The 144,179-nt window shown below is 41.7% G+C and overlaps 4 protein-coding genes and 1 non-coding gene across 13 annotated transcripts in view; 4 read left to right on the top strand and 1 right to left on the bottom strand.

Moving 5' to 3' along the window:
• The first annotated feature begins 1,276 nt into the window (after positions 1–1,276).
• LOC128734459 (6-phosphofructo-2-kinase/fructose-2,6-bisphosphatase) lies at positions 1,277–64,449 on the top strand. 4 transcript variants are annotated; one of them, XM_053828670.1, is made up of 8 exons: positions 1,277–1,552; positions 41,390–41,676; positions 50,235–50,369; positions 51,848–52,105; positions 52,171–52,389; positions 52,461–52,695; positions 52,766–52,893; positions 63,758–64,449. In XM_053828670.1, exons 1-8 carry the CDS (start codon positions 1,282–1,284, stop codon positions 63,818–63,820), a joined length of 1,596 nt encoding a protein of 531 aa, XP_053684645.1. In that variant the 5' UTR covers positions 1,277–1,281; the 3' UTR covers positions 63,821–64,449. The 4 variants fall into 4 exon arrangements, with proteins under 4 accessions (XP_053684645.1, XP_053684646.1, XP_053684647.1 ...); XM_053828671.1 differs by lacking the exon at positions 63,758–64,449 and adding an exon at positions 53,009–54,037; XM_053828672.1 differs by lacking the exon at positions 1,277–1,552 and adding an exon at positions 40,542–41,205.
• A 12,159-nt stretch (positions 64,450–76,608) lies between these two features.
• Trnap-ugg (transfer RNA proline (anticodon UGG)) lies at positions 76,609–76,680 on the top strand. Its single transcript has one exon. It is a non-coding gene; the product is annotated as a tRNA-Pro (tRNA).
• Positions 76,681–77,209: 529 nt separating this feature from the next.
• On the bottom strand, positions 77,210–128,696 carry LOC128733432 (uncharacterized). The gene is made up of 7 exons (XM_053827007.1): positions 128,044–128,696; positions 114,306–114,421; positions 106,407–106,766; positions 98,129–99,173; positions 88,400–90,361; positions 86,983–88,326; positions 77,210–79,231 (listed from the first exon to the last, which is right to left on the bottom strand). The coding sequence occupies exons 1-7, from the start codon at positions 128,108–128,110 to the stop codon at positions 78,102–78,104; spliced, it is 6,024 nt and encodes a 2,007-aa protein (XP_053682982.1). The 5' UTR covers positions 128,111–128,696; the 3' UTR covers positions 77,210–78,101.
• Positions 108,465–116,277, top strand: LOC128733433 (diphthine methyltransferase). 6 transcript variants are annotated; one of them, XM_053827014.1, is made up of 3 exons: positions 108,465–108,495; positions 114,981–115,547; positions 115,602–116,277. In XM_053827014.1, the coding sequence occupies exons 2-3, from the start codon at positions 114,986–114,988 to the stop codon at positions 116,078–116,080; spliced, it is 1,041 nt and encodes a 346-aa protein (XP_053682989.1). In that variant the 5' UTR covers positions 108,465–108,495; positions 114,981–114,985; the 3' UTR covers positions 116,081–116,277. The 6 variants fall into 6 exon arrangements, with proteins under 6 accessions (XP_053682989.1, XP_053682987.1, XP_053682986.1 ...); XM_053827012.1 differs by lacking the exon at positions 108,465–108,495 and adding an exon at positions 110,125–110,268; XM_053827011.1 differs by lacking the exon at positions 108,465–108,495 and adding an exon at positions 113,827–113,892.
• Positions 128,697–137,895: 9,199 nt separating the features above from the next.
• Positions 137,896–144,179, top strand: part of LOC128738867 (G protein-coupled receptor kinase 1) — a 269,395-nt gene continuing 263,111 nt past the window's right edge. The window contains exon 1 of the mRNA XM_053834320.1: positions 137,896–139,733. Coding sequence (XP_053690295.1) covers positions 139,621–139,733 — 113 coding nt within the window. The 5' untranslated portion in view covers positions 137,896–139,620. The remainder of the gene's footprint in view (positions 139,734–144,179) is intronic.

Below are 144,179 nucleotides of genomic sequence, written 5' to 3' on the forward strand. Positions count from 1 at the left end.
CGTCTGCCACCTTATAATTATATGATGTATGACAAACATCAATAGGTCTGGCAACGAAAAAATCATTACTTCTCTTCAAAAACAATTTGCTTTTGGGCACCATAACATTATGTTGTACGATGCTGGTTTCAGTCATAAGCCAGTCATCGTAGGCTCGAATCTTGACTGGGCGGTGTCGCTGTTGAGTCAATAGCATCTTTACACTCGCTCCGTAGTTTTCCTGCACTCTAATAAACGGCTGCGAAGTCTGTCGATAAAGAAGGGTCAAGTTCTTAAGGACGATTTTCACTAATGGCTTTGCTTTTTACAATTTTTGTATGTCCTTAAACTTTTTCCCACATTAAGCAAAGGTAAAAAGTTGTAAAATATTAAAATTGCGATTTTTTCTAACATTACAAAAAAAAACTTTCAATATGCTTCAGACAGCATGAGACAGTCTGCACTCTTAAATGATTCTACCTGTAAATCTGATCAAAATCTGAGTTTGTACACTTTAAGGGCATTTTGAGTAGTTTTAACCAAGTTTTAGCGGCGTCACTGTACTTGTACTTAAGACTGGCTGGATGAGTACGCCTCGAGCCGTGCGTCGTTATCTTCTGTTGATGTGCGCGTTGGAATTAGAAATCGGTGAACCGTAAACATAAACAGACAGCAGATACGGCAGAACATCCGATTCAGCGAAACAAATCACTGTTTTCCCATCATTATGATGCCACTTTTACGTGACAGTTCCTATACGTATGCCTACTCACTTTTATACCTTTTATACGAGCTCGTTTTGCTCCCGAGTTGATCAACGCCGAGGAGAGGCTGCGCCTACTTGTAACTTAGCTTTTCCATAAAAAACAATCAAATAAATTATTAGAATTAATTACTTCAGTGCTTATAGAAGAAAAACTGATAACGTGTTGGATGGTTTGAATTCAGTATCAAGCAACACTAGATTCAGCAGTCCTCCCGTTATCGGAACCGCTGTAAATTTCGGGCAGACATGTGATAGTAACATTCACCAAACACATGATTCCCCCCAGCGACGACGGCAACATCGACGCCGATGACGCCGTCTCTTCTATATTGGTAGCATACTCTCTTTCTCTCCTACCTGTAGATTGTCGCATGGGACACTACTACTATTACTATAGCCTACCACAAAGCAGGGTAGCGCTCTGTACGGTGGCCTTCTCGAGGCCAGCTGTGCTGAACTGAACACTGAACTGCGAGTGCGAGAACCGAGAAGGCGGCTCAGTTCAGTTTTCAGTTCGCGATTGTCAGCCGTACGAGATGGACGTAGTCATGAGTAATAACGTTGTGTCGTCTCCGTCGCCTCTTACGCCGGGTAAAATGTTAGCAATGGCTGGCGGTGGTGTCATTTCGGCGCCGCCTCCACCGTCCCGTTCGTTGCGTGTGCGCACATCTAGCCAGAGTGGAAAATTTACCGAAACCAATGTGCTAAGCGAGATCCAACTGTGCCCAAGTGTAATGTCCGAGGATACCAGGAAGATGCTACCGCCGACCACCGAGACCATCCAGACGAAACCGTTTCCGATCAGAGGTGAGTTCCCTTTTGTTTCCTCCCTTCCGCGAAAACCATCTAAAATAATCTACGAAAAATCGCTGCCAGTGCAACCAAGTACACACAATCGTTACTTTGCATAGCCGCAATCGTGCTGCTGGCGCTTGCAGTGCCGGAGTGCAGGCCGGCAGGTACGGTGGGTTGTGTGGGGACTGAGGAGAGAAAAACGGTAGCAAAGTTGCATCGTACGATACTTTCCCGTTGTTGCTCGTACTCTTGCACCGCCCCGTTTGAATGGCGCTTGCTTGTGCTGCCTGCACTTGGCATCATGGCATGGCACAGCACAGCAGCGCATAGTTATTTACAATCCGTCTAGCTGGGAATGAAAAGAAATTAAAAACTATCACGCGAACCTACGACCTGCACTCATCAATTGGCTTTGGTCGCTTTGGTATACGAACGGACACTATAGATCAGCCTTCGGTGGTGGTGGGATTGATGTAACTGACTGGCGGATGCTGCACAGATTTGTGCACCCTTCCTTCCTTCGCTTGAATCCGCAGAGAAAATGCGCGATCCGCAATTGTATGTCGTTATAGTTTGATGCCTTCTTTTGATTGATACGTGGTAGCAGTCACGTTTACTTCTTTTTTTGCCTTTTTTACCTCCAACGTTGACGATTATTATTGGCGACACATCGATCATACCGGTTAGATATATGCAATGCATGCAAGTGAAAATAATGACGAACAATGCGAAGAGAATGCAGTCGTGCAAGCAGAAATCAAACCCCAGCCAAGGACGGGAATGGAAAGTGAGGACGGGTTTGGCAGTGAACTTGCTTTTGCCTTTACCTACTACTGCTAGTGCAAAAATAGAATCAATCTTGCATTAGTGCCTGCCATGGATAGATTGTGGTTGTGCGATCCCGCAGGAATGTGATACAACAATATCCGTTCCGTCGCGGAGTAACGTCGTATATACATATTTTTGCATTCATTTACATCGATAATAGAGGCAAGAATGACTCACATGCGTTGTGGTGCCTGGTATTCGCAGTTTTTATTCAGAAGTGTAGGGAACAGTCCGAATAAACTTTTTCTGCTAAACTAGACTTGCAAAATGTAAAATATCTCATACCTACTTGATTTGAGCTATAGCAACTTGATATGAGCTAAAGCTTTACCAATTGAGAATGAATTTGGACGATTATTAATTGTTTCATAATAGAATTGTGTGGTACTTGTTTTTCAATTGTATAATGAAGGTTAAAATACCTCCTGTATTTTGTTTATGAATTTCCTGCACTCCACAGGGACGAACAATAGTTAGATGCACCAACGAATCGGTTACACATGGAATGTTATGTACACAGGGTGATTTAAGTTGCATGTCAACAAAACACTCTCTTAATAAATTAAAACAAGTACTCTAAAATAACTATTATTTTTCGAGAAACTTATATTTTGATTTTTCAAAATTACAAACTTGGATAGAATCGCCTTTTGCTTCAATCATTATGCGAAGCAGTTTTTCTGAGGTTGTCGTCCCAAATATGTAGTAACTAAAGTGACTTTTTGTGCGTCCAACCATTACTGAGCATGCATCCCCATGCAGCGTAATTCAAGGGATCGAAATTCGGTGATGAAGCAGGCCATTCTTGGCATAATATTAAACGAGGTAAATTTTGACGACACCACCAACCAACCAACGGGAAAGAGCAAAACCCTTTCGAAAGCGGTAGTTCCATTTTTAAAATAAATTTAAAAAAAGAAATAAATAATCATTTAAAATGAACTGCACCTCTTAAAATGACAGATGGTCGATGTTTAGTCAGAGCAGACCAAGCAAACGATCCAGAATTTTCTAAGCTACATTTTATTCTAATCAGATTACACAAATGTGGCAAGCAGTCAGAGATATGACATGATTTCGAACAATTCAAAGCTACAAACAATATACAGCAGCAGACTTTAAAATCTAATGACTACTCTTTCAAAAAAGTTACTTTCATTTGGGTGAAAAACCACTTTTCAAGAAACATCCACTGATTAAAAACACTAACATGCAACCCTAATCACCCTGTATATTATTGTACAGAACTCATTATTATTTTGCGCACACACGGCAGAGTTGTGGGTAGGGTTTTTATGGTTTTCATACAATCGTACCGATCGAGGGACACGTGTCGGCCACGGAAATTGCTGGAATTTAATAAATAATAAATTTAATAAACCTGATAGCTTCCTATCAAGGTGGTGTTAATAATAATACGGAACTAGGTAGAGATGACTAAGTCACAATTATACGCAGTACGCTGTACCAATCGAACTGTGTACCAATAGAACAAAATGGTTTTTATGTCGTCTTGAATGCTACATCGATTTTGCAGCGTTAGTGATGGGAACGAATTTTTCAAAACTCAGCTTTAGATCTCAAAATAAAACAAAGCTTGTAGATAACGCTTTTTGTTGAAATTTCCGGGTTGCTTCCGGACTTTTTGGAATGGATACAAAAAGAAATTTTCCCCAGCTGGAGCTAGAAGATAAGCATGGGAACGAGGAATTGGATATTCATCTATGCTGGAGATCATTATAAATGAAGTAATTACGAAATTGTCCAAATCGATTGATTACGTACTAAGACCTAAAAAACTTTCACAGCCCTTCGGTCGATCTCCATTATGTGTATTATGTGCTTTTTGCACTGCACATTCCAAGGCAATGTTGAATCACAGCGGTTGAGGTTTCATCCACTTTCCTGACGATTGATTTGAGCAGGGATTGAAAAATTCACCTTTTGAATGTTTGAACCGACCATCAGCAAGTGTTTCGAAAGAAACCCTTAGCAGACCTTATTTTGTGTCGCTCAAATTATAATATGTTTATTAAATAGGGCAGCGTTTAATAATACATTTGTTAACACTATTCATTCCTTAATTCGCACTATAGTGTATTTCATATTATAATTTACTTCTTAATCTTCTTAGAAAGGAATTGGACTCTCGCGGCATTCGAGAATATTAATAATCAATGAGTTGACTTAATTTACAGTTTTTGCGAAGTTGGTTAATTGAAAGTAGTGGCGTGTACACCTTCCCCCTGTATTTTGAATGATGGAGTGACATCTTAGTGGAACCAAATCAGTTAAAAGCATCTATCCGTGGAGTTTTAGTTTTTCCATTCATTCGATGCCGTCAGAATGAGGCAGCGTGATTACGAAAGCATGTTCGTGCGAATTTGGTCTGCAGCTTTCTATGTCCAACAAAATATTGAATGTTTGACACTTCCTGTTTGACAGTTATTTTATTTGTCGACTCTTAGGGGATGTTTTCAAGTTGAAATGAGAATTTGCAAATTTCTCCGTCTTATTTTTATCCTCGAGTTTGGCCAGAGTAACATTTGGAGCTATTTTTGCTGTGCATTTTGTGGATAGATCTTTAATTATTCTATCAACAGCAAGCGATATGTTCAGGGAAACGAACGGTTCAATTCTGCTTTGTGAATGAATTTCCTGAATTCATACTCCATAGCGTCGCTGAATACATGTATGTTGTGTACACCACCAGAGTGCGAAGGTTAGCGTTTAGCATCTTCAAAAGTAACTAACACTAGTTTAAGCTATTCTTTCCGTATGTTGGTTGATACTCCTTTTTATGCCTCCGTGAATCCTGTACTTTAAAGTGGCAACATGACGCGATAAGCATTCGATTTTTGAACAGAAAAGCCGATAGATACCTTTTCGGGAGTGTTGCAAAGCATCCGAAACGACGCAAGTGTACGACAAACAGTCGCTGATGCATGCATTCGAGTGCACAGCCCCGTTGCGTCTTCCTGCACAGCCCACTCACGACGCCAGCATCTCGTGAGCGTGAGCGACCAGATTTAGCTTTTTTCCTGTCTGGACTCATCACTGCGACCAGTATCGGTGATCTATTGCGATATCGCACGGGTGTTTGTTGTATAACATGCACTGCATTTTTTTGCTACAATCGCTATTGAATGAGCGATATGCTTAATAAATTTGATGCGTGCAGCCATCCCCGACGAGGCTGACCAGTACATTTAACTATGAGAGTGACTTTTTGCACTGTCAAGAGTACTTTTATGGGGTCATTCTGCATGAAAGAAGGGTAATGAGGGGCCTGAGAATAAACCAAGGCTAAAGTCACTTTACATCGAATGGCCTGATTCTATTAAGATTCGAACTCACGGTCACTCGCTTGTCAAAGCAGACTCGGTTACCTTGTGGTTACGGAACCACCCGAGAGAATTGGAATTTGCTTTACTTTTCCTCTTTATCTTCGCCCTCGCTGAAACGTTCTTGTAAGAGTCGCGAGCGATCGGTATCAACTGCTCAAGGTGCAATGACGACCAACATCGCATGGGAAAATAAGGCAAGGAGCTCGAAAGAGACACTCATGCAAGTGTGTTCGTTAGAATGAGAACGCACGTGTGAGAAAATTAGACCGCACGACTTATCGGTAGAGAAGACGCATATAGTATGTTCAAAGGGGATGAATATCCTTTACTACTACTTTAGCAGTCGAGAGCCGGGGTGGCTCTTGCCGTATCAAGAATTCCTCTCCATTGTACTCGGTTCTCTCCACGGTCCACGAAAGTCGGCTTCAACCTGGAGCACGTTGGGCCCCTCTATTCCTGGTGCCGGTGGGGATTTTGAAGAGAACGGATTTCACTGCACAGTCAGTCCGACATCCTTGAGAGGTGGCTGGCCCACCGTAGTCCCTCAACTTTCGCCAGCTGTACGATGGGAATCCAAGTAGTGCCTGTAACTCGTGATTCATACGCCTCCGCCACTCTTCGCATTCCGTTTGTACTCCGCCAAAAATAGACGGCAACACCTTTCGTTCAAATGCGGCTAGTGCACGTTTGTCTTTCGTAAACAAAGTTACTGTCTCAAGTCCGTAGAGGACTACCGGTCTGATTAGCGTTTTGTACATCGTCAGCTTTGTGCGGCGGCGTATGCTCCCAGATCGAAGCATCTTGCGGAGGGAAAAGTAGGCTCGATTTCTAGCTTGAATGCGTCGTTGAATCTCCTTACTCGTATTGTTGTCGGCGGTTACCAGAAATCCCAAATATACGAACTCATCAACCACTTCCAGTTCATCACCATCAATAGTCACTGTCCATGGGAGGCAAACGTTGCTTTCTCTGGAGCCTCTTCCTACCATATATTTGGTTTTCGACGCATTGATTTGTAACCCTATCCCCTAGCCTCCGTTTTTATTCTGGCGTAGATTGCCTCCGCCGTCCCAAGGTTTCTAGTACTGATGTCGAGGTCGTTTGCGAAGGCTAGAAGTTATCTACTCTTGCTGAAGATCGTTCCTCTCGTTTCGAAGCCTGCTCGCCAGATCACATTTTCAATAACGATATTGAATAACATACAGGACAGTCCATCCCCTTGCCGCAACCGCCTGCATGATTCTAAAGGACTCGAGATGCGCACGTAGCACATCACTCACTTCAGAGTAGCTTTGATAAGCCGCGTCAGTTTGTCCGGAAAATCTTACTCGTGCATTATCTGCTATAGCTGTTCTCGTACAACTGTATCGTATGTTGCCCGACATGTTGCTCGACATTTCTGGAGGATATATCGGAGAGTAAAAATTTGATCTGTAGTAGCACGAGCCCCCATAAAGCCCGCCTGATACTGCCCTACGAATTCTCTTGCTATTGGAGATAGATTACGCAACAAAATCTGGGAGAGCCGGTAGTTTCTCCTCCTCCAAATCCTAGAATATGGTGTGCAGGCTATGGGTCCCGATCACCGGTCTATACATTGCTTCCCTGCCGACCTGGGGGTTCATATCCCCGATGACGATCTTGATGTCCCGTCGTGAGCAGCTGTCGTACGTTGCCTCCAGCTGCGCATAGAACGCTCCCTTCTCGTCGTCGGGTATACCTTCGTGTGTATAATGCTTATGTTTATGATGATTATGCTTATGATTATGCTTCAATGTTTATGATGGTGTCGTTGAAGAAACGGCCTTTTATCCTCAACACGCACATTCTTTCATTGATCGCTTTCCAGTCCATTATGCGATTTTGCATTTTGCTCAACACTAGGAAGCCCGTTCCCAGCTCGTCGGTCGCTCCACCGCTCTGGAAAAATTGGGCTTTGCCGCCACGGATCATCCACACCTTCTCGCCTTTCCGACAGATCTCCTGCAGTGCTACGATGCCAAACTTTCGGGGTTCTAATTGATCGAGCAGCACGCTGTCGCCACCAACGAACTTTAGTGATCTGCAGTTTCAGGTACCAAGTTTCCATTCCATGCCCTTATTTTGTCGCCTTAGTCCATGCCGAATGTTCCGATTAAGATTTTCTTGACTCTTTTTAGCTTTTAGGGTTTAGGTAGGTAGCCGTACCAAGGCCTACGCTACCGAGTCTCGTGATGGGGCTGCCATCTTACAGTGTCGAGACACACTGTGCCTCCTTCCCTGTTGGTATACGACCTTAGTTTTCACCGGGGTTGGTTACCCGATCTCCGCTAATGTTGCTCGTATTCCGGCTGGTACAACGAGGAGGTAGAAGTTGCAGGATAAGAGGCTAAGGACCACTATGGGCTCTGTTTTACGCATTATCCAACCATTTACCAACCAAATATCCTTTGAATGAAAATTAATTTTTTGCACTTGGTTGAATCATACGTCGCTTTAAAATACACAACTAGATTTATGAATCTATTAGTTGTACTCCTGGTACTTATCTCCGATCTGTCTCAGGTAAGCATTCGGTCCATCCGTTTTAAAACCAGTTTGATATTCGCCGACAATATACTCGGCCTACATTCTCAATTTAAAAAGTATGAAGGCTTGTGGTTTGAGGCTGTTAGAGTCAATAGGATTGTAGCAACTGGCCGTGCAATTGTCCTGCACTCTAACAGCTGGTTGCGAAGTCTGTCGTATAAAAACAGAAGGTCAAGTTTCGATAACGGAATGTAGCACCTAGGTTTTGCTTTGCTTTGAAGGCTTGTACCTAGGCCCTAGAAATTTTTAAAAGATAAAAACGATCGAAGGAAAGAGACAGTTTCACACTTTTACCAAATTATTTACATTCAGGACATCGAATTGGTCTAGACTTTTCCGAAATAAATAATTGCTGACCTGTAGGAACGGAAAGATTTTGTCACTTTTTTCTAAACACGAAGTAAACGATATCTGTGTTTGGTTGTCTCGTTAATTCTTGACGATGCCTAAGGTTTATGCTCATTTCCATACTGTCCTGACCAATTTCTATGATATTCTGTGTATCAATCAATGCATAGAAAAATTTCTGATCTATTGATGCGAATATCTCTAAAATTCATTGATGAATAACTGAGTCATAATTGCGCAATATGTGACCACTTTTTGTTACATGTTCATTTTTCGCACTTCTAAAGTGCATCACGGCTTTGTTTTGCTTTGCTCAGTGGGTTCTGACAATGTCTGATTAATATGTTCATGATACAATTTTATAAGAGTTCTGATAAAAATGTGTTTGATCGGGATATAGCATCTAGGCCGATAGTAAGAATGATTAAGGAAGATGATTAGTCTTATAGGTTAAAGTGCAGCAAGTCCTAAATTTGTTCTACCTATATGTTTAGAATGCGAAATCCATTCAAATAAAATATTTTAAAGTGGGTTTCACCAGTGATGAGAAACAGATTAAACAAGTTAAATTCTTGGAAACTTTTGCACCGAAATTGTTGGAATGTTGGAACGAATTGGAATGGAAATAGAACACGGTATGGTTGAGTCATTCCGTAAAGGTGATTATTACGATATGCCCATACAGTCACACGTCCGTTATGCATTTTTACATTGGAAGCTTCTAGTTTAGCTGAGGCAATAAAACTCGGTGACTAAGTCGGCGAGTTCTCGGGTTTCGTGATCTCAACCCAGAGGTTCCATTTTACACGCGGTTCAGTTCTATATTTTCTGAAAAGTGTTGTTAAGGGTTTAGTGTTCCATTCGCAAGAATAGGTTGGAAGAAGGATTAAAAGGAGAATCTTCATGCTGTACATTAATCGCATTCCTGTTTTTTCTGTCATGCTCATGAGCTTCATTTTACAATGTTGATAACTTGGAGTATAATGTCCGTTTAATATCCGATCCGGTTGAAAATGTTCTCGTATTAGGTGTTATTCTCGTATACGGAGCGTATATTATTTGTTCTTTCATATTGAACAAGCAGAATACCTTTGATGACATACACTTTCATCAGTTAGAGACTTGTAAGGGGCCATCCATATACCACGTGGACAGCTTAGAGGGGGGTGGGGGGTATGATAATGTCCACGCTTGTCCACGGAAGGGGGGGAGGGGGTACGGAAAATGTCCACGTGGACAATTTTTTTTCATGCTATAGAAATTAGCAACAGCAATATAGAATTAATTATCCATATTAGCATTAGCCATTTGTCAGTGATTGTTTTTAAGTTCAAATAAAGTTTTATATTCTGATGAGGCATATGTTCACGTAAACACATGAACCGAGCATTACGAGAACACGTATCTGGCATAAATCTTGCTGAAAAGATTAAGCCTGCGTTAGTACACAGTTGTTGATTGCCTAGCCTGACATTTGATGTAATGCAATAATAAACAAAATATATTATTTTTTTACAACTCTTGACTTCTTTGGGAAACGATAGAGGTAACGGAAGAATCCACGAATATTTACCAGTCACAATATTTACCAGACACATGAGAAGAATCATCAAGCGAAAGTCAAGCTATCAGCTTTCTTGCAGTCGATAATAATTTGCAGTAGACCAGATCATAAGAATTAAGGTCCTAACACCTTGCATACGGATTTTATTACGCTACGGAAAGTTGACGGAAAATCCATGGAAAAACTTAAATTTCCGCAACGACTAAAAAGCCGTATGCATTGTGTCGCGGCCTTTAGACTGGCGCTTCCTTTCACGTAAGCTTTTTTGATAAATACTGCATAAATCAAGTTGAAAACAAAATTTAGAACAATGCATTTCTGTTTTGTTAAATTTGACATAAGAAAAAAAATGTCCACGTGGACAAACAAAGGAGGGGGGTGGGGGTTGAGCGAATGTCCACGCTTGTCCACGGAGGGGGACGGGGGGGTTGAAAAATGGTATTTTTCTGTCCACGTGGTATCTGGATGGCCCCTAAACTTTTTCCCTTATTTGTTGCTACATCTAAGGATTCCCAAATAGCCTTAAATCACCATTGCTTAAACCAAGCGAGCATAATTGTGTTGATATTTTATGTTGTCCGTCCGGAATTTGCTGTTCGTTTTCAAACATAGCCGGATGAACAAAATTTCTGCAATTAGTTCGGTTGTGGGCTGCCGCTCCAGTTCCGTGTGCTCCCCGCCAGATCATCTGGTCTAATCATCTTATTTGCTGTGATTCTAATCGTCTTATTCTTACCGAATTCGAAACAAAAACCATCTTAGCAAGCTAATTACCCGGCATTCTTGCAACATGCCCTGTCCGCCATATCCTTCCCGCTTTAGTCAGTTTTTGAGTACCAGAGTTTACCATAGAACTGTGGCTTCAAACTTCGTTCTCTTACTCGCTGCACCGTCGAAGACCATTCTTAGCAATCATCTCTAGAGAACTCCGAGCAGCTCGTAGGTCTTCGTCGAGATTTGTCCGCGTTTTATGCCCGTAGAGAACGATAAATGTAATGAGCGCCTTGTACAAGGTACACTTTGTACGTGGACTTTGTCTGTTCTACCACAATTGCTTCTGAAGTCTATAGTAAACATGACTCCCGAGGATAATAGACCTTCGAATCTCACGGCTAGTGTCATTGTCGCCGTTATTAGTGAGCCAAGAAAGACAAATTCGTCAACAAGCCTCCGGCTAATCTATACTTTGCATAGAAGTATGGTTGCCATGCTTTTTTTTGGATAAATTCAAATATTTCTTGATAACGTGAAAAACGAATTGGTTCGGGGTCTTTCGTCGTCGTTATCAGCAGCCTAGAGCCAATCAACTCGATCTTGGGCCTACTGTCGCCAATTTTCCAGTTGTCTCAGAAGTCGCAAATCTAGTTCGTCGCCATCCACGGTTACCGCCCGTGGGAGTCACGCGTCTGTTTCCGTTGTACCTTTTTCTTTAATGTATTTGGTCTTCGGTACATTTATTTTTAGCTCAATCCTCCTAGACTCCGCTTATAGTCTGGTGTAAATTGCCGCCGCCGGCGCAAAGTTCTACAAGTTCAGTTCAGTTCAGTTGGCTGTTCTCGCCGCGTCTTGAAGGGATTCGAGTGTCCCCGAGATGCGCACGAAACACGTCACTCGATCCAATGTCGCTCGAATAAGTCGCGTCAGTTTACCCAGAAAACCGTGCTCGTGCATTATCTGCCATAGCTGTTTTCGATCGACTGTATCGCATGCTGCTTTGAAATCAATAAAGATGTGATGCGTGGGCACTTGGTACTGCCGACATTTCTGCAAGATCTGTCGGATGGCAAAAGTTTGATCCGTTGTTGTGCGAGCCCCCTCGAAGCCCGCCTACGAAACCTTGTAGCGAGGTTTACCAGTTTTGCTTTGTTGGTCTTCAGCAAACCGATTTCTCGTTTGACTTCTTAGAGATCACGACATTACTATCTTGCCTCCAGCCTTGCGTAGATTGCTTCTTTCTCATCGTCGGGTCTATCTTCGTGCGGGCAGTGTACGTTGATGGCGCCCATAGATAACCCAATCACGCGATCCTGCATTCTGGCCAATACTACAAAGCCCGTTCTTTCTCTCCTTTGCGGCAGATGTCCTGCAGACGTCATAGCCGAGTTTACGGGGTTCAAGCTGTTCAAGTAGCACCTGCGAAGTTTAGCGATCTGTAGTTCCACCAGGTACTAAGCATCCATTCCATGTCCTTATTTCGTCACCTTTATCCATGCCAAATTGCCCTGAATTTTCGTAGTAGTTTTAGCTTTTGATTTATTGCTACACTACCGAGTCTCGTGATGGAGCTGCCATCTTATAGTGCCGGGACAACACAATACCTCCTTTCCTGTCGGTATACAACCTTAGTTTCCATCGGAATTGGTAATCCGATCTCTGCAAAGATTGCTCGTATTCCAGATGATATCACGAGAAGGCAGAGATAGGAGTTACTGGATAAGAGGTTAAGGCCCACCATGGGGTCTATGTAGCACATTATTCAGACGTTTGCCAACCATTCTTGAAATCATGCAGGCTCGAAAAACTATAACAAGATCTTATTCTAGTTCCAACAAGACGCCTCCTCGATATGCCACGCCGCGGGAGCACTAGAATGAAAATTTTGGGTTGACGAATGCTGACTGCAAGATATCCGGAATTGATTTCTGGATTCGTTTTATGAGGATGTTTGAAAAGCGAAGTTTGTGCTAACAAGCCGAAGACCATGGAAGGATCTTGAACGATGTTCAGCCCAAATGAAGTGCTGTCAAATGGCAATGTTGAATGTGTGACTGATAGCGGTTTCGTTTAGTATCGTGTTGGATTCGGGCATTCTCAAGCCCAAAATTAATGAGATATTGAGTATATAGGTCAATAATACATCATATACTACTAGATGGCATAAAACTGCGTTGCAGAATGAATATCTTCGTGTTAATCTGGAATGATTTAAATTAATCAATGAACGCTTTGACGCAAACTTTGACAAGGAGGACTTTATCATGCTCGCGCTAAGTGGAACCTGAGAACTAACATATTGATCATAGTTATTTGGTGTGCTTCTGAATGCGATTAGTTTTAATAGGGCTCTAAATAAACAAAGTCGCACTGCACCGCTTTAAAACAGCATTTCCAAGTTATTCACATGTTTCGGAAGAATTAAATCGTGAGTCATAAACAATTCTAACCACAAAATCGTTTTCATTGATTGGACGATTGTGGTGCAAACAGCACTTACGACCAGTCAAAACTTCTGACAATCAAACTTCAAACAATGTTTTCTTTATTACACAAAACGAATCGTTTTTCTTCTAACAGCAATCAAAATTCCGCCTACTAATTATACGCAGACAGCTATGCTCCTCCCGATGTTTACACTAATGGCTGGAAACGCTGAAATTTTTATTTTGATATTAGTTGAGTTGAGGGCAATTAGCACCAAAGTTTGTGTAAAGTCTATTAATGGAAAATCGACGTGATGCGAGATGTTTAGCATCTGGGTCACGAAAATTGAAGTTGAATGTTGCCATTCCATGGCGGAATGTTATGCGTTTCGTATAGTTCACGCTCTGCACGATGCACTTTAATCGATCGATGCGCTTAAGCCACCGTGAAATCGCCCCACAATAGGAAAACGTAATCTGTGAAAAACCGAGCAGAGCAGCTTGTGCAATACCTAGTCTAGTAGGAGAGGTAGCGTAGTGCACTTGTCGCGCCCGCTGAATAAATACGGCTAGCTAGCTGCACTTGGTCACAAGTTCAAGGATACGATGGTCCACTTTTGCCTGTTTTGCCATTCTCAGCTGTTTCGGTGTGGTGGGTGGTGTGTGTGTTGGTTTAAAAGCCGGGGAAAACCTTTTTCCCACATTTCTTTGTGCTAAGTCAGGCACTGTTGGGGCGGTATGCGGTGGCGATGAGACCGCTTTTTAGGTGAAAAACTACTCATGCGGTAAATGTATATAGGAAGTACGCAGAAAGTGATTTTCCAGTTCAGCTGAACTTGCTACTAGTAGTTGTACTATGGTATCAAGTATCAGTGCACTTGCACTTTAAACTGTGACTATACTTGCATCGTGCAAATAAATTTGGCGCTGCAGACATTAAGCCAACAACAAAAAATAAGTAGGCTTCTTCGCATTATCTTCCAGTTCCAAGCAAGCAAGGTCACCTTTTATCATCTGACCTTGTTTCTGATTGATTTTACGTCACAGTTATCACTCATGCCGAAGCTGATCAGTCGCCCAGTCTGTGTTCGATGCATGCGTGGTTGTGGGGAATTAACGTGGGCTGTCGTTATCGTCTACTGACATTAACCCCCTACTGTGCGAAACCCAATTTTTGGTGGGCTTTACTCGGAAAATAGGACAAAACTTCATTATGATGTGTATACTTGAGAGCTGCTTTTAGGTTGTTGTTTGTTTTATTCGTGTCAAATGACATTTCAACTTTTGTTACGTGTCAAATTGCAATGATTGAATAGTACAGTTTAGTTTGAGAAAGAAATTTTCGAACATTATTTCTCAGACATGTAATATTGATAAAGTCGTCTGGAAAGTACAGGTCCATCTTAACCAACTACTAATTGGTCTTCGTTATTTCTTGTATGTTTACGTGTTGTCCACTTGAAAGGTAATGTTTGTGCTTCCGTTCTGTTTGGGTTCCTAATTACGATTGATTGTGCTGGAAAAACTTAGTCGGTCCTCTGTCACGGTGCATCGGCATGGATCAGTATGGAGTATGGACTGTTATCGGTCATTGTGTTGGCGAGTGGGATAGTTCAACACAAGCAAATATTTTCACGACATCACTTGCACTAGTTAATTACGGGACATAATACTAGTGGTTTGGTCAGTTTCTGGGTGACATTTTTCCTCGTACTTTCGTAGACTATTTCTGCTCAAACTAATTTGATTCGGTCCGTACGGAAATTGCTCCATGGGACTTAATTATTTACGCCGGAATATGGTTGGCTTCTTTTGATACGCAGTGGCAATGTCCTTTTATTGCCGTCATTAGTGAGTGGGGGATACACTTAAATACTGGTATCGAAAATGTACGAAAAAACTTTGAACAAATTGATTAATCTGAAATGGATAGACTTAGAATTTACCTTTCAGTATTTCTGCCTGGCAACTAACAGGAAAAAAATCCGTTTTAGTAAAAAAAAATACTCCATCATCATATAACTGAGATAGCCTATCGATGCAAACACACGGTCCACACGGAATTGTACGTCGGGTTAACGATCGTTTGTATGGCCTCTGATTGTAGTTCATCTACGACTGTGCTAACCCCATAATAAAAACACGCGCGCAAATGTGCGAAAGCGAAAGCTTTGACGTCGTCTTATCGCCAGCTTGTCAGCCTGTCAGCTTATCACCGTTGCGCACACACATTCCGCGCAATGCTCTAATGATCCTCGGAATAAAATATTCCTCGAAATCAATCCAGTTGTGCGCTCCAATCAGCTGGAGCATGTAACCATTGTTGACATCTTCACATTCTGTCAAAATCAAAACAATTCTATTTATTTCTCCCATTCCGAGTCTTGATTGCACACTGCATAATCTTCTATCTGAGAAGGTGTTCCGGGATCTGTTCGTCGTACTGGATGACGCATGTTTCCGAGCTCAAAACAGTCTGTACCAAGCTCAAAACAGTCTGTACCAAGCCACTACTGATACTGTCGGCTATCGGATTATGATTATGGTAAATAAATAAACCGAACGTCATCCTCAGGGGCTGTCTCGCCACAGGTTGTGGTTGTTTGTCGCAGCCAAACAAACAGCACACTTTGATTAGCTGGTCAGCGAGCGGCGCGGCGCGCACGCAGCCACCGCTAGCATGCGAACCAAGGGTCAATCAAATTTTTTTCCCAACAAACAAAATTCAATATTGCGACCGATTGGACAAAGTTCGGAGGAAGTTCAGTCGCACTTCGACCCGCCTCAGGCCTGAGTACGCTGTCACCTATACAGGTATTCATATTTGGATTGATTGGTTTGTTTTCGATAGGATAGGTCCCGGTCTGTTTGTGGTCGTTGGAATTATCGCGATTGGATCACAGAGATCTGTGATTGGATGACTGTTTGTTTTGATTTCCAAACAATGTCTCATTTCATTATTTCGGTTTGCAGTTCCTAGAAAATTAGACATAAGGTAAAGATAAGTTCAATTCCCATGAACGTTGATAGATACTAATGACCTGTCAGCGTCTTAAACGTTGCTCTTACTCATTATATAAAAAGAAACATTGCATTTAATGCAATATAAAACCGCACCCGGCATTCACAGAAACCATCGACCTTCTGAATGACACCGCACAGCAGCACTTTTCCTCGTCGAAATACCCAATTTTGCAATAAACGAATTTAATCTTGCAATTTTTTGCGAAATCTGCTGTGATTTTGGCCACTGGCCTGCGGGCATCAGCGCACACAGTGCCGAAACTGGCAACAGTACAGTTTATTGCATGAAGGAAGAAAAAAAAAGAAACAAGAGATCCCCAAGCTATTCGAACCGGATGGATACCCGAACAACGCGAATAGGTGATACGAGCCTCGAAGCACGTGAACCATACATGCCTCTTTCTCGCGTTGTTTGTAACTTTCCGTTCTTCGCGGGGATCCGAAATTAACTCGTACCGTCGTTGAGGGTAGAGTTGTACCTGCTCTTTCGCTAATAGTAGTAGTAGTAGTAGGGGAATGCCACCATTATTTTAAGGACTTGCCAATATATGTGGGTAGAATTACAGTAGATCCAAATTTGATTATCAAATAAATTTCACACTAATGCTGTTACAGAAGGGCCAAAAGAGACTGGGCGGACCCACAAGCAGAGGCATTTGTGCGCATTCCGGGGTTATAAGAGTCGCCTTCCAGCATTAGGATCCTTCCATGTAATAATCAATTTCGCTGTACCAACTTTAACCCACGTGATGATTTGTTTGTTTTGAATTTACAAGTGCCATATTTGCTTCAGACCTTAAGGATTCAGGTTGGCAATCCACTCCATCATCCAGCCTTCCACATTTATGATATCAATAATAATACTGTTAATAATATGATATTAAGATGAAATGTGGTATATATTGGTAAAAATAGAACAATCTCACCAGCAGTCCTTCGTATGGAATAGAATAGTTAGTTATAGTAGTTAGCTATAGAATAGTTTTCGGTTAAACAATTGAAAGTTATAGTTTCACTCAGGGCTGTCATGCTCTTTGTGCACCGTTTTTTAATTATTTGACTGTACCAGGTCATTCGAGGGAAAACTGAAAGTCGGTATTGGGTATTTAATATCTATAAAAGTGCTAAACCGAGTATTGTTCTAGCTTATGTATTAATGGTGCACTCCCGATTCACACCAGTTAGTGCACAAAGAGCGCTGTGTAGCATTTAGCGTAAACCGGGAGTGTGCCGTAAATACAAAAGATTTGGACGAGGAAAAGCACTGGAATGTTTCTTTTTAAATAATCTGTAAGAGCAACACGCAGATAATAAGCTCTACAAGTGTATGACTTTTTTAAATTTAACTTAACTCAGGTGATACGACCAAATACGTAAAATTAAAACACAAAGAGCAAAACAGCACTGATTTCACTTGCGTTGTACATATGCTTGTCGCTTACACAGTGCGAATTTTGGAAAAAATTGTGCCATGCATCGAGTTTGATATACGCAATGATGCAAATCTGAGAATCTTCTGGTCGTTCGTTAACTGCAAAAGGAAAGAGGAAGGATTGCCTAGAGATATGTTTTTGGGAGATAGTCATGGCAGCACGATGCCAGAAAAATGTGCTTTTTTCGCCCAACATTTTCAGCACAATTTCCGTGATTCCGTTGCTACAACCGCGCAAATCAATACAGCATTATGCAACACTCCCAGGGACGTCTTGGATTTCAGTCTACCCGCGATTACTGATCGTCACGTTGAAGTTGCCATTAACAAACTTAAATGCTCATTTGCTGCCGGACCCGATGGAATTCCATCATGTAGTTTGAAAAAATGTGCTGCTGTGTTTATCCGTCCGTTATGCCTGCTGTTTAATTGATCACTACAACGGAGCCTATTTCCTGCAACTTGGAAGCTTTCAATTATGTTTCCAGTGCATAAAAAGGGTGACAAACGAAATGTAAAAAACTACAGAGGCATCACATCTCTTTGCGCATGTTCGAAAATATTTGAAATAATAATACATGATGCCCTCTTCGCCAGCTGTATCCAGGTTTTATCCAAAACGTTCCACTGCTACAAACCTTGTGCAGTTCGCAGCAAAATATTTACAAAACATGAACGTAGATACCCAGATTGATGCTGTCTACACCGACCTAAAAGCTGCATTTGACCGTGTTGACCACAGCATATTACTGGCTAAACTAGATAAACTTGGTGTCGGCTTCAGCCTTGTACGATGGTTTCGATCCTACCTGTTAGATCGATTGCTCTACGTAAAGCTGGGTAAAGTGCTTACTTACTTACTTAGGTGGCTTGCCGTCCTAAGACAAAGCCTCCATGTATCTCCAAAATTTCTCCATGTAACTCGGTTGAGGGCTACCGCTTTCCAATTCCTCGGACACCGAGTACTCTCCGCCAGATCTCGCTCCACCTGGTCTAACCATCTTGCTCGCTGCGCTCCTGGTCGTCTTGTTCCTACCGGATTTGAGGCGAACACCATCTTTGCAGGGTAGTTGTCCGGCATTCTTGCAACATGCCCTGCCCATCGCATCCGTCCAGCTTTAGCTACCTTCTGGATACTGGGTTCGCCATAGAGCTGTGCGAGTTCATGGTTCATCCTCCGCCTCCATACTCCGTTCTCGTGTACGCCGCCGAAGATCGTTCTTAGCACTCGTCGTTCGAAAACTCCGAGCACCCGCAGGTCCTCCTCGAGCATTGTCCATGTTTCATGCCCGTAGAGAACAACCGGTCTAATAAGGGTCTTGTACAGGGTGCACTTTGTACGGGGACTTAGTCTGCTCGACCGCAATTGCTTGTATAGCCCATGGTAAGCACGACTTCCGCTGATAATACACCTCAGAATCTCACGGTTGGTATCATTGTCCGCCGTTACCAGTGAGCCAAGGTAGACAAATTCATCGACTACCTCAAACTCATCGCCGTCGATCAATATACTACTGCCCAAGCGGTGTCGTTCGGCCTCGGTTCCGCTGGCCAGCATGTACTTTGTTTTAGACGTATTTACCTTTAACCCAATCTTTTCTGCTTCGCGCTTTAGTCTGATGTACTGTTCAGCCACCGCCACAGATGTTCTGCCGATAATATCCATGTCATCGGCAAAGCAGCAAAGGGTAAAGTGCAATCCGAGTATTTCTCCAACCTCTCCGACATTCCACAGAGCAGCAATTTAGGACCGCTGCTCTTTATGCTGTTTATCAACGACATGTCGCTCCTGCTTCCACAAGATTGCCGCATGCTTTATGCAGACGATATCAAACTATTTAAAACTGTCAAAAATACTGCTGACTGCTTAGAGCTCCAGAGCTTAGCTGACATTTTTCTGCAATGGTGCTCCAATAATCTACTAACCGTCAGTATCGAGAAGTGTGCGATTTCATTCCATCGCAAGTCCAGCCCGGTTACATTCAACTATACTATGCGTGGTCAGATTGTTGCTAGAGTAGATACGGTTCGTGATCTGGGTGTAACTCTGGATACGTCACTCACCTTTAGGCCACACTACAACGAAATAATTGCCAAGGCTAATAGACAGCTCGGATTTATCTGCAAGATCACTGAAGAATTTCGGGATCCTATTTGTCTTCGTTCACTGTATTGTGCGCTGGTGCGCTCTATTCTTGAGTCTAACTCAGTGGTTTGGTGCCCATTCAACGCTAACCGGATTGCAAAAATTGAAGCCGTGCAACGAAGATTTGTACGGTATGCTTTACGCTTTCTTCCATGGCGTAACGAACACCAGTTGCCAGAATACGTGGATCGCTATCAGCTACTCGGAATACAAACATTAGAGCGAAGAAGATTCGAAGCACAAGCCGTATTTGTCGGGAAAATTTTGTCTGGTGAAACCGATATTCCGAACATTTTGCAGCAGCTAAACTTATATGCACGAGAAAGATCATTACGGTCTAGGCATCTATTATTCTCACCGCAGCGTAATGTGTCATATGGACAACATGATCCCATCCGCTTCAAGTCGGCAAGCTTCAACGCGGTGGCGACATTATTTGATTTCCACTTAACAGCAACGGCATTTAGACAGCGACTGCGTGGATAATCTAATGTATCCTTATGTGTTTTATGTAATACGTAGTATCTTTTATCATTAAGACCACAAGATGCCCGATGATTTTTACACCAACTAATAAACAAATGGTGCAATTTGCATCGCAGCCTAAAGCTTGCGACGCAAATCCAGAACATTCCAGCTCTTCTTTGATTGAAACAACTGGATTCGCACCCTCGGATTATTCTCTCACGGTCACGAGGATTACTTTAGAGTCAGAAATTGCAACTCCTGGACCATCCGCTTCGTTATCAGCTCTCAATTGCAATTCAAGACGCATGAATATTTCGTTCGAAAAGATAGTAGATAGATAGATAGATTTCTGGGGCTCGAAATATCTCTTTCTTATCACCGAAAGGTAATAATAACACACAAGAATCTTATATTACGTCCATTCATTTTACGTGATTTCGTTTTACGTCACTTTTTAACGTCCGAAATTTGATTTAACGTCCTCTCCTTTTACATCCAAAATTTAAATTAACATCCTCTTTTTTACAAACCCCCCAATAGTGGACATAAAACGAAATTTGAGTGTAATTGATTTTTTAAGGGAAGAAATTGATAAATGGCTTAACTGGAATTCCTCTGGTTTCGTCAGGATGGCGCAACATGCCATATATCACACAATTGATTTTTAGTATTTGTAACTTCGGTAATTGGATGCACAGTCGTCTTTTCGAACTCGGTTGGCTAAATAAAAAGTAGTTGTAGTCAATCAGCTGCTCAATTTTTATTTGAAAGCATCACACACAAAATGGGCTAGCCAGCGTTCCTAAAAAAAATCGTGCGTCCATCAATAGCCGGTTTATTCAGTTTCCAGAGTTAAGCTAAATGGTGTTCCGATAAGAATTTTTCGTCAGACATCGGACTGGCGGAAGAAAGTCTTTTGCTTGACCTGTCCGCATTGGAAAAAAGTGGGGCAAAACACTGGAATTGCATTTTTTATGAAGTAACATTATTTTTGTATGAATGAGACTGCTCAAAAAGCTTTATTTTAGAATTTCAGGCGTTTGAAGATTTTTTATTGAATCTGAGGGATGTGTGACAACACCCCATATTCGTTTAATGGAAGTTTCGCATAATTGTTTTTCTGTTCCGTTGAATATATACAAAATAACGTACAAAATAACGCAATTTGGTATTAAAAATGGTTATGGATTGAAGTCATATTTGCACATTGACGATTTACTTCAAATCTTAATTCAATGACACACATGAGATTTCGCATTTTTTCAAAGTTCAGCAACGTAAGGTAATCGTCAGTTTTTGATATTCTAGATAGAATTCAGTCTGCTTTCCAAAAATCACATTCGCATCTTGCGAAGATTTGCTCAAAGACCTAAAATATTGACTTTTAGAGAATCACGTGTTTTCAGCTAGTTTCGCTGTGTAATTACTTCTATCAATATTATCATTGACGAGAAAATCCTTTAAAAAACATTGTGCTACGCATTTTGCCTGCACACTAGTGGCGGCTGTTATGCATGTTGCGGAGTAGCTTATATTTATAAGGTTTTATACTGAAGGGACTTTACATTTGTTCGTTTTATACTAAAACCTCCGAATAACACTCGAGTGCTGCGGTGCGGTCATGTTGCGAAACATGCTTTTTTGGAAAATGAGTGGTTTTTGCATGGACGATGGAATAAGCGCGAGTGTCTGGTCTGTTTGTCTGGGATACTATTATAGATGTTTTTTTCAAATAAATACATGAGCTTTTAGCAGCTTAAACATAGATAAAATTGATCGAAAACAGAGAAAAAATACAAGGTGAGGGAGAGAGATCGAATACGTCCTCCACTTTGCGGAATGTATTTACGAAATGGCTGGAGGTTAACGGTTCGAAGAGTTCAAACTTCGCTCTGCGGAAGCTGCGTTAAAGCAAACCAGTAGATCGGAGCGTACATTGCACCGTATGGAAATTCAAATGTGTTAGAATTCTTGGGCAGTCGCCATTTTCAACATTCGCTATAAGCTTTACTTGTTCGATCTTTCAGCGTAGTGCTGCGGTATCAAGTCCAAGAAAGCGACAGTGGTCGGGATTTGAGGGTAAATTTACGCCAACAGACCGAGCGAAAAAAGAACAGATGGCTTTACTCGTTAGAGGGCTAACAGTATGCCACGGTCTATTCTATCGAACGCCTTTTTGAAATCGACTTGGATTGCGATTGGCGTATACTTTGTGTTCCATGTACGAAATGTAAGATCGAGAAGCTTATAAACAAATCGCCCAGGTACCCGGTGTTCGTGATCCTACGCCTACGATGAGATTTGATTGTAATCATTATATTTTTTATTTGCTTTTCAAAATTCAAGAGATAATGTCGGCTACCTCAAACATTAGACAAAGCCAGATAAAAGCAAAGCTTAGGTGCTTCATTCCGTTATCGTCATCGGGGGCGAGATTGTGCCAAAAAAGCATATATTTTTGTTCTTTAGCTCAGTATACACACAATTTAGGAACTAAGTTGATTTCAAACCTGTCAATATATAGTAAATTGTTCAATTAACAACTACCGTAGAGATGGTTTAGTTACAATGAAACCTAATTTTACTGGAAGTGCATGAACTTTGGCACAATCTCACCCCTCCCGAGCAGGAGCGAAGAGCAAAATAATATAAAAACAATATCAAACTGTGTTATAATGGTATATTTTGTTATTGAATTGATATGGAGATACATTGATAACACATTTTGTTATTGAGTAGATATTCACAGAACAGTGGTTATAAGATGAGTTTAATAACTGATTTTGTTATATCTTATTTTGGCCTTAACATGACATTCGATATATTTCATACAATTTTTTTATTGATTAAAGAGATTACAGATTATAACTATTTTATAAAATGATTTTGTAATATCTCATATACTACTGCATTTGCTATTCAATACCTTAATAATACTAAAATATGTTATTCTAAACTCTGAATGCAGTCATGTTATTGCTTTGTTATTTAAATAACACAAGTAGTTATTCTTTTGGCCTTAAAGGAGTAAAATTTTGATATTATTTTTTGTTATTTTACCTGCCGTAGCAGAACATCCGTTCATAGCAATGAGCCTATCATGTCAAAAAGAGTTGAACATATTCAACGATTGGTCATGCTTCCCAACTCTTGTATGAAGGGCCAAAAGGGAATTGGTCGATAAGCAACATCACTTACACGTACCAGGGATTTAGAGAATCTCCTTCCAAGGGCTAAGTCACCTGAGTCAATCGTTGAATAAACCGTCTTAATGCAGAATGACTCCAGCAGGTGGGGAGAAGAGCCCGCTCATTATCCACGATGTGTTGTTAATCGGGCCAAGATTAACCCTAGAAAGTTGACTGTTTCACTCTCCTTAGGCCCACCGCTTCAAACAAGTGCTCTGATGGTCCCTCCCTCTTCCCGATTCTAGTTTATTTATGAAATGTGGTATATATGGGTAAAAATAGAACAATCTCACCAGCAGTCCTTCGAATGGAATAGAGTTGCGTCCTTTTTTTTAGTTTCCATAAATGCTTCTAATAATTAATTTGATTTTTCTTCTGGTATCCAATATTAATGTGCAGTATTAACACTCGTATTGACCAAAGTTTTCACTATAAAGCAGTAAATGCTTCATAAGCTAAAACGAAAAAAATATATTATGCTTACCAGATCGTGTGGCTCCACCATCTGCCCAAAACCTCGATTATAAGATCAGGCAGCCGGGAACCACACAGTATCGCACCTCCTAGCTTGGCTACTCAATAGAGCATTACCGGGTATGACCACGTGGAGGCGCTAGGTAGGGGCTTGGGAAAGCTAGAGCTATATTGGACGCTCCTCATTTGCCTTCCCCATTTCATACCCTTGTTATTTTACCAACTATGTCAGCCAAAACAAGACCAAATTTTGATATGAGTTATTTGATTTTCAATAACACATTTTGATATTATTTTGCTCTTCGCTCCTGCTCGGGCTTCTAGGGGGTGACATTGTGCCAAAAACATAAAGTTGGGCTAGAAACCTGAACAGTGAACGTTAGCATGTTTATAAGCAATACACATAAATATCAGTATAAAGTAGTTCATATGGGGCCGTCCATGAACTAGGTGGACTATTAGGAGCAGGGGGTCGTCCAAAAACAACGCATCATACAAAAAGTTTGAACGAAAATAACCCGGAGAGGTCTGAAATAACTAAAAATGAGTTCGCAGTCAATGAACAGCCTTCATATAGCCAGTAGCGTTTCTAGGGTTAACAAGGGGGGATATATGAAGGGGTGTATTCTAAGGGGGCATACCTATTTGAACATTTAATAAAAGTAACCATCACTTCGATCAAGAACCCGCGGCCGCAGAGCATGTGGCCTATCCCACCCCCTTCTCCCCTCCTTAAAACTGGCAGTTTATATACGGTATTATATATTCGTCTTATATTAGAGTGTTTATTCAAAGTATTTGAAATTTCTAGAGAAAAAGTAAAAATTTGTTTAAATTATTGAGCAGATCTATGATGCTGTTTGCTCCAAAATGGATGATGCAATCTAATCTGTCGGAATATTGTGCTCAATAGTAAAGAATGTGAGTGTACTGACGTATTTTTGTTGTGTATGTGAAATCCACAAAATGGATCGATCATTATGGCTTGGCACAATCTCACCCCAGTGAAGCTCGAAAAGTACAAAGTTTCGAAAAATATTATTTTCGTAATCAAAACTTATCCAACGCATAACTTATAACTTTTCAATACATTGTAAATGATTAGTTTATATACCTTCAAAATAGCAAGTTGATGCGATTTCTTGTTTGGGTTGGCTTATGCGGGACATTTTTTACAAGCGTTATTTCCGAGTATTTTTGATCGCGAACTTTGAAACCCTGTTTAGGCTAAATAGTTTGCTAATATTATCTGTGTTCCATTCTAAGTTATGAATAAATATGTTATGTACATCATCATTTTGAATTTAGGTCACCAGTTTTTATAGATATAATAAATTTTCACAAATAAATATTTTTCGTTTTTGGCACAATAAAAATTAATAAAATTCAAATCACAAACAAACAGACGAGACACTTAGGTCTACGGAAATATGCCCATCGTCCAAGCAAACACCAGTCATTTTTCAAGAAAGCATGGTTCGCATTATTTTGGTAACACAGCAGTGCTCGAGTGTTTAAATGTAGCCTACAGCAAAGAAATTCTACAAACAGCAGACGGTGTTAGTGTGCAACAAAAATTTACAGGATGATGTTTTTGAACAATTTTCTTCTATGTGGCATCTTGACTTAAATTGAATGTGTTCATGAAAAACAACAAAGGAAACATTGGTATCATAGAGGCAGTAGACGCCGTAGGATAAGCTAAGCAAGATGTGGCAATGAATTATGTTTTCTAAGTTTTATTGCCCTCTGTGTATATAGGGAATATATAGGGATATATTTTCTTATCACGAAACTGACGGACTTAATTGTAAATCTTTGTGGCGGCATCAGGCCACAAAAGCCACCACCGATGCAAGCTTAGCAGTGTGTGGCGATGAGTCATTCCTTTTAGTTTTCTTCCGATTGTTTATTTAGGATTTTACCTAATGACGGAAGTGATCTTTCGTTGGATATCTGGTTAGGAATTTCAAATGCGAAAAACTTTAGTTAGCTAGTGCATGTAAGTGAATTTGTTTGGATAGCAGCAGTTTGAAATGCAATAATCAGTTTTAAAAAAGTGGAACTTAGCTGGACCAGGATCAAGTTTAAGAGCACAGATTTTTTGTAGACAATTTGCTTTCGAGCGACCAAGTATTTTTTAGTATGTTTGATGCAAACTGCACTGCGATGTAAAATGCGAAATAAATTAAAACCATTGCAGTTTGTGAACCGGTGGGTTTCCAAATTAGTTGGCGACTGTCGTAATAGCAGACAAAAGAAAAACAGTGATCGTCGCCGTACCAGTCAAGATCTACTTGAGTTCGTTTATTTTGATTTCTATTGCTTTTACGTGTTTTGATTTTCTTTTCAGTTATTGCATAGGTTGCTTTTTATTATATTTTTTACTTGCCATTGCTGATGAACACGTCTGGGAAATAAATGTTACACCACAGAACGGTGGTCTGTACAGGACTATTTTTTATACCTACTCATTAAAAGAAACGCTTTCAATCCGAGGACACAAGCTTTTTTTCAACATTTGCGTTCGCGGTGATCACAAACTGCACCTAATACAATGTATCACCTTCGTAAAACTTAAAATAAACGCGAACCTAATTTTGACTCGTTCTTTTGACGGCTTTTCGACGGTAGAGCCCGAAAAAAAACGCACTCAACACGAAAAAAAAGTGTCCCAACCCAGTAAGCCAATATTGCTGCAAGGCAGGTATGATTCATCCATCTATACGACCCCACCCGTTCTCCCCGAGTACCGTGCACTGTGCACACTCTGCGGTTGATAAACAGTTTTGTTGCCGGCAATTATCGACGGTACGGTGGTAGTTTAATGCACGCTTCAGTCACTCGGCCCGTTCGTGGCCCGTCGCAAAACCTTTCGAGCCGGGTTTTGGGCTGGAAGTGCCGGTTCTATCCACCACCGATTAACCACGACGACGCACGGCGGTGGCTGTTCACTAATTCGCTTTCCCAACTGGTGCTGTGAAGGTAGCGGTGGATTCTCGCACTAGATGCACCAAATGTTCGAACTTTATTCTAGTGGTCTATCGCGATTGTCATGTCCCGGCCGCAGGGTGTTATAGTCAAGTTTTTGTTGATCTACCGGTAACTTAATAGAACCGGTAACGGCTGGTTGTGTCTGGCTTCGTCAGACTGGAATGTTTGACTGTCGGTCGGTCGGATGCTATCATTTCGCTAATGATGTTAAGCGTATCAACTCCTACTGCAGTTCACATCTGCGTCTTACTCTATTATTAAACTGATTATCGATAAAACTTGTGCTAAATGGATAAGGTGCAAATAATTTATCCGCTGACAAATAGACTTACTCGTTAGCATTTCCGCTCAAAACGTAGTTTATTGCGCAGTTATTACGATATTATTTGTAAGCCTCTGTTTAGTAAAATAAAATAAATCTGTTTGTCTGTGGGCTTTCGTCGATTACTTCTGTCGATCGCTTTGTTGTGCTACTTGCTAACCGGTTGCCGTTGACACGCGTGCTGCTCACGTGATTGTGACTTGGAGACGAGTTTTTTTTGTTTACCTGGTAGTTACCGGTATCTGTTGCGTTGCATCGTTGCAACGGCTTTCAAGTGTTGTTTTAAATAGCCACCTATAGTAATTATAGAGTGTCTTCTCGTGTGCTTTATAATAATTCCTTATCGAATTCAGCACGAGATATTATATTACCCGCAATTCAGAATATACAATTAACAATAAAAAATTACTGTCTCACGTGCTTAACCACTAATCGGAGAGGTTTTGAAGTGCCAACCCAACCGCAAACCCCGTTTTGATGGATTAATTTTGACATTCGTTTGGCACGGGTTGCTGCTGCTGCCATTAGAGGCGGTGACTGTCACCACCTGCTGCTGCTCCACGGCACGGTGCGACCACGAAAGGCAGTAAAATTTGATTTATGCCGAACACAACACGTTTTCCGTCGTTTACTTCCGTGGAGAAAGGAGACAATCTTTTCTGTTCAAAAGACACTAATACCCAATAAATGGCAAAGTTTATCCTAATCTACACTCTCTTGGATGGAATGCAATATTGGTTAAAACCGATGTGCTATTATAATACACAGCGAAGTTGTTTCCAACCGGTATTTATATGACGATTCAAATTTATCCATTTGTTTGCCCCCGCCCCGTTGTTCGTTCCGTTCCGTTCCCGAGTTCTGTTCTCGTTTCAAATGTCTAGGTCATGGACTGGTATCACCATCACGTATATGGCAAGCAAGAGTTTTGCGGGTACACAGTTACGTACGCCATTAATTTAAATTGGGCCTGTCGTCAGGTTTCCGACGAATAATGGCTGGTTTCATTCATAACCCGAGACACGCGACTCGCGCGAGTTATGGCGGCGGTGACACGGAGCTTTGTATATTCGGAGAGGCCGTTTGAACGATTTCACTGACAGGACAGAACAGTGTATGCGGGTATCGGTAGCAGCCGATTTTTTTTCTCTAAACTGTTAATCATTCTGTTATTTTTTTCATAACCTTGAAGAATTCCTAGAGAATACAGTGTCAATGTCAACTTACGAAATTAAAGTTTTGAAAATTAACTAGTTTACAAGTGAGTCTCTGTTTGGATTTGCTTGGGATACAAAGCAATTAAAATAATTTGGAAAAATCTTCAGGGTCTCCTTAGATGTTTACAACAAAGCGTCCAATAAAACTATCAAAAGTGGCACAAATCATGCTCAAATGTTAGAATGTTTTTAGTGTGTGCCTACACTAACCAATACTTGACCTACATTTTTGATTATCAAATAAATTATCTATGCTAAAGTTATGATTAGAAGATTAGATTGGAAGGTTTATGACAGGAAGCTTTAAAATGGGAAAAGAAAATCATACGGTCCGGTTGTTGAACTTTTGTGATCTCGTTCAACAAGTGAGTTTAGCAGCCGAGAGCCGGGGTGGCTCTTGCCGAGCCAAAAATTCCTCTCCATTGTACTCGATCCTGAGCTACTCATCGCCAATTCGCTGCGCGTCTCGACACATGCAAGTCGGCTTTAACCTGGTCGAGCCATCTAGTACAATGGGCCCCACTATTCTTGGTGCCGGTGGGGTTCTTGAAGAGAACGGCCCATCGTAGTCTCCCAACTTTCGCCAGGTGTACAATGGAAATCTCCAAGCAGTGCCTGTAGCTCGTGATTCATACGCCTCCGCCACTCTCTGCTATCTGTTTGTACTCCGCCAAAAATAGTCCACAACACCATTCGTTCAAATAAGGCTAGTGCACGTTTGTCTTCCGTAAGCAAAGTTACTGTCTCAAGTCCGTAGAGGACTACCGGTCTGATTAGCGTTTTGTACATCGTCAGCTTTGTGCGTTAGGCGTCAGACGGAGTATGCTTCATCGAAGCTTCTTGCGGAGGGAAAACTAGGCTCGACTTCCAGCTTGAATACTGAATGGCTACTCTTGCTGAAGACCGTTCCTCTCGTTTCGATACCCGCTCGCCGGATCACATCTTCATTAGCAATATTCAAAAACATACAGGACAGTCCATCCTCTTGCCGCAACTCTCTGCGCAATTCGAAAGGACTCGAACCGTTCATCTACTCCTCCGGTAGTTTCTTCTCCTCCCAAATCCTCGTAATTATCCAATCAAGTACCGTTATCAGCAGTTCTCGGCCATTTTCGTAGAGTTCTGTCGGGAGTCGGTCCTTTTCGGCGTAAAGTAACAGCGAATGAGAAAAAGAAAGAGTGAATGGTGAGCATATTTTTCGACAACTTTTTAGCTTAATTTTAAGTTGAACCTTTTGGTTGCCGTTTAAAGCTTGAAATCTACTGTTGCTTGGGCGGAGGTGATGTTTTGCTTATCTATCATCTATTAAATATCACTGTAGTTTCGTAGGTTGACAATCATGCTCGATTGTTGGTTTTATGCGCTATTTGTATGATATTCCTCATTTGTTTCCAATCTGATGGAAAAGTTAGCACTACATTTGTAAACGGTAACCACTCTTGCCGGTCGTTGTGCCGCCTGGGGTTTCGGGTTCTTCCTGATCCTGATTTCCTAGTAGTCGTCGACGATCCCCAAATTTTTTGACAACGTTTGCCACAATCTATTTGACACTTGTGGAGATTTTCACAAGGCGTCGCACAATGGGCAAAAACGAGCTCGTAATCCCAAGAATTAGAAGCCGCTGGTTTGGAATCTTACAAGATACCTATTCTTATGTAAAAAAATGCAGGAAATCGATTGGTGATGGTTTCATCCTGCGCAGACTTCGGGAAGTGGTCCATTTTGTCCTCTTTTATCCAAAAATCATGTTAAAAGCTAATTAAACAGTATAAAAACTTATTTGCCGCCCGTGAAACGAACTCAAATAGCTTCCAAATTTTGTCAAAACATCAGAAGAATCAAATCCTATCCATTTCATACTGTGCGAAATGCAGGTATAGTCCATTTTGCCCAATTCACCCCTAAATACATACCTGATTAGAGCGATTAAAACTAATTCAAAGACAGGGGAATGGCCTCGAATAGTACCATTTACTCGAAAGACAGCAGGAGAGTTGATTGTCATCGATTTAGTACACTGATGAATTCACAATCGGTTCGTTTTGCCTGATTCTCTCCTAGATCCTTTTCAAACTATCAAGGTGATCTAATATTCATCTATCAGGGTGATGCAAACTTTTGTTTTTTTGAATACGTCCCAAAAAATTTTTTTCTTCAGAAAAATTATAGAACACACCAAAATGAGCAACTTTGCTGAATATTGTAACTATCTATCTTTTGCTAGTTGCGAGATATAATGATTTATTTAAAAAGTACACAAAAAATCAATTCTGCTCAATAACTCCGCATCCAATCAATTTATTGCTTTCAACTGTTCTCCAAAGTTATTCAGTATGATAAACTACACATTTTTTTTGAAGACTGTTTTTACCTTTGAGTTAGTTTTAATCGCTTTAATTAGGTTATCTTTGTATATGGGGGTGAATTGGGCAAAATGGACTATTCTTGCATTTCGCCCAGGATAGAATGACAAAATTTGGAACCTATTTGAGTTCGTTTCGCGGGCGGCAAATAAGTTTTTATACCGTTTAATTAGCTTTCAACATGATTTTTGGGTAAAATTAGGCAAAATGGACCACTTCCCGAAGTCTGCGCAGGATGAAACCACCACTAATCGATTTCCTGCATTTTTTACATAAGAATTGGTATCTTGTAAGATTCCAAACCAGTGGCTTCTAATTCTTGGGATTACGATCTCGTTTTTGCCCATTGTGCGTCGGTATAATTTGGATTTTGATCACGAGCTAGCAAAATTATAATTCACTGTTCTTCTTACTTCAATGCCAATTTGATAATTGCAGGGAAAAATCAGAGGGGTTGTGTACAAGACACGACCGCATATATAGGTGACGCAGGACTACGTAAGTCTCTTTGTAGTGATAATAGCATGTATTCATGCTTGTAATCATTCGATTGTTCCTGTATACATGCTATATGCAACATATATACATGCTACATGCGTTGTATGTAACATTTATCAACGTAGTAACATTGCATACGTTCAATTCTCAAAAGATTGTGTATTTGAAAACAATTTAACAAAATCAAGAACACAAACTATTGCTTTCCTGCTACCTTACAGAAATTAAAGATTGTTTTTATTACCCATGGTTCCCCGCGTTGAAGGGATTTTATGAATTCAATCCTATTTTATCAACAGCACATCTTTCCACTAGCACTTCCTCGGCAAGCATGCGTATTCATACAGAGTCGTATTATAACTGAACACTACAGCTGTAGCACATTTTTCCAAAACAGATATCAAATTCGCCTAGGTTTAATCGTCTCGCAGTCAAGAATTTGCGATCTGTTGGGACAACGAACTTGTGCCGTTTTTTCTGGCACACTTCCCTAACACAGACATCAAATTGGAATAGGTTTAATCGCATTCGTAAGAAATCTGTTGACACGAGGGGGCTTTCTTACTCTCTCTGACGTACTTCACAAGCAAGGACATCAAAATGGTCTAGGTTTAACCGCGGTGTTAAGAAATCTTGTTGAAATGAGGAAACTTGGTCACTTGTTTTGGCTTACTTCCCAAGCACAGATATCAAATTGGTATAGGTTTAGATCATCGCAAAGAATCTTCCAACCAATCACGAAGCGAGAATTCTGGTAAAACATAGGTTCATTATTTTCAATTTTTCAATAGTTCAACATCAAGAATCCATACTTTTCTTCATTTGGGTCAATTCTTAGAAGATTTTCCAATCGATTGGTGTAAAAATATTGAAAATCGATAGGAAAACCGCTGAGCTATTAGCGCTCAAAACCTTTCATTTTTCGTGACGCTCGCATTTTTCGATTTTTTGGAATGACACCCTATCTCAAAACTTGCCGTAAGACGTAGTCCTACGTCAAAACACAAACAAATGGAGGCCATATTTTATGCGCACATACTTACTTGGTAACGGTCCGTGGAAGAAGCGTACACGCATCTTAAGGAGGAAGCTGCGAGGATAGAGCTTATCATAAATTCTACCGAAACAAAGTATATGGTGGCTGGTAGAGAGCGTGGTAGCCTTTTGGGTGTTGGAACTGCGGTGGTGATAGATGGAGACACTTTTGAAATGGTCGACGAATTTGTTTACCTTGCTACGTTAGTGACATGTGACAACGATGTGAGCCGTGAAGTAAAAAGGCGGATCGCGGCTGCCAACAGGGCCTTCGTCGGCCACGAAGCGTGGACGTTGAAAGAGAGCGACCGACGAGCTCTTGGCGTTTTCGAGTGTAAGATCCTGCGATCAATTCTTGGCGGCACATTAGACGAAGGAGTGTGGCGCAGGCGCATGAATCATGAAATATACCAAGTGTACAAAGATGCGGACATTGTGAAGCGACTAAAATACGGCAGGTACAATAGGCTGGCCATGTAGCAAGGATGTCGGATGAGAGAGCAGCGAAAACAATATTTAGCAGAGAACCCGGCAGAGACCGACGACTTCGAGGTAGACCCCGTACCCGTTGGATGAGCGTGTTGACAAGGACGCTAGAACAGCGGGTGTTAGGGGCGACTGGAGAGTGGCAGCCCAAGACCGAGTAATGTGGAGACGGCTCCTGAATTCGGCATGGATTCGATAAACTGATTGTCGCCGAAAAAGTAATGTGAAGTAAAGTAACGGTCCGTTGTCGATCCTGCGCCGAACGAATTATGGTCGTTCTCCAATCCCCTCGAGCACCAGCTGAACGTGTCGGGCGCACCACAAGGGAGTAATCTAGGGCCATTTTTTAAAATTTTTTTTCAACGATGTCAGCAAGATAATATTGCTAATTTCCCACCCTTTCGTATGCGATGAATTAAAACCGTCGTGGGCGAAACCGTCGCCAGAATCGTTACGAGGGCAAATATCGTTTATTTTGTCAAGTAATTCAATAGCTTACGTGCTAGACAAGCAAAATATATACGTATAACTTACATACAGCCAAGCAGATTCTTTTTGCGACGATTTCAAGCTATCAAAAAAGTGAGCAGCGCGTTTTGTTACCAAAGAAACGGGCAATATCATCAGGCCGATATTTAATTTATACTGACGACCTAAAGTTGTATCTTGTTGTACGTTCGACAGCTGATTGCATCAAACTTCAGCGACATATGGACGACCTTAATGATTAGTGTGCTCGAAATTTGTTTATCCCAAGTGTATCCTAGTGCTCTGTGATCTCTTTCTCACGCAAAAAGAACTCCATTCACTACAATTATTCTTTATCTGAAGAACTCAGCGGATTAACGGTAGCCAAAGATCTGGGTGTAGTTTTAGATGATCAAATGTCCTTCAGGAATCGCTATTCCCATGTCGTTCCAATTAGAAATTTGGTGTTTACGATTTTTAAAGACTGCAATATCAGCGCACTGATTACGGCAAAAACGAATCTATTTGGGAAATGTGTGACAATTTCAATAAGTTTTATGTGCATTTCGACTTTTCTATGTCCAACAGAGGTTGGAAAACTCGCATTATGAATATATGCGCCGAGCATCGGCAAACGGTTTTATCATGAGAAAACAGCGACGCGAGTGTTTCAACTCGCCTTTAACAATGAGCAACATACATTTGATGCTTCATAGCATCGCTGAATATACGAATATCGTGTGCAACGCAAAAGTGCGAAATAACACCTTCTGCTGCCTGTAAAACCACTATCACTATTTCAAACTATTCCCTTTTCGTGGTAATGTTATTTTGAATACTTTCCGATGTCCCCGGGCATCCTCTACACGCTACTCAATGTTCAATATTCAAGTTTTGAACGAATTCTGATGTTCACAATGAGGTTCTGTTCATGATAAAATTCAAAGCTTATGCGTGCATTATCGGCGAGCCAGGTGAATAGTGCATATTCATGAGGGATGTTCATCGATTCAAATGATCACTTTTTCGCAATTCTCCAAACTCTGATGTCCATTGATGCATTTAAAAATATGTTAAAGAGATTACTCTGATATGTGGATTTCTATAAAATCGCTTTATTTTAAAGTAGTGCATAAGTTCAAATTGTGTGTGATCTTCATGTCTCCTCTCTAACGTTTATTACGGCAATTTTTTTGGTCAATAGTTAGCCAACAACACCAGCAACCGTTTCATGCAAGATACCCAAGTAACCAGTAAGCACTTAACACTAGTCCTTGGACAACATTATATAAGCATACAGAACTATGATTAAAAGCATATTTTTCTTTATATACTTCTGTAGAACTCACATAATGCTAAAAAGGCGAAATAGCGGGTTATTAAAATGCTACGCCACAAGCATCAAATAAACATTATCAGTGTTTGTTTGAGGCTTAATCGAAATGTCATTTTGTCTACATTATCGACGTATCGAAAAAGTATCGACGGCATATCGTTTGCTTGATATGGAAAATAAAAATAGATTCGGTCGGGATTTAAAAAACTAAAAAAGCAAGCGATTTTTTTTGCTGCATCTCAAGAAGAGCAGGATAAACAGAACCATTTTTTGAAATGCTGGATAATGTTACCACCTAGACAGGGCTCGAACCGGGAGTTAGTCATGCAACCTCATTCGTTTCCTTGCACCTTTGCTATCTGAACCATAGCGGATGTGATTGAGTGAGTTGAAATTAGTCGTATTTAAATCTTGGTGATATTCCCTCTCATATCATAGTTACTTGTCCTGCATTACCAATAGGGTAGAAAAAGACGGCTTTCGTTGGGTGGAAGAGGACACGAATAGTGGCCGTAGAATAGCAAAATAAGAAGTCAAGTACAAGCCGTTTATCAACACTTACGGCTCATTTTAATGCAATTGACTAAATGCATTATATTGTTACGTTATATGCGCATATATTGCTTTCTTTAATGCTGATTTACGTTAATGCTTCTATGCATCAACAATGTTATTATAGGTTTTATAAGCATTAAGATTGCTGATATACAAAAGTTTGGCACTAGGGATGCGGAATTATTTTCAATATACGGTTTTAGATTAATGCTTATGGTTACTTGGGTAAATCCGTTCAAGTGCATTTGCATCGCCGTGATAAGTGGAAGAGGAGAGACGACGAGAATCTCTTTTGCATATAGCGCCTTTTCACATGTTACTCTAGTATTGATCATTAAAGATTATGGTGAGAGGAGTCTCAAGGAGGCTTTTCTCCATCCAATCTAATTCATGATGGACTGGATAGTCAGATGAATAAACAAATAATTAAATATTTGTATACTTGATGCAGCCACACTCTATTTTCCATTTTGCCATCAAGTAGAGTAAGGAGGGGTAAAAGTGCGATGCGGGAAAAAGTGCGATTTAATGATTTATCGGTGCAGATTCCGAGTATATTTTCTACACTGGCATGGATGGGTGACTACGTTGATAGCTTGAATCTAACGTAAACTTTGGTTGCTTATGAAGCATAGTTGCTGAATTATGTACAAATGTTATTTTAGGGCGGTTTTGATGCAATTTTTCGTTATACGGCAAATACGATATCAACAGGAGGATATTACTTGTTGAAAATTTGTAGCAGCGTTTTACATCACTCACATATCTGTTTTGAAAATACAACGAAAATAATTTACAAAATATATTTCGCATTGCCGTAATTTAATTTAACCCCGTCAAGCGCCTAGCGGGGTAAAAGTTCGATTCATGGACGAGGCAAAAATGTATAGCTAATTACATACAGCTTTAGGCACTATATTACAGATACTAGAAATAAAAGATCTGCAGAAAACTGTGTGCTCTACAGATGTTGGCCGAAGAAAAACAATGTGTTTCTGCTGATGAAACAAAAAACAAACGTTTGGAAAAGTTTCGATCTAACGGAGGCTGCAATACACCAGCGCAAAATAGAAAAGGTGCAAATTGAGAATATTCCTTACCGAAACATAACCCAGATTGAAGATAATATGGTTTTGTTAGCTACTGCTGGGCTAGCCTCATGGATTCCTGCTTTGAACTTTTGCCCCGCGGTATTCGCACTTTTGCCTCGCTAGTGGGATAAAAGTGCGAATCTGCACTTGATCAGAAGAAAGAAGAATTTATTTTGCAAAACACTATTACCGCAAATGATTTATAGTTGAATGTGAAGACATTGAGTTACTGCATCATTATAAAATATATTATGTTGTTGTTCTTCTTTATCTCCCACGAAAATTGATGACAACTTCAAACATCACACTTATGCCCCGCCCTACTCTATTGATCGCAGAATTTTACACTCAAAAACCCCGTTAATCAGCTTCATTTAGCGTCCTTTTTTTGTATGGATATTATCACTACGACCAGCATTTTGGTTTATTGTGATCTTATCCACGTGTTGTTGTTCCGCACTTGTTCGTTATTATCCGTGCTTAAAGTGTCGGTGTTTTCACCCCTTTTCTTCCTTCTACGCTTCTTACTACTTTTCAACCAATATTGCTCTGGAGACAGGAAGTGCGGAGACTAGTTATAATTTGTCCTTGGAAAAGAGGCTTCATTCGCACCTCGAGTGAGTATCATTCTTATAACCAGCCCCGGCTAAAGGCTTCATGGTCGGTAAAGCAGCATAGAGTGAGGGTGCGTATGTGTTCTACTTTTGCATTACCAATCTCGATGCCCATGCTAAAGTCACTTAACTTCGAATGGCCTGATTCTATTAAGATTCGAACCGACGACTACTCGATTGTTAAGCCAGACTCGGTAACCTTGCGGCTACAGGGCCCCCGCGTCCATAATTCATATCCGTAAAGTGCCACCGAGAGGGTTAGAGTTCTGTAGCGTGCCAGTGTCGAGCGAATTGGCAAACTATGGGACTTCAGCTGTCTAAGTAATCCATCATAGAAAGGCCGATTTTTACTTCGCGGCTTATATCGTAGTCACACTCGCCACAAGTGTACCAAGGTATATGAGTTCCTCCACTACTTCATACCGTTCCCCATGCAGCTCTACCTCGGCACCAACACCCTTTGAACTCTCATGTTCTCCACCAGCAACTATGTACTTCGTTTTATTAGGTCATGCTAAGTCCCAATCTCGCTGCTTTCCATTTAAAATTTAGGCCTTTTCCACTGCATTCCACGTCATCCGCAACATCAAGAAACATGTGAGATTTCGTGATGATAATCTCATTCCTTTCCATATTTACTCTTCTTATTGCACCTTCCAAGGCAATGTGGATTAGCAGCTTAGCGAGTGCATCCACTTGCTTCAGTCCATCCAACGTCGCGAAACCGGTCTCACCAGCACCATTCTGACGCATAATTTGGACCCATCCAGCGTCGCACCAATCAGCGTATTCAGTTTCGTCGAAAAAAAAAGTTTTAGCATGATCTACCAAGTAAGGCTTATTTTGTTTGATTGAATCGTACGCCGCCTTAAAGTCTGCAAACAGTTGAGGGTCCACGATCCTCACTAAAACCAGCTTCGTACTTACAACACCACCAAAAGACTTCGCCAACGGTTTTAGTCTACAGAACAGGATACGGCAAAGCACCTCATTGCGTGAGTGATGAAAATGTTCTTGAATCGCGTTTCATTACGTAAAACTACATAGCAATTCAGATTGATAAACAACATGAGTCATAGGTTTTGAATTGTTTTGTTATCCATATGGCTTCCCTTTTATAATTATAAATCAAGGCTATCTATTCAAATCTACATGAACCTTTCGAAAAGCTGCTAATTTTCTTTGCCAAGCAGGAATATTGCAATTTTCTATTTGTAATAGATGCACAACCTTATTCAGCGGAAATTCATTCAGACGAAAATGACTGTATTTGTCTCCTAGTCAAACCAGCATTACATTGAAGAGCATTGACGTTGCCAATTTTCACATGGGGGGCTAAAAATAATCTTATTTCCACTTGCTCAATATTTTGACTGACATCGTTGATAAGAGAGTTAACAACGAAAACATCGCAATAAACGTCACCGAAAAAAAGTGTGACATTTTTTAACGCGTCAATTAATCTCCTGGGAAACTGTGTGGCTGAGGAACGCTGCGCTCTAGATAGATTGCAGTCGAAATGTGTGTCAGTCAGCACGGTTCATTAAACTAATCAAGTCAGCTGGCTGTCAGGGGGCGACCGACCCGACGAAGTTAGTGTTGTGTTGTGGAAGGCCAATTAGCACCGTTTATCATGCTTATCGTTTCGCTTTTTTCCGCAGGAAAAAAAAGTAAAGTTAGTTTTAGCTATAAGTCATTTTCGGTGTTCGGTGATTACTATGACGCACGTAGTTAATTCTAATAACGCAACCAAAGTAGCCGATTTTTAGAAGATTCAATCAAGAAATCGACTGCTTTGCTTGCATGACCGGAATTAGAAACTGATCAGAACTATGTGCGTTCACGGTAATGTCTGGTGACATTATCACGCGTTTGCCTTTTTTTATCAACCAATGGTAAGTGTGACCTTCTAGTATACGTGTAATCATCCAATTTATTATTTCTACTGCCTTGATGCTCTAGTACTGTCGACACTCTATAACAACTGTAACGTAGAGACGGAAGCCAATTTGTTTACTAAACTCGCTATTTTTAACCATGAACTTGTTCCTATGTAGAAGTTCAAATCCGTCCGTGAGTGTGTTTATTTTTAGTGTACTCATGTGAAAGTGCTAAAATGCAAGAGTGTGATATGTTAGTAAAAAGTGATCCAATTGATCCCAAAAGGAAACACTGATGGTTTCAATTTTGTTTACAAACAGAACGCGAATCCGTTGCATAATCACGGGGCGGTAGGTAGGGTAGACTTAGTGTTCGCGAGAAGAAATTGTGCCACACTCACTCACTAACACACCCTAGAAATTCACCGAAGTATGTTGCAACAGAACAAAGGAAAATAATTCCGGCTGGAAAATGCCTTTCGCGAGCTTCTGCCATCCATCCCATAGCGGCGGATTGCAATGCAAATTGTAAACTTCATGTCAACATCAGATGCGCTATGTACAATGTTTCAAGGCCGAACATTTAGCAAGGATTTTTCGTCTGATCTGACTGTTGCGGCCGGAGGTGGTGGGCGGAACTGTGGGTCAAGCTTTAGAAAGGATGGAAAGATGAATGAAGAGCAGCTTGCTGGTTTTTCCATTCTCATTATTTGCTGGCTGATTGCTGTAGCACGTACATATATTAGCTGTTACATTATCAAATTCTATGTATTGCTAACTTATTTACTTATTTAAATAACATCAAGGATACCAATTTTCTCAGAAAACTTCAATGGAAATTCCCAAAAATTTACACCCATAACCATTAATTCTAACTATAAACTATGTTCTTGTTTAAAATGTCATAAAATTCTAAAAAATCCTTTGCTTGAAAATTGTTTTGTCTAAATAATAATTATCACAAGATTGAAGTGAAGCAATTTTGCAGTCACCCTACGGGAATAAACCACAGTGCTGCTCTCTACCGGTCGGTTCTGTCCAACATCATCATCGCTCACTCGCACCAACAGAGAGGCCGTACTCCTACGGACGGACGAAGCGCATAAACACGTGTTTGCGCAAAGGCATGCTTCGGTAGTAGTTTCGCCGCCCTGCTTATTATCATTGTCTGCCTGCTTGCTGCCTGCTATGATGCCGTCATTCGCAAACTCTAGCCGCCGCCGTACGCTCGAGACCGCTGCCGTCGAGACGGCTTGTGTGGTGGTGTGCTCGCGCTCTCCTCCCCTGAGGAAGTCCCCTCACGCGCGCTGAATGCGATGATGGTTAAATGCCAAACCGTGTGTAGACGACTAGCGGCGACGGCGATGGCGTCTTCAAGGGGTTTTCGAAGATGACGAAACAGTGCGAAACCATTTCGAAGAAGCATCATTTTTGTCCGAGGTAATTGTTTTTCGTCGGTTAATGAACAATTAGGAGCAAAACAATGCTTTTTCAAAATGGTTACGTTCTCCGGGGTTGGTCCCACCGCTAGCGACTGTCTTCTAATGCTTCTGATGTTTGATACGAAGTTGCTCAAACTAACCGTAAGTACTCTCTCTTTTGCTTCCATTGCGAAGAGTTGATGGTGTTGTGCGGTTTTCGTTTTGTGACAATAATTTTTACCTAAAAATTTATACTCAAATGTTGAAATAGTCAATTTTTTGTGTAGCAAAATCTTTCCGTAGCAGACAGGTTTTAAATTCATCAAAAATTGCATGGTTTCCATACATTGAAATACAGTAAGAATTCGCTACCATAGAAAAGGTAACGAAAAAGCTGCGGAAAAAAAACTGCCAGGGCACCTTTACCCGGTCAATCGAACACCTATTCCGGCTAGAACTGATAAGCGAGCGGAAAATTATTACTTTAGCTGCCATAAATAGTCATAACGGCACCTACAGTCAGTGTTCAGTGATTACGTATTGAAAAAAAACCGCAGTCGCAACGCAAGGCACGAGTCAATCTGCTGCTGCCAGGCTGAACCGTGACGTGACGACCGTCTATTGTTCCGAGCAATTAAAGGGCCTACCATCGTAAATTTACAGTGACAACGAACTAACGTCGGATAGTGTTGTTGTTATCGGAACAATCTGTGTTTAAAACTAACGCATACAATTCGCTTTGAAGTGCGTAAAAAGCACACAATCTTCGCAGCACAATGGCGGCGAATGACGATAAACCGAATGATACCATGAAATCGCTCGGGTGGAAATTCCTCAACAAGGAGACCTTTGGTAACGGTAGGCGAGGTTTTTCACTTCGTTTTTTTTTCGCTTTCTTCGATAACAAAACCAGTCAGACGGTGTCGGTTTATCATTTCATTTGACACATCACACAAAAACATAGTGCTTTGATCGCTACAGTGGCTAATCGATATTCCCGTTTTCTCTCTTTCGATTCGTGCTTTTTCCCCCTCGATTGCAGGTGAACGAGCCAACTATGTAAACAGTCCGCATGTCATCGCGATGGTAGGGTTGCCAGCGCGCGGTAAAACGTACATCTCCAAGAAGCTGTCGCGCTACCTGAACTGGATCGGCATCAACACGAAGGTGTTCAATCTGGGCGAATACCGGAGGCACGCTACCGATGCCTACCGTAGCCATGAGTTCTTCCGACAGGACAACGAACAGGCGATGGCCATCCGGCAGAAGTGTGCCGAATTGGCACTGACGGACGTCTGCCAGTGGCTGGAGAATGGCGGTGAAGTGGCGGTAAGTTTTATTTCATGAAAGAAATTAATTTTAAGCAATATTTGGTATGGAATTGAGTGGTTTTATTTGAGATCCTATGATTAGGGTGATTTTAAATTAAAAAAATGAAAACCCCTATTCAAAACTCTTGTCAATCGAGAGTTAGCGGGCATGTTTCATCATCGAAGATGAAAACCATCAATTTGTTTTCCTAGAATACAGAATATAACGATAGAAGAATATTTCCATCGAATTATTGAGCTTGAGCTCGGAATCTTGGACTAAAGACCCAAACGGAATTGGGCGTAAACGCATCGTTAGCATTGAATTCACAGGTTTTCCACGAATTAACTGTCAAGTTTCCGCTAACGGATGCGTTGACGCATCATTCCGTTTAGGCCTTAAGATCTGGGTTTGGAATTTTGACTTGAACTTGGGTATTGTTTTTGACTAAGACTTAGCCGTGGACATAGTTTCGGCGATGTCTGGTCAACCTCCATCCTTTCAGATGGATGATGTAGTAAAATCAAAAGTGAAGTTAATTATGCCAAATTCCAAGTGACTTGAAAATACCTAAAACTTGAAGGCACATCAAGATTTAAAAAACAAAATTCATGTTTCTTCTATTCATCTGTTCTCGTTTGAAGCATTTATGGCATTCCATACCCAATTACGACAAATGATTACCGAAATTAATCACTCTACACCGGGGTCAAAATAAAAGTCTGCCGAATGGAGCGGAAAGGGCGAAACCCATTGAAACAGTCAACAGACTAAATCTTGACCTCTGTATTTTTAGGGACGCGTGAAGAAAGAAATTTTTAACTTTCTATCGAGAACCAGAAGATTAACAGCGATTTCTTCATTGCCTGATTCTATTAATTGCCGGACGCCATGGGGAGTGTCATCGAACCACAACCTGATGAAACGAATAGTGAAATTGAACGATTTTTGATTCAATTGCACACCCTCCTTCACCAAATCTGCTCCCATCCGAATTTCTGACCAGTCCGTAGATTTCAAAATGATGCTGATGCAGGGAACGAGATTTTACACCGATCCGATGCGATGGTTAAATTGTAGCCGCCATTGAAGCCTATCAAGTTGTTCTATACGACAAGTATCAAAGTAGTATCCTTGGATTTCAAACTTGACTTGAATTGGAAGTGGCAATCTGACTTTTGTGTGGACCTGCCAGGTTACACGGGGAGTCTATCAAATATACGTCTTACCTCGTCAGTAGTCCGGGGAGAAAAGAGGACGATTCTACCGTGGAATTTCACAGCATGCTTCGATGCTTGAATTTGCAGCACATCCTAAGATCTACGGAATTTCGTGTCGGAGTTGCTGCTGTGTAACAATCGCGCACATACAGTATGCACTCATTTATTGGTGCAATTGTTGCCTGGTATTTTATACCTGCCACACAACTTTAAGTCGAACATAAATTGGAATTGAATTAGACTAGATGTTGAACTCAAATTGGGCTTGAAATTGAACTAAGCAGACTTGAAATCAGCATTGAATTTGATTTGAAATTGGACTAGGTAGACATCGGATATAAAATTGGACTTGAAATTAGACTTTGAATCGGAGCTGAAGTTGGAATTAAATTCGGCTTGTGATTGGTTTTAATATGGCGCATTAAATTGGGCGGACTTCGTATCGGAGTTGAAATTGGATTTAAATTAAACATGACATTGTACTTAAATTGGTATTTAAAATTGAACTTGAAATTAGGCTCGCAACTGGACATCAAATTGGAGCTCATTCATTAGATTAGAAATTGGCTTTAAAATGGGGCATTGAAATTAGACCTAAATTAAATTTCAAATTGCAGTCCTACAATTTTACGAGTCCTAGGCAATATCATATTTTAATAATAATTATCCTGTACTGCCAAATACATTGAAAATATGCTTGTCAAGCACGGAAGGGTACAGTGATGATGCTCTCAAATTCAAATTGCTAAATTACAAACGTGCGTGAGACACGCAGACAATAATCCCGCTAATAATTTTCGCGTGGGAGTCTACATAGGTGGAATCTTCACAATATTAGGCTTACACGTGCGGCTCAACCATCTGCCCAGCATCTCAGTTTTGAGATCAGGCGACCACGCAGCTCCTGGCTTAGCTACTTAAAAGAGTATTACCGAGTATGGTCGCGTGGAGGCGCCAGGTAGGAGCTTGGGCTGACGAAAGCTATGTTGGACGCTTTCTCGTATGCCTACCCCATTTCAAGTCCCAGTTGAAATTAGAATTGTATTTGGTCTTAAAATCGGACATTAAATAAGACATGAAATTGGGGCTGACATCGGAGAAGAAATTGTAACTAAATTGTAACTAATGGAATATTAAATTGGACATGAAATCAGACCCAAATTGGACTTTGAAATTGGATTTGAATTAGAGTAGAAATTGGTTTTAAAATTGGACATCAAAATTAACTTGAATTTGAATTTAAACTCCAAATCGTACTTGAAAATGGACTCTCGGTTGCATATTGAGAAATTATTTTGTTATGCATTAAATGCGTTGTGGAAGGTGGAGCACGTGCCCCAATGTGCCCTGTCTGGGCACGCCAGTGGTGACGAAAGATAACCCTGACTATACGTACTCCGTTCCATTCGTATCACTTTATTTCGTAAACAAACATTACGTAAGTCAAAACAAACACGCAAAACAATCGATCGAACGATGAAGCTGATGCTACAGTTTAAGATTCGGAGGCAAGACCGTGCAATGGGTAGTGCACGTGTTTCGCTAATCTTTCTTTCTTTCCTCCGTCGCCTGTGGTGAACCGTCCATCGTCCAACGTCCATCGGCAGGCGGTAAGGAGTCAAATTGCATTTTTGTCGAACAGTTGAATTAGAACCTTTTTGTCACCTCTTGTTTTAAAATAAACCATTATAGAATATATTAAAATAGAAATATATTAATTGAACATATCGACCTGCAACTATCGTCACAAATTGACCATTAAAAACGAAATTTTGTTGGAATAAAGCGAGCCATTCCAGTAAGCAATTTAGTCTTACCAACGCAGCTGGTCAGTTTCGTGACACCACCAATTGATAACTTGTTTGAGCGATGCTATGGTTTGTTTAACTTTAGATTACATACATGAGGCTTTCAAACATTCATTCCTTTCGTACTGATTGATATGTTCAACAACATGTGTTGGACATCACAAGCTAGAATTATTCGTTCTTCAATCCTTTTAGGAGTTATTATATTCGGTAAAATAGTAAAACGTATTGAAAAATGCTATACATTATGTCCCATGATAAATACAGTACCTTTTGTGGAAGGTCCTTAAGCGAATGGCTTTTAATAACCAGTATGCTTGGCTGGTATCTCTAGGTTAAAATTTGAGAATCAATATCCAGCGAGTTTATAGCTACGTCGGGTATTCCACAAGGCAGTCATCTGAACCCGCTCATCTTCGTGCTATACCTCAACGATGTAGACTTTTCACTGCCAGGACCCAGACTTTTCTTTGCTGATGATCTTGAGATCTACCTCGAGGTAAAAAATCAAAAATAGAAGACGCCAGGTTACTGCCACAGCGACTAGAGAGCTTTTCAAGATGGTGTAACGAAAACAGAATGGTGCTCAATATTAGCAAGTTGTTCAGTTGTGTCCATCCTTTTCGGCTATCATCTCGGCGGTAGACTGATTAAAAGAGAGTCCTGCATCAAGGACCTGGATGTACTTGACTCATCCTACAAACAGCACATCAACTACACCGTTGCTAAAGCATTCAGCTGTCTTGGTTTAATTATGAGAACCGCGAAAATCTTCACTAGTATACAATACAATTTATGTCAAAGGCGTTGATCGGTTAAAGAAAATACAACGCAAATTTATTCGATTCGTCTTCCGTCGCCTGCCATGGAGCTTCCAACTCCAGCTACCAACATACGAAGCGCACCTGATGCTAATCGGGGCGAACAGCTCTAGCTTTGTAGCAGATGGCGAGAAACTTATTTATGATTGAAATTAGTCATAAAACGGTTGCCACAACTGGCTGGCTTGTAACAACTGTGCTAGTAGGGCAACGAGCATAACAATAACCTCTTTGTAGCAAAATGTTCCTCCAAGTACTGTTTTCAAGGACAAATTTTGCAGCAAACGGGGCCATCGTCGGGCTACAATGAGTCTTCAGCCAAGTGTCAGTTGGGTTCGATTTTCACGTTACTCGTAGGACTGTTAGTGGGAACCTTTTAAACGTTGTTCGTTCAAATTAGACTAAAGTCACCACTAGGACAACAATATGTCTGTTGGTATACACAAATAAATAAATGAAATTCAGTTGTTATTGCAAATTATTGAAGGTTGGCTGTATATAGCGTAAAGTTACGCGATAATTTTTGTAATACCATATCACTGCTAATAAATAAGCATGTATGGTTGCAATCAAATGATTTAACACTGGTTGGAAGAAAAATTCCACCGAAAACGCAGCTTATAACTGACTAATAAGTTATCGAAGAACTATGCATTCTAGACATGTGCTCCAAAGAACTAATGGATGTGTCGTTCCAATACATCTACCCTTCATGTTCTTTTTCTATATCGCAGGTTAGAGCTGGGGTGTCTCGAGCCATATCAAGAACTAGTCTATATTGTGCTTACTCGTCGTAAATTCTTTGATCATCTCGACATTCGCCAGTCAGCTTAAGTGTGCGCCCTATGTAGCCTACCGATCCAATATAGCTCTGATCCTTAGTTTGTCCGAAAAACCGTATTCGTATTTGTATTGCATTATCTGATCTCAACATCGTATGCTGGCTTGAAGTCAATAAAGATGCGATGTGTGAGTACAACGTCCGTCATTTCTGCAAGATCTGTCGGATGGTAAAAATTTGATCCATGGTGACACGAGCTTCCGTGAAACCCGCTTGATAATTCCCTACGAAACCTACCGCTATCGGTAACAGTCGAACAGTAGCAGGTTCTGAGAGAGTCCAGCTGGTCATCGTTTTTGTAGATAGAACCAATAAGTGCTTCCATCGATTCCTCCGGTAGTTTCTCTTTCTCCCTAATTTTGTTAAAACCCCACTATGGAGTTAGTTCTCGGTAGATTGCGTATTATCTAGCTGCCTAATGTTCAGTCGAGAAGGACGGCTTTGACGTATCTGTTATATGGTTGACAGTTTTGAATGCACATATACTGCTACTAGGTGATGGTCAGAGGTAATATCCGCACCCCGTAGGGAACGCATGGTCATGATGTTAAAGAACAACCGGCCATCCATGAGAACGTGGTCAATCTGATTCTTTGTACGTTGGTTCAGATGACTTTGTGGATATCTTTGCGTGGGGAAAAGGTGCTTCGAATCACCAAACTTCGGGAAGCTCCGAAGTTTATACATCGCTGGCCGTTATCGTTCGTGCCGGTGTACAGGCTATGAAACACTATTTCCGGTCTATATATGTCTTCCCTACCGATCTGGGCGTTCATATTCTCGACGACGTAATTGAAAAAACAACCTTTGTCCTCAAAAGACACATATTCGCATTGATCCAATCTATCACGCGATCCTGCATTCTGCCCGAAACAACAAGGCCCGTTCCCATTTCGTTGGTAGTGCGATTGCTCTGGTGAAACTTGGCCTTTCCGCCGCGAATCTTTCGAACCTTCCTTTTTTCGGGACAGATTTCCTGCAAAGATTAGTTGGTTTCGAAGTACGATGCTGGTCTAACAAGCCAGTCGTCGTAGGTTCGAATCTAAGCCAGGCGGTGCTGCTAGATAGAGTCAGTAGGATTTTTGCACCAGCCCCGTAACTGTCCTGTACTCTAACAGCCGTCCGTAAAGGGTCAAGTCTTAGAAAGACGTTTAAGCCCAAGGCTTTGCTTTTCCTGCAATGCTACGATGCCAAATTTGCGGGGTTCAAGCTGTCACCACTTACGAAATTTAGCTACTAGTACTAAGTAACCAAGTGAATTCCATCCATCGTCCTTGTTTCGTTTCGTTTCGTGCCTAGGTGGAGGCCGAATATTCCGATCCGCCAGTGTAGTAGTAGTAGTAGTAGTAGAGGAAAGCCACCATCATTTCAAGGACTTGCCAATGTATGTGGGTAGAATTACAGTAGATCCAAATTTGATTATCAAATGAATTTCCCACTAATGTTGTTACAGAAGGGCCAAAAGGGATTGGGCGGACCCACAAGCAGAGGACTTGCGCGCATTCCGGGGTTATAAGAGTCGCCTTCCAGCATTAGGATCCTTCCATGTAATAATCAATTTCGCTGTACCAACTTTAACCCACGTGATGATTTGTTTGTTTTGAATTGAGAAGTGCCATATTTGCTTCAGACCTTAAGGATTCAGGTTGGCAATCCACTCCATCATCCAGTCTTCCACATTAATGATTTCAATAATAATACTGTTAATAATATGATATTAAGACGAAATGTGGTATATATAGGTAAAAATAGAACAATCTCACCAGCAGTCCTTCGTATGGAATAAAGTAGCGTCCTTTGAGGTTCCATAAGTGCTTCTAATAGTTAATTTAATTTTTCATTCTGGTATCCATGTGCAGTATTAAAACACGTTTTGGCCAAAGTTTTTACTATATAGCAGTAGATGCTACATAAGCTAAAACGAAAAAAATAATTAAAATAACTTATTAGGCTTACCTATTAGCTAGGCTGTGTGGCTCCGCCGTCTGCCCAAAACCTCGGTTTTGAAGCCAGGTAGCCGGGAAGCATCCAGCATCGCACCTTCTAGCTTGGCTACTCAATAGAGCATTACCAGGTATGGCCACGTGGAGGCGCTAGGTAGGGGCTTGGGATGGCTAGAGCTATATTGGACGCTCCTCATTTGCCTTCCCCATTTCATACCTATATTCCGATCCGCCAGTGTAGGGCACAAATTCGCTAATTAGTTAAATCGCTAGTTAGGGACGCTAAATTCTGGTTAACGAGTTAGCGTTTTCGCTAAATTTAGAGTATGTTAGCAAACCGTTAGCTTCGCTAAAAATAAACCCTTGAACTCGCTAACCGCTAAATCGCTAAAGCTGCATGAAAACTGTGAAAGCATTCAAACTTTTTCTCGCCGTTTTTACATTGCATTGGTCAGAAATACTGTCATAAATTAACATACAAACGATTGAATCACTAAAATAATAGTATTACTGTCTGGTGAGTGAAAGAGGGGGTATCATAATATACCGAGAGGTCCACTCATCTTTTCCAGACAAATCGAATTCAAACGAGTTCTAATTGAATCGAAATTTGATTTCCGGCGATAATAACATAAGAAACAGACACTGATAAGCATGCAATATGGAACTGAAACACGAATATTTTTGGATAATAAATACAAAGTTTCTAAGTTTCTGTCTTTAAGGATATACCAATACAAGTTGTGGTAATAACATATGCATTACAGAAATAAGCAAAATACGGACGGCGGTGAAAACAACTACAAAAGCTTTCCTTAAATCCATTACTTCTATCCCTTCTACAACAAATGCTTCGATCAAGGCTTTCAATACATTTAACCATTTTCTAGAAGGGAGAGGATATTGATCACGATGTCCAACTTCTTCACTCCCGGCCAGCGATGGCAGATCCACGGATTTTTATGCATGCTTAAATTTGGGACCCTTCTCATTTTCTCAATTTCTGTGAGTTTAAAATAGAGCAGCAGACTTTAAACAAAGAATATTTCATATTATGTACATGTCTAGACTGGATGGTTCGTCTGATCTCGAGTAAAAGATTGGGTCCTAAATTTAAGCATGCACAAAAATCCGTAGATCTGACATCGCTGCTTCGTGCTGCATCTGGCAGTACGAACAAAGCATCGAGTGTAGTTGCTTGTCTGTTTTCGTCACAACTGCTACAAATCAATTGATAAAGCCGTCAAATTATTTATTTACATACACAATCAATTCCTACGATTAGCGGTACATATCCACGTCGCTCCCCCAATGAAAAAGTGGACAGCTGTACGGCCTGTTTTCCCGAGGTAGCACAGGCAGTACCTCAGTAGTGAAAAACAAGCGAAAAGGTCAGGAAATTGGCTTTTCCTCCTACCGGCTGCTGGTCGCATCGTTCTAGACCAGAATAAGCAGAGAAGATCGACAGGAACTATGCCACCTAGCACGAGCGCCAGACTAACTAGAACCTACACTAGTAAAGTGCCACCTAAAGTGCGCAGCAACTACAATGAAGTGCCCTCCAAGCACCATCAGTCTCGCAATCACTTCAATTATCCATCAATGGATAAGTTAGCGGTGGAAAACCGTGGGAATACACGCTGCTACGGGTATATTCTATGTAGGATATCCAGAGGCCTGTTTTGCTCAGGGGATATTTCCTGAATAGCATAGATTCTTCGAACGAGAGGATCCTCATTCTACTTTAAAATCAGAACTACACTACACTACACACTTAATTTGTCGAGTTTGAGTAATCTTTATTTATTAAGGTATTAACAGACTAAAGTAATGTTGGGAAAAATGTTTAAGTCTACAACCGTGCGTTGCAAACCTGTTAACAGTAACTCTTTATAAATTAAAACTGATATAGAAGATCTTATCAAATCCCGCTATTTTTTCAGGTATTCGATGCCACCAATTCCACCCGCGAGCGGCGCCAAATGATCAGGGAAATCATCGTGCACAAAATGGGCTACAAACTGTTTTTCGTGGAATCCGTTTGTGACGATCCGCAAATCATCGAACAAAACATCATGGTAAGCATCAACCGTTTATTTGGCAGTCAATTTATAATTATTGGTAAAAATCTTTTATATTCTTATTATTTCGATCTTCTCCTCTTTTCTTTTACTTTGCTTTAAATTTTGCTTTAACGACTTTGGTTCCGCCTTCTTTCGGTTTGTTTGCTGAAATGTTTAAAAATTACGAAATTAATCCCAAATGCCTGACCAATCTAGACCAAACTTCGGGCGTACCTGTGTCCATCATCGCTTGTATCGAACGACGTCGAGGTGACTATGAAACTGCTCCTCTTTTTTTTTTAATTTAAAATATACCCATTCCATGTCCATTTCACTGTGCTTGTGTTCCTGTTTGTTGTGTATCCGTTCCGTTTGTTTCCCACAGAACCACCACCACTTTCACACAATTAATTCGTTTTATTTTTGGACTTATACCGTTGTTGGCGGTGGAATCTTGGTCAAAGTCACCCTCGGTGGCACAAAGTCCTGATGCGTGCGTGTAAACAACTCCGTTATGTCCATTCCATTTCCCACCCGGGAAGCATCACTCCTTGTCCTTCCAGTCGACTCGTTGATGTGTTTAATGAATCCCAACACTTTGCGCACATTGGGCGGATGATTTCCGTACCGATCGCGAACTCCTCGCAAAAACGCTTCACTCCAGAGGAGGTGCTCCTGGGGAATGTCCAGCTGACCTGCCGCAATCAACAGCACCGTACTGAGGGTAGCATGGAACATCCGGTTTACGTCTTTCTGAATGGGAATATCCTTCCGGTATTCGCTTTGATCGCGTATAATTGCATTGATGGCATGCTCCACCCGATAACTCCAACCGGTTCGATCCAGTACGGACACGGGCCCGCCAGCCGCGGTATCATCCGGCGGCGTTCGCATGGCGCCTGCGGCGCCTTTGCTACCCACCATAAGGGACGACAATTCGTGCTGATTTTTAACCAACCTAGGTCGGTATTTCGACCGGAACACCGTGCGGGGCTTGCTGCTTACGGGAGTGTCCATTTTGTTTCTCTGTTTTCCTAACTTGTGACGATCGTAAAAACTAACAATTTAAAACCAGTGACATGCCAAACGAGACTGAAAATCGCTTGTGTTGTAAGAAAATTCCTGTAAGGTTACTTTGATCGATCTTCAACTGGCGACTGATGAACAAGCTTCCACTCGATGTTCGAAAACATACGTTTTTAGGTTCATCCAAATTTTCGTCAAAAACAGTGAAGTTAGAATACAAAATGCTTTACGATATTCGTTTTCGATGGTTTTGCACAACCCCAAATCAAAAGCACAGCAAAAAATCGAAACATATTTACAACAGCCACGCCAGCCTACACCACGGGATTGTAAGGACAAGTACATAATCTCACCCTGTTTCGGTTGTTCTTCTATCCGTTCTTCACCGTTCGGTCCGGAAAGTATTCTCACACCGAATTTCTGTTTTCGTTTTTTTCTACCCCTCTCATATCAACGCCGAAATGCAGGAAGTGAAAGTCAGCAGCCCGGACTATACAAACATGAACATGGAGGAAGCACTGAACGACTTCCGCCTGCGGATCGAACACTACCAGGAACGCTACGAACCACTGGACGAGGACATCGAGAAGATGCTGTCGTACATGAAGATCTACAACACCGGCGAAAAGGTGGTCGTACACAAGCACGAAGGGCACATCCAGTCCCGGATCGTATACTATCTGATGAACATTCACATCACCCCGAGGACGATCTATCTGACGCGGGTAAGTTTGCTGTTTTACGACCTCACTGTAAAAATCCGTATCTTAATGATTGGACCAATTCACAGCACGGCGAAAGTGAGCACAACCTGAAGGGATTGATTGGTGGCGATTCGAACCTCAGCGAACGAGGACGCCGTTATGCTCAATCATTGGCCAGGTTCATTTCAGAGCAAAGCATCGAAGGGCTGCGGGTATGGACGTCGTGGTTAAAACGCACCATCCAGACTGTAGCCGAGGTCAACGCTCCGCAGGAGCGCTGGAAGGCACTGAACGAAATCGATGCCGTAAGTTAGCCTGCTCGACACGGCTTCATTAGATTGCAACAATTCTATTAATTTATTTGGTAATTTATTAGGGTACCTGCGAGGAAATGACGTACGAAGAGATCCAGGCGAATTATCCGGAAGAGTTCAAGGCACGCGATCAGAACAAATTCGCCTATCGCTACCCGCGCGGTGAAAGCTACGAAGATTTAGTGGTTCGGCTGGAACCGGTCATGATGGAGCTGGAACGGCAGGGCAACGTGCTGGTTGTGTCGCACCAGGCCGTACTGCGCTGTGTGCTGGCGTATTTCCTGGATAAACCCGCAGGTACGTAGTAGCGACTCGTTTTGGGCTTGATTTCATGAGCCGGAGCATTCAATGGTTTTGCGCTTCCCAGATGAGCTTCCCTATTTGAAAGTGCCTCTGCATACGATCATCAAACTGACCCCGGTCGCCTACGGCTGTAAGGTGGAGCACATCAAGCTTCCGATTGACGCGGTAGACACACATCGTGCCAAGCCAGAGGTAAGTTTTCAGCTGATTTAGATTGACTACGGTTGAGGTTGGTTGGTTTTTAACATTTTGTTTTCGTTTTGATTGGTATGATTATAATTTAATTTTAACAATTTGCCCGATCAAGCACGTTTAACCTTGCGATGCTGTGAAACTTGGATTGCCCGCTACAAATTATCATGGGACGGTGGATGGAATGTACTACTTTACAATTTAGATATAGGATATTGAATATTTTCAGTAGACAATTGCATGTTTTGGCTCTGTAACAAAGTTTTTTGCATTCGAACTTAGGAACTAATGAATAGGCAGTTAATTGAAATGAATATACTAAAGAGCATGGAGTAAAAGTCACTTCTAGCGACTTAAAATGTAGTTGTGTGAAAAATTCTCAAAGGAAACCCATTTCTTGCAGCTCGGTAAAGTCCAGTATAGTATTGTGTCTCGCTTCCAAACGTTGTCTAGAAATATTGAGAGTCTGATGGTTTACACATAATTCCTGTCATTTTTACATTCGTGTGCTTCTGTTTCAAAATCCAGATGTTGTTCCTTTCTTATGAATAGCTATTGTATGATAATTTGTACATGAGTATTTGCTTCAAGTATGAAAATTACATTTCCAGTCATGCTTTTTTTACGTCATTTCACAAAAATTTACGACTGTACTTGCTTTAACATATGCTACTTCGCGAACCGAACACTAGTGTGAGACACAGCCGACGGTGTGAAGAAGTTTAGATGGATCACTAGGGCGATCGCTCCCCAACTAGCACTGTTAAAATCGTTTTAGACTTCAATCGTGATTTTGGTACAATATCTGTCACCCCACCTGTTTTACCTCAATGGTTTGTCGGCCCTCTCTCTATGGCTCACTTGATAACATCGAGATTGTATTTCCCTTTGCGGAATCCAAACTGTGTCTTTGCCAATCCGGTATCGAATTCCACAACGGGCGTTAGTCTGTTCACGATTATCCTTTCCGACAACTTCCCTAACGTTTCTAGTTGGCAGGGATGGATGAAGGCTCCCCTGGTGGTTAGGTATCTCGCTTTCTTCCTCATTCGTGACAGGTGTGAGGGTGTCATTTGTTTGACCCGAAGAGGTCGGAGTCCACATCCCTGGATTGTACAGTGAGAATAAGCCTTCAACGATGACTCTTAGCGATGGCCTGCGGAGTCATCGCACCTTTCATTTTTTTCAGCACCATTTGGTAGGCACTGCTCCTCCAAGGATTTGAATCTACATAATGGCATAGTTCCTGGAAAAAGGATGTCTTCAACCTCTTGAGCGCTAGTCTGGTCGCTTTATGCTCTAACCTAACCTCCCTCGCTTCACGTACCTGAAACGAAAGAGACCGATGTGATGGTCTCGTTCCGCTCGTCCATTAACTGCACATTCCTAGACACGCTCGTGTTGCATGCTGTCGTCAGGACGTTAGTCAGCTCATTAGCAGTCAGATTCGATTGGTTGCTCTCTGCACTAAGTGCTCCCATGAATAGGTCTTTATCGAATGCTTTCACCTTCCATCTCTGATCGGTGGATTCACCTGGTTAATCTAGTTATCTAAGATAACTTGATGAGCGTTATGCGTTTACTCATCGCTTACCCTTCAGCCCATGTTGGCTAGCAACGTTGGACTGTAGAAGGTGACATCGATAATAGAATGCCAACTTTCTGCCCTTCTACAGAAGGTACCAGTGAAACCCTTATTTGCTAAGCTTACATCCAGCTTGGAGAGAGACTCAAGTAAGCTTCGTTCCCTATGGGGAACGGGTGGTTAATAAAATTTTGGAATATATTTCTCAAGCTGCCGAGAGAAAAATTCGGCAAACGGAAGTTTTCGGCGAAGTTTCCGTTTGATGTCGGAACATGAGCGTTGTACGCCCGTCATGTCAACTTTGATACAGCGAGTTTGATTAGACTCAGGCCGTTATCGTTTGTGATGAAGCTGCCACCCATTATTTAGAGTACATAAAATCTGGTAAATTTGCCAGAAACCACTTCTGAGTAGACTTTGCCTGATGGGTTGTAAATGGAATGTAAATAATAGCTCTTTAAAACATTGTCATTGTCAATGTAGAACTTCGTGTTGACTTTTACGGTTCTATAAAAAGCAGAACGGAAAAAACATACCTAAACCATTCCTTTTGTCAAGTTCTGTAATCTCTGGACAGCTAGTTTTTCCATCGGAGTATCAGACAACTTTTTTGCATACAAACGATTATGTTTCTAGTTGTGGAAACCTTGCCTTATTTATTTCCGTCTTAAGACATAGCTTTATGAACGATATTTCTACAATTTACTTGGTTGTTGGGTACTGCTCTTGGTACTTTCCTTGGACACCGTAACCGCTCCGCCAGATCTCGCTCTACCTGGTCTAACCATTTATCTTGCTTCCTGCTGTCCTGGTCGTCTACCGTACCGGATATGCAGCAAACACCATACTGGGTTCGCCGTAGAGCTGCGTGAGTTTTTAACACACGTCTCTCGAAAACTTCAAGCACTCGCTGGTGCTTGTAGGCTATATCTAACAGCAGGCATGAGAGACTATCATCTTGACAAAGCCTTCCGTGTGATTCGAATGAACTTGACAAATGACATTGTGTACCATCCATCGTAGAAAGATTGAATAAGCTTGAGCAACATTCTGGGGGAAACCGTTCTCGTTCATGATTTTCCATGGCTCTTTCGACCGAGGCTATCAAATGCAGCTTTGAAGTCAACGAACAAATGGTGCATAGGAATTTTGTATTCACGGCTTTTTTGGCGGATCTTCCGCAATATAAATATTTGATCCGTTGTTAATCGTCCGTCCGTCACAAACCTGTTCGTAATTAGTGGTAATCGGCGGAAAAATAATTTGGGACGCCACTTTTCACACTCTTCGCTCCTCCGGTAGCAGTTCTGTATCCCAAATTAGAACAATTAGCCGGTGCAGACCAGTGGTCACGTTTTTTAGTCCTATTTTAATGGAGCTTCGCTTCGATGCCATCTTACCCAGTCGATTTATTGTTCTTCAGCTGCTTGATGGCTTCCTTAACGTTGCCAACCGTTGGTTATTTTACCTTGATGCTCCAATTGGTTGCCATTCAGGTGTTCATGGAAGTGCTGCTTCCAGCTTTCGGTCACTTCACGATCGTCTGTCAAAATACTGCCATCATTAACCACACACATTTCGGCTCGCGCCACAAAGCCTTTGCGAGACGGGTTCAGTTCCTGGTGGAACTTTTGAGTTTCCTGAGAACGATACAGCTACTCCAACTTCACATACTCGTGCTCTTTCAGGCAGCACTTTTCTCGCGGAAGATTGGGCGGTTTGCTGCATCTTCATCTGTGACTTTTAGTGACCTCCAGGTGTATTTGTGAGGAGTCTACAGCTAGAAGAAGGTAATACGTACGGTCATGTTCTCGAAAGTGACAAAGTCGTTGGCCAGCGGGTGTGCGCTGAACCCTCATCGGTTTGTATTCCCCCACCTGACCGACCTGAGCATTCACAGCATTCGTCGTCGGTACTTCTGAAGTGTGAGCTGTCCACGTTGATGATGCTTATGTCATAGGTTCTTGCCTCGGAAAGGCACAGCAGCCCGCGAAGGCGAAGACGTGCAAAAGCTTGGTCTGAAAGTCGTGGAGTGGACACAGAAGGCCTCTTTTGTTTCCGAGTCCCAGGCCGTTGTGCTTATGGCGAGAATTTTGGATGTATGGTCAGATCTATATAGATAACGTACCTTCTTGGTTAGCGTACAGCGTACGAAGAGGATGGTTACCATCGGGGGTGGTCAGATTTTATGACGGCTGGTGACTGATTCTGGTGACGGCTTGTGGGCCACTTGACGCTTCGTTGAGGTTAAGTTTAAAACAAGAGACTGGATTACGCTCACCGTGATCCCGTACCTGTTGCGGTTTCCTACCGACGAGTCCAAAAATTATTGTTTCCATCGACAGGATGGTCGGTGACGTTAGTCAATCACCGAGTCGCAAGGCAAGTGTTCGGCGTGATGAGGACGAGATTAGTGATCTTGGTGACGTCTGTCGCGGTCCCAAATTTTAACGGGCTGGTTTCCGCCGAGCTGATTGAGCCCTCGAGGAGGAATAGTCCACTCAATAATATTCAGTGTCGACGTTCCGGCATACCGTTGCAACTTCAAGAAGAAAGGTTCACTTTAAAAATCGCTTTTAATGTCTCGCCCAAGCGAAACGGATGCCTCATTCGTACCTCGAGCCAATACCATTCTTATAACTTGCCCTGACAAGAGGTTTCGTGGTTGGTAAAGGTAGAATTTAGTATGAAGCGGGGCTGTGGACGCATGAGAATAAACTCATACCAGAAGTCAGTTCACGTCGAATAGCTCGGATAAGTTAAAAAATTAAAATTATCGACGAATTACGAGCCTGGAAGAAAAATTGGGTTCGAATCCGGTTTGTTATGTTTGGCACCCATTATAGGTTGGTTCATACCACAGATCTCCCAGTTTGGTAAAAAAGAATGAATTACGAACCTGTAAGGGTTGCTTCAATGACCCTCCCTTTATCTAATTTAATCCTTCCTTTCTGCTTCATGTCCTGGCTTGCCCTGCAGATGCTATAGAACACTCACGTTTCATTACTTCTTCGCTATAAAAAATTATTTAACTATCTGACTTTATTAATAAGTCAACCCAAAAACAGGAGATTGGGCTAGACCAAATCTCATTAGGCGTAAGAATGTTCTTTGCGAGAATCCGTAGTCTTCGCTGTACCCAGTATGTGCTACGAGGTTTCGACCCCAAAGCTACAGAAGCGGCATACAGTACTTGACAAAATAAAATACGCACCTCTCGTATCTTCAAACTTTCATGCTTTTCTCATTATTTAGTTTTGTCCAAACTCTGTTTCCAACCCTCCACGGGTCTGTCGATATATTTTTGAGCAAATTTAAGACGTTGGATCCTGATGATGATTCAGCAGCCGAGAGTCAGGGTGGCTTTTGCCGTATCAAGAATTGCTCTCCATTGTACTCGGTCCTGGGCTACTCGTCGCCAATGCGTTGCGCGTCTCTACACACGCAAGTCGGCTTCAACCAACGTTCAAATGCCATCGTTGATGCACCTGCTGATGTTGGAACGAACATTGTTGACCTGAGTGACCTTCCGGTTCCCTCTATTGCGCCAAGAGCAAACAAATTTTGGCTGTATCTTTCACGCTTAAATCCAGTGTTGACCGATAGTGATGTACAGAAAATTGTTTCTCGTTGTTTGAACATTACCGATCCGGTTTATATCCTACAAAATCGGATTGGATCCTGATATGAAGTCTCAGGCACTCGATACATCCTCGTGGTCAGTAGGAATGCTGTTTCGTGAATTTTTTGATCGTCCAAAAAACTTATATCGTCTGACCATTCCTGCCCCGCCAGAGAGAATGGACTGAGCGGAGTGCGAACGAGAAGCGACGATAACTTGACAACGTATGAATGCAGCTATGATGCCAACAGCCATCTGGACCCGGGACACACTTTAACAGGCGTTATGGAAGCCCCAACTCCCTCTGACACAGTTGTGCTCGCTGCTGTTACCTGCTGTCGACATCGTCCCGGTCCTGTTGTCGGAGTGCGGGATGGGGTCTTCCAGCCTGAAATCTCAGGCATGTATAATTGTAATGATGAACTTTCGGTACCTGATTATTTTCGCTGTTCCAGTACATCGGTCCCCGGCTCTGTTTCAGAGCAGCCTGTGAATGACGAAAAAAAGAATTTGGATCAGCTACCAGAACGTGCGCGGGCTACGAACAAAAATCGACGAAATCTTCCTAGGCACAACTAACTGTTTGTATGATGCTATAATTCTTACCGAAACGGGCTTAGACGATCGCATTCATTCTGTTCAATTATTCGGTATTTCATTCAACGTGTTTCGGTGCGATAGGAGTCACTTGAATACGTACTAAAAGATCATTTGGTTGTGTTCTGATTGCTGTGGCAAAACGACATCCGTCTGCATTATTATTGTACGAGGGAAACATTTGGAACAGGTTTGTGTTAAGGCGACCATTTATGGCTTAAGAATTTTGCTTTGCGCCTTTTATCTATCGCCGGATAGATCAAACGATGTGGCAATTATAAAATGCCATACAGCCTCGGTGCGTGAACTATTGGGGAATAGTTCTGATAGTAGCACTGTTATTATCTGTGGCGACTATAATCAGCCGCGTATCGCTTGGACTATACAAAACGGTGTGACACAGAGTCATAATTCTGCGCAACTTTCGGCCGCCAATGCAGCACTGATCGACGGTATGGATTATGCAGGTCTATACACAGCTCAATCATCTTGGTCGCCTGCTGGATTTGGTGTTTACAAGTGATGCCGATCTGCTAGTCGAAAGGTCCGTTGTACCATTAACACATCCGGACTTGCACCACCCTCCTCTGCTCATTTCGCTCCCAGTAACTGTCTGCCAAGAGGCTGTTCAAGAGCGTGTTGTTCCTGTAAGACGCGAGTTAAATTATCGCAAAATTAATTTCGACGCCTTTTCTGCACATCTTTGCAGTATTGATTGGACTGCATTATTCGAAACTGACTCTGTTGATACCATGGCCGTGCGCTTTTGTGATACCGTTTGCTTATGGCTAAATGAAAATTTGCCTTTTGTGAGACCCACTTCCTCTCCTGCGTGGGGCACACAGTTGTTACGTCGATTAAAGCGTATGCGTAATAAATGCCAGCGCAAGCATCGTCGTTGGCGTACTATTCAAACAAAACACGACTTTAAACGGGCCAGTGAAAATTATAGGCGACTTAATGCTAACCTTTACAAATCGTACGTCTTAGGTGTTCAAACAGACCTACGTAGAAACCCGAAAAAGTTTTGGACCTTTGTAAACTCGAAACGAAAATGTTCCTTGGTCCCTTCTGAAGTTTACTTCGACGACACCGAATCATTCACTGCATCTGATTCATGTGAACTATTTGCTACGTTTTTCTCGTCTGTGTTTGCCTGTGATCCTGGACCATCAAGTGCTGCAGATTATGCTACGTCGCAGGTCCCAACCGATTACATCGATTTCGATATCTTTGAGATTTCTCCGGATATGATAGCCGCTGCCGCCAAGAAATTGAAAACATCGTACTGTGCTGGTCCTGATGGAATTCCTGCCGTCGTCTTTTGCCGTTGCGCCGAAACCTAAGTTGTACCGCTTTGTTGTATTTTCAACAAATCTTTTGCGCAAGGGAAGTTTCCTGAGATTTGGAAGCATTCGTATATGTTTCCTGTCTTTAAGAATGGGGATCGACGAAGTGTCAGGAACTACCGTGGTATTACAAATTTGCTTGCTGGCTCGAAATTGTTCGAAATAATTGTGAGTGTCGCATTAATTCAGCGCACCAGACGCTACATTTCCTCGGACCAACATGGTTTCATTGCTGGCCGCTCCATGACTACAAATCTTCTAGATTTCACTTCTAATTGTATTATAGAAATGGAACGTAAGGCACAAGTGGATGTGATCTATACTGATTTAAAAGCGGCCTTCGACCGCATCAATCATCGAATATTGCTCGACAAAGTCTTACGTCTGGGTGCGTCGCAACAGTTTGTCACCTGGCTACGCTCATATTTGTGCAATAGAGTCCTGCAAGTGAAACTTGAGTCTAAATTATCGTCGCCGTTTATAAATAAATCTGGTGTACCTCAAGGCAGTAACTTGGTTCCACTTCTGTTTATTATTTTCTTCAACGACGCTGCCTCTGCTCTAGGAACTGGGTGCAGACTGGTAAATGCTGATGATCTTAAAACTTACTTGACGATTCGTTGCATAGAGGATTGTCGTCGTCTTCAGACACTTTTGGATACGTTTGTGAATTGGTGTAAATCAGCACTCCTAAATGTGAGGTAATGACATTCCATCGTATTAAATCGCCGATCGTATCCGATTATAGAATTGATGATCAGATATTAAAAAGGGTCGATTGCGTTAACGATCTTGGTGTTACATTAGACCCGAAAATGGCGTTTGATCGGCATCGTGCGATGATAATTTCAAAAGCAACCCGTCAGCTGGGATTTATCGCCAAAATTGGACGAGATTTCACTGATCCGCATTGTTTTAAAGCACTCTATTGCGCGTTAGTCCGGCCGATTCTTGAAAACGCTTGTCTAATTTGGATACCGCACCAGTTCTATTGGAACCTTCGAATTGAACGAGTGCAGAGAAGGTTTATACTATTGGCTCTTCGGAATTTACCTTGGCGTTGATCCAGATAACTTACCTCCATATCCTGACCGCTGCCGTTTACTAGGTCTCGATACACTTGAGTGTCGGCGTAAGGTGCAACAGGCGTTGTTCGTGGCCAAACTGCTGAATGGCGAGATTGACTGCCTACAGTTGCTGTCGCTTCTAAATTTCCGCGCATCTCAAAGGACTCTGAGACCGACACGTCGCTGCTGACTGACCGATTTCATCGCACTGAATTTGGCCGTAATGAACCAGTTGCATCATGTATAAAAAATTTCAACCAAGAAGAGGAATATTTTGAATAACAGTAGTTCATTTAGACTTTAAGTCAGATGAGTTGTAAAGCAATAAAACAAAAAAACCTGGTCGAGCCATCTAGCACGTTGGGCCCCTCTATTTCTGGTGCCGGTGGGGTTCTTGAAGAGAACGGATTCCACTGTAATCGAGGAGAAATTTCTCTATTCAAGATACCTTCCTCGCGGTTTTTAACCATAAGCTTACGGATATCTTCACAAATTTGCTTTTATCGATATTGTGAGATTGAAATGCGCTCCAATAGTAATGAAAAATCAATAATAAACAATTTATTTTGACACTTCACTGCAGTTTGATGGCGAGGAAACTATTCGTATGCAGCAGGAGGTGATGTGTAGTCATGATATTAGAAGTGCGTATTTTATTTTGATCAAATAAAAATCAATTTTTACTTTAAAGCTATTTGATCCAAATAAGTAATGTTTAGTTTTAACGATACCCAAATCGTTAAAAGCACAGAAAATACTACAAATTATCTGTCCAAGTTTATATGCGTTTGGTACTCTTACATAGGTTAATGGACAGCTTTGATTGTCTCAATATTGGAAGATTCTAAACTCAGATTTTAAGCAAGATGAACTGCCCATAACTGGAAGACAATGACATCTGCAAAATCGTGCAACTTCGAAGTTGAAACCGCGACAATTTTTCTTTAATATTTAATCGATTTTGGAGACAAATCCTCATAAATATCACTTGGATGTACATAACAGAATACTTTTACAAGTAATTAGTTCACAAGTGACTTCAAATTTGTTCCAAAACTTATAAAAACTGCTGAAGTTACTGATATGCGTCTATTTGTGGTTGAATAAGCAAGAATCAACGCATAACAGTCACAGTCCTTGATCCTTGCGTTGCCGGTGACTCGGCAGTAGTTTCAAGACCACGTGTCGTTATTGTTTTGATAATTCTCGTGCTCGTTCAATTCAATTGTTCAAAATGTCCGTTTGGACTCAAATCTCTTCCTGGCCTTTTCTCCTTTTATTTGTAATTTGTTATCATGAGTTTATAGTGGGGTTGCGTGATGGGGTTTGTCTGACTCAAAAGCTGATCGCTTTCCTGTGTGTCCGGAACACTTCCAGAACGTGTCCGAGTACCGACCAATGTGATCCTGGACACTATATATGATAACAAATGAACTAATTCGAACTAATTGTGCGATTTTCGAGTATCGACTTAGTGATGTCACTTGTTGTATTTTAGTTAAATTCAGAAATTGATCCCCGTAGAGGTATCCGGAACATTCACGGACATGTTCAGATGTGACCAATGACGTTTCCAACACTTGATACGACTACCAATAGTCTAGATTTGAAAATCCGTGTACTTATAGGTGTCACATCATGAGTTTGTGATTCAAGGTGCTTCTATTTGAATGTTCCAAGGCACCTGACCCTTTGCGAGAATAGCCCCTTTTTCACTTTTCTATGAATTTCAGTTACTGATAAACTGTACGATATTTTGATACTTTCCACTGAATCCGAAATTGTATTTATTAGCATGAAACAACAAAACCAATATTTACCATGGAACGAAACTAAAATAGCATGAAAAAGTAACTGCACTAACTAATAATTTCTAATGAATGCCCGGACTAACTACGCAATTACGGTTAACCTTACTGGACTAATCGCATCCCTCCTCCTGTTCGCCATGCACTCACCTAACCTAACGATAGCCTGACGCCTAAAAACGGAGAGGTATCAAGACGTATCGGGTATCGGGACAACCTTGCCACGGCAACTCCGGTCGACCTCTCTCCTGACTGTCTCTTCCCTTCATTTGCAGATATCAGACGAATCATTCAGTAGCGAGAGTAGTGGCTTGCCGGGCGACGAATCTCCCCTGTCAGCATCCCGCAATAGCAATAATTGTGAATGTTAAAATCATTGACAAAATAAGTGCGCTGCAATCGACGTGAAAATTCCATTTTAATCTCCCCATATTTTGTGTCCTCCACTCATATTGTAATGTAACCGGATCTAGGATGTGTTTAACTGTGTTTCATATGTAACTGTGTCAAATTATTGCGGGTCCGTACCTAGAAACCGATATTGTGTCAATCATGAAAATTGTTATATATTAAGATAAACCCCCATTCGAAGAGCGACCGCCGATAGGGAATTTATGTTGTATTTTAACCTACCATTTGAACTTAAACGCTATGGATGGCGAGAAATAAATATCATTAACTACTTACCTTCTATCGAAGATGTTTTCTGTAAATAGTGGCTAAAACCGTGTACATATAAACAATATCAAAACCTATAACCGAACCAGTGCGTAACCTAACCTCTCTGAAACCGTATTCGTCATTTGTTTGTTTGTTTGTGGTTTTTCTTTTCGCAGATTCCCGGCTCCTTGGATCCGAAGTTTATTACCAAACGGGTAAAAGAGTTGCGACTGGAATAGAAAAGCTTCCAGCCCCTCCGCCCCATCGCGTCGTCGGTTCATCGTACATAAAATTCGCATCGTGGTTTATGGCAACGCCTACGCTCCACCCCCCTCCCCAATTGATTGAATGTGTGTGTGATGTTCACCAGCCCGAATGCTGCTACGTTGCGTATGACGATGAATGTTTGTGTCCGTGCGGTTCTTTTTGCGTTCTCAGTACTTTTATTTTTCCAGCTAGTTTGTTAGGGTATTACACTTTACTACATTTTATTGGCATTTACAAGTTTTTTTTAAATTAGATAATTTATTCTGAGTCTTGCCATTTTTGAACCAAACATACGTACCCGGTCCATAGACCGGGTAGACTTTACAAACGGATTGGTTAATAAATTATTTTAAAATGGGCTAACTTTGAGAGTTAACCCGCAAAAAAAAAGACATAATGTAATTAATCAAACTGTCATGTAACCCTACGACAAAAATGAAGAGACCATAATTAGCGTGTAAGGTAGTCCATTTTTTTATGTAAAATAATCCAAACAACTGAAATAAAATGATAATTATATCGATTGAACAAATAGTCAAAAACAGAAAATAAATATCATCAAAACAATAGAGATGAAATCTCCGAACGTGCGCATGCTTTTGCTGTCAATATTGTGGTTAACAACAACGATTTTATTGCGGAAAGAAAATTCCCGTCGTTTTTGTTTGTTGTTTTTTTTAAAACACGGCGGTAACGAAACTTTCTTTTGATTGAAATTTACTTTTCAGCTGGTCCACCTGGAGTTGTTGACGGATTTGATTGAAGAGATATGGGATTGACTGGAAGGTAAACGGCTCTACTGAATTAGACTTTTGGTTATGATCGTAGAACTGCATATGATGGTGAATAAAGTATTTAAAGAGTTGAGTAGTAGGTTAAAGACCGTCGTCGAGACTTATCGACCAAGTGGGTATGTTAAATAAATATCATTTTTGGACCGGTCACAATGATGATAATAGTCCAACTCGATTTCACATTCTTGATCGAAACTATTTTGAAGCTGGACAATCCGCGGGTCGAACCAAGCTTTAATAGGAGCCAATTATAACGCCAACACTAGCGAATTGAGTTATTTTTCTTGACACAAATTGTGCGTCTTCCTCTCCGTCCAATGTAGTCAAACCACCGATCGAATGAGAAGTTTTAATCTAACTCGTTTTACTGACGGGACGAACCTGAACTCGCCCTGTACTGTACTACGAGAAACGTCTTTTCTATATCTTTTCGTTTCTCTGATTCCTCACATTCTTTTTTTCGTTTATTTCTACCTTCTAGTTATATTTTTCGCAAGGATCTTTAATGTGCGATTGTCCATGATTGTTCGGTATTCCCCAACGGGGTAACAAACTGACAGCTCCCATATATAAAAAAACGTACCGCGAAATGCTGGTTCCTGGTTCCGCTACTAACCTTTGAGTGTGGTGAATAACTCGAAATGATAACACTGCATGATTTTTCATGCAATACGCGTGCAAATTTTGTCCTTCAGTATACTATTTAGAAACTATTGTTTCACTCAAGACCGTGAAAAAATGTCGGCATGGACCGACAATTCCAAAATCATCGTCGTAAATGCTTAGTTGATCTACCTTTTCATTCTACTGTTTTCGTTGAAATTGTAATACGCGCATTTCAAATGTAACGCAAGATGAGCTTTTGCTTCCATAATTGATGCTACAAAAGCGAACGTTTTCCTATAGAAATAATGCATCACTTATTACGGACGGCCCGAAAATGCGATTGCAGCGCCACTCACAACACTGGTAGCAGTTACGAGAAACATGTTCTGAACTGTCATTATAATAGGGGGTAGGTATTCTCTCATGATTGAGTCTGCCGACAGATTCGGAAAGTAACTGTCAACTGGAAAACACGTGTTTTACTGACGACCAAATTTTTTCTGGATTTTTCGACTGATTCTAACAAAATAAAACTTCTTTCTGTGATTACTACCAACGTTTTAAGTTCGGAAGTCTACGAAATGGCGGACCCCGGGGATCCAGGAGGAACGCATGCAAGGGCAGTCAAGAAACATGTGATTTACGAGTACAACGAAAATGATGCAGCTCCATTCAGAGTACTGGTTGAGCTAGTCGACTCAGAAAGCGGAACGAAAATCATCAATAAACTATCGCTCGGAAAGATTCTCTCCAAAACTCCCGAATACCGCCAAGACGTCAGACGTCAAACTCATAGTCTTGGTCAGCTCTGGTCAAACAGCCAGCGAAATACAGGCGAATAAAGTACTGTTCAAACAAAACTACAACGCGTACATCTCAAAGCATTTTATTGCTATATCAGGAGTTGTAGCGGGAGTCCCTGTCGACATGACGACAGAAGAAATTATGGAAAATATACAGAGCACAGTTCCCATCCTAGGAGTGACGAGATTTTACAGATATATTGACGACAAGAAGATTCCAAGCACACGGGTTGGAGTTACTTTTAGAAGTAATAAGTTGCCAGCAGAAGTCAGAATCTTCTGCTGCAACAACTACGTAAAACCTTTTATAAGCAAAGTGACATTCTGCACAAAATGCTTAAGAAACAATCATAATGCTGCCAACTGTAGATCTCGACAGCGATGCGGAACTTGTGCTCAATTTCACGACGAAGATAGCTATGCTACTGGATGCGACAAAGTGGTCAAATGCCTACACTGAAAAACTGAAGGTCAACATCAAACTGGTGACTACCGCTGCCCAAAGAGAACACGGCAAAACAATCTCAAAATCATAATGGCAAAAACAAACCTGACAGTGATAGAAGTACGGGAGCAATATCCCATATATACTCAGAATCAGTACAGCTTGCTAGAAAATTACGATGAACACCCGACACTAACAGAGACGTTTGCTGATATAGCAAAAAAAGGATACGAAAACAGATGCATCCAGAGCCCGTTCACAGAACACGAAACGTGTATCGGAGGACAACAACGCAGGAAACATCTCACAAAAGTCTACAGAAGCGCAAAACTGCTCAGGGCCCGCCGAATAACGGAGTGGCTCTTTTCAACAAATATAAAGTTGACGAAAGAGAAAAACAGAAATGGAAAACTGAGCTGAAGGCAACACAACACAAATCTGAAACAGCAAAAAAGTCAAATGATGAATACATGGAATTCATGGAATCACGAGAAATGCTATCAGATGATGACTTCGATACCCTTTCAACCCGCGAACAACAGCCGAAATCAACAACAAATATGAGGTTCCAAACAGCCCAAGCAGAAGAAGCATGCCAACTCACCACTCTGATGTCACCAGGACAGAGAGAACACGAACAGCAGGTAAGCCAGTCAGTTGTCACTAACAAAATTAGATATAACTACCCCAAGCCCTACTAACTTAACAAAACAGAGAAAGATGACTACTAGAATGCTACAATGTAATATTCAGAGTATCAGGAAAAATAGAGACGAATTAAGCAGAGTTTCATTGAAAGAGGATTACAAAGTCGCTCTTTTATCAGAAAGTTGAACGAAAAAAGAGTTAGAGTCTACACACTACAAAATACCGTATTTTAACAATTTCTACGAATCGAGAGATGATGGCTATGGAGGAGTTATGCTCTTAGTCCACAACTCTCTAAAAGCTCAAGCTTACACCTTAAAAGCACCGCTAACATACAATGTATCGGCAGAGTAATTAAGTGTCTTGAGTTAGCTACAGTCGCTATCTATGTTGCGCCTACAACCCCGCTAGATGAATTCAAAGCTTGTATACACGAAGTACTTAGCACTTACTTACTTAATTGGCCTAACGTCTTATGACAAGGCCTGCGCAGTATAATTTCTCCATCTGTTTCGGTCCATGGCAACTGATCTCCAGTTCCGCGGGCACCCAGTGCTCGCCAGATCTCGCTCCACCTGGTCTTGCCACCTCGCTCGCTGTGCCCCTCTTCGTCTTGTTCCTACCGGATTTGATGCGAAAACCATTTTTGCAGGATAGTTGTCCGGCATTCTAGCAACATGTCCTGCCCAACGTATCCGTCCAGCTTTAACCACTTTCTGAATACTTGGTTCGCCGTAGAGACGCGCGAGCTCGTGGTTCATTCTTCGCCTCCATACACCGTTCTCTTGCACTCCGCCAAAGATGGTTCTTAGCACCTGCCGTTCGAAAACTCCGAGTGCTCGTAGGTCCTCTTCTAGCAATGTCCACGTTTCGTGCCCGTAGAGGACAACCGGTCTAATTAGCGTTTTGTACAGTGTGCACTTTGTACGGGGGCTCAGATTGTTCGACCGCAAGTGTTTGTGGAGTCCGTAGTAGGCCCGACTTCCGCTGATAATACGTCTTTTAATCTCACGGCTGGTATTGTTGTCCTCTGTTGCCAGCGAGCCAAGGTATACGAACTCGTCGACTACCTCGAACTCATCCCCGTCGATTACCACGGTGCTGCCCAAGCGAGCCCTGTCGCGCTCGGTCCCGCCCGCCAGCATATACTTCGTTTTAGACGTATTTATCTGCAATCCAATCTTCTCTGCTTCGCGTTTCAGTCTGGTGTACTGATCTTCCACCGCCTCAAATGTTCTGCCGACAGCATCCACGTCGTCAGCAAAGCAGATAAATTGACTGGATTTATTGAAAATCGTGCCCCGCATTTCGATCGCCGCTCGCCTTATAACACCTTCAAGCGCAATGTTGAATAGCAGGCAGGAAAGACCATCTCCTTGTCGAAGTCCCCTGCGAGATTCGAATGGGTCCGACAATCCACCCGAGATTCTCACACAGCACTGGATCCCATCCATCGTAGCCATGATAAGTCTAGTAAGCTTACCCGGAAAGCCGTTTTCGTCCAAAATTTTCCATAGCTCTTGTCGGTTTACGCTATCATATGCGGCTTTGAAATCGATGAACAGGTGGTGCGTGGGGACTCGGAATTCGCGGCACTTCTGGAGGATCTGCCGCAGGGTGAAGATTTGGTCTGTTGTAGACCGACCCTCCATGAAGCCGGCCTGGTAACTTCCCACAAATCTATTGGCTATTGGCGATAGTCGATGAAAGAGGACTTGGGACAGCACTTTGTAGGCGGCATTCAGGATAGTGATGGCTCGGTAGTTCTCACAATCCAGCTTATCACCTTTCTTGTAGATAGGGCAGATAACCCCGTCTTTTCACTCCTCCGGTAGTCGTTCCGTATCCCAAATCTTGACAATCAATTGATGCAGACAGCCGGCCAACTTGTCCGGGCCCATTTTAATAAGTTCCGCTCCAATGCCATCCTTTCCCGCTGCTTTGTTGTTCTTCAGCCGCTGGATGGCTTCTTTAACTTCCCTTATCGATGGGGGTGGCACATCTTCGTCGCTTGCTGCACCAATGTGGTCACTTCCTCCGATATCATGGTCTTCCGCCTGCACGCCATTCAGGTGTTCATCGTAGTGCTGCTTCCACCTTTCGATCACCGCACGGTCATTAGTCAAGATACCTCCATCTTTATCTCTGCATATTTCGGCCCGCGGCACGAAGCCTTTGCGAGATCCGTTGAGTTTCTGATAGAACTTCCGTGTGTCGTTAAAGCGGTACAGCTGTTCGAGTTCTTCGCACTCCTTCTCCTCTTGGTGGCGCTTCTTTTCCTTGAAGAGTCGGGTTTGCTGCCTCCGCTTCTGTTTGTATCGCTCCACATTCTGACGGGTGGCTCTACGCAGCATTTGTACCCGCGCTGCGTTCTTCTCATCCAATATCTGCTGGCATTCCTCGTCAAACCATTCGTTACGTCGATTCGGTGCCACACTGCCTAGGACGTTCTCCGCTACGCTGTTAATGGCTGTTTTCACGGCATTCCAACAGTCTTCAAGAGGGGCTTCATCCAGCTCTCCCTCTTCCGGCAGCGCGGTTTCGAGAGATAACGCGTAGTTTTCGGCGACCTTTGGTTGCTTCAGTCGCGCTAGATTATACCGTGGCGGGCGGCGGTATCGTATGTTGTTCACAACAGAGAGTTTTTGACGTATCCTTACCATCACTAGGTAGTGATCCGAATCAATGTTAGCGCCCGGATAGGTTCTGACGTCGATAATGTCTGAAAAGTGCCGATCATCTATCAGAACGTGGTCGATTTGTGATTCTGTCTGGTTGGGTGATCTCCAGGTGTACCGATGGTAGAGGTTATGCTGGAAGAAGGTACTACGTATGGCCATGTTCTTGGAGGCGGCGAAGTCGACAAGTCTTAGGCCGTTTTCGTTCGTTTGCGGGTGAGCGCTGAACCGTCCAATCACCGGTTTGAATTCCTCCTCCTGACCAACCTGAGCATTACAGTCCCCGATGATAATTTTGACATCATGTCTTGGGCAGCGGTCGTATTCACGCTCCAACTGCGCGTAGAATTCGTCTTTGTCATCATCGGTACTTCCGAGGTGAGGGCTGTGCACGTTAATTATGCTTATATTGAAGAATCGGCCCTTGATTCTTAATCTGCACATTCGGGGGTTGATCGGCCACCACCCGATCACCCGCTTCTGCATCTCGCCCATCACTATAAAAGCTGTGCCCAGCTCGTGTGTATTGCCGCAGCTCTGGTAGATGGTATGACCATCTCTATACGTACGTACCATCGTTCCTTTCCAGCATACCTCCTGCAGCGCTACGATGTCGAACTTGCGGCTCTTCACTTCTTTAGAAAGCACGTGGGTACTTCCGAGGAAATTTAGAGACCGACAGTTCCATGTTCCTAATTTCCAATCGTTAGTCCGTTTTCGTCGCCTGGGTCTTTGCCGATTGTTCCGATTAGAGTTATTATTATTACTTACGGAGTCCATTGCTTTGGTTTTTTTAGTGGTTCAGGCTTGCAAAGCCCGCAACCAACCCCACAGTATCGCCAGAGGGCCAACGTAGCTCGAAGGAGCCCTCCTCCCCTGTCAGCATACGACCTTGGTTTCCACCGGGGTTGGTTACCCGATCTCCACCCGAGGTTGCTCGTATCCCGGCTGGTACCACGAGGAGGTTGGGGTAGGAGTTGCTAGGTAAGAGGCTGTGAACCACTGTGGGGTCTATTTTATGCCCAGTGCACAAGGCACCGATGGTACGCACCTCCATTACTTACTCTAAAAATAAAAGCGAACCGCGACACTACCCCCTCCTCAAAAATAAGAACATTACACTTCCAACTGTACCACTCTGTAAGCCTCGGAGAACATTAGGAACGGCTAGATGGGCCCGGGAGTTGGTATCTTGCTAATTCTATGAGTTTTCCTTTCACCCACTCGAATACCGAAATATATTCACAAACTTACGTAGTACTTCAATCAGGAACCTCCTGTCAAATCAATCACTTTCAATCACAATCACATCACAAATCAACCTTTTTATAACCAAACTGTACAGCAAAATTCTCAGATTTAAGGGCCTGGTTAAGCGCTCGTTATTCTCGGAGAAGAGAGCGAATTAAGTTAAATTGAATTATTCTGATTCTTCTAATATCCAGAATTCAAATTCTTCCACGAATTATATATTGGTTTTAAAATTCAGATGATTTATTTGGCCGTGTGTTAGTACGACATCCCGAATCTATTCTAAGTTCTAAAGTTCCTTGATTTACAATTTCAAGCTATTCTTTGGTATTAGTTACAACGACCAAAGCAGATTTTTTTTCTTGTTTTTTTTCTTTTAATATTTTCAAAGTAATGTCCGCGACACCAATATAGCGCCTGGGAATCACAACCGATGACTCTGCATACTCCAAAATATATCCAAACTTCTCTTGTCACTATATTCACAGTCCAAAGAAAAACTAACTATTTTCGACATTTTAATGTTCAATTTCCAAAATCATAATCGTCATTCTATTCCTTACGATTCTCTATTTTATGTTCTTGGTGTGCGAGTGGGACTGAGTCAACCGAACCTCGTTAATCATCTACCACTAAGCACAATCTTAGGATAGGACTCAATGAAGTTTTACCCGGAGTGCACTGAGTGGATTACTTCACAGTCGTTTATACAGGAGAGCCACCTGTACTCTGGTCGAACTTAAAGAGTCGTACATAACTTAAACCTCGTTCAACGTTTCCAAACCATTTTTTTCAATTCCTTTTTTTTCATACAAATTATTCTTATCCTAATCTTTTTCCATACTGTCTGTACTATATATCTCCTCCTTTTGGGAATTTATCTATACAAATACGAATACGCCTATACGAATTATTTCCTAATTTACTAACTACTTCGCATTTGATATAAGTCGGACCTAATCTAGCTGAATACCCTTTTGAGGCATCCGAAAGTGCATAATTTTTCCTCCAAACTATTTGCCCTACCGAATAAGATATTGGACGGATCCTGAGATCATACCGAGCTTTTGATTTTTGATAAGCTTTCATTATATTGATCATAACCACTTCCCTTATTTTTGATAGTTTTTCCAAAGCAATCTCATAATTCTTATGCGGGTTTTGTTCACCGATCGTTCTGTACGCTTCTTGTGCCCGAAATTTTAATAATAAGCATTGAAACCTGTGGATTCGTGAACTGATGTATTTATAGCACAAACTATTTCAGAAAATACTTGTCCCATTCTCGTTGATCATCCCCAGGAAAACAACGAATAGAAGTACCGATTATTTGATTAGTCCTTTCGGTGGGATTAGCTTGTGGGTGGTAATAAGAATTTTTCTAATGCTGTATCTCAAGATCGACGAGTAACTTCTTGACGCACTGCGAATTGTTTTCCGTTGTCGGTAATGAGGATTTCCCAAACCCCAAACTTACTTAGTATTTTTTCACGAAAGAAACTAAGTACGCAGGCAGTCGTTGCCCCCTGAAAAGGTTTGGCGATAACCCACTTTGTAAACCAATCAGTTGCTACAAGTAAAACGGAATTTTCAGTCTTCTAATGAGGAAAATGAGTAACGAAATCCATAGGAATAACTTATATAGAAATACTTAAAATAGAAATAATTTTAATGCCCACCTTGCTAACCTTTCATACGGGTATGAAACGGGGAAGGCAAATGAGGAGCGTCCAATATAGCTCTAGCCATCCCAAGCCCCTACCTAGCGCCTCCACGTGGCCATACCTGGTAATGCTCTATTGAGTAGCCAAGCTAGGAGGTGCGTTGCTGGGTGGTTCCCGGCTGCCTGGTTTTAAAACCGCGTTTTTGGGCAGACGGCGGAGCCACACGGTCTAGCTAATAGGTAAGCCTAATAAGTTATTTTAATTATTTTTTTCGTTTTAGCTTATGAAGCATCTCCTGCTATATAGTAAAAACTGGCCAAAACGAGTTTTAATACTGCACATGGATACCAGAATGAAAAATTAAATTAACTATTAGAAGCATTTATGGAACCCAAAGGACGCTACTCTATTCCATACGAAGGATTGCTGGTGAGATTGTTCTATTTTTACCATTTATACCACATTTCATCTTAATATCATATTATTAACAGTATTATTATTGATATCATAAATGTGGAAGGTTGGATGACGGAGTGGATTGCCAACCTGAATCCTTAAGGTCTGAAGCAAATATGGCACTTCTCAATTCAAAACAAACAAATCATCACGTGGGTTAAAGTTGGTATAGCGAAATTGATTATTACATGGAAGGATCCTAATGCTGGAAGGCGACTCTTATAACCTCGGAATGCGCACAAGTGCCTCTGCTTGTGGGTCCGCCCAATCCCTTTTGGCCCTTCTGTAACAACATTAGTGTGAAATTCATTTGATAATCAAATTTGGATCTACTGTAATTCTACCCACATACATTGGCAAGTCCTTGAAATGATGGTGGCTTTCCCCTACACGGAGAATAAAAATATAGTTTCAACCATATTTATGGTTGTTTTACGCACAAACAAAAATTTCGTTTTGTTTCAAACTGAAATGTATGATTGAAATGAAAATATTTATTGTTACATCAATGTCAACTTCAAATTTGAAAATATTTTACTTTTAATTCAAAACTGTTATTTACTTGATTCAAACAGAATCTCGTTTGGAAACAACAATATTTTCAGGTTGTTATAAAAATACTTTATTGAGGCTTAAAACAACAATCATTTTGTTTGAAACAAACTGGAGCTTTTTCGCTCCGTGTACTACTACTACTACTACTACCTTGCTAACCTTTCATACGGATCCTTCAAATTCTTTAGACAAGTTAAAGTCTTGTGATCTGTTGACACAATAAAATGTGATCCCTCAACATAATACCGGAAGTGCTCTATCGCTTTAATTACTGCTAAGCACTCTTTTTCTAAAGCACTGTAATTTTTCTGGGAGCCGGTAAGTTTTTTACTCATGTAGGCAATTACCCGTTCATCCTCCCCGGTGCCCTGACAAAGCACAGCTCCAATGGCATGCCCACTCGCGCCGCACTCAATCCGAAATGGTTTCGTATAATCTGGTATCGACAACACCGCAGATGAAACCAGAGCTGATTTAAGCAATGAAAATGCCTCTTCTGCTTCCGATGTCCAGAAAAACTTCTGATCTTTTTTCGAAAGGTTCATCAAAGGACCTGAAATTTTAGAATAATCAGGAATGAAACGATGATAATAGCCGGCCATTCCTAAAAATCTACGAGTCTCAGTAACAGATCTAGGGATTGGACAATCAACGATTGCGGAGACTTTGGCGGGGTCCGTCAACATCTCAACATGCGGAGAGTGGCGGAGGCGTATGAATCACGAGCTACAGGCACTGCTTGGAGAGATTCTCATCGTACATCGGGCGAAATTTGGGAGACTGCGGTGGGCCGGCCACGTCGCAAGGACGCCGGACGACTGTGCAGTGAAATCCGTTCTCTTCAAGAACCCCATCGGCCCCAGGAACAGAGGGGCTCAAGCCTCAAGGTGTTAGATGGCTCGACTAGGTTGACGCCGACTTGCGTGAACCTGCGAGAACCTGGGTCCTCGGCGTGAGAGTAGTGAATGCTAACCACTACGCCTGAACTGACCCCACGAGGACGCGTCTTTACCGCGTCCTTGAGCGTGAATACAACTGCCCAAGATATGACTTCAAATTCGTCATCGGAGACTTCAACGCTCAGGTTGATCAGGAGGTGGAATTCAGACCGGTTATTGGAAAGTTCTGGGCACACCTGCTTACGAACGAAAACGTAGTTTGCCGCCTCCAAAAGTATGATCATACGAAGAACCTATTTCCGGCACAGCCTCCCATGTCAGTACACCTGGAGATCACCACTGCAGACGGACTCGCAAATCGACCACGTTTTGATTGATGGAAGGCACTTCTTGGATCGACGTTAGAACCTATCGTAGCGCAAACATTGATTCTGATCACTACCGTTTGATGGTTAAATTGCGCCAAAGACTTTCCGTTGTTGCCAACATTCGGTACCGTCGCCCGCCTCGGTACAATCTGGAACGATTCAAGTTACCTGAGGTCGCTAGTGAGTATGCACAACGCAATCCTTTGAGGCTCTTGAAGACTGCTGGGATAGCGATAAAGTAACCATCTGTCGAAGGAAAACGCGAAAGGTTCCACTGGTTTCGCCGGGAGGAGTCGACGTAACGACTGGTTCGACGAGGAAAGTCAGAGGGCGTTAGAGGAGAAGAATGCAACGCAGGTGTCGATGCTGCAGCCAAAATTTGTAACGATATAGACTGAAACGAAAAAAGCAAACCCAGTTTTTGGGAGATGAAGAGCCACCTGGAAGAAATGGAATGCGATGACATGGAACAGCTGTATCGTTCTCAGGAAACGCGTTAAGTCTCTAAGAAACTGAACGTAGCTGGCAAAGGCTTTGTGCCGCGAGCGGAAACATGCCAGGATAAACTCGAAGAGATCTTGTCGGATGAACGTGAAGTGATCGAAACCATCAAGCAGCTCACGAACAATTAAAGAACATCGCACCAGATTGTATGTAGTAGGTAAGTATGATGTTGTACCTAAGGTTAATCAAGAGAAGTTTTATGATGCTCAAATTTGATCATTCCGCAGGGTATTACCCTTGACGAAAACCGACATTGTTAACAAACAAAATATTGGAAGATATTCCTTTTTTCCACGATTCATTCTTACATTCATTTGAAACAGCTGAATCACGATTTTCTTAGCGTTCTTCATACATTTTATTGCCTTTTTACCGCACAAAACTTTGTAATATTCACGAATGAAATTTTTTCGGGCCGGAAAATTTAAAAAGGTAAACTGCTGAATATATATAAACAAAGTCGATGGCTGCTAACCATTCTCTTCGCGTACCCCTGTTTTATAAACTGTCAAAACTGTAGCACTTGGAAATCTGGATAATCTTTGATAAAACGGTTTTTTTATTTGTCTGAACTTTGTCATTAAAGTTTCAGTTCTCGAATTAGTGGTTATCTACTTCAAAACGAAACTGTAGACCGTTGAACAGCTTGAAAATATCTGACGTACAAAGTGGTACGAACAAAACCAATCCAAGTAGGTTATCCCTATTTTATTTTATAAAGGTGCGTTTAGACTGGGCAATTTGCTGTCAACATGTGAAATGCAAAATGCCGGTACTTGTTGTTCAATGTTGCTTCTGTTGCCACCTGAACATTTGGTATACGTTTCCATTGGAAATATCAGAAATGACACATGTCGCCTATCTAAACACACCCCAATTGTTTTCTTACGGCAGTCTACTAACAAATTTACCGTCAGGTAAGATCAATAAGAAAGTCCCACCGCCACAACATCCTGAACGTTGGTACCTACTTTTGAAATTTAGCGATCCCACAGGTATCTGTACAAGACAATTATTGCAGGTTCAGTGCAACGTTTGTATAATTAAGCTGGCGAACTTGACTATTGTGATCAACAACACTCTTCAACAGGCTCAATGGTCTAGGGGTATGATTCTCGCTTTGGGTGCGAGAGGTCCCGGGTTCAAATCCCGGTTGAGCCCAGATTTGTTTTTTTTTGCTACCATTACAAGAAGCTAATCAACAAATGCTTATTTGTTAAGTTAGGTAATCTTTTGGTAAACTTTTGTGAATTATTCAAATCCAAAATAGCATGTAAATTACGCGTTGCAATGTGTTTTGAAAAATATTTGGGCCCCTCAGAATCTCGCCATACTATTGTCAAAATGATTGAAAATGATACTATTGATTGAAATGAAATAATACAAATTATTTAATACCAAGCACAGGTTGACCCTATACCATGACGAGAATCCACGACGATGGCGATGTCTTGAATATGCTCATATGCTATCGTCGTGGCGAAAACAGACATTTTGATCAACAAACGCGATTTTCAACGAATTCTATTCTATTACAAATAGTATTCCGCATGATTTAGATTCCGCAGGGATTTACAAAATAGTCATCAATCTAACCGAATCACTTGGTCGCAAACTGTATCCTTTCTTTTCTAATTCTGATTATCATTAACTGAAAACGTTCCACTGTCGTAATTTTATGAACATCGTCTTCTTTATTACAGCTTCGTTTGTATCGTTTTGAGATATCTTTTTTGCTTCCAAATAATTTCCTCATTCATATATTCAGAAAGTACAATGTGTTACGGTTATAATTTAAAACTGATTTTTCTGCTGTAGGTTTTTCTGTAATCCATTATCATCGATCCACTAACTCCTAGTAAGACTCCTAGCTTCCTATTGGTTTATTGGTTCTTGAAAATTAGTCGTTTCCCTCTGGTCAATTAACTACGGCGTTTGAGAGAACTATTACTATACAAAATAATTCTAAAACAGTGTAATGGTTTCTTTTTCCTATTTCTCACAATTGCTTGTCTCTACTATAATAATAGTTTATACGCGTTTTACAGCTAAATTAAATAGATTGGTAAAAAGGAGGGAAAAATCGATTGAAAATACGACCAAAAACATCCATCCAGTTTATCCGAGATATTTAAAAAAACATAAACTGAATTAGAACAACGAAAAAATAAGAAACAACAAAACAATGCAGCAAATTTGTGTGTAAGTTTCAGTCAAAATTTCCTGTGCCCCACACCCTTCACAATAGCTCTCGCTCTCTGCTTCTTACACTACCAACAATAATGATTATGCGACGGGAGGAGAAGTAGGGAACTTGTCACATTACGTTTCTTTTTTACAAAACTTTCCGATAAATATCAGTATACTGTTAGCCTTTTGCTTCTCATCATAATCCTAAACAATTTTCATCAAACTTCCACACCATTGTTGGGTTTTGGCGATTTTCTTTTAGTCCCTTCGGTTCACAGAACACACACGCACACGAACATAACCTAACCTCCTTTTTTAATACTATCGTGCTAAACGCTATAGTTTAGTGTTTCTCTAGAGTCCTAATTCATCTGATGCAGAGAGGAACTTACCTATCTTTCCCTGTACCACCTCCCCCGTGGTTTGCGCAGTTTGCGTGGCGAGAACTTGAGCGGGCTTGGCGTTTGCGGGCGACCCTTCGGCGCCCGATGACGATGGGAGGGAGTGGTGCCCTCGGTGCTGCCGCCGGTGCCAGTACCGGTACCGTTGCTGTTAACCGTTGCTCCAGCTCCTGTCGTTGGTTGAGGTGGTTCGTCACAATCCAGCGAGGAGGAGGCGGAATTGGGCTCGTCCGAACAGCTCGGCGAGGAAGTGCCACCGGACGAGCTGGTACCGTTCAGTTTGTGTTTGTTCTTTTTCTTTTTTCGCTTCAGCGGGATGCCGGATGAATTCACCAGAGCACTCGTGAAGATGGACCGTTTGTACGTTTTGACGGGCGTTCGCGACGACGATCGCGTTCGCATCGACGAACAGTTGAGCTTCTCGAGGCAGACGATCGGTTCCATGTTGGATGATTTGGCAGAACTTGTGTGAAGGGTGCCGCTGCCGCCTCCGGCGGAGTTTCGTTTTCTAGAACCAAAGTTTAGATGGCGAGTGTTGTTGATCCGGGACCGCGACACCGGTCGATCGGTGTTATTGCTGTCTTCCGTGGGCTGCGGAGTGGCACTGTTCCGATGGGAGGCAGGCGTTCCGGATCGGGTGATGGCTAGCGGGTCTTCGGCACACAAGTTGATCAGCGTCGACGAGGTCGTATCACAGTCATCGCTCACGAAAATGCTTCGCGAGCTGATCGAGTCGCATTCCTTGTCGTCGTCTTCGTGCTGATGATGACTGTTAACGGTGACGGTGGCTACCGGCGGACAGCCGCCGCCGGGGGATGCTACAGTCGACGTCGTCGTCGTCGTTGTCGTCGTCGACGTGGTACTGCTGTGAGAGGTGGATTTGCTGCGGCAGTGGTTCGTTGTAGCAGCCGGGACGGCTGCTGTTTGTGGGGGTTGCTGCGATGGCGGATGCTCTTCACTCGGAACCGTCACGTTGTAGTCGATACGAGTCATCGTGGTGGTCGTTTTGGTGACGTACTTACTGCTAGGCAATGGCGGAGGGCGGGAAGTTGTTCGGTTCGGAATGATGACTTCCTCGATTTGGTTTGGGACGGGTGATCGAGGGGCAGCGGCGGGCGATTCTGTGGAATCAAAGAAGAAAACATAAACTGTTAGTCTGGAAAACTGAAGAAAAAAAACTCTAAAATAAGTAGGTACATATGTGCCTAGAAGCACAAACACGAGTTTGACGTAGTAGAATTTCCTGTATTGTAAAAATACCCTTCAATAATCAAAAATCATACATTTTTGTCGAATAAAATATTTTTTAAATTCTTAAAAGTGTAAAAAACTATATTCTCATCATCAATTTTTAAAAAAGTTTTTCATTCCCAACCATTGGCTGATATAAGCTCTCGGCACTTTTCACCGTCGCTTCCCAAATACCACCCTGACGAGGACTGGATCCTCAACGTAAGTATGCTTTTTGATCCGCTCAGCTGCATGCTTGAAATGTTTCATGTACATACTGAAGGAACTAAACTGGGAGTTGTAAACTGAAGCGCCCGATCCCCAGGTGGGAGGCAGTACGGACAGTGTCTGTCTCGCAGCGAGTGGCTGAATATAAAATGCTGTCTCCCGCAAGCTATACCTCATTTACCACTAACAACGAACAACCACGAACAACAAAAATGGAAATACGGAACGGACCAATCGGCATAGGATACGGCAAAGAACAAGGAAACGATTAATGGATAACGATTAGAAACTACATGGTACCTGGAATATCCGTAACCTTCATGAACCGACGCGAGCTGGCTTGCTTGCTGGAGAGCTACATCTATTTGGAGTGGAGATCGCTGCTATTCAGGAAATTCGGTAATCAAATTCCAGAGAAAGGGAGTAGACCTTATTGCAGGCACTGCTTTCAAGTACCACATCTACTACAGTGGCGGTAGAGAAAGGCAGCGCATGAAATCGGTTTCGAAGTGTTGGAAAAGCAAAAGCTTCAACTACAGCCTAACCAATGTCTACGCACCGACAATTGATAAATGTGATGTTGCTAAGGACGAGCTTGAGAGGTCCTATGGAGAGTGTCCAAAACGGGAGGGAGAAATTCTTCCGTCCTGTCTTTGGAAGACATAGCCTTCATCTGTCGACCAATGATAACGGTCTGAGGCTCATAAATTTCGCCGCGGCCAGAGGAATAGCCATCTGTAGCCCCTCTTTTCCACGTCTGAATATTCGAAAACACACCTGGAGGCAGAGGCATCCAAATGGAGACTCTAGCTCTCAGATCGATTATGTCCTGACTGACGGTCGACACTTTTCGAATGTCATCGGTGCACAGTTTTTTCGGGGACCAAATATCGACTCTGACCACTCTTTCATTTCAGTCCAATTCAGTTTATTTTTGATTGGTTTAGCAATACATGGTAGGTAATAGTGTACATGAGCTGAGATATGTGATAACTTCCAACAACTTTGTTATTCAAGTTGCAAGAGCGAATGATTGATCTATTAATTAATATTTGGGCAATTGAAGGAAAAATTTGGAAAAATAAACCTCGATAATTATAAGAAATTTAAGGGATAGTTAGAGTAAAGATTAGGCCACTCTTTCGTTGTTTGTAAGATTCGCACAAGGTTGCAGCGAAGACTCGCATTGATAGGACTAGGACGCTGCGTTTCAACGTCCAGCGACACGGGGTAAGTTGAAATACTGAATTGGTATGCGTTAAATATTTAAATTTTGCTTCTGTATTTGCGTAATATGTTCCACAAGCCTGCAAATATTCAGAATTGTTAAGTAACTAGGTCATATTTTTGTAATTGGAAAGTTGAGAGCCTGGTATATCACATCTTTATTGATTTCAAAGCAGCATACGATACAGTCGATCGAGACAAGCTATGGCAGGCACGAATACGGTTTTCCGGACAAACTGACGCGACTGATCAGAGCTACATTGGATCGAGTGATGTGTTTCGTACGCATCTCTGGGACACTCTCGAGTCCCTTTGAGACGTGGCGAGGGTTGAAGACAAGGTGACGGTTTATCCTGCATGCTGTTCAACAACGCTCTTGAGAGGGTGATCCGACGAGCGGGCATCGAAACGAGAGGCACCATTTTTACCAAGGTTAGCCAACTTCTAGGCTTTGCAGATGACTTCGATATCATAGCCAGGAGCTTTGCGACGGTGGAGGCAATCTACGCCAGACTGAAAGCGGAATCTAGGAGCATTGGGCTAAAAATAAATGCGTCGAAGACCAAATACATGAAAGGAAGAGGCTCAAAGGAAACAAACGCGCGCCTCTCACGGACGGTAACCGTTGACGGCGACGAACTAGAAGTGTTAGAAGAGTTCGTGTATTTGGGATCGCTGGTGACCGCGGACAACACTAGTAAGGAGATCCAGCGGCGCATCCAAGCGGGAAATCGGGCCTACTTTGCCCTTCGTAAAACGCTACGATCAGGAAACGTACGCCGCCGCACGAAGCCAGCAATGTACAAAACTCTTATTAGACCGGTACCGTCATCCGGGGATGCTTGCAACACTTTTGAGCTTTGACTTAGTATAACTTCCGAAGTATGGCGTTTAGGTCCAAGTGTAAGTAGCCAAAACTTGTATAGTGGTTAGTATTTTTGATTTATGATTATGAGAAAAAATATAAACTAAATGAGCCTGGAGAATGAACCGAAAATAGGGGTGTTGCAAGTTACCCAGTAAACGGGGTTACTTGCAACACTTTTCTGATTTTGCGCTTCTTATAATTTTAAATCTGATTTCAAACCGCGAATGACTATTTTTAGTTATTTTACATGTATTTGTAGAAAAACAGGAGATACTGAAGGCGTTTTTTGTTTCCCAATTTCGTCTATCGCTTTTTTAAAGATATTCGATGAAAATTTTCCTTTTTACAAGTGCTGCAAGCCGCGCCATATTGGAAGTACCAACACGAATTCATCGTTTCTTCTCTAAGCTCAAAATATAAACAAAGCTCAAAATTGAACCAAATGATAAAAAATAATTTTATGTCAATGAACCGACGCAACTTTGCACTGCCATTTTTCCTACTCTGAAAGTGAAATTACTTTCCAATCATATAAAAACAAGCAAAACAATGATTTAATGGATTAAACTTAACTAAACAATAGGTAAACGTCTCTTCTTTAAAATGGCATTGGGTACAAATGGTTATGTTAACAAACAAATGCGTTTGAGCTGTCAAAAGCGCGATGCGCCAAAGTGTTGCAAGTAACCCCGGTGTTGCAAGTATCCCCGGATGACGGTAGTTCTTTATGGACTTAAAGCCGTGACGCTGCTCACGGAGGACATTCGCGCCCTTGCCGTGTTCGAGCGGAAAGTGCTGCGGACGATATTTGGCGGAGTACAAACTGAAAGCGGAGAGTGGCGGAAGCGTATGAAACACGAGCTACAGGCACCGCTTGGGGAGACTCCCATCGTACATCTAGCGAAAGTTAGCAGGCTACGGTGGGCCGGACACGTCGTGAGGATGCCGGACGACAGTGCGACGAAAATAGTCCTCTTCAACAACCCCACCGGCACCAGGAACAGGGGGGGCCCAACGTGCACGATGGCTCGACCAGGTCGAAAGCGAGCTGGACCTGGTCAGTCTGAGACGACTAGGAAATTGGCGACGAGTGGCCCAAGACCGAGTTGAATGAAGACGAGTGTTGAAACAGCACGAGCCACCTCGGCTCTATGCTGCTGAAGAAGAAGAAGAAGAAAAAGAAGAAGAGCCTGGTACTCCAAAGTGAGCATTAAGTTCCAGAGATGAAAATGAAGAAAATTGTCTCAAGGCCATACACTCCTAGAATAAATGTTTAGAGACTATTTTCATAATTTTATTCAACTCTGATACATACGATGCAATAAAAACGAGGGAAAGATCAACAAAAAAGTTTAAAACATTAAGTTAAATGTTAAAAGTTAAAACAACTTCAGTTAAAAATGCAATACTGCTCCAAGCAAAAGCTTGTTTCGTCAATTTTATAGATTCGTGTCGGATCAAATCGAAGTAGTGTGAGATCAAAAATGGGTTTGCAGCTCATTTTCTGGCAACTTCAACCGATTGTGGCTTTGTCGAAGGCAAACCGTGCCGGCTCTTGAAATTCAAAAAATAATCATCTCCTGGGATGCCATTTTTAAATACCGTGTTCTGGCACGAACTAAAATATTGAGTGGACTGTATAATGCAGTTCGTCCTGAGCCGGGTCTTTAACGGAGGTCCGTAACCTCGTTCTTTCGATCAGGAATGTTCTCTTTATATCCCATCAAAACGCGGAATCTAATATAACTTTGATCTTTATTCGGCGTGTGAAAGAAACTAGCAGAGCTCGTGTGACACGTTTCGTAACTTGCAATTAGCTGAGATTTATTGCCTTCTATCGTGGCTTATCTACTGGTTATCTTCTGTTATCGGTGCAGAGAGTGGAGCGGATTAATTTTTGTGAGAAATTGAAAGTGATCCAAATGGAGATGACCAGTTAGTCGCCCTGCCGGATCGAACACACCGTCCTAATGGAGTTTCTCTTCAAGCAGCTCTAAGTAGTAGTAATGTCTCTTTCGAGTATGTGGAAATCGTTTTGCGGAAGCACTTTCGGACCATGATGAATTCTTATACCGAATACCCAATTCTAAGTAGAAAGTTAGTCAAACACTGTTGCTATTTCAACTTGCCCCTCTGTATGCATTTCTATTTACCCCATGGGATTGAAATGTGAGGGGTAAGCTGAAATGGCCAAAATACAAAACGGTAAAAGGATTCTACATAGACTTTTTCAACATTGTTACACTTGATGAAAACCAAATAATTACCTGACTTGCAATTATGAGATACAAATTGCCAAACACGCTATTAATGAGCAGATTTAGACTTTCCGGAATATTGTTTGTTTCAAATTTTCGAATAGCAAAAAGTGAACAAGAGGACGAAGTGCATTTAGTCACTTCGATCTTCCATTTATGACAGTCAAAAGGTGCATTTAGGGAACCCGTTCAGTGAAAAAAAATTTGGCTCCAATTCATCATTTCCGGTGAACATAGTCGTTTCCGGTTTAATTTACCCCGCATTTCAGCTTGCCCCGGTGTACCTTAGCAAGAATCGCCAGCAATCCCGACAGAATTTCTAAATGCGGAAAGCGAGCGGCTATAGGAAGCAATCGACCGGATCATTGTCAGAATCTGAGAGGAAGAATAAATGCCCGAGGAGTGTTTGGATGGCTTCATTTGCCTTATTTAAAAAAAAATAGACATCGACTCGACTGTAAAAAAAAATTACCGAGGCATTACATTGCTCAATTCTGCCTATAAGGTGCTTTTCCGATATCCTGTGCTGTAGACTGTAGACAGCCCCGCGTCAGTTACTATACAAGTTTCGGGAGTATAATCCGCAAGCTCATCATCTGTTTGTAAACTTTAAGGCGGTGTATAATTCAGTCAAACGAAATAATGCTAGACCATGGTTTTCCGATGAAACTGGTTACGCTGACTTGTGCGACGGTCAAAATCATGCATTAGGTGAGACCTCAGCCGCTGTCGTGACGTTGGATGGACTGAAGCAAAGAGATACACTCTCTAACCTGCTATTCAACATTCTGTCGGAAGGTGCAATACAAAGAGCAAACGTGGAAAGGAACGGGACTATCATGGACGGACGGGCTTGTGACATGTGACAACGATGTAAGCCGCGAAGTAAGCGACGATTTGCAGCTACGAATCGGGGTATTTTTTGCAGATTACGCAACCAGCTGAAGTCACGTAGTACGCAAATTCGCACAAAACTGGCGCTCTACAGAACACTAATCCTCCCGGTGGCCCTGTACGGACATAAATCATGGACACTGAAGGAAGCTGAGTGAGGAGTTTTGGGGGTTTTGAGCGTAAAATTCGGCGCTCTATATTTGGCGACACAAGGGAAAATCAAGTATACAAATATGCTGATATAGTGAAAGTAGTACAATGTGGCAGGCTGCGGTGGGCTCGGCACGCACGTGGCCAGAATGCCCGACGAAAGAGTAGCCACAACTATTTTCAGCAGAGAACCAGCACGTGCACGTTCAGCTGGTTTTCGAGGGAATTGGAGAACGGCAGCCGAGGCCCGACAGTACTGGAGGACCATAAATTGTTCGTCGCAAGATTGGTAACGGACCGTCGTCACTGTAGTAAAGTAAAGTACTATCCAAAAATCCACAATTTATAAGATCTTACGTTACAGTCAACAAACGAAAATGTTGCATCGACATCTACGGGAAATCTCACCATACAATACGTTGATTAGTCCGTATCGTCAAGAATTGCTATAATTCGTTGAGTAACGCTCTGGAAGAGGTAACACAAGATTCGTCGAATACGATCCCCAATTTGGTCATAAGACTGTCTTCCTTAACAACCGCTTGGTGAGATAAATAACAGCCGAATTGAGCGATTTTTCAGGCCACGTTATCAGTTGATTTGCGTGTACCAGCCATGGCGAAAACAGTCAAACAATTACGCTCGATGCTTTGTTCGTACCGCCAGCTCCACCCCGCAGCAAAGAAGTTAGACACGGTAAAGCACTTTAGACCCGCTGAATAGAGCCAGCAGGCATAGCTAATTACCACGACAGGCTTGTTAGACTGACATCGTACCCCGGAGCTAACTGGGTGCGCAGCAAGCGTGTGAATACCAATTTTAATAATTTGTCAAACGTTTGTTTCATAAATTAGGTGTTCAGCATTGCAATTCCTGGATAAATTGTACTGAAGGGTAGAAAACTGAGAAAGATAAACACTGTCAGCAGCTCAGTAGTCATGTCCATGGGCTGACAGATCAAAGAATACTACCAGGGGTAAAACTATATGCATTGAATGCGTTTCATATTTGCCTTCATGCAGGACTATCAATTTTTTCGTGCTTGAAACTAAACTAAATAAACCATTTGTGCATTATAATCGCAAACCAATACTATCGAAAGAGAATGTGTATGCCTACAATAGATTTCATAGAGCAGGTCTGGAAGATTGGTTTGCACATCGACGAGATCGACGGAACACTTTTGTCCATTATTAGTAACACGCTTTTGAAAGTGTCCATAATAAAAGGATAATGGAAACCTCGACCCGTCCGATGCAGTAGAGCATCCCGCTCTCTAATCGACATATAGTCAGTCCATGCCATGCCAAGTTCTGCTCGCAAACGAACAACAGCTTGAAAGCATTTCCAGCCTTAAGGCAACAAGTAAAGAGGGCTGGACCAAAATCGAAATGCCAACTGTCGGATTCGAAGTTCGGAGGTTCCGTTGTATTTATCAATGTATCAATGTATGTATTTATCAATGGGTTCGTTTCGCCAACTTGTACTGCTTGTTTCTGAGTTTCACAAGGTAGCCATCTCGGATCGTTGGTTGGACAAATAAACAAATAAATTCATTCTTTTGTTCACATTCTTCTAAACTGGAGATGTTACAACTGCTCCGAAAGTTTTCGGATGGACCATCATTTGTTCTAGAGACCACAGATGAAATCAAATTGCGAATTCCAGATGTAATACAGGTTGGTGAATGACAAAATCCATACACTCAGTGCTGAGCGAGTTAACACATCTAGTTTGCCTGTAGTGTCCTTAACAAGAGGCAACCCGTTAAAATTTATTGTTTTTAGAATACTCGTCCGGATGTCTTCAACCTTAAACTAGCTTGCAATCGATTATGCGACTAATTAAGTGCCTTTCTCCATTCCCTTCTAAAGTAGAAGAGCACAATAAATTTGATGTGTGAAAAAATAAAGACTCGATCACGTTTCGTTACATGTTCATTTTTTGTACTTCTATCAGTGCACCCCAATAATAGTAAACAAAAACGTTGTTAGTTCTACCTTAACAATTGACTCACCTGCCACGACCTTCTTGGGCGTCTCCGGCAACTCTTCTACATCACTAATCGTCTGCTCGGGTTTCTCATTCATAGGTTCCTCATCATCCAGCATGGTCATCGTATCCTCGAACTCATCCTCGTCGTCCTCGTCATCATCGTCATCTTCGTCCTCTTGTTTCACCTCCTCCTTCTCAACACCCGAGGAACCGTCACCACTCAATTGGGACTCCTCCGTCGAGGACTTCCGTGAGCCGTCACCTTCAACGCCTTCGACGTCCTTCTTCACCCCCTCACTGCTGTTGTCACCATCTTCCTTTTTCACCGTCAACAATTGCTGCTGCTGCTGGTGTTGTTGCTGCTGCTTTCTCGTAACTATCCGCTTCTTGGCATTCGGCCAGCCGGTTCGATTGATGCGCTTTTTGAAGAAACCCAAGCTACCACCGCCGTCGAAGGATTTAATCGAAACGGCCGCCAGCGGACGCGGTTTCCGATCGTACTGGACGATTTTGCGCACGATACTCTCATGCCGGCTGACCATTTTCAGATTCAGCGGTGGATCCTTATCACAGCTTTGCACGATGTCGAACAGATCCCGCTTGATCGGTTCCACGTTCGGACCCAGTCCGATCGAAACGCACTTCGTCTCCGACGTCGGTTCCATTCCGAGCAGCAGCGAATCGTCGCTCGGTTCGTCACTCAAAAAGCTATCCAGCTCTTGGCACATGACTTTGTAATTAACATAGGTATCCTCTAGCACCGGTGGATCGAACTTGATTCTGCTGCTGGTGGGTTCCGACGACGATGGTTCCTTTTCGGTGATCGGGTCACTTCCACAAGAGGAACGAATTTCGTCGCCTAGGGCGGAGTCAGCTTCCTGCTGTTTCTGCTGCTGAATGGCAACTTTTTTCGGGCTATAGATCGGACTAGGTGGTGGCAGACTGCCGGGGGACACAAGCGGGAAGCTCGCCACCGAACCGCTGAACGTTCGCCGTCGGTTGTGCTGCTGCTGCTGGTGCAGTAGACTCAAAATGGCGAGCGTTGAAGCATGTTCCCGGGGGCTTTTCCGGGGCCGGTCGGCGTCAACTAGAAGTTTTCGCTTTTTTAGCGGGAGCGACAGAGGTCGCTTGGTTTCCAGCAGCTCTGTGTTTGTTTCCGGTGTGGTGAAAGCTGTCGATGTTGATGACATCTTTTTATCGTTGGTATTGGTGGCTAGGTTGGTTGTGCTACCGCTGGTACTGCTGCTTCCGGACGAACCGGGCGCAGTCGATTCCGGTGTCTTCGATTTCATCCGATAGTTGAGGATGCAGCAGTTTTGTCGCAATGGGGGCAATGGTCCCATTTCGTATGGCAGTTTCCGGTAGGCTAAAGCAAAGGAAAAAAACTATTAGTAAAAATTAACATTCCCCAGAAGGTCAAAAGCAAAGGGTCCACTCACCGGTATTTCCAAAATACTCGTACATCTTCTCGCTACTCTCGTCCTGCCGCTGGAACGTTTCATACCACGGTTCTAGCGACGGGACGCGCTCGAACGCGAACCGATACGGTTCAATCAGTTTACAGTTTCGATTAAAGTTGCTCCATTTGAACACCCCCATCCCATCCTCCTTCCCCTTGACGTAGTTGATGATGGTTTTGCCGCAGTTGGACAGCAGCTCCTGATGCTGGTAGGGCGAGGTTGGCGATGATCGCGTACCGAGCAGTAGCTGTTCTTTTTGCTTCTCGGCTGTGCTGCTTGTCACCGTAGCCGAGGGGCCCGGCGTCAATCCGCGTCTGCCACGCTTCTTACCTTTCACCGCTCGCGGTGTAATCGCACCAACATCAGTTTCACCATCATTCTGTTCTACTTCGGAGTTTGGCTGGATGGGGGCTTCCGGAAATCGCAGTCTAGATCCCGGATCAGGAAATTTGTAATACTCAGCGTTATCCTGCAGCAGCGCTGCAGATCCCCGGTTCTGGCGTCGGTTCTGCTTCGCACCACTCGACGTAGGGGTGGAAACGCATTCCTGAGCAGCGGCACCCCTGGACTGCTTTTTGCTGGGAGATCCTCCCCGCCATCGGCTGCTGGTCGGTGCCACCGAAGCCGCTCGCTTTCTCGCCGAAGGAGCAGGAGTTCCGGCCGATCTTCGCATGCTTGAATTTCGGTGCTCGAAATCGCTGCTCGGGACTTCCTGCGAGTAATCTCCCGGCCCGGTTTCCGAGGTTGTTTGCCTGTCTTCGTCGGTTTCCTCCTCGGAGCTTTCGTCCTTTTTGGGGAACATGAAATTTTCCGCCTCGTCATTCAGCAGACTTAGCTCCGACTGGCGAACTCTGCGGATTTTAACGATGAGACCGTTTTTGTTGGACTTGCTGGGACTGCCTCCGGCAGTGCTAGGGTCCTTCGTAGGAGAGGCGGTCTTCTTGTTCGGTTTTGGTTTGGGCTGTTCGATCACCTTGTAAAGCAGAGGAGATTTCACCGGTGGTCGGGCTTGCGGCGAAGGCGCTCTCCACCGAATTCCACGAATTTTAACGTCCAACGGTCGTTTGGGTGATCCGCCTGCTTTCTTCTTCGGCCCATTCTCACTGACAGTATCTTTGGCCGTACTCTCCAGCAAAATACTTTCCATTATTTCCTCTTGGGAAACAATTTCGTCCTCTCGTGGTTCGGAATAGTTGACACGTTTAGCTGACTCCCTTCGGACTCTGGGTTTCCTCATCGGACCAAGCGTTTCGTCCAGCAGACTGGTGAAATCTTCGTTCAAATTCGCTCGTTTCGGATTCTGACGCAATCCCAGACTGATTCGCTTGGTGTTCTTCGGATCCAGTCCCTCGCACTCCAACAGTTCGACCGGATGGCTGACCGGTTTAATGCTGGACCCTTTTAGTCCCATCTTGCCCGCTACGCTGCGCTTCAATTGACGATCTTTCTCCTTCTCGCTAGTGGAGCTGTTGTCGTTAAGCACTTTCATCGCATTCGCTTCCGCTTCAATTGCAGGAGCCTTTTCTTGTTTCTGCTGTTGTAACTCTACTGGCGTTTCTTTTGGTGTTGCTTCCGCTGTCACTTCCTTCGCTGGACTGCTCAGTAGGGCCTGCTGTTGCTGCTGCTGTTGGACAAGCTTGGCTGCCTTCGCTTTCTGATGGTTGTGATGATTCAATGTGTTATGAGGATGATGATGAATCGCCGAACGTCGTCCAAACATTTGCTGCGGTTCCGCCGCGGTTGTGGGTGATTTTGATGCGGCAGTTTCTGCTGCTGCTGCTGCTTCGGCAGGTTCCGGTTTGGGAGCTGCTGATGCTGTTGTCGGCGGTTGATGTTGTGCTGATCTGCGACCGGCGTATGTACGTGTCACCGGAGGAGATCTACTGCTGCCACTGGCACCTGCGACGCCCGATTCTGTGGCGGCGTGAGTTGATTGTTTATCTGTGTGCGAGAGGAGAAAGAAAAGTTGAAATTAGTTAAACAAATTGTATTGAGGTTTATGTGTCTGCGAAGGTTAACCTGTCATTCACAAGATAATATCACCATCAAGAAATTAGATTATATTAAAGTTGATATTAAAGTTGATATTAAAGTTGATCTACTGAAAATGACAACTTTTTTAAGAGTTATCGAGCGTGTTCGAGGACCAACTGATTATTAAAGTTCGAAAGAATATTCGAAAAATTCTTTATAATATCAAATATGAATTTCAAACTCAAGTGCGGTATTCATGACATTCATGAACTCACCACTCAGCTTTGCCGTCGAAAATCGATGGCGGGCATTTAACAACCTTCGATGGAAAACAACTATGGAACATGCCACACCGAGATCAAATTGCTGGTATGTTGTCAAAACATAGGGGGTCTCAGAATCAGCCAGAGTCCAGAAAACCCGTCCATTATCTACTCTAGCAAGGGCTTCCAGCCGAGATTCGAATTCGAACGACGATTGGTTCATTAGACCAGTATCGTACATTGGGGCCACCTGGGAAACTGTAGAGTTTCCTTATTTTAGGTGTGGGGAAAATTTCTAAGAAGAGAATCGAAACCGGCTCGCGCCGGTAAAAGTATAAAACGCAATTGGCGGTTCAAAAATATTTGCATGATTTGGATGATATTCTACCCGTTTTCTTACGGAAAATGGACAGCGTTATAATGTCTTATCAACATTTTTCGAGCAAGTTTTACTTTGGGACCTATTCCGGAGAAATGACGGAAAGTAGACAGATACCGGGAAGTAGGCATACCTAAGGCAGAGAAAAAGCGAAAGGCTTTCAGACCAATAAGTCTGACATTAACGCTTCTCAAGTTGAAAGAGAAAATCACGGAGAACTAAATCTGCAATGAATTTTTAAAGAACTCTCTGTTGCATAGAAGTCAACATGCATACCAACACGGTAAATCTACACATACTGCACTGCGTTAATGACGTTAATTGAGAAATCGCTCAAATATCAAGAGACGGCACTTTGTGTTTTCCTTGATATTGAAGGTGCTGAATTGGATTGGATAATGCGTCCTTCGCTTCAATTTTTACGGCTCTCTTTCAAAACGGAATCGACTTCAATGAGTCAGATTCAAGCAATGCTTTCAAGTAGAGAAATCACAGTATTATTGGGAGATACATCTGTCACGATTTATGCGTTGAAAGGAAATCCACAAGGAATTCTCTCACCCATGCTTTGGTCACTGGTGACCGCCGTATTCCTTCACAAACTATCGCAGCTTGGTTACGAGACTATTGCTTACGCCGATGCCTTAGTACTTATCGTCAGAGGAAAGTTTGACGCAGTGCATCTAAGAGCTATAAACATCATAACGTGGATATCATAACATGGTATGTTTACAAGAGGGGCTTAATATAAACCCCACAAAAGCAGTCGTTATACCATTCACTAGGCGAAGAAAATCTTTTGTTACTCCCCCTATACTTATTGGTGGCAGGCTGAGCTTCAGTAATGAAATGAAACTTCTCGGAATAATTCTGGATTCTGCTATCTCGTTGGGATCAAATACAAGGTTGTAGACTAAATAGTTTGATAGATTCCCATCGTACACCTAGTGAAAATTGAGAGACTATGGCGAGTCGGCCACGTCACAAGGATACCTGACGACCGTGCAGTGAAATCCGTTCTCTTCAAGAACCCCATCGGCACCAGTAATTGATGAGCCTAAGGTGCTAGATGGGTCGACCAGGTTGAAGCCGACTCGTGCGTGTCGAGACGCGCAACGAATTGGTGGCATGTAGCCCAGGTCCGAGTTCAATGGAGAGGAATTCACAAGAGGTACGACAAGAGCCACCCCGGCTTTGACCTGGGAAAGTAGTAGTAGTAGTAGTAGTAGACTAAATGGTTAAACAGTGAGCTACTATATGCACAATCATGGGACGTCCCGTTCTTTTTCATTTAAAGAATATCGGATGACCGTTTGTAGCTCTGAACTTTAAGGTCAACGCATCTGCTCTGCAATTGCGGGGTTCTAGCTTTATCGAGGCATAACTTCTTCGGAAGTATCCTTCTTACTCCATACCGACTATAGAACTCAAATCTCAAAAGATCATCGATTTTATTAACCGAGAGTTAATAAATCGAATTGGGACTCTGGATTACTACTATCTAGCTCAACTTCGTTAATAAGTATAAGCGGTCCGTAAACTGTGTACAGTAATCGAAGTCTGCCCCAAAATACGACCATTAAGACTTCCATGATGGTCTTTCAACACAATGCCATTCTGGCACACAAAGAAGGGCATCGCTGCTTAATCTGCACATGGCCTCGCGAGCTGTAACACCGGCTCTGGAAGCAGTGAAAGCACCAACTCAGTTTAGTTAGTATCCGACCTCGGGGTCGTTGTTAAAGCATCGTATTTATTTAAATAAAATCGTCTTGCGCTTTACTATTTCAAACCCCTTCCATCCTCAAAGGGCCGCACCGTGGGATGAAACCCAAATCTAGGTGGACAAAAGTAATTACGCTAAAACCGTTAGTCCTAGGTATATAGTATGTTCGGAATAAATTTGTTATTGTAACTTCTGCATTTTTTGGTGTATATGACATTAGGGTGACCATAAGCGAGTGCAAAATATAAACTTTTTTATGGCTTAAGTTAGTTGAATAAAATGTTCAGCAAAGTTAAAGAACATTAAATTTTAAGTAACTTTGCTAAAGAAATTAAAGTTCTATCTCTTATGGTTGATGATCTGGAGCTATTTAAAGTTTTTTGGTCGGCGCGGACCTAAAACATCCGTTTTTTTCTTTATATCTTCTTTCGTGTATATTGCTCACAGATCATGCCTTCTAAGCACTTACACAGGAAGGAATCAAGCTGCTATCTCCTTCGGTTCCGAAGCTACAGGCATTTGTCCACCTAGATTTGGGTTTCATCCTATGGTGGGCCGTTAAAATCATTTCGACCATTTCGAAAACGAAAACACTCAGAGTATTCGGGCGGTCCCGTTCCTACGTGTTACTACATTATAACTGATTGGATTCAATCGGTGTGAATGAACTACCTTTTTAATTCTGTAAAAGGACCAGCTGCTAGAGTTCTGTGTAAACTTTGGATTTCGAACAACTTTAAACAGTTTCACGTCATCGGCATAGAGTTTTCGGCAGCCATACGGAAGTAGCAACATAAAAAGTCGTGGTCCTAAATTATTACCATGCGATACTCCTGAGATATTTTCTGTACCTGTGCTGAAAGTTGCAATCCAAGATCGAAAGATCGAAAGAATTTCACAAGAGCAGGCTAGGCTCCTAGTGTTCCGAGTTTTGCTAAATGAATTTATTTATTTGCAGTCAATCGTGTGTAGACCGTGATACATTACAATTCCGCGATCAACTCCGTCAAAAGCTGCTTTCAACATCAACACTGTTCCAGTTTCCCTTTCCGACACAAATACTGAATATATTTTCGTTCGATTTCTGGGCAGCATACGATACTGTCGACCGCACATAACTATGGCTGATAAGAACAGTTTTCCGGATAAAGTAACGCGGCTCATCAAAACCATCCTAGAGCGAGTTTCGGGGGAATTCTCTAGTCCCTTCTAATAGTGTAGTGGATGCGGATGAGGGATTCCTGTATCCGAAGAACGGGCATCGAAACAAGGGGTACCATTTTGAGTAAGGGTAGCCAATTCCTATTATAGCCAGAAATTTTGCGACGACGGAGGCCATTTGTGCTAGAGTGAAAGCGGAGCTAAAAATAAATGCGACGAAAACCAAATACAAGACAGTTAGAGCCTCAAAGGAGACGAACGTGCGCGTCTCCCGCGGACGGTAACTGCGTACAGTGACGGCGACGAACTAGAAGTGGTACATTAATTCATGTATTTGAGATTGCTGGCGACCGTGAACAACAACACTAAAGGGTGTCCCACATCAAATTGCACCACGGAAGAAACGCTGTAGAAAATTACTCATTGGGTATTTTCTCTTGAAAATTTGAGTAGAAGTAGCTTAGAGTGTATTGTTTACACTCTATTTTTTATCGCGGTTAGTTTTTCGAAAATTGGACAAAATGGCGTCACCGAATTTATTATGCGTATGCACCTGGAAAATCCTCAACTCTCTCATCATGAATGATCCAGCAACTTCCGGGGCTACTGTACTTCACCGCCCAGCACAAGTTTGATGTTCCGGAGGACGTAAGGATACAGAAACTTTCATAGTTTGTTTAAAATATATGATTTGGCCAAGAAATACATCATGTGGTAAACGGAGTGCGCCGTTCGTGACTATCGGGACTGTAAACGGGTAGATCTACCTCAAGGAGTGTTTACAGAAGCATCTGCCTTCTCTGTCGAAGCAACACGAGGGCCCTACCATCTTCTGGCCGGATCTACCTTCGTACCAATATTCAAAAGATGTATTGGAGTGGTACGAAGCCAACGGAGTCACTTTCGTGTCCAAGGACATGAACGCCTCCAACGCACCGGAACTAAGACCCATCGAAAAATACTAGGTTATTATGAGGCAGACACTACGGAAGCATCCCAAGGAGGTCCAGTCTGAGGAAGACATGAAGAAAAAGTGGATTTCCGTACAGATGAAGCTGCAGCTAGGTTGTACAAAATTTTTTGAGCGGAGTTAAGCGTAAGGTGCGAGCATACGGTTATGGTATTGAATTTGAATGAAACAAATATGCCAAAATCTTACTAATGGGCTATATTTTGTTGTCTGAAAGTTTGAAAAGGATCGGTCAATTAGGTAACTTTCTACAGCGTTTCTTACGTGGTGCAATTTGATGTGGGACACCTTTTAGTAAGAAGATCCAGCGGCATATTCAAGCAGGAAAACGAGCCTGTCTTGGTTTTCGCATAACGCTAAGATCGGAGGTTCTTTATGGATAGAGGGCATATGCGCCCTTGTCGTGTTCGAGTGGAAGGTGCTAGGGACGATATTAGGCAGAGTACAAACTGAAAGCGGAGAGTGGCAGCACTGCTTGGATACCTTTGTATCGTACATCTGGCGAAAGTCGTTAGGTGACGGTGGACCGGACATAGGGTTGCCAAGTGGCCGGTTTTTCACTTGCAAAGCCGGTGGCCAGCCAATCCTGTTAAAAGGCCGATTTTCCGACACATGAAGCCGGATTTGTACTTTTTGACTGATTTGTTAAATTTTCTGATAAATTTTTACCAGCAATCCTGAGCAGTAGATCATTGAAGATAGCCAGTTTTGCAGTGGCAATACTTTGCTTCTGGCGGTAGATTAAATTGTCCACTAGCACCAGAAGCACGTAATTTTCAGACTTGGCGACCCCCTAACCGGACACATCGCAAGAATGCCAGAACAGCGTTTTTAGATACAGGGAACAAAACTGAAAGCTTTTAACTAGAGGGAAACACGCATCGCCGCGGTGACAAATTAAATAGCAAACATAACGACGATTTCAGCTAGGTTGAAATTGATAACATTGCTAGAGACGCTTAAAGCAGCATTAACAGTTCTGTATTCCGAAAGTACACTGCCTTTTAAAGACACTGGCTATGTTTTAGTTACGTGCTGCTAACACGGTTAAAGTGGTGTTTAGAAGTTGGGCATCACAATTTACAGTTTTTTTTCCAAAGTTGTAAAACGCTGTGTTTACAGCCGGCAGTGGTACGGATTAATCGAAAGAGGCCTTCAAACAGGTCTTCGGTGACGGACAAAACAAACTTGCTAGTCGATTTTAAATATTCTAAGGTATCATAAACAGACAGCAAGGCTTCCAGAAATTACCAGTCGATTTGAGAAGTAGTAAACTCAAAACGTCTTACTGGGATATACACGAATTATACCGGCTCTATTAGACTGACCGAAATGTCAAGTGTTGGATGGTTAGAAGTGAGAGGTGGCAGTGGTTTATTCGCTTCAAACATCACGTAAACACAGCGAGGAGACGCTGAAATTTTAAACCAATTGAATCCAATCAAATCTGAAATTTAATCTGCTGAAATGTATTCCAATTCGGCATCGGCTCAACCCAGCTAACACCGATCCTAAATCCGAAGTCCACGATCGTTCTGGTAGTACATCCGGCGACCACTAATCGAAGTGTCGTCGTCAGTGTCGAGTATGTACTAGAAGCACGGTATAGATCCTCACTCTTTTAGTTTGGCATTTGGCGTCGAAATCCCGTTCACTTCTTCCTTAACATGCACTTTCGATATACGAAACAACGTTTTTGAAAAGAGGAAATTTGATTAGCTGGACGCGTTTAACGGGTATCAAAAATAGGGTAATCTTTATGAACGGGATATTCAGACCATCGCATGTAATGTGACAGGTTTGGTCACAAAAACCCATGCATTTCAGAAGATCATCTACGTTTTTTTATCGTTTCCGTATAACGTTCGCCGGTCTGCACCGCCAAGTATGCCCTTAGTGTCGATGGAGCAGAAACAATGGCTATGTGAAAAACGTAAACAAACAAATTATATTGTAGCAAATCGTAGAAAATCATTTTGATCGCAAAAACCAAAAACAGATATCCACTTTGTCTTTCGTTTTCAATTTCTCTTTTCTTTTTCGCACTCTCTCGTTTTCCTTCCCTCCATTCGCTTTCACTTATCGTTTTCCTTTTCCCCATTTTTTTTGCTTCCAGTCTGACCTTCTCTCTCTCTCTCTCTCTCTCTCTCTCTCTCTTCTCTATCACTATCTCTCTTTTCTCTCCCTGGGTTCCCAGAGTCTCCCGAACATGTCCAGATATGACCAACGTGACCCTAGATAGCAGATATGGCTTCCATTGCTTTTGAATTCTCATGTGATTTAAGATGTCATACGATAAATTTTGTGCGAAGTGCGAAACTGGCCATTTGCCTGGGCGTTCCGGGAATCTCCGAAACTTGTCCAGACCAACGTGAAGCTAGGTGGTTGATCTGACTTCCATTGATCTAGTTTTTAAATTCTAGCGTAATTTGAAGTGTCACATGATAAGTTTTTGTTCATGCTCGATTCTGGTCATTTCCCCCTGCAGCCCCTTAATCCAGAACATTCCCGGTTAGAACCAATGCAGCGCGAAACTCCTAAAATGGTCACTAATGGGCATATGCTGCATAAAAAATCAATATCGGCTGCGATTTACGTTCATTGTGAAAGTGTCATTGAAGATTTTTATTTACTTTATATAAGCAATCTTTCCTTTAAAACTTTAAAAAATCGTAACCAGAAAATTCGTCCAACGATTTTTTTTAAATTTGGCTCATAGGTGTAGGATGGCAATACAAATACTGGCATTTGCCGTTTTAACGGCTAATTTCATTTTTAAATAACGGTCTTTCGGTCAAATCGGACTATTTTGCAATGTCTCTGGCGTACCTTTAGGAAGTAATCTGAGACCGCGGTTGGTTTTTGTACTATTTGGTATTAAATTATTTCTTTTGCCACCTGTTCGTTGCACTTCTCATGCTGATGACTTCAAAATATTCATCGTGATTATGACGTGCCTTGGACTGTATTACACTGCTTGTATTTTCATGCACATATTTGAAGTTATTTGAAATGCATCCATTTTGCAGAATTCTACAGAACTTTTCTCATTACCGAATTAGCTTCAAAGGGTGACGGTCGTTAGGTAATTTTTTTTCATGAAAAGTTTTGCCCCACATGTTTGAATATCGTAAAGCAAAAGCAAGTGACAAATAAAATCTGAGAGGTACACTTTTTGTTTTCCAACTCTAATAGAAGTGCTAGAATATACGAAAGACTTTCGTACGACACTTACCTTTAGATTTTTTCGAATAAGTTCGCAGAACTTTCGGCACAGTTGTTTCCGGTTTTTTCTGGTCAACTTCCTGTGCACCGTCGTCTGCTGGTTTTGCTACGTTTAACGATTCACAGTTCGTTTTCTTCCACTTCTCTTCCTTCACTATACCGTCCTTTCCAGTTCCACTTTCAACACTTTCTGTGCTTTCCTCCTTCTTATCCACCAACTCCTCCAACAACTCTTCCACAAGTTTATTATTCACACTCAAAAACGTTTCCACCCCGACACCACTATCTTTGATTAGTTTATCCAACGCTTCAAAGTTGAACTCATTGTCCACATAACCTCGGTGCTGTTCGGAAACTATATGGTTCGCCAGAACATCGTACTCGATGCGACAAATTTCACAATAGCCACACTGTCTGGTTTGCTGCTTGGTGGTCGCATTGGTCGTTACCGTTGTTTTTACACTATTTTCAACCCGTGCGGTTGCCGATTCCTTCGTAACTGGTACTAGATTGGCTAGTATCGAACGGTCCTTTTCACTTTCGCTGAACGGTGAATTGTGCGGTTTGGCGTTCAAGTTAACACAGGGCCACTTTTTAAACACCTGAAAAGCCGGTCTATAATGCTGCGCAGTGGATTCGATCTTTACAAAATCCCCCTTCAAATGTTGCACTTTCGTTGCTCGCTTCGCGCTAGCTGACGATGATGACTTGGGCAGCGAACACGGTTCCGGGTCGGTTTTGCAAGATCTGATCACCTTGTTCAGGAACTTGATCGCGTCCTCGCAGGACCAAATTGGTTTACCCCAGGATTTGGCCAAATGGGCCGGACTTTGGCTGTTGCGGTCGTTACGAAACGCGCTGCTGTTTGTTGCCGCTGGTTGTTGTTGTTGAGCTGCTGGACTGCACGGACTGTCCGCACAGGACCGGGCCGAAGTCGACGAGAGACGATTGTTCGATGCACTCGAATGATGATTGTTGTTCTGCTGTTGCTGTTGCTGACGGGCTCGCTGGAGCATAGCATCCGCACGGCTGCGGGGTCGTACTATGGTTTTGTCCTGTGCCGGGGAGAAAAAAGTTGAAATTAGTGGGAGTGTTGCTTTCTGCCCAAAAAGGAGAGCCTTTGTTAAATTTTTTAATTTTTATTTCCAAATGAGAAGTATGATAGAGTTAGGTAATGGTTCTGGATAAACATCGCAATTTTTTAGTTTAGAAAACAGGACTGTTTTTTATAATGGTGTTTATTTCCACCCAAAGTGCGGAACGGAATTCTAAGAAACTTGTTCAGAACCTTGAAACTATCATATGTATGAGCACTGAGAAACATGAGACGTTCGCCAATCAATTTCTTGCGGACCGTTTTTTTTTTGGCGCGACATCATATATAACACTGTTGTTAATAATGTTCCGTTATGGCCACCGATTCTGAATTCTTAGTGTCACCACGGATCCGGCTGGCATGTACCATAGCCAGAAATGACTTGACCACTTTGACTCAATTTTGATTCATTTGACAGTACAATCTCAACCGAGCAAAATTTGACAGTTATGTTATATATGGGATATTTGTAGAACTAGTTATTATCTACAATTTTTATGAATAAAGTATTGCTGTATCTTTTGTAGTTATGGTGCTACAATGCTAGTGGCTCATTAGTAACTAAATGAACGTTACTAATAGAACTTGGTCAAATTTTTCTCGGCTGAGACGGTATTGTTAAATGAGTCAAAATTTAATCAAAGCGGTCGAACCATCCCTGACAGCTCGCAACTCCTGTTGGATTGTTTTAAATAATCAACATGTTTCAAACAAATTTCAAAGTTCGAAACAATAATCTCCAAACCCCATTTTGCCAAAACATCGTCCAGACTCCTGGACGCAGTTGCATAATTGCAAGCGGCACAGTGATAGTGAAATTCTGTTTTCGGACGAAAGAATGTTCCTTCTACAGGATCACCACAACCAACGGACAGTATATCTTTCTGTTATTCCTCGGGACAAACTGGACGTTCAAAGTTGCCAGAATGTTTTCAGGGTTATGGTATGGGGATGTTTCTCTAAAAGGAGAAGGTATCATAGCTACTCATTAAACCTAGTGTTAAAATCAACACTAAATATTTCGTCGATAATATTTTGAAGAACCATTTCATCAAAAACACGACAAGAACGTGCCATACGGCTTCCAACAAGATTCTGCACCGTCTCACCACATGTAAGCTACACAGGCTTGATGTGAGGACAATTGTTAGAATTTTATTTCTTAGTAAAAGTAGCCTGCCTCTTTGCGTGATTGGATTTCTATGTATAAAATGACATGCTAGGTAAACTAGGAAGCACCAAAGGATTGACTGTGGGATACTTTCAAGCAACGTTTGGAAATAATTTTGGGATGAAATGCTTCAGGATATCGTGCGTGCCTGCTGTAACGCGTTTTAACAACGATTGTGACTGGTAATCAAAGCAAAGGGAGACAGATATTAATTGGACTAATTTAAGGATACACTTTACTCAACACGAAATACACCCAAAATAAAATTAAAAAAAGCCAAAACAGCAACGTGTTATTTAACGTGATGAAAAGATATTTAAAAGCGTTAAAAAGACGATGCATTCAACGCGTTCAAAACAGACGACGAAACAATGAGGATTATACGACAGAAAGAGGATGAAGGCCGACAAAAAATCCGTAAAAAACACATTTCAAGACCAGCAATTGAAAAAAGCCTAAGTCCAAAATGTAAACAAACCGAGTTCATTCTTCTTTGTTAGTCCAGCAGAGAATAACCTTCATTCAGTTTGTTTACATATTGAACTTTGGTCCTTTTTAATTCATTGTGTTGATATATGTTGCTTTGACAACAAACAGGACGAAGAAAAAATGGCGAAAAGTGATAAAAAGACAGCAAAACACGGTGAAACGACAACAGAAGACAAAAAACTTCGACGAAAAGACGCCAAAATAGTAACAAATAAGATCTCAGGTAATAAGCATTACCAATCCCATTCAAATGCAAGACAATAAACATTTAAGTCACTTAAAAGGGAAACTAGCAGTCATTAGTTTTTCGCCGGAGAGCCCAACAGCGAATATATTTTCATGAACAAAACTTATGTTTTAAACCACAAAACTTCTTTTAAAATTTGCACAATCGATGATGACTAATTTCACCTTAAATGCTACCTAAAAACTAACTTCTTATAGCGCTGAAAATGCTTATTTTCGGCTGATTATCGACAAGAAGCATTTGAATAGCATTCTGGATGCCGATTTAATGCAGTTAAGCAGTCAAAAAGCTAACAAACAGCAAAGTGCAGTATAAAATGCCAGATATGCTAATAAGCGGCTGATTTACTGCGATGAAGACGATGAATGCGAAAAAAAACAATGAGATGACAAAAATAAACGATAAAAAGGCGTCGAAAAGTCAACAATAAGATGACGAAAAGACCATAAAAGAACAACGAAAACACCACAAGTAAACAGCAAAAAGACGACTGAAAACAGACGAAAAATTGATGACAAGTAGGCGAAAGAACGATGAACATAGACGAAAGACTACAAAAGAAAGAAAAAAGACTACGATGAAAAGACGCCAAAACATACCCTAGAAGTGACAAAAATTGTCCAAAAAGACAATAAAAAATGATGAAAATAATATAAATTACGAGCAACATTTCAAAAGGTCGAATGTGCAAATGAGAGATTCTCTTCGTGTTTCCTCTCTTACGTTTGTCACGGTGGAATAAATGCATTGCAACGCAACTTTTCTTAATAATTAACTTTAAAGACTAGTTTATAACACCAGCAATCGTTTCACGCGAAACAGAAGCCTTCAAATGCGTTTGCATCGTCGTGATGAATCAAGACGTGGTAAGAGACGAAACACGAAGAAAATCTCTCGTTTACACATTCGATCTTACGTAATGTTGCTCGAGAAATAAATGCATAAAAAGTGATAAAGAAACGATAAATAGATGGCAAAACAGAGACAAGAAATGTCAAAGAGGACTGCAAATGACGGTGAAAAAGCACCGAAAAAACCAAAAAAGACGATAAAAAATGACCACAAATCTTTGAAAAGGGACACAAAAACGATGTAAAGATACCAGAAAGGCCCAAGTTAAAAAAACAAAGACAAAGAAAAATGACAGCAATAGGCGACAGTGTACATGCAATAAAAAAAAACAAAAAAAAAAAAGAGACGAGAAAACAAAAACGAAAGACGAAGGATGAAAGCTCTAGAACAAAAGACGAGAGTAAGAGTTCTTGAACAAATTAAATCAAATCTCGAAATTATGAACTGCAAAGCAAAGCCTTTGGTATAAACGTCTTCAAGGGCTCTATCCTTCTTTATCGGCAGAGGTCGCAGTTGGTTACTAGAGTACAGAACAATTCCCGGGCAACGATTGTACTGTCTCTCGTAGCACCGCTCAACCGAGCATCGGCCATACGACGACTGCCTTGAAGCTAATTGGGCGGTTAATCATTATCTGATTTGATTCGAAAAAGTATTCATTTGCTTCCTATGCAATTAACAACAATTCCTATAAAGTAGAAAGAATCTTTAGTATAATTAGAAAGACTCCACTATTAATTTTATTGTGACAAACACGCACTAGACAGCCTCTCCTAGCCGAGATTCGAAACTAGGAAGGAAAACCACATTCTAATTCTTAGAAAATTTTTGAAATATGTTTTTCTTATTTGCCAATTAATAATCTTTTAGCGACCAAAAAATTCACGACATCGATTTTTTGTTATTTGATTATTTCCTAAACATTTACTTATTTCAAAAATACATATCTTACAAACAAAAATGGTGTTGCATTTCTATTAACAATAATTTTTTAATGGATTTTAACATCGCATCAGAAAATGTTAAACAAATTATCAAACCAATTCAATTATTCATTTGAAGCAGTTTCTTTGCTTAGATCTTATCTTACGAGCCGATTACAAATTGTTGTGCAATTCTCGAGTAATTTTAGATCTATGTGACAATGAGAGATTCTCTTCGTGTATCCTCTCTTCCGGTTTTTACGGCAATACTAATGCATTTTAACACATCAGCTTTCCATGAATCGGTTGCCGGAGTCACTGGTTAGCTAAATGTTTTGAAAATTTTCTTTTCTATGCATTTATGTAGCCGTGAAAAGCAAAAGAGAGGAGATGCGAAGAGAATCTCTCATTGTAACATAGATCTATTTGAAAATTTACCCGAGAATTGATGATAAACCTTCTCAATCTGATAGTGTCTCATCTGGAGTACCTCTAGGTTCAATTCTAAGTCCCTTTCTTTTTACATTATTCATCAACGATCTTCCTCCAGTTTTAACGGAAAATTAGCAGACATTAACTTTTCGTCGGAGAGACCACTTTCGGAAGCAGTTTTTAGGCCCAAAAACGAGTTCTGCTTATAAATATGTATTCACTGCATTCTTCTTGCCAATCTGAACATCTATACCTATAAAGAAGGATTTCTGTCTGTCTGTCTGTCCGTATGTTCCTTATAGAATCGAAAACTACTGAACCAATCAGCATGAAAATATGCATGTAGAGGTTTTTTGGGGCCAGGAAAGGTTTTAGTGATGGTTAGAAACCCCTCCCCCCATTAAGAGGGGGGGGCTCCCATACAAATGAAACACAAATTTCTGCCTAACTCGACAACTAATCAAGCAAATAGAACAAAATTTGGCATGTGGGTGTTTTCGGTGACAAGAATTTATTCTATGGTAAATTGAGACCCCTCCCCTCTTTATAAGGGGAATTATAACTCCTCTCCTCTTTAAAAGGAGGGGCTTCCATACAAATTTCCTCATAACTCGAGAACTAATCAAGCAAATGGAACCAAATTTGGCATGTGAAGGTTTTCGAGGGCAAGAATATTTTCTATAGTAAATTAGGACCCCTCCCCACTTTAAGATGGGGGGCTCCTGTACCAAAGAAACACAATTTTCCTCATAACTCGAGAAGTAATTAAGCAAATGGAACCAAATTTGGCATGTGGGTGTTTTTGGAGATAAAAATTTTTCCTATAATGAATTGGGACCCCTCCCCGTTTTAGGAGGGGGGGCTCCTATACAAATGAAAAACAAATTTCCTCATAACTCGAGAACTAATCAAGCAAATGGAACCAAATTTGACATGTAAGTGGTTTTGGACGCAAGATTTTTTTCTATGGTGAATTGAGACCCCTCTCTTCTTTAGAAAACGAGTTATGGCCCATCTCCCCTTTAAGAGGGTGGGCTTCCATACAAATGAAATGCAAATTTCCTCTTATCTCGAGAACTAATCAATCAAATGGAACCAAATTTGGCATGTGGGAGTTTTAGATGGCAGAAATTTTTTCTATGGTGAATTACGACCCCTTCCCCTTTTAAGAGGGGAGCTCCCATACAAATGAAATTCAAATTTCCTTATAACTTGAGAACTAATCAAGCAAATGGAACCAAATTTGGCATGTGGGAGATTTTGGAGTCTTGAATTTATTTTACGATAGTTAGAGACCTCTCACCCCTGTGGTAGGGGGATATGGACTCTCATACAAATAAAACAGAAATTTTTGCGAAACTCAAAAACTAATCGAACTCGAGAAATTCGAGACTCTTCCATAAAACATTAGTCAATACAAGACCACAAAAACTATCTATAGTAACACTAGATCATTCAGGACCAGATGGTCGCGAGTGTTGCCGGTGACCCGCCGTCGGTAGCGCCGTCCACTGGGGGGCTTGCAAAACTCGAGATTGTGACAAAGATCATCCGAGATTCATGATTATGTACAACACAGGTTAATTTGTGGCAATACGAAGTTTGTCGGGTCAGCTAGTAACGAATATATTTTCGTGAACAGTACTTTTGTCTCAAAAAAAAACTGCTTTTGAAATAGGCAGAATCGATGACGATTATTTTCACCTTAAGAGTATGTAAAGTGCATATGTTTACTGACGATGTTCAGTTTTATTTTCGCTCAACTGATTTATCATTGTCAGATATGGTGCATTAAATTCAAGTTCATTTCAAAATTACAAAGACTTTCAGTTCTTTCTTGTATCGTACTTTCAAGTCAGCTAATGTTAGTCAGAATATATTAATTAGTCGATGAGCCTGGGGTTAGTTATCAAAGTAGAACAGTTAGAACAAAAAAACGCTGTCGTGAAATTTTTGTCACTAAGATTATAAATTAGCAAATCTCAGGTAATTTTTCAAATAGACCAATGTGACAATGAGAGATTCTCTTCGTGTCTCCTCTCTTCCGTTTTTTACGGCGATACCAATGCATTTTAACACATCAGATTTGCATGAATCGGTTGCCTGAGTCACTAGTTAGCTAAATGTTTTGAAAATTTTCCTTTCTATGTATTTATGTAGCCGTGAAAAACGGAAGAGAGGAGACGCGAAGAGCATCTCTCATTTTCACATAGGTCTGTTTGAAAAATTACCCGAGAAATGAGAAAAAAAATATTTAAATTTTTTAAGAATAAGAGCATAGATTTTCCGTCATTTGTTCAGAGTTTTCTACCGTCGAGTTTTTTTTTTGTATTTTCATAAAAAAAATTGTTCTACAATGCTGTGGTTCAAGAGTTATAAACTTTTGAAATATACGATGTCAGGAAAATAGGAGACGTCGAATTTTTAAATTAAATTTTTCAATCAAATTCATAAACTATGCCCGTGTTAAAAACTACATAAAAATTCTGAAACCTTCCAGTCCACTTTCTTTGTACGATAATTTAAAAAAATACCCATTTTAATCGCGAAAACACACAACAAGGTACATTCTTTCGCTTAGGGTTTCAAATAAGATTTTAGTTTTGAATAAATTTTAATGCCCTATTGATAAACTTAATTGAAGAGAAGAGATAGCTGTGTATTTCTGCGACACAGTTTACTTCCAGGACATCAACACAGTCTAAGTCTAATCGAAACAAATAATCCTTGACCTGTTGGGATGAGGATACTCTGTCAATGTTTATCTAAAGTCGAAGTACACGAAATCGCAGGGGTATAATATTGTCGTCATGAGCCAACAAGGCATTTAAAATGTGCTTTACGTGGTTGTAATCGTCTCACAGCAAAATTGATGGACAGGTTTTCTAACCAACGACATACTGAAGATTGAATTCCATGCAGTGATAAAAAAGTTATTGGTGTTTAAAATCTTTCATTTCACATTTACAGTTCCACGACGTTTGTTACCCAATAACCCCATGAGATATGTGAAGTATTGAAGAGTGTTTGATGAACTGGATTAGTTTGCATAGCTACGCAACTAGAATCAACGCTTACCTTATTATATTCACTGCCGGTGTTGATCCTTGCAGTATTGCCGGCTGCTGCTGAACCGCTGGCCGAAGCCGAAGGTGTTGCTGCCGCTGCTAGGGCACTGTTTTGGACACATGGTGACGACGGGGAGGCTTCGTTTACATACTGCCGATGATGATACGGAAGCTGCGAGAGTGGTGTCTTCGGTGTTACCGGTGTCGTTGGTGTCACCGGTGATTGCTGATAACTGGAGGGCGTTCCTTCTGGACAGACAAGGTCTGATGCTAAATTTTGCTGCGTACGCTGCTGCTGTTGCTGCTTCAGATGATACTCCTTGTCGGTGATGAAATGTGTAATGTCTTTGCTCAGGAAGAATTCAATATTCTGCAAATGTGGAAATGATCCCCACAATAGCGAGAGAGAGCGTCGTGTGGAAATGGAAAAAAAGAAAGGAAAACCAATTATTGTTCATCGTTTCGCTTTGGAATTGATGCTGCTGCAAGAAAGTTTAATCTGTACGAAGGTTGTACGACCGAGTGCGGATGGTTGTTGGGAGGGTGGACGAGAATGATGAGCCTGTGATGGGCGACCAGTTGCGTGATTCAGCCAGGTTTTCTACTTTCGCCATGCAGCGATGCTTCGATGGAGACGGCAAGGGCGCTGGGCGCTGGGGGTCGTCGTCGCAGCGCAGACAGAGAACGATTCGCAAGCAACGACTGGCGATATTTCGGCCATTTTAAGATGGAGAGTCAAGTCAGTCGAAGATGACTGTTTCATGGCACGGCAAGCAAGCATAAGAAATTCTACCTCCAGGTTCCAAGACGCGAGCTGAAGTAAGGATGGAGCGGCATTTAAACAAATTGTTTCAAAATACCTATATACACATAGGCAGGGCTCTCAGCTTGTGCCATAAACACAAGCGAGATGCAGCGTGTAGGTGGCTGAGTTCTGTGGGTACTCACCAATACACAGAGATCGAAGAGATTGCGCGCGCATGGCTGGGAAAAACAAAAAATAACACAAAGACCACTTCATGAGCTGTCAGTTGCTGCCACCAATGTACACCGTTCACAAGAACTAAAGAAATAGAATCGATTAATACGAGGGAGAGAACGCACAGCAATGAATGCTAGTGGGATAGTGCAGGGACTCGGGAACGAACTAAATCGAGCAACCTTTTTTTCCTTTCTGCGTTATTTCAGCCGAACAGTGAAGAACATAAAACGACATGCGGGCACAGACCCGCGACTGGAATATCGATCCAACGGTGCAAATATCTGCCTGGTTTGCTTTCGCAAATGAATGTTTTCTGTTTGAAATGAGATTCAGGGAATTAAATTTGATCAAAGCGCTTGATACCGAGAGCTTGGCGAAGGCAAGTGCACTGCCGTTTCGCTGACTGATGACTGCATTGCGTAATGGCACTGATGCAGCTCTTATTCAGAAGCTCCTATTCGAAATGATTCCAATTCGAATCACTTTTGATTTAGCAAACCAACGATGTACGTTAAAGCAAAATTGGATCGCTTAAATTGACCAATTAGGATGCATGTTAACCAAGTCGAACACAAAAAAAAACACATTCATTCCATCGGGCAGGAGGGAATCGGAGCAGAAAAAGAAACTCTAAAACCTGAACGAACTCTGCAAACTGCACTTGAGCACCCCTCGAATTGGACCTCTACCCACTCTGCACCCCTAAACTGGTGCCCAACCACAACGAAATGCACCACTGCTGGTTCGGTGACTGCCGATGATGATAGTGATGTTTTCGTAATGTTTATGTTTGCTTTTTTTCTGTACGTTTTTTCGCCTCTATCTATTCCCATCCTTCGTTTCGGCACCTGGGAGAGGGTGTATTGGTGAGTCCTCGCTATTATCGCACTCATTCGCTTGTTCAGAAGTTTAACCTGCGCGCTCATCATCACTCTGTACTATCACTAGCTGCGGTGGTATTGGTAATTGCGCGGTTGTCTGTTGTCGTGAGATAATGGTGTTTTTGTACCGCTTCTAGGCGACACAGAAGGCGACGGACGGAGTGTATGCTGTGCCACAGCAGAGTGCGCTACATTTGTCGAAGCAGAGACAGAAAGGAAAAAAAACACGATATGAGGTACGTACAGCCAAGCAGCAGCACCAGCGAGACTGGCTTTTTCCGATAAATGGACGTATTTTCAGCCATATTTGATTTACGCAATGGTGGCTCGTTCGCTGGCAATTGCAGACGATTTTTCGTTAATTTAGCACTTAACTGGGCTAGAAAAATTCATTATTTGCACTCACACACTCGTAGAAAAAAGAATAGTCGTTTTTGACAAAGTATGATAACAGATGGCACTGACGAACTTCGCTGTAGGTTTGGCTTTGTGCGAAGAAAATACTAACCGAACGACTCGAAAAACCTTTTAAACACTCGGAAAATACAGTTTTTTGTAGATTTAGGGTAGAATTCTAGCGAATTTTCAACGTTTTGCACGGACTAACCACTCCCGACTGCCTGTCTGTACGCGTTTCTCGATGCAAAGTAAAGTGGAAACTCGCTCTCGACATACAACAGTACTCTGGTTGGTTGAACAATACGACGTCGACGATGACGATGAGAGTGGTAAAACGGCCGCACGGAGAAACAGGCCAACAGCAGCGGCGAGGAGGCGGAGAAGCAGGCGGAGGAGCAGCCAAGGGTATACGACGAGAATCATCAACTTTGCTGGGCTGGCAATGCTGTTTGCTGTGCTCTGAAGGAAGAAGGCAAGGCAAAGCGCTGGCTGATGGCTAACATACAGCAGAGGCTGACTCTATAGAGCTGCTTCACCTCGTCGACCATTGCCCATACGCTTGTACTTTTGCGGGGTAGGAATTGAAACGGACCGTCCGACCACGAGCAATTTCTAGCTAGCCAGAGAGCGCACACATTTTTCCTCCTACTGGTTTGAAATATTCACTTTTGCTTTGCTCAACGCGAGATGCACGAACGAAAGCAACTCGCTGGTACGCTGGTTGTACCCTGAATTCAGCCCTGTCGTTCATTTGCAAATGATTACTATTTCGAACGACTAACCAAGAATTCCAATCACTTCCCAAAAACTATGTGTGCATTGTAAACATCATCAAAAGAAAACAGTCGAAAATCGGCAGCCAGTGACAGCGAGTTCCAAGTAGGGGTCCTCTTACTGCCACACACACGTACACTATCCTCACTCTTTTTTTTTTGTTTTTCATAAACACTCCGTTCGTAGGAAACTCAATTCGTACCTTTGGAGACAAGTTGAAACTAATAGCACTTTACACACTTTTGAGCTAGCGACAGTTTTTTCTTTTTCAACAGAAATGGCGACCGCAATGGCTGCTTTATTCCACCGTAAAGATTCCTCCCGTCTGATTCACGCCCAGCCGTACCGAATTAAGCAAACGCGAGCGAAATTTTCTGTCATGTTTTCACTTCAACACACAGCTCGATACACGAATGTGAACGAACGAACGAACGAATGGAACAAAACTCACAAAACTCAGAAGCCAGGGCCAGAAGAAGCGAAGAACGTGAGTTCCCCCTGTACGTACGTACAGGCTACAGGACAGGGAGGTGTGAGTTCTACTCGCACACAGTCGAGTGCGTACAAACAAACATTGTTTCGGGCGGACGAGAAGTAAGGAAGAACATAAAAAGATCAATCGTGCATTCGCCAGTCTCGAGCCAGTCTAGTATAGGAATCGCAGTGTGTCAGTCAGTCAGTCAAGCGGGGTTGTGCAGTTTTTTTCCAACCGGGACGACCAACCCGACCGGGAGCGGAGTTCTGACGGGAGCCGTAAACCGTTCTGACGTGTTGTGTAAATTGAGGTCATTAAATTGTGGAGTAAGTGACAGTGGCATTCCGTAGTGATTTTTTTGGTGAGTTAGCGTCCGATTTAATAGTTTTGATATGTATTTAACCTAGTACTGTGCTGTCATACGTGCTACCATATGTAGTTGTGTAACAATCACCATTTACCTAATTCACATTTGATATTCGATATAACACTACATTTTTGGTTTTAACAATTTGCAGTAACAATTCTGGGTAGTTGCTTATTCTGTTTTGCGACCAAGGTAAGATCATTTAAAAGTGAGTCTCTTCAACAACGATGGAAAAATTGTTTTCATCTTACCACTTTACCAGCTAATCTCGTTGAAATGACTACATCTTGGAGGTAACATATTCTTCGGGGCAGTTGCTTACTCTGTTTTACGATCATGTTTTCAATTATCAAGTTTAGACAACTTACAACTGAGTCTCTTCAACATCGGTGGTAAAAATGTTTTCGTCTTACCACTTTACCAGCTGATACAATCTCGTTGAAATAACGTCACCTTGGAGGTAACAGTTCGCAGTAAAATTATTCTTCGAGGTAGTTGCATACTGTTTTCCAACAGTTCTTGTTAAAACACTCTGTCAGCTGATAGTCTCATTGGAATGTGGGCATTTTTCAAAATTATCGTACGAAATGGGAAAGAGTCTCAGGATTACCGAAATTCTGCACACGGACATAGTTAATGGACGTTTGAACGAAAATAATTTTTAAAAATTCGAGGTCTCCTTTTTCCAAGCAAATTTAAAAGGAAATTTTGCACTTTTTTTGGACTTCGCTATTTTTAAAAGTATATAATTCTTGAACCAAGCGTCGTAGAATTTTTTTTCATTACCAAGAGGCAATCATACTTTCTCTGCAATCTAGGAAAAATATCCGCTGAAAAAAAATTTTCACAAAATTTTCGAGATAAGCCGTCACGGCACGAACTTTGCTGGAGGCAGCCAGAAGTTAAAAATACCTTGCAACAACTAAATAAACCAAGACAAGTTATTCAAGCATTTTATCACTGTTGAAAACAAATCTGGCCTGAATTTTGAATAGATCATAACTGCAAAGATTCTCTGCGTCTCCACTCTGACGTCTATTACGGGGTCATGAAAGCATTATAATGCAATTTTTTAACGCTTAGCTAGCATATGATGCCAAGAATCATATCGTGCGAAAAAGAGGCCGTCAAGTGTGTTTGCAGCGTCGTGACAGACGTAAGAGAGGAGACGCAAAGAGAATCTCTCATTTGCAGTTATGACCTATTCAAAATTCAGGCCAGAAATGGCCATTTGATCTACCAGCATCACCGCGCACTTCGGAAGTGCATGGGAGCGTCTCATACAAGCTATCGAAAAGCGGCCATTAAATACCTTCAACTGAGACGTCACCAAGCGATGAGTTACTAAGGAATATGTCAGCCCAGATTGAACTAATTATAAATTTACGACCGTTGAACGAATTGCCTTTGGAAGAGACGGTTCTAAGTCCCCGACAGTGACGTAAAATGTACTGGTTGGCGACCAAAATCAATCTGAAGACATTTGATATTATTTCTTGCGACCAGCCATGCGGCAGATTTCCAGTACACACGCATCGAGAAGAAATACCAGACAAACTAAAACATCGCTTGCTCGTCATGTCGTACACACTTCGGAGCGGCAGAGACACGCTTCAACATTCTAGCACCATGCAGGACAAAAGGTGTAATGGTTTTTGGTATCCTCGTTTGCTGCTTCATTCGTATGCCTCAGCTTTTTCAGCTTTTCCCCAGCGGATTCAAAGAACATTCCCAAAATTGAAAACGAACTCTACTGTATCTATTCTTACACGCTCTTTAAAGTAGTGATCAACCAAAAAACCGTGCAAAAATGCAACAATTTTCATTACATAAATTTTCGGTGAAAAACACATCAATAATTACACCTTCTTCTCTATCGCTTGTCCATACTACTCAAGCTAGAACTGTAAGCGAAAAGCGGCAAACGCCTGTCATTTCTATACTGTGACATTTTCTGTGACTGGTCACAGTGCAAATAACAATGTTTGCTTATTATCATGTACGTATTCGAACTGGTTACAACGCATCAAGAGATAGGCTCTCTCGATACAGAAACAATACAAAGCAACGGTATTGGCTGAGATTCGAACATCCGTTTCGGTTCCTAGTCTCCGATCGCGTTCCACGTTAGTAACTATGCATTGAAGCAGAGCTGGAAAATGATGTAGGTCTATTCAAGCGGGTTTTGGAGCAGAAAACATGCCAATGCTGGCTCGACGAATGAAGCGCTTTGCGCCAGTTAAGTTAATCACCATAAGAAACGTCGTACTCCGGACTGATTAGACGCGTTGCCGTGGGCTGCCACGGTCAAGAAGTTTGTTCGAGAGGCCGACGATTAAACTCGCAGTGTTGGACGTCGAGGCGGATGTAAGTACGTACATAATCATTGAACTCGAAGTACCGGGTTAAGAGTCTCGCAACATTCCATGGCTGTGAAACTTCCTACAAATTACTTTGGTACTATAATCCATTTCTAATGGCAGGTAGGACCAAATTTAAGGAGGAAACGTCACTCCGGAGAAGTAAACAACACACCAAGCATTTGCAAGCTGCCACATAATTGAATGTAAAAGTTCATAACGTAGCTGATCTTGATCTTAAAACTACATAAGAATCGTCTTTTCATTTAACGTGATTTCTTTTTACGTCCACTTTTTTAGGTCCGAAATTTGAATTAACATCCTTGTTTTTTACGTCCAAAATGCGAATTACGTCCTCTTTTTTGCACCCAAAATTTGAATTAACGTCCTCTCTTTTTACGTCCGAAATTTGAATTGACGTTCACTTTTTTACGTCCAAAATTTAAATTCACGTCCTCTCGTTTTACATCTAAAATTTCTTCGTAAAATTTTGGTTACTAAAAGATAGTAAACTGACAATTTCTCCGTAAAATTTTGGTTACTAAAAGATAGTAAACTGACACAAAAAAATATATTTTAAAATTTTTCTCAGACCTATTACATCATAATTTTTTCAACTTTACTTTAGAGTTTTCCACCATCGTGAAATATTTTGTAAAAATATTTTTTTCGGCTATTTTTCCTTCTAAAAAATTTACATTTTCATGCAAAAAAGAAATCTACAACGCTTGGTTCAAGAGCTACAAGTTTTAAAATAAACAATGTCCGGGAAAGTCCACAAACTATGCTTGTATGCGAAATGTCAGGAAATTCTAAGGCCCTTTGACCTACTTTGTACGGTAATTTTGAAAAATACCCGCCAATCTATCATCGGATACAGTCTCGTTGAAATAACGTCACTATCGTAGGTAACAATTTGCAGTAGAAATATCCTTCCGGGTAGTTGCTTAATCTGTTTTACGATCACGTTTTCAACTAGCAAGCATAGACAATTTTCAACTGAGCATCTCCAACATCGCAGCAGAAAACCCGTACTCGTCTTTTACCACTCTACCAGCCGGTACAGTCTCGTTGAAATGACTTCACCAATGGAGGGGTAACTCAGCAAAATCGATATCTCTCACCCATACACAGATTCAGATCAATTTTCATTTTTACGATTCTCCCTAGGTTGAGTGTATTTCCGGACATATTCAGCTCCCGGTTCTGTTCCTTCCCGGTCACACACCACACACAGTAATCCTCCATCCAACAAACAGTAGGTTTCAGTTACTTTTTTTGCTGTTATTCCACATTACTGCTCAGTAAAATCGGTTACTCCCAACAAATCGATTCGTCGTTTGGTTTGGTTTGGTTCGCGCGAGCCGAGCAAAGGCCAGGCCAGATAATCGACAGAGAACCGCGGCGGAGCGTAGTCTCCTCCGTAGTCCCCGCGTGTGTGGTGGGAACACACAATGTAGCCAGAGCCAACCAGTTTAGAGGTTCAACGAGTCGAAAAAAAGTGATTCTGCACTGGAAGGAAACGAAAAACTGGAATTCGATGACCAACTGGTGCAAAAGAGCTACGAAGAAGTGAAGATACAACATATGTATGTCCGCTCGAGCAACGACGGGGTTGGAAGGTTGGTTGCAAATTACAGCTGCTCCATCAGCTCCGAGTCGTATACTTACACCGCCGAGCTCCCTAATGGTGTGTTCGATCTTATTAGCAAGTTTGTGGTTCTTGACGTCCAGGTAGAAGCGGTGGTGTACCAAGGGTCGTGAGCCTTTCACGACTTTTGTTTTGCCTGCGGAAAATAGTAAGAACAAAAAAGCTTTATTTAGAAAGAGAGCGACTGTTTGCCACGTTGGTTTTTGCGTGGTTAGTAAATTTTATATTTTCGATCCAAGTCGGCTGCGATGGTTTCGAAGCAGCTAGCAATAAGTAGTGCTGCTATTGCACAGAAGAAACACACACGCGCGCACGCTCGTAGCTCAGAAAATGTGGAAAACCAAATCACCTCATCAGCTAATATTCTTGTTTATTGACTGGTTGTTGCTCCTTCCTTCTACTGTGACGTAGAGTACTAGTTAACCACGAAAACAATCGCATCTACATCACATTTGTGAGTGTGATATTTCTTTACATGATGATGATGTACTCAATGAGATGATAACAAGCTGGTTGAGCGAGTGTGAGTGTTTGCGACCTACATGGCTAATAACAATAAAAGCGAGTACGAGAAGGCTTGATTATTATTTTTAATGTGCTTTGCACAAGGTTTCCATAACAAATGGAATGTACACAAAGAAACTGGAAAAACTTTTGATTAAGGTCTAAATTATAACTCTTTTTTTATCATTTAGCGAAAATGGCATCCAAAATCAACACCCTTCACAGCTATGACACGCTGTATTCGGCCGATTCCATCGAATGGTGCCCGCACGCACCAAGTCAGCACCTGTTCGTCTGTGGCACCTATCAACTGGATAAGGAAGAAGAATCTAGTAAAGCGGGCCGGAAAGGGCGACTGTTGCTCTTTAGCTATCGACCCGACAGTAATTCCTTTGCGCTGGAGCAATCGATCGAAACAGCAGCCATTCTGGATCAAAAATGGCACCCTTCCCGGCCGGTGCTTACCGTCGTGAACGCCAGTGGACAAGCTGTCACGTACAATTTGCTACCTACCGAAGAGCAGCTGATACCGATGGATACACTAACAATCGAAAAGGAAAGTGAGGAAGAACAGCTGGCGCTTTCCATTGATTGGAACTTACAAGGGGACAAGGCACTGATCAGTGACTCGAAGGGGGGAGTAACTGTGCTCGAATTTGATGAACGAGGACTTCACCAAAGGGATCGATTCAAAGCTCACTCGTTCGAAGCTTGGACCTGTGCCTTTGACCGAACCGACGAGAACATACTTTATACAGGTTTGTACCTTCAACCGTTAAGTAACATCAGCTTAAATAACCAGATCGTTTCAGGTGGTGATGACACTTTACTTAACATCTATGACATTCGCTGCTTGGAAGCTCCCGTCATGAAAAACAAGTGTCACGATGCTGGAGTTACTTCACTACTTTCCCTGCGGCACAGGGAAAACTTGCTCGCCACGGGAAGCTACGACGATCAGTTGAGAATCTTCGACCGACGAGCCATGAAGGCGCCCCTCAGTCGAACCAATCTAGGCGGTGGAGTTTGGAGATTGAAGCCCAACCCACATCGGCCGGACTGGATACTGTGTGCCTGTATGTATCACAATTTCAGTATCGTGAGTCTAAAGGAAGATCAGAGCGTAGTCATCGAGTCCGAGTATTTCGAACACAGCAGTATTTGCTACGGTTGTGACTGGAGCTACGCTTCGGATGGATCGAAAACCGACAGCTACTACTTTGCAACTTGCTCGTTCTATGACCACAAGCTGTGCCTAGCTGAAATCAAAAGCGATAATAAGGAATCGTAGTAGTGAGCCTTCTATGAGAAACGATTAAGAAACTATTAATATTACAAACTTTCCTTTTCCTTACCATTACATTTTGCATTTAATTTTGTTCTATTTAAATAAATTTCTGCCTAGATTAAATTTTCAATTTTGTAACAAATCCCACAAAGAACATAGATATGTAGAACATATCTACAAAGGCCAATAAAAGTGTCAATAAAAACAGTTCAAATTTGCAATGATCTAAATTTACTTTTCTCCATTTCTGTTGAGTTATCCAGCTGCTCGCTTGATAGCGTATAAAACTCTATGCCGAGCCCTTATGTGTTGTCATCACCCAGCACAAACAACCGCAAATAAACCAATAGCCGACCAAATCTCGGATCATCAATGGTTATCAACTTGTCTGGGTTCCCTTGTTCCATGGGATTGGGTTGGGATCCATGTCATCTTCCAACTTCCTGACATTTATGCACTGTTCCAAGGTAGGTCGACAAATTCAATTGAGCGCAGAACGACGTGGGTATTCGCGGTAGTCAACAAAGGCTTTAACCCATAGAGACGCATCCACCACCTCCCAACTCTCGACTTATAAACTTATAAAAACAGCTAGTGCGCAGTATTTATAACGGGAATCCGTCGCCAAACCTTGAATTTCCTTGCTTTTACATTCTAGAACATCTCGAACAACATTAACATAACCTTTCTTGACCTAAATGGGAACATCATTGAAAGGAATTATGCAGCCCCTAATATTTGTATTTTAATTAGTTAAATTGATTGTAAGATTTTTCTACGATAGTCAATCGCATCTGATGATTTTGCTCATTATCCCTTAGTAACAGTGGATTGTTAGTCGCTCCCATGATATAACAAATTTTTAGGAGATTTTTATGAGAATTATGGATATTCAGGTGTGCGATTGATTTTGAACTATTAGCTATCACTCCGAATCCAACTTGAATTCACAAAAGTATTCTAATATACCCGCGAACTCTTTCATGTCAGGTGTTCGGTCCCGAATTTGAAGTCTTCCGTTGTGACCGTGGGCCCGGAAATAGTCGAAAGTTAACGGGCGGCGGTGTGCTTGTTGCGGTGAACAAGAAACTGAAATCAAAAGTGATTGAAAAGGATCAATGAAGCAGTATTTAGCAGGTGTAGGTCCTGTGTGGAATCTACATTCCACCTGATCGAGTAAGCGACGATGCTCTAAACGATGATCACTCCCGGTCGGTTATATCAGTCGATCGATTTGGTTACCGCAACCGACGAGCTCATTGTTATCGAGGATTTCAATCCTGGCACTTCTGTGGCAACCATCCAGCAATGGTTTTCTCCATCCGGATCCCGATCACTCCACTGCACACCTCGGAGCATAACGGCATCTCGATTGTTATAGCTCTACCACATTGCGACAGTTCAACCACGCAACCAACGAGAACAATCGCAGTCTAGATGATCTCTGCTTCGTCAGCGTTCAGGATGTTGCCCCAGTGAGTTCGCTCGCGCCGTCGCCTCTGGTTAAGCTAGTAAGACACCACCATCCAATCATCCTAGCCCTCCACGATTATCATTCTGATCAAATGAAAATCCCGCCTGTTTCGTACGACTTTCGGAATGAATGCTGATCACCGAAGCATTGCCGAATTCTTTGCTACTATCGACTGGATTGGTGTTTTCGACGGAAAGGTTGTTAGCGATCAGCGTGAAGAATCGGGCCTTCCTTCAACCATGACCCTGAATGGTGTGGTTGCTTCGGATCCTCAGTGTATCAGTCAACTGTTTGCTGTTCCGCTAATGACTGGGAATACGCTGAGTACTCTCAACATCGATGAAACAATGATCTCTAGAGCCGCCTCTACGTTCAAATCGTCGACTAAAGCCGACCCAGATGGTATCCCGTCCCGAGTTTTCGAAGAAGCACATCGCTGACCTACTTATCTCCGTTCGGCTGATGTTCAGTCTGTCCGTCTCAAGCGTCCGTATGGAAATTGCCCTCATCATTGTGTGCAACTTCGAAGTTATTTGAGCTTGTAATCACGACTCCACTGCTGTCCCACTGCAAACATTACCTAAGTGATGATCAACATGGATTCAAAGCAAGTAGATCAACCACTACAAATATCCTGTGTCTCACATCATATATTGCGGATCGTGCTCAAGCGGACGTCATCTATACTGATTTATCTGCGGCGTTCGACAAAATCAATCATGCTATTACAATTGGCAAATTGGAAAGTCTCGGTATCGGCGAAAGTGTGCTGTGTTGGTTTAATTCCTATCTCGCAGGTCGTAAACTGATTGTGACGGTTGAACCGAAGGTTTTCAATCTAATGCGTTTTCGGCCTCGTCTGGATTCCACGAAGCAGTCATTTTGGGACCGTTAATCTTCCTGCTGTACTTCAATGATGTCAACCACGTTCTTAAAGGCCCTCATTTATCCTACGCTGATGATCTGAAGATTTGCCTGAGGATTTATTTGGGGCCGATGCAATCCGTCTTCAACGAGAGCTTGAAAGATCTAGGCGTTATCTTGGACAGTCAGTTATCGTTTAGACGACACATTTCCTACATTGTGGACAAAGCATCCAGAACTCTAGGATTCGTCTTCCGCATCGCTAAAGGCTACACCAACGTGTATTGTCTCAAGGCATTATACTGCTCGCTCATCCGCTCGACACTCGAAATCGGTTCCATTATCTGGCATCCATATTATCAAAACGGAATGGCCAGTATTGAGCCGATTCAACGCCGCTTCTTACGTTTTGCGCTCCGTCATCTACCTTGGCGAGATCCGAGTTACGAGAGACGATGCCAATTGATCCATTTGGAGACACTTCAGGTGCGAAGGATCATCGCATTGAAAGTTCGCACAGAGAGGACGCTGCATTTCAATGTCCAGCGGTTAACGACAGACGGCGTAGCAGTGGAGTAAGCCAGGAAGCTTGACCAACGAATCGCAGAACAGCAGGTAGAAGGAGAAGATCTAAATGGGCTGTGGAAAAACATCCATGGTGCCATCGAAACAGCTGCGAGAGAGGTGGTAGGCACGACGCGTGGAAGACAGCGTAATAGCTGGTTTGATGCCGAACGCAAGAGAGTGACAGAAGAAAAGAACCAGGCCAGGAGTCGCATGCTCACTGCGGCAACGCGTCAAAACACAGAGACTAGAGCTGCGGAAAAAAGAATCCATCGTGTAAAGAAACGCGAGTACGAGAAGCACGTGCTCACCGGCGCAGAGGATCGAAACGCCAGCAACGACACACGGAGTTTCTATAAAACGATGAGATGCAGGAATTTTGCCATGATTGTGATGTACAATGATAGTGCTGGCAACCTGCTTACCGACAAAACGGCGGTAGCAGCCAGGTGGAAGGAGCACTTTCAGACACTGTTGAATGGAGAGGTAAATGCGGAGATCAGCAGGGACAGGATAGGAATTGTAAGCGATGGTCAAGCTGTGGAGCCACCAACACAAGAGGAGGTTAAAAAGGTAATCAGTGAGCTGAAAAATTGTAATACTGCTGGGAAGGACGGTATCCCGACTGAACTTCTGAAAGCGGGGAGCGAGCGGCTGTACGAAGCAATCCACCGGATTATTGTCAGGATCTGGGAGAAAGAACAAATGCAGGAGGAGTGGTTGGGTGACCTCATTTGTCCAATTTTCAAAAGGGACGTAAAAACTATCGAGGAATTACATTGCTCAATTCTGCTTACAAGGTGCTTTCCCATATCCTGTTCTGCAGAATGAGACTGTTAGCGGAGTCCTTCGTCGGCGAGTACCAAGCTAGTTTTCGTGAGGGTCGCTCCATGATGGATCAGATGTAAAATTCTGCGATCTATACTTGGTGCCAAATTGGAAAATGGAGTGTGGCGCAGACGCATGAATCACGAGCTGTACCAAGTATACAAATATGCTGATATAGTGAAGTTAGTGCAATGTGGCAGGCTGCGGAGGGCTGGACATGTGACCAGGATGCTTGATGAAAGAGTAGCCAAAACTATTTTCAGCAGAGAACCAGGAAGAAGCCGTAGACTCCGAGGCAGACCCCGCACCCGGTGGGTGTGTTCCGTCGAAGACGATGCACGTTCAGCTGGTGTTCGTGGGGATTAGAGAACGGCAGCCCAGGACCGACGGTACTGGAGGACCATAATTCGTTCGGCGCAGGATCGGTAACGGACCGTTGCCACTAAAGTGAAGTAATTCTTTTTACAGCTTACAACTTACAGCATTCCATAATGGGACAATGATTTTGTTGGTTGGAGATTTCCGGCAAACATTACCAGTCATTTCGCGATCAACCGCAGTAGACGAGATTAATGCATGTCTGAAGTCATTCAAATTATGGAGATACGTTAAAACAATACAACTGACTACTAACATGCGTGTGGTGCTGATGAATGATATTTCAGCTGGTGTGTTTGCGAAACAACTGTTGGATATAGATGATGGTAAAATCGCTGTAGATGTTTACACCGGTTTAATGATATTTCCCGTGGATTTTTGTCAGCTGACTGCATCAACGGATGAACTAATCAGAAAAGTATTCCCGAATATTAGGCAAAATTACAGAAACCATATATGGTTAAACGAACGAGCGATTTTGGCTCCAAAAAAACAGAGACGTGGACGAATTAAATTACATAATTGAAGCCGAAATTGAGGGCCAAATATGTTCGTAGAAATCGATGGATTCCGGTACAAACCAAGACGACGTCGTGAACTACCAAACTGAATTTTTAAATTCGCTAGAATTGCCTGGATTACCACCACACCATTTAGAATTAAAAAACGAATTAGTAATTATAACGTTGAGGAACATTAATCAACCTCAATTATGTAATGGCACATATCACAATTGATCAAAATGCTGGTCGTAGTGATAATATCCACACAAAATGTAATGGCACTAGGTAGGTGGTGAAAAAGTCGATGAAAAACATTATTGAAGCAACAATAGCAACAGGCAAATAAATATAAAGGTGACGACGTTTTGATCCGACGCATCCCCATGATGCCCACCGATTTGCCGTTTGAATTAAAAACGACTGCAGTTTCCAGTTCGTCTAGCGTTTGTGATGACAATTAATAAAGCGCAAGGTCAACCATTGGAAATTTGTGGTAGTAACCTTGACTATCCATGGTTCTCGCATGGACAGCTATATGTGACGTGTTCACGTATCGGGAAACAATCTGCATTGTATGGGTTGGCTCCAGGCGGAAAAACCAAAAACATTGTTTACCATAAGGCTATACAATGAATTTTACAATAATTAATAAGTAAGTAGAATCAAATTTAATGTTCACTGTTTTTGAATAATAATCATTTACGACAGGACCCAACACTTATTGTTATTGTCGTTTAAAAATTTAATAGGTTTTCACTACACGTCAAAGCTGTGCGTTCAAAATATATTTGGCGAAGGGGTTCAAATGCACAATGCTGCTGCTACTGGTAATCTGCGCCGCGCTGCGAGTGTCGACTATACTAATCCTGACCACCAGCCTGATACCCGAATATTAGAAAATAGTACCACATGTCGATCTGAGTGCCTTGCTGAGGAAGTCATTTTTGACTACGAATTAAACGATTATAACAATGACCAACATGATGTTCTTCTGTCTACCTCTGGATTGCGTGACGATGCTGATGATAGGAGACACTGCCCTGCTCGTCATTTTACTCACCCTGCTGTAAGATGACCCACTTCACAACTGAGAGTTGACCATAGTTCACCACCGAGACGCGCTACACCCTGCATCATGGAAGCATCTCACTCCCCGACCCAGTCGTGCCTTCCGTTGCCAATGTTGCTGTTAGTCGTCTCGGTCCTGGGATCGGCTTTAGGGTAGGGGTCTTCCAATCCGTGATATCTGGCAAGTACCGCAATGCTTATGAACTTTCTTCGCTTCCTGTCTGTTCATCGGATTTTAGCATTCTTCACACCGATCGATGTAACCACCTTGCTGCTGATCTTCTCGCAGGATCATCTCTGCCGGGACGCAACGTGTACAGTATTTCGGAAGCCCCTCATCCGTCCGGCCCAGTCGAGCCTCCCGCAGCCAGCGTTCATCACAGTCGTTCCGGTCCTGCGGTTGGAACTGGAGGAGGGGTCTTCCTGCCCGCAGACTCAGGCAAGTTCTTATCATCCGGTGACGGTTTTTTGCCTGAATGTCTCGAAATTCCAGCGGCTTCACACCTCTACCATCTCCCACGGAGCATACCACACTCACGCGTAGCACTGTGAGAAAGAGCCTGTTGGTGTTTTATCAAAATGTACGGAGATTACGGACCAAAATAGATGACTTCTTTATTGCTGTGGCTAAACCAAACTTCGACATCATCGTTCTTACCGAAACGTGTCTCGACGAGAAAATCTACTCAGGGCAGTTGTTCGGCGATTCATATACGGTATTTCGTTGTGATCGGAGTTCACACAATAGCAAAAAATCACGCGGTTGTGGCGTGCTAATTGCGGTCTCAACGAGGTTAAGTGCTTCCACCGATCCTTCCCCCATATGCAATACACTCGAACAAATATGGATGAGTTAAGTTACCTGGTCACACAATGAGCGTAGGAGTTATATACCTTCCCCCAGATCGCAAAGGCGATCTAAACAGCATTCAGAATCACATCAGTTCCATCGAGGCTGTCTACTCTGACCTCAGCCTTTCGGACTTCACGTTATTATTCGGCGATTATAATCAATCCGGCCTTGTTTGGAATTTTCCTGGGCATGCACCGCCTTTGGTTGACAGCTTGCGATCGAACATTTCGGTAGCTTGTGCTGCTCTCTTAGACGGTTGCTATTTGCATGGTCTAATGCAGATAAATACGACGGACAACAGAAACTCACGCCTGCTTGACCTTGTTTTGGTCAACGATTCTGCAACCTCGTTTTGCTCAGTCCATGAAGCTGTTGACCCGGTAGTTCCAATTGAGGCAGATCATCCCGCTGTTGAAGTGGTAGTGGACCTGGTCTCCTTTGAATTTGAAGATATTGTTGACGCTAGTGACTTGGACTTTCGTAGAGCAAATTTTTCTGCCTTAGCCGAAGCAATCAGTCGGGTCGATTGGAGTTGCCTCGACCGTTTTGCGAGTGTTAACAATGCTGTTAGTCACTTTACCCAAACCATGAAACACTTGATCTCCGATTGTGTTCCCCCTCGTAGACCACCTAGTAAACCAGCGCGGAGCGATGCTCGTTTGCGATTTTTGAAGCGCCTTAGATCTTCTGCTCTACGAAAATACAGTAAGCTTCGATGTCCATTTTCTAAGCGACAGTTTAACGTAGCCAGCAAGAATTACCGAGCTTATAATCTACTCTTGTACAAAAGGTACACTTTACGAATGCAATCCAACTTGCGCAGAAATCCTAGATCATTCTGGTCGTTCGTGAATTCCAAGAAAAACGAGGTAGGACTGCCTGTAAACATGTTTCTGGGTACTGTCTGTGCGAACACTGCCATGGAAAAATGCGAACTTTTTACCACTCACTTCAAGAATTCCTTTAACACTTATTGTTGCTTCGGAAATCCAGACTGCCTCTGCAATCAGAGATACTCCATGTGATGCGATCAACTTGAATATATTCCATATAAAGGACCAACTCGTTGAAACCGCGATCAAAAAGCTCAAACATTCGCTCGCTGCTGGATCAGACGGAATTCCCTCTTGTGTTCTGAAGAAATGTGCTGCAGCTATTGTTCGTCCACTGGTGATGTTATTCGAAACTTCTCTCCGGCAGAATATATTTCCTGAATCATGGAAAAAATTTATGTTTCCGGTGCACAAAAAAGGAGATAAGAGAAACGTAGAAAACTATCACATCACTATGTGCCTGCTCGAAAATGTTCGAAATCATAGTTCACGACGCACTATTTATGTGCAGTTCGCAGTACTTATACGTTGATCAGCATGGATTTTTCCCTAGAAGATCAGTTGCCACTAATCTAACGCAGTTTGTTTCGTTCTGCTTAAACATCATGGAGAAAAATGCGCATGTAGATGTTATATATACAGACTTTAAAGCTGCCTTCGATCGTGTTGAACACGCGATATTGTTGAATCGGATGGAGAAACTTGGAATTTCTGTCGCTTTCATCAGATGGACGAGGTCTTACCTCACCGACCGTAGTTTATGCGTCAATATCGGTCCGGCAGAATCGAAACAGTTTTGCAATCTATCAGGGGTTCCTCAAGGAAGCAACTTGGGCCCCTTTTCACACTATTCATTAACGACCTCTCTATACTGCTGCCTACTGGATGTCGTCTGTTTTACGCGGACGATGTTAAGATATACCTGCCAATAAAAACCACACTTGACTGTTTGAGATTGCAACAACTGGTTGACCTATTTGAGGCGTAGTGGTCGAATAACTTGTAAACAATCAGTGTCTCCAAATGCAGTGTTACTGAAATACACGCAATTCTGGCGTAACTTTTAGAAGGATCTAGGTAACAATGAGAGATTCTTTCTGCTTCTTCTCTTTCGGTTGCCACGGCGATGCAAATGCACTTTTTAAATATCGGCCTTGCATAAATCGGTTGCTGGTGTCACTAGCTAACTAATCGTCAAGAAAACTTTTGTTGAAATGCATTAATGTCGTCGTAATAATCGAAAGAGAGGAAGACCAAAGAGAGTCTCTCAAAGTTACTTAGGTCCTTTTGAAAAATTAGGCGAGAATTGTTTTTGTTCCAATACTATCTGAAGCAAGCTTTAGTCAACTTTATTCAGATTATTGATGAAAGCCATTACAGATGACCGCCGAGAGCTGGGAAACTAGACTTTTTTGCTCTGCCGAACCAGCGAACATAAACACATAAGTCATTAAATCATTAGCTAGTTTCTGATTTTTTTTGGTTTTCGATGAAAATTCCTGTTTTTTTTCGGTTTTTTTCCTGTCAAAAAAAAATTCCTGGTCTTTTCCTGGTTGAGTTGCTACCCTAGAATCTTGAAGATCAGTACTAACACGTCGTGAAAGAAAATTTTATGTACATCAAAGTTGCATATCCGATCATTCAGCGTGCGGTAGGCATTAGATATAACTTCAACTGCCGTTGCGTTTAATCTTTCAACCTCTTGGCAGTCTTGGCTCTTCGATTTTTTGGAAGGAGTAGCTTGTCCAGTGGAGTAAATCAGCAGATTCAAATCTCTGACTTTGATGCAGAATGCAGTTCTATCGTTTCTGGCTCAGAATACAATTCGAATACATCCATAACTTCCGACAGCGTATATGAATCATCCGAAAATATATAACGATTACAAGGCTTTCCTGGCGTTTCTAAATTTAGCCGTTTCCGGTGTTAAGCTATTGTCAGCATGTTACATCCTATAACCCGGTAGCACGTCCTGAGAATTGACTGTTCAGCAGCTCGCACAGCCTAGAGGTTGCATTTTACTGCCGCAATAGGGAAGCAGCACAAGCACTACCACATAGTTCATTATGAGTTTGTATAACTGCTGTATCCGTCCACGAAAATCAAAACTGGTGATTCTTGGATCGGCTTGCTGTATTTCAGGATATGATCAAACCATTCAAGAAATGGTATTCTTATTATATATCCCGAGACGTTACCCAGGAATTTTGTCCCAGTCGGGGCTCTCTTCTTTACCTCTTCCGTGGGAATATCATGAAGGGTGACAAATACTGTCCCGTGGCTAATTCAGTCGCCCTGCTTTGTTTCTTTCAGTGCTATTCTCAAAAATTAAGCATAGTTTTCATTTATGATGGTTAGACTTATGGTTGATAATTAGCGAAATCGGAAAAAGCAGATGTAGGTTTTGAGACTTGTTTACATCGACAAAGCAGATAAACTGACCAAATGTATAGAAATTTGTGCCTAACTTGCAGGCAGGAACACCAATTAGATCGTCAAAATCCTTTGTGAGATTTCCGAATGAGTCCGACTAGGCCACTTGAATTTTTCAAACAGCTCTGAATCGCATCAATTGTCGCCGTGACTGGTCTAGTAGGCTTACTCGGAAAACCGTTTTTGTCTTTCATTTTCCTAAGATTTTGTCAGTTTGGGTATACTATATCGGACGTAGTTTTAAAGGGTATGAAATGGGGAAGGCAAATGAGGAGCGTCCAATATAGCTCTAGCTATCCCAAGCCCCTACCTAGCGCCTCCACGTGGCCATACCCGGTAATGCTCTATTGAGTAGCCAAGCTAGGAGGAGCGATACTGTGTGGTTCCCGGCTGCCTGATCTCATAATCGAGGTTTTGGGCAAACGGTGGAGCCACACGATCTGGTAAGCATAATATAAGTTATTTTAATTATTTTTTTCGTTTTAGCTTATGAAGCATTTACTGCTTTATAGTGAAAACTTTGGCCAATACGAGTGTTTACTGCACATGGATATTGGATACCAGAAGAAAAATTAAATTAATTATTAGAAGCATTTATGGAAACTAAAAGGACGCAACTCTATTCCATTCGAAGGACTGCTGGTGAGATTGTTCTATTTTTACCCATATATACCACATTTCATAAATAAACTACAATCGGGAAGAGGGAGGGACCATCAGAGCACTTGCTTGAAGCGGTGGGCCTAGGGAGAGTGAAACAGTCAACTTTCTAGGGTTAATCTTGACCCGATTAACAACACATCGTGGATAATGAGCGGGCTCTTCTCCCCACCTACTGGAGTCATTCTGCATTAAGACGGTTTATTCAACGATTGACTCAGGTGAATTAGCCCTTGGAAGGAGATTCTCTAAATCCCTGGTACGTGCAAGTGATGTTGCTTATCGACCAATTCCCTTTTGGCCCTTGATACAAGAGTTGGGAAGCATGACCAATTGTTGAATATGTTCAACTCTTTTTGACATGATAGGCTCATTGCTATGAACGGATGAGTCTGCTAAGGCAGGTGGTAGTACCATATATTCATATTCATATACTATATCGGACGTAGTTTTAAAGTCGATAAATAAATTATGTGTGGAGACTCGAATCTTCCGCAAGGTATAGACTTGGTCCGTTGTAGAATGAATTTTAGATATTTGTAGTCTCCCAAATATTGCTTTAACAAACCAGTCGTTATGTTCGAATCTCATTGAGAGCAAGCGAAGTCAATTATAGTATCGCAGATCTGGCGCTGCACAAACCATAAAAAAATGAGTCATCTTATCCCAGGATCCCAGCAGGTCAAGGAAAATTAGTTTCAAATGCTTCCAGACCAAGTTGATGTCCAGAAAGTAAAACGTCCTGTAAAAGTGCGTGACAATCCCCTGCATTCGATTAAATATTTAGATACGTTTTAAATTAGCGAGTAAATAAAGCACTTTGCTGGTTTTTCTATGTGGACCTTCTAAGAGAAGCTTACGGCGTTTATTAACAATAGGTTCGAAGAAAACCGGTACCGAGGACCCATGTGAATGCACACGTTAAAGTTTTTTGAATTATAATTTTTAATCTATGTTTATGATCACATTATATGACCATATTTTTAAATGAGTAATAAATTTAAATATTTAATTAAATTTCCTAATGGAGTTTTTTTTTGCATAAGCAACTGCATACCTATATAAATTGGTTACGACTTATTTCTTTTATGTACCTGCCTAAGGCAAACATTTTATAGTACGTCAATTATTAGTAGGTGGAATACCTACCTTATGCAGTCGGCAAATGAAAAGTAGCAGAAAATGAGAAAGGCTTGTCTTGAAGCGTAAACATGACGCTATGTAAAGAACGACACAGTTGAGGCAATCAAAACAATCGAACGCATTCAAGGACACTTTCGACAGAAGATAAAACGATGCGTAGTAGGCGTAGTACGATACTATTGTGGTCATATAAATAGTGTATACAATTTTGATAGTGTATACAAGACAAACAGCACAAACAAAAATAGATCGATTTGAATGATAGCATTTTAGGATAACAAACGATACATATTAGGTACTAAACTAGTTGGATTTTACAGAGAAAATTGCTTTTTCAAATGGAAAAGCTGCAAAAAATTACTTACTGGTAGCCGTCTTTTGCTGTTGATTGGCTGCGACCCTCGAACCTTTGGTTTTGGAGGGCGATACCATACCTCCGGCATTCAGGGGCAGACCACTTCAACACACTGCGCACTGCCTATCTTTCGATCACATGCCCTACATCATTCGATGATAGTTTTCACGGATAACCATCACCAAATTCAGTACAAAGTTTGGCGTTTTCACTTACGGTATAAAAAAGGAGAAAAAAACTAGCACTTCTTGAGGCGCAAAAACCGCTCAACTTCCATGTTTACCAAACACCGATTGCGAATGCAAACCTTTTGTTTATTACCTTTTTCTTCAAAGCGAAAACGAGAGACAGAGGTCATTCATATTCAAAACACTTCGAGCGCACGCACACACGGAACGTGGAACGATTTGCGTGGATTGGTGTTGTAACGATCGAGGAGATATAACTGTAGTATGTGTGCAGGAAAAGGTGCAACATCAGGAAAACGGTATAAAGAAGCCAAGCAGAGAATGACCTGCCAGAAAAATTGTTCAAGTTTTCAGCACTAGCACTTAACGGTTCTTCCGATTTTCACCTTGCTGATCTGTAATCTCACTTAAGCTACAAACTAAATCAATTTCCGGGCCAAGGCTTAACGATTTTACACCACTTTTCACAGAAAATCTGACCACCCGCGAACACGCGCCATTTTTATTCCAATGTTCACTTTGACACGAAACGAAATACGAAACCGAGGAGGAATGATGCAAAGCGAACGATAAACAACGAAAGATTACCGTTCGTTTGACGTTTCTTTTTCAGCAGCTGTTGTGTTGCCGAGGCGCGGCGGTCGCCTTCGCCGAACCGCGAATAAACCCAAACCGAATAAACAGACGCACACGCAATACGCAAAGGCAAAGCGTCTGCAATAAAATTTTATTGCGCTGCTTATCAGAAACACCGAAAAACTACGGATACTAAACTTGATTGCAATTAGAAAGGTATCATAGCAAATTTTTCAGTTTTGTACAATGTGCTGTTAAATATTTAGCAGCGACAGCGATAGCCGCAGAGACGAATCCAATTTGTTCGTCCAGCTTCAGTTTAAAAACCATCAGATTGTATCAGGGTTGCATCAGCGAATTAGGTATGAAACCAAACTGAACGAAACAAGCAAGAACATCCAGTGTGGCCAACTAATTTTGCATAACGTTTGTCAAGTGCAAAATTTAGCATAATGGTTGTTCAGAAATTTATGCTCAAAGTATTTACAGAAACAATTATAATTATAATTTATAATAGGCCAAAGTCTATCACAATATATTTTATCTGTTTTTGCATCATGTCAGATTTTCTTATGACGAGTGCCCAAGTAACAATTTCAGGCTAATTAAACGCTTTTATAGCTGATTTTATTCAACCTGTGGTTGATCTATGGTTTAGGGTGGTTTAGGTTTAGAAATGAAAAACTTTTTTCAGCTCTTAAACATCTAAATCTGGTGATTTTATCAAGCTTCAGGCTAATTATCTTTTCTTTTATATGCCAAAGGACCTTCTCGCCCGCTCCGTCCGTCCGCCCGTAAAACATCGCATTTCGATCACAGCAGTGATGATCAGTAGCATTGCCAACCTTACACTCTCCCACGCTCTCTTATCAGCACCGTTATCCGATCGCATTAGATCAGAACTGATCGGATAGGTTGATCCCAGCACAGACGACTTCTGTGGGATTAATATTCCTGTGACCATTTGAGCGACAAGTTCGCTATTTTGATAGTGTTAACCTGTTAACGGTGTACACACATTGCCTATCGAGGCTAGTAGTTCAAACCGAGTCAATTTGACTAAGTGAATACTATCTGGCTGGGAATCGCCGGCCTGTGCGTGTTAGTGTCGTCAGCACGATTTGTACTAGCCTGCAGACGCCCAGTGTTTATCGTATTACAAACTTTGTAATACAAAGTCCATATATTCATTAGTTGGATCAAGCGACGCTAAGCTGCACGGGAGGATTTTGAGCTCAGGCAGATGAGCATAATCATGGAGTAGCTTACCATCGACACCGAGACAAGTGGGGCTGGGGTAAGCAAGCATTAGACAGCCGAAGTGTTAGTTGCAATTGAGCTTGCTGACGTTTATCGTACGCACACATCGACGCGCGATTTGTTGTTGCTCTTGTTAGATTATACATTAATTTTACACGTTTGTTTTTGTTTTCCCCCAGTTATACCCCGGTAAAAAAACATACGTTTGAGTGATAAACGATAAGTTTTTGTAGCCTTTTGCACTGGGCTTAGCAAGCTCTATATTAAAAGCCTCTTTCGATCCCATGATAGGCCTATAATAGTTACAATAATTGTTCTTTGCTACAAATGCGCACGAATGCTGAAGATGGCACGTCAGCTATGTACCGCCGTAGGCCTATTTGTGCCCAGCGTACAGTCGCGGAAGGAGCAGATACAGCTTGGAGGACAGCGCCAGGGCATACACCAAATACACAAACATACACTCCAACATTTAAACAGATAAGTAAAGTAGAATTAAGTGGCCATAAGGGAGGGAATGTGAGAGGAAGGGAAATAAAATAGTTAAGAGTTAGTCGTTCCTTTCTTTTCTTTTTGTGAAATTGATGCATTTCCTTTATGCTACTGGGTGATTTCGGGAGTAGTTTGTCGTAGTACTTTTGCGCTGAATGGCGAACCTGTTTGTAGGCCCGTCAAGGACGGGCCGAAATCTCCACTTCGTTTTCATCTAATGAATGTTTGTCTCATACTCGCGGGAACGTCCCTCCCCGTGTGACAACCTCCTTTCCCCGTTTTTCGCGATCGGTTTTCTTTTCTTTCTCTTTTCTTACTATCTTTTCTCCTTTGGTTTCTCCTGTTTACTTCTTGGTGTTCCCAAATAACCATTTCAGGCTGATCAACCGCTTTTATAGCTGATTTTATTCTACCTGTGGCTGATCTATAATTTAGGTTTAGAAATAAAAACCTTTTTTCAGCTCTTAAATATCTAAATCTGGTGATTTTATCAAGCTTCAGGCTAATTAATAGCTGCTTTCGAAGCTGCAATGAAACTTAATGGAAACTTTTTTGCGTTTTTAAATAGCCAATTTGCGCAATACCGTCAATTCTATTTTTAGACCGAGAAATAATTTTGAAATTTGCTTTTCCAGTTGCTTAATCAACGCTTCATAAAGCTTTATGCAGCCAAAAATATATTATTTTAAATTTAAAAAAATGGAACGCGTCATTTTTATTTTGCCGTGAACATTACATTGTCGAACGCGATATTGTTAATTTCGAATAACTTTAATTCGTATAAGTAAGCTAGCTAAATTAATAATGCATGCCTTTTTCCAGGAATTGAATCTTTTGATCCATAAGCACTCACCGTATGATCCGCCCCATTTGCATCTGCAGAACAGACAGTGAGAATATCTTTACACCTGAAGCCTAGCCCGCCTAGCGTGTAGCAGTTGATAATGTCGATAACTGATAAACTTTTGCTGTCAGCCGAATTGCGAAACTCTATGATCTGACAGTATGTGTGCTGTGAGCCGAAAGAAAACTTGGTAGAAGTTTGTAAAGCCACTTCAACACCCTTAAGCAGCCTAAAAAAGTTTGAAAGCTGTGAGCCTAATGGAAGCTTCCACTCTACATTTTAACACCTTTAAGCAGCCGTAAAACGGTTTGATGTTTATGGCTGTTTAGAAACAGATTGTTTAGCAGAAAAATCCGCTATTAAGCTTGTTTATCAGCTTTTGGGAGAGAACTGGTTTGAAAAACTTAAAGTAGCTTAAACATCGCTTATTTAAACACTATTTAAGTGCTTACTTTATGCGGTTTAGATCGCCTTAAACCAACACGTAACAGCCATTGCTCTTGCAATTCAGCTACCGTTGTTACTTGGGTTTCCTTTCTTGTGCCGTTTTTACTCTTTTTTTTCTTTGTTTTTCCTTTTTTCTGTCAGCTGTTTCTTCGTACAGTGTTCCATTGTTCTTCTTTTTTCCCGTTTTTCATATTTTTCAGTCCCGATTTTCTTTTTGAATCTCTCGTTTTTCTGTTCCCTTTTTCGTTTTTTTTCTTCCGTTTTTCCTCGATATTCAGCCCCGTTTTCCTTCTCTTCCTGTCTCATTTTTTGTTATTTTCGTGCCTGTTTTTTTCTTTCTCTCTCTTATATTTTTTTCCATCCCGTTGGTTCAGTTTTTTTTTCTTTTTTCTTCGCACACTTTTCCGTTTTTTCCATTCTGTCTCATTTTCCCTTTTATAATTTTTCTCTGAAGAGCAGCAGGTGGGGGACTACCTCTAGATCTATCAAAAATCCATCTGTGAATAAGCTAAAAAAATACTTACAGTTGCAAAAGAAACTGTTCGCTCTAGTTTGGGGCATGAGATATACATCTTTGAATTAGATAAATATTCAGAAAAATTGAGTTTTTCGGTCATAACTCAAGAGCAACAAAAGACTATCTTCAATGATCCATTGGAACAAGCCGAATATGGCGAGAACTGTATATTTGCGAAACTGGAGACCAGCGGCTATGGAAAGGAATTAGATGGAAGGATTACGTTATGTAGAGTACGGGAGGGTATTCCCAGCACGCTACTGAATTCGGCATACATTACCTTTTTTTGCTGCGCTTTTCCAAATAAAATCTTTGCTGATATATAACAATACTGAAACGAATGTAGCACTCATAGGCTTTAATGTGTTATTACTATTTTCATAAAAATGTAAGTAATTTGCTAAATTTTATTCAATAAACATTAAAACCGTGTTTTCCACTAGCACGTAACCAGGCTGAAAAAAACAGCAGCAATCGCTTACGCGTATCCGCTCTTGATGATGGTTTGGAAAACACACAATTATGATCATGTTTACTTATTCTAGAAACTAAACAGCTGTGAATATGCTATCACAGAACAATTCTACTTCTTTTTATCACGGAAGAACACAAAAATTCCCGTCTGATATGAAAATGTAAATCAATTTTCATTCACAGGTAATTTGCAGTATTTTGCTTTTAATTTCCGCATATGGTGCTTTATTTACACTACTACCAAGATGTGATGCAGTTGCGCCTGAAACTCTTCTATCGTGTTGACATAGCTAGTAATTGACCACTTGCTTCTGGTGCTAATGTATATGTACGATTCAATGATACACTAGCGCCAGCAGCAAGCTGTTGTCACTGTAAAACTAGTTAACTTCAATGAGCCGGTATCTAGGCAATACCGACACGTTATCCATCGGTCTCTCTTTTGATCTGTTTTTGAAAAACATCTAATCCTTGTGCAGGCTATTTCGGCCGGTCGAATTTAAAAAACACAGACACCACTATAGAAAATGGGCTCAATTTAGCCGCAGTGACTTCATAATTTCTCGCGACTATAACTCAAATTCATTAAGACCAAAATACATGCCGATATTCAGTAAATATTATTCTATCAACTGATATAAAAATCTTGTCTCGAATAAATATAGTTTCAACGTAGTTCCTGAATATTGTTTAGGCTACCGCTTAATGGGCTGAAAATACCCTCCCGTACCCTAGATAATGAATTATTTACAGTTGCTTGCTTTGCTAATAAAGTTTAAGAGATACTCCGGACCCTCGGGGATGAACTAATGGAATTTATACCAGAAGCCAGGTTGCAATTAGCCAAGGATATAGCGCCTTATTTCGCTCTCTGAAAATAGATTAGTCTTGCATAACTATTAGTTTAAACAATATATTTTTTGAAAATAAAGTCGTGCGTTTCACTGGTTGCCTAAAACTACAGTTGTAAGGTTAGGAACTGAAAGCCACACGACCCCGCACCTCGTAGCTTGGCTACTCAATTATACAAATTGATGTATTTGCAGGTAACGGCACGTGGAGGCGCTAGGTAGGGGCTTAAGTTGGCTAGAGCTGTGTTGGGCCCCATTTAACCCTTACTATAAATTAAACTGGAGATTAGAGATTTCAAATTGGATTTGAAATTGGACTTAAATTTGTACTGGAAGTTTTACTTGGACGCAAACTTTAAAATTAGATTGAAAGTTTAAACTCGAAATAGAACGTCAAATTAGAATCGAAATTGGACTGGAAATTGGATCAGAGTTTTAATTTGTCTTAAAATTGGGTATTAAATTATACTTGATTTCGGACTAATCCGTATTTGAAGTTTTTCTTCAAACCGGACATGAACATGAAATTTGAATGCAATTTAGGATTGACATTTTTCGTTTTGATCTCTCAAACGTTTTATCTACGGAACAGCTATATTTTTTACTTTCTCAGTGTTTCATTTTTCTTTTTTCGTTTCCAGTTTTCGTATATTTCTTACTTTTTTTATCTCCTTTCCTTCTCGTTTTTCGATTTTTCTTTTTTATCTCCTTTTTGACCTTTTTATTTGGTATCTTTTATGCTTCTTTTTTAGTTTTTGTACTGTCACTTTTTCCTGTTTTTCGTTCCGTTTCTTTTTTTTTATATGCCATTAGATTTCCTTTCCCCGTTTCCCGCTATCGGTTTTCTTCTCTCTCACACACACTATTCTTCGTTACTCCCTTGGTCCCTCTTGTTTACCTCTTTGTGTTCCCTTTTTTGTTGTGCCGTTTTTCCTCTTTTTCTCTCCGTTGTTTCCTTTTTTCTGTCCGCTGTTTTTTCCTGCTGTGTTCCATTTTTTTCTATTCTTGTCCCGGTTTTTCATATTCTTCAGTCTCGATCTTTTTGCTTCTATCACTTTTCTGTTCTATTTTTCGTTTTTATCCCGTTTTCCTTGTATTTAGCCCCGCTTTTCTTGTCTTCCTGTCTCATTTTTTGTTATTTTCTGTTCCGATTCGGCTTTTTTTCTGTTTTACGGTCCCAGTTTTCGACCTTTTCTCTTTTTATCTCCTGCTTCTGTATTTCTACTTTTCTGTTCTCGCTTTTTTATAAAGAAGAGTCAAGTCTTAGAAAGAACGTTTAAGCTCAAGGATTTGCTCCTTTTCCATCCCGTTATTTTCCTTTTTTCCCGTTTTTTCTCCTATTCTGTCCAGGTTGTCCTCATTTACTTTATCGTTTTTCCTTCTCTCTGTTATTTATTATGTTATTTTACTTCCTCTCTATATTTTGTCCAGTATCCTTTTTTGCGCATGATTTCTTCTTTTTCACCTTTTTATGTTCCGTGTTCCATACTATGAGATATACATCTTTGAATTACTTAAATCTTCAGAAAAACTAAACTTTTTTGGTCATAACTCAGAAACAACAAAAGATGTTACCATGAAAATTTTATCATTAAAAGATTTGAAATTAACAAACAAGAAAACAATATTTAAAAAAAATCCTTGGGATAGAAAATAATTTCCAGACTTCTTTTGGAATTTTCCACAATTACTTCACATAAAATCGGAAATGAATTTACATACCTATATTATTTTAAAATGAGCTGCAACCTAGATTTAAAATTCGATTTGAAATTGGATTTGAAGTTGAACTTGAAAGGATTTGAAATGGGATTTCAAATTGGAACTATTTTACACAATTATTTTACCTGTCGCAAAAAGAGTGGCCGATTGAATTGAAAACCGCGGACTTCTGGGTTCTTCTTCTTCAGCATAGAGCCGGCAACTCAGTCTTGGGCCATTCGTCGCCAATTTCCTAGTCGTCTCAGAAGTCGCAAATCGTTTTCGATCCGGTCGAGCCATCGTGCACGTTGGCCCCCCCTGTTCCTGGTGCCGGTGGGGTTGTTGAAGAGGACTATTTTCGTCGCACTGTCGTCCGGCATCCTTACAACGTATCCGGCCCACCGTAACCTGCTAACTTTCACTAGGTGTACGATAGGAGTCTCCCCAAGCAGTGCCTGTAGTTCGTGATTCATACGCCTCCGCCACTCTCCGCTTTCAGTTTGTATTCCGCCAAATATCGTCCGCAGCACTTTCCGCTCGAACACGGCAAGGGCTCTTATGTTCTCCGTAAGCAGCGTCACGGCTTCAAATCCATAAAGAACTACCGCTCTAATAAGGGTTTTGTACATTGTTACCTTCGTGCGACGGCGTATGCTTTCTGATCGTCGCGTTTTACGAAGGGTAAAGTAGACCCGATTTTCCGCTTGGATGCGCCGCTAGATTTCCTTACTAGTGTTGTTATCTGCCGTCACCAGCGATCCCAAATACACGAACTCTTGTACCACTTCTAGTTCGTCGTCGTCAACGGTTACCGTCCGTGTTTGTTTCCTTTGAGCCTCTTGTATTTGGTCCTCGACGCATTTATTTTTAGCCCAATTCTCCTAGGCTCCGTCTTCGGTCTGGCGTAGATTGCCTCCGCCGCGCCGTCGCAAAGTTCCTGGCTATGATATCGAAGTCATCTGCAAAGCCTAGAAGTTGGGTATCCTTGCTAAAAAGCGTGCCTCTCGTTTCGATGCCCACTCGTCGGATCACCCCCTCAAGATCGATGTTGAACAGCATGCAGGATAAACCGTCACCTTGTCTAAACCCTCGCCGCGTCTCGGAGGGACTCGAGAGTGTCCCAGAGATGCGTACTTTATTGCTCTTCAGCAGCCCGATTTCTCGTTTGACTTCTTGGAGATCAGGTGCTAGGACATTACTATCTTCCATGGGCGCTCCTAGGTTAATTTCCGTTCCGCCTCCTGCTGCGACATCGCCATTGAGGTGTTCATCAATCGGACTTCTGGATTACAGAAATTATTTTGTTTTACATTAAATTTTAAAGTGAAGGTGGGGCATGTACCCTAGCCTGAGCACGCCAGTGGTTAACAGTCGGAGTACCTCAAATTGTGAAAAGATGTTCGAAGAAAAGAATTTTTTGTTATAAAAATTTGTTATTTAGAACTCATTCTATTATGATTTTGTCATTTTCGTTTGATCGGTTGGTTTAACTTTAAACAATATTGTATACAAATGCTGATTTGGCTTCAACGTCAGAAAAAATGTTGAATTTAAATTTTAATCCTGTTAAATATGAATATGATTATTTTTAGCTTTGTTGCTGATGCATTATTAATTAGCATTAAATAAGTGTTTCAGTTTTTCTTTTTCTTCAAACTAGCCCCAACAGGAAACTCCGCCGAAAGCTTGAAACACTTTGACAGTAAAACGAACGCTCGAATGTCACAACACAACAGTAAATGACATTTCGCACGATACGGGTCGCTTGTGAAGGTTGGAGCTTGGGCTGTGAACCATTTCGCGAAATTTTTAACTTTTTGGTTAAAATTTGACAGTTCGATGGTTTTCCGAAAATAACCCTGCTCGGGAGCATGGTTAGTTTTAACCAAGTTCTGAGAGCCAATGAGATATGCACAGGTGAGGAAGAGAGCTTCGACAAGTTTCACTGATTTTTCGTTAGATTTTTTTTACATTGGTATGGATGCTTATCACATTATAAATTTGTTCAAACAACCCGGGTTGAAATGAGATGAATTTTATCTATCAAATAAAAGCAAATGAACATCAAAAATTCCTCCGATTTTAACTCGGACAGAAAAAACAATATTTTCATCCTCACCTTATATGCTCTCATTGAGCAAAAAAAACTATCAATCTGTCAAATATGAAATGGTTCACATTCTGAACTGATTTTAACCACTCAAGGAGAAATAACCATCGAACTGTCAAATTTTAACCAAAAAGTTAAAAATTTCGCGAAATGGTTCACAGCCTTGGAGTGCAGTGGAGCTGCGGCGGTTCGGTTGGGTGGTGGACCATTTGGCTCGGCGACGGACGGTGGGGTGGCACTCACTCTCTCACCACGGCCGCTGGCCATCATACATGTGTGCATGTCGGTTTTGAATCCATGGTCGTAGTCTCCACTTGTGCACCAGTTCAGAGTTAGTCACTATAGTCAGTTCACGTTCAGTCAGTCAGTCAGTGAGCAGAGTTTGTCGCGTTCGGATGGTAAACGACGGTTTTCCGGGCCTTCTGCGTTTCTCGGTCAAAAGCGGTTTTGGGGAAGAGTGAGCGAGGAGCAATCTCTTCGCTGGGTACGCTGATTCCTTTGGAGAAAAAGCTGAAAATAATCCTGCTAGTCGAATCATTCGATAATTAAAATTAGGACAGTTCGGGGAAGAAGTGTCGTCGATCGGTCGATTGGTCCCCGAGTTGGACGTCCGGTTGCGTTTGTCATCGCGGTCGCTTTTTGCGTTAATAGTTTTTTCTTCTTCAGCGTTAACCTGCTGCTGCTGCTGCTGAAAGGAGTGGGATTTTTTCGGTGTACGCAGTAAGATACAAAATCTCACTCGCAAAAAGTGCTTGTCGGTCCTGTTGTGGGGGGCAGAAACGGCTGTTCGGTGGATGTTGCGTGAGACGAATACGTGCGCCTCTATGTGTGGGCCGATGCGAGAAGGCCAGAGAAAAAGAGCATAAAAGACTCCTCATTGACAGCGCGATGGAACACTAGTCATCGGTTTGGGGCTGAGCTTTATCAGTGTTTGGGCTATAGTTCCGTGAGTAGTATGGTCAGTTCGGTCGAGAATATAGAATGGATCGTGTTCGGTGTTACATTTCCTGTTACTTGATCGTACCGAGATTGTGCTAGAGCAAACATCAAACAAAAGACCTTCGCCGATATAGGACGTTCCGTGACTGTGGGTTTATATCGTTTTGAGACGAAATTTTGCAAAAGAAAAATTACGATTTGTCACTTTCGCGTTCCGTCTACTCAGCGAGACACTCGTGAGTGACTCGTAATCTCGCGTGCGCGAAATCCATTAGTTGAAATTCGTTCTATGAGCAGAAGAGAGCTTCACTCATGAGAAAAACCTGACGGTGGTGTGAGCGAGCGAATTCGCATTTGAAGAGCGTGCAATGTGTTGATTTTTTGCCTATATTCGTTTGCTTACTGGCTGGCCCACGGGATGTGTATAGTGTGTGCCATTTGCTATTCAATAACAAGCAGATAAATTCCTTCGTTCATTCATTTGTTTATGCTGGCTAAAAGCGAGAAAGAAAATTGTTGCTCATCATATTCGGCTGTTACAACGCTGAAGAAGCAGTTGTTGGGGTAAAATCAGCTGAGAAGGAGTGCGAGAAGGAAGCGGAGATTCCGCGTGCGCCCAGCGAGCGGTGTCAATAAACAAGTGCCAAAGAATTAGCGTGCGATTTCCAGCCGAAAGTTTTTCTTTTCTCTTTTCTTTTGAGATATTCCGAATTGATTGTGTCTGCTCGTGGGGTGTGTTTACACAAAGTCAGCGCCGTGTAAGAGCACAATCTACGGCCGTACCGGAAAGCAACGCAGTGTTTTACGCGAAGCGAGGCATCGATTGCAGTTCGACATAGACCAGAAGCTATGCACAATAGTGTTTGTTTAACTTAGGAAGCTGTTTCGAAAAAACGAAAAATCAAATTTGCACAAATCGTAGTTCACCGGGTATTTTTTTTCTGTGAAACCTTACACCTACCTGTTGTTACTGCCTTCCTGTGTGGCAGCTTTGCTGGACTCCGCTGAGCATTCCCCGGAGCAAGTTTGAAGCAGAGCTGAAAACCTCAACCAATCAACAAGTTTTAGCTTATGATCTTCCTTTTGTAACACTCCAGTTCGAGTGAGTGAGAAGGACAAAACCGCACTCAATTGTGTCCGGCTGCTGCAGTTTAGTAAGGCGAAAAACAAGTTACCACCAGCAGCAAGATGGCGGATCTCGAAGCAGTGCTGGCCGATGTCAGCTACTTGATGGCGATGGAGAAATCCAAATGCATGCCGGCCGCCAGAGCCAGCAAGAAGATTGTCCTGCCGGATCCCAGGTGAGTGTCATTTTTTTCTTTCTTGTCAATAGCGAAAATAAATAAAATTTGCCGAAAGAGAAACCAGACAAATTGGCGGGTATACTGACTACTATACTATCGAGGAATAAACATTTGATTTTTGAGCTCTGTTTATGAACGGAGCAAGCACCGTGCCTTACGGTATGATATGGTACCGGCCTATGGCTGTTGACATTCACCTGATATTGACGACGAGAAGCTGTCGTCGTCGTCGTTGCTGTCGCAAGCTACTTCTCGCGTGTATGCTAATGATGTAGATTATGACAGATTTTGGTAGGCTTGTTGTGCAAATTGGACATCAATTGGAAGCGAGAACACAAACAGATAGATCTCATTTTTCATTATAATTACCATTTTATTCAAAAGCTATTCGGTTTCTTATAAAAGTTCTTTTTTCGTCTGTTTGCAGTTTACTATTGCAGTAAATACAACAATTATAAAACTCTAAAGTTTGGTTTACAATACTTAAAACCACAATCCGGCACAACTAAATGAATTAAGTCCATTTTGAAAAATACTATGTCTGAGTTGATAGGCAATTTCTCTTATTAACGCAAATACGCAGAGATCCACGCGCCTAACTAAATTTTCAAAATATGGCAATTGAGTTATCTTTCGTCTCTAAGTTTCAATTAAATAGGGTTTTTTGGTTATAACTCAGGAACACAAAAAATGCCATCATGAATGATTCACCATCAAGAGATTAAATATCGACAAATAAGAAAAACAATAATTTAAGTGCTTCTATGATTTCGACCAGATATTTTGGCTTTTTGTTGAGAGTTTGCAATACAGGCCGGACTCCATTATCCGGGGATTTGATTAAACAGGGACTCGATTATCTGGGTTTTTAGACTCGGTTATCCGGGTGAAAAAAAAAAATGTTTTTTTCGATGATTTATTTTAACCCTTAATGTTATAATTTTCATGCTACATGATGATTCTTACTTGACAATTATTGATTCACCTCCCTAAAGTTACAAAATTATTTTCTAATATCTCTTTTGTCGGCGAACAAAACAAAAATAAATCTTGTGATAACGAAATCAATTTTTGTTACTTAAAAATCATCATGATCATCATCATCATCATCATCGTAATCATTAATAAAAATAAATTGCAAAAAAGGTATGTTATGACTTTAGGGGAGATTGATCAATAATGAAAAAATCATTTATAACACCTAAATATTGAAAATCATAATACACAAAAAATAATTTTGTACCAAAAAAAAAATCAGTGGAAAAAATCGTAAGAAAGGAATTTTCTGACTTTTGGGAAGATAGATCAATACTAAATAAAACATTTATGATACCTAAAAGTCAAAAAACTTGACATACCAAAAAAAAATTTTGTTCCAAAAATAACGATTCGATTATTCGGGTGATTCGATTATCCGGGCTGAAAATAAAAATGAACACTCGGATAATCGAGTACGGGCTGTAGCGCGTAAAATTTTCAGCAAAACCATTCTTAAAAACGATTTTTTCTAGATCGCTGAAAAAATGTATTGCTATATTAATGCTATATTAATCTTTGTGATTTTTTATTTCCAAATATTTTTCCTAAACTGCTGAAGAAGATTACTAACGTTTTTATTCAAAAGTTTTTGTTCTTCGATACTGGATTCAAGAGTTGTAAATATTTAAAACAAGCGATGTTTGTTAACGATGTTGTGGTATAAAATATCGTGAAATCCGGCCTAAACCTCCGCCATAATTTAATTTGTCGATTGAAATATAGTTCCATCGTTATGCAAGTTAAATGTCACAACTGCATTCTGATTATAACAGTCATTGCCGGTAAAAATTTATTAACAGAAATACAAAAGAATCGCAAAAAGAGGCATGGAAAGAGCCATGCAATAGATACAGCAAGGCGTACGGAAAGAGGTACAAGAAAGAACATGAAAAAGGCACAGAAAGTAGCACAAAAAGGGACACAGAAAGGTGCATAGATAAAAGAACGGAAGAAGCACAAAAAGGTCACATAAAGAGGGCTAGAAAAAGGCAAGGCTACCCTATATGGCATAAAACCAATTGGCATTCCATTTGACACAAAATTAATCTGACACACCTCTTCTGATACAATTCATGATCATTATATTTAGCATTAGCATAACGATTTTTTAGCATTTTGTTTTTTAGTGTTTTAGTGAAGCACCAAAAAGGCTTAGAATAAGGTACAAAAAATCATAAAAAGTGGGCGCAGAAAGAGGTATCGGAAGAGGCATTAAAAGACGTATAGGAAGGAACCACTTTGTTCGACTAGTCTATTTTGGTATTGTAGAAGCCGAGCTCGACATGAACCTATCGAGTAATTCGACTGAATCGACCGGTCAGTGAAGAAATATTACTCGCCTTGTATAATCCGACCATTTCACTCGACTCACTCAACAGTGATTGAGTTGAGTCGAGTTATTCCTCTTGACCTATATAATAGGGTTAACAGAAAGAGGTTTAGAAAGTCATAGAAAGAGTCACAAAACAAAGCATGCAAAGAGACAGAACCCAAAAAATCAACAATATGAGTTTTATTTTTTACAGTTTTGGAAACGATTTTTGATAATAAAATCCATCATAGGTGCAATGAAATACAAATTGTTGCTGACAAGAGAAGAGTCAGGGAAAGAGGCACAAAAAAGGAACAATGAAGATCATAAAGGTACAAAAAGAGGCATAGAAAGAGGTTTAGAAGAGGGCGCAGAAAGATGCTATAAAAGTGACTTATAAAGAGAAACAGGGCAGCCACAGAAAGAGGCTCAGAAAAAAATGAAAAGACCTATAGAAAGAGGCGTACTTAGGAAGTGGTACAAAAAAGTCACAGCAAGAGGTAAAGAAGCAAGCATAGAGAGAGGTACCTAAAGATGCACATAACATGGCTTAGAAAGAGGTATAGAAAAATGTTTAGCAAGAAGCACAGAACGAGGCATGGGAATAGGCACGAATCGAAGTACAGAAATAGGCATAGAAAGGTAAAGGAAAACGTACGGAAAAGGCATAGATAGAGGCACAAAAAGAGGTATAAAAAATGTACAGAAAGACATCGAAAAAATCACACAAAAATGCTTAAAAGTTGGACAGAAAGGGACATAGAAGGAGGTACAGAAAGAGCCATAGTAGAAGGCCCTAAAAGAGGCATCGGAAGACGCACGAAAAGAAGTAGGGTAGAGTAGTCAACAGTGAGACAACAGGAACAGTGAGTCAACGGAAATAGCTACGTCGTAAAACATTCAAGATCCATGATTTTTTCATGCATAGTGAAATTTGTGAACCTACAAAGCATAATGTAGTTTGAGATTTTTTTTTGATTTTTTCATGTATTTTTCAGCAAAAATCGGTTTTGGGGGGATCAAAGTAATTTTTTTTGCAATCATCTTCAAGGGACTCTCAACAACAAAATACATATTAAATTTAAATTTAAATTGCTGCGTGGCATCACATAGTAATAAGTGTTAAAACATTTTTATTGGCAACGGTGAGACACAGAGATGTGGGTGACACTGAGACATAACTTTGCAAATTTTTTTAACAATTTTTTTTGTGTTGAATTGCAAATCAATTCATAGGGTAATGGAAGCACTCATGTAAACTCAAATGATGCAACTCTATTCCATTCGAGGGACTGTTGGTGAGATTGTTCTGTTTTTGTCTATATATCTTCATATAATGTATATTCATATAACACATATTTTATTACATTGCCATATACCATCATTATCGTAAAGGGAAAGGAGCATCAGGGTATCGAATAATCGAAGACTGGATGAGGGATGTGGTAACCAGCCCAAGTCATATAAGGTCGGAGAGTATATTGACGCGCCCTTCTAGCACACAAATCATCACGCAAGATAAGTTTGCACGGCGAATTTATGTGTCTAGAAACCGGAAGTCTATGCTGGAAGTAGTTTATATCCCGAGTTCTTATATCCTGTGGAATTAAATGTTAAATGTTTGCATAAAAAAGTGTTTCAATGTAGACGTTTCTCCCCTACATAATGAAGCATAGAAGTACAAAAAAGGTTTGTAAGAGGTAGAGGATGAGGCACAGAAAGAGATATCGAAAGAGGCATCCAAAGACGTATAGGAAACGGATGTTGTGTTCGACTGTTCTATTTTTACATTGCAGAAGCCGAGCTCGACATGATTCTATCGAGTCGACTGGTCACCAAAGACATCCCAAGTAACAATGTGTCATCAACCTACTTACTTACTTATTCAGTCGAGAGCCGGGGATGCTCTTTCCGTATCAAATATTTCTCTCCATTGTACTCGGTCCTGGGCTACTCGTCGCCAATCCGTTGCGCGTCTCGACACACGCAAGTCGGCTTCAACCTGGTCGAGCCATCTAGCACGTTGAGCCCCTCTATTCCTGGTGCCGGTGGGGTTCTTGAAGAGAACGGATTTCACTACACAGTCGTCCGGC

The sequence above is a fragment of the Sabethes cyaneus genome, chromosome 2, assembly GCF_943734655.1.
Source record: "Sabethes cyaneus chromosome 2, idSabCyanKW18_F2, whole genome shotgun sequence".
NCBI classification, from domain to species: Eukaryota; Metazoa; Arthropoda; class Insecta; order Diptera; family Culicidae; genus Sabethes; species Sabethes cyaneus.

Coding starts and splice junctions, on each gene's coding strand:
- LOC128734459 (XM_053828670.1), top strand. CDS start 1,282: ATGGACGTAGTCATGAGTAATAACGTTGTGTCGTCTCCGTCGCCTCTT. Junction 52,390..52,460: donor CACTGAACGAAATCGATGCC/GTAAGTTAGCCT, acceptor GTAATTTATTAG/GGTACCTGCGAGGAAATGAC. Junction 52,894..63,757: donor CACATCGTGCCAAGCCAGAG/GTAAGTTTTCAG, acceptor TTCTTTTCGCAG/ATTCCCGGCTCCTTGGATCC.
- LOC128733433 (XM_053827009.1), top strand. CDS start 114,226: ATGTCCGCTCGAGCAACGACGGGGTTGGAAG. Junction 114,257..114,980: donor AGCAACGACGGGGTTGGAAG/GTTGGTTGCAAA, acceptor TTTATCATTTAG/CGAAAATGGCATCCAAAATC. Junction 115,548..115,601: donor CGAGAACATACTTTATACAG/GTTTGTACCTTC, acceptor AGATCGTTTCAG/GTGGTGATGACACTTTACTT.
- LOC128733432 (XM_053827007.1), bottom strand. CDS start 128,110: ATGGTATCGCCCTCCAAAACCAAAGGTTCGAGGGTCGCAGCCAATCAA. Junction 114,422..128,043: donor ACAGCAAAAGACGGCTACCA/GTAAGTAATTTT, acceptor TATTTTCCGCAG/GCAAAACAAAAGTCGTGAAA. Junction 106,767..114,305: donor CCATTAGGGAGCTCGGCGGT/GTAAGTATACGA, acceptor CCACATTTGCAG/AATATTGAATTCTTCCTGAG.